This window comes from Heterodontus francisci, chromosome 6, assembly GCF_036365525.1.
Source record: "Heterodontus francisci isolate sHetFra1 chromosome 6, sHetFra1.hap1, whole genome shotgun sequence".
In the NCBI taxonomy this organism is placed as follows: Eukaryota; Metazoa; Chordata; class Chondrichthyes; order Heterodontiformes; family Heterodontidae; genus Heterodontus; species Heterodontus francisci.
Window position 1 is genome coordinate 88,231,168 of NC_090376.1, and position 144,179 is coordinate 88,375,346.

Sequence of the window (144,179 nt, forward strand, 5' to 3'; positions counted from 1 at the left end):
ATCTGAATTGACATATAGGATGCTGATGATGTGCTCAGTTAGCTCCTGATGGAGGTTTGCACCACATTGCACCTCTCCTCAGGCTTTGTCTTCGGGTTTTATTCCGGTGTCATCAGCCTGAGAGAAAAAAATACCATTGATAGTGAGTGCCCTGGCTGGGCTGCTTGAATGTGTTGGCATTTACATATTGAAGTGATGGTGACATGATTCTGTTTATTTTTTGCATTTTTAAAAAATATTAGCACATTTTAGAAGTTAAAATGTGAAGATTTCAAGTTTTACCATTTTTCTTACATGTAATAATTAACAAAACTACCTCTAAGAACAGCATAAAGTTTCGTTTGCGTACTTTTTTATCCAAAAATAAAATGAATCACATTTGAAATAAAGACTGTTACAAAATTGTCAAACAGGAAGTTGTGATCACACTGAAATGAAATCACAGTTCAGCCAACGCAGCCTAATACGTTTCGCATGTCTACAGAGTCAAGGATTGGCTGGCAGCTTCTAAAAATTGCAGCCTCAGCTCCTATTTCCAATCAGCCACATGATGCACTGACGTGAAGAAAGAGGAGGGGTTCAGTTTGATAATTATTTGAACATTTGCTCTGGTTTTGGAAAGGCTAAGAGCACTTAGGGAATGAAGTACGTGACAGAATGGGACCGGTTCTTATTCTCTTACTCTTCAGTCTGTCCGAGGTCGCAAACTCAATAACTCGAACTTACTACATCGCAATCAAAGAAGAGACATGGAATTACGCACCAAGCGGCACAAATGTCCTGACAAACCAGCAGCTGGAACAGGATGAGTATGTAGTAGCTGTTGATTCCAACTGACTGTTTCTAAATCTTTAGTCTGTCATTGTGTCATCAATAGTGCCTTCAAAGTGCGAATCTGCAGTCTTTTTTTGAAGGTGGAGATGATTGTAAATAAAGGAGTTTAAGTACTTTGCATATACGTTTCACCTGGCAGCTTCCAGTTTCAAGATTTCCTTTAAAAAAAAAATTTCTCCGTTCATGGGATGTGGGCATCACTGACAAGGCCAGCATTTATTGTCCATCCCTAATTGTGAAGGTGGTGGTGAACTGTTTTCTTCAACTACTGCAGTCTGTGTGGTGTAGGTATTCCCAAAGTGTTGGTTGGTAGAGTGTTTCAGAATTTTGACCCAACAGTGAAGGAACATCAATATATTTCCAAGTCAGGATGATGTGTGACTTGGAGGTGAATTTGCAGGTGTTCGTGTTACCAATGCAACTTTTGCCCTTGTTCTTCTCGCTGGTAGAGGTCGTGGGTTTGGAACGTTCTCTCGAAGGAAACTTGGCAAGTTGCTGCAGTGCAACAGCAGTGTGCTGGTGGTGGAGGGAGGGAATTTTTATGGTGGTGGATGGGGTGCCAGTCAAGTGGGCTGCTTTGTCCTGGATGGTGTCGAGCTTCTTGAGTGTTGTTGGAGCTGGACTCATCCAGGCAAGGGGGGAGTATTCCATTACGCTCTTGACTTGTGCCTCGTAGATGGTGGACAGTTTTGGGGAGTCAGGAGGTGAACTACCTGCCACAGAATTCCCAGTCTCTGACCTGCTCTTGTAGCCACAGTATTTATATGGCTGGTCCAGTTAAGTTTCTGGTCAATGGTGACCCCAGGATGTTGAGAGTGGGGAATTCAGCAATGGTAATACAGTTGAAATTCAAGGGGAGAAGGTAGATTCTCCCTTGTTGGAGATGGTCATTGCCTTGTTTGATGCAATTGCTGCTTGCCACTTATCAGTCCAAACCTGAATGTTGTCCAGGCCTTGCTGTGTGCAAGCATCGACTGCATCATTATCTGAGGATTTGCAAATGGTAATGAACACTGTGCATCTGTGAACATCCCTCTTCTGGCCTTATGGTGGAGGGAAAATCACTGATGAAGTAGCTGAAGATGGCTGGGCCTCGGACACTACCCTGAGGAATTACTGCAGCAATGTCCTGGGACTGAATTGATTGGCCTCCAACATCCACAACCATCTTCCTTTGTGCTAGGTATGATTCCGGCCAGTCAGAGAGCTTTCCCCCTGACTCCCATGGACTTCAGTTTTATTAGGAGTCTTTGTTGCCACGCTCAGTCAATGCGGTCTTGATGTCAAGGGCAATCACTTACCTCTGGAATTCAGCTCTTTTGTCTGTATTACCACTGAGACTGGAATGAGGTTTGGAGCCGAGTGGCCCTGGTGAGCATCGGTAAGCAGATTACTGGTGAGTACGTCCTGCTTGGTAGTACGATTGATAACACATTCCGTCACTTCCTGATGATTAAGCGTGGACTAATGGGGTGGTAATTGGCTGGATTGGATTTGCACAGTTGTTTGTAGACAGGACAGGTCTGGGCAGTTTTTCACTTTGTCAGGCAGATGCCAGTATTGTAGCTGTACTGGAACAGCTTGGTTAGGGGTGTGGGTAGTTCTGGAGCACAAGTCTTCACTACAACTGGAATGTTGTCAGGACCCTTAACTTTTGTTGTGTCCAGTGCTTTCAGTCATTTCTTGATATGACTTGGAGTGAATCAAATTGGCTGAAGACTGGAATCTGTGGTGCTGGGGACCTCGGGAGGAGACCAAGATGAATCATCCACTTGGCACTTCTGGCAGAAGATGGTTGAAAATCTTCAGCCTTGTCTTTTGCACTGATAATCTGGGCTCCACTCATCATTGAGCATGGGGATTTCATGGCGCCTCCTTCCCCTGTTAGTTGTTTAATTCATGACTGGACATGCAGGACTGCAGAGCTTTGATCTGATCAAGTTGATTATTTAGCTCATTTATAGCATGCTACTTCTTCTGTTTAGCATGCACGTAGTTCTGTGCTGTAGCTTCAATAGGTTGGCACCCAATTTTTAGGTATGCGTGGTACTGCTCCTGTCATGCTCTTTTGCACTCTTCATTGAATGAGGGTTAGTCTCCTGGCTTGATGGTAATGATCTAGTGAAGGAAATGCTGGGCATGAGGTTACAAATTGTGAATGAATACAATTCTGCTGCTGCTAATGGACCACAGCGCCTCATAGATGTCCAGTTTTGAGCTGCTGGATCTGTTCTGATTCTATCTCATTTAGCACAGTGGTATTACCACACAACATGATGGAGGGTATCCTCAGTATGAAAATAGGACTGTGTCTCCATAAGGACTGTGTGGTATCATTCCTATCAATACTGTCTTGGACAGATGCATATGTGACAGGTAGATTGGGAAGGATGAAGTTAAGTAGGTTATTCCCTTGTGTTAGCTCTCACCACCTGGCGCAGGCCCAGCTTTGGGACTTTGCCAGCTCGGTTAGTAGTGGTGCTACTCCACCATTCTTAAAGGTGGGCATTGAGGTCCCCCACCCAGAGTACAGTCTATGCCCTTGCTACCTTCAGTGCTTCTTCCAAGTGCTGTTCAACATGGAGGAGCACTGATTCATCAGCTGAGGGAGGGCAGTATGAGATAATCAGTAGGAGATTTCCTTGCCCATGTTTGACCTGATGCCATGAGACTTGCTGAGGACTCCCAGGACCACACCCCCCTGACTGTATACCAATGTGTCACTACCTCTGGTGGGTCTGTCCTGCTGGGACATGACATTGGCAGGGATGGTAGTGGAAGAGTCTGGGACATTGGCTGAAAGGTATGAGTCTGTGAGTATGACTGTCAGATTGTTGCTTGACTAGTCTGTGGGACGGCTGTTCCAATTTTGGTATAAGTCCCCAGAGGTTAGTAAGGAAGACTTTACAGGGTTGTCTGAGCTTGGTGTGGCTTTGTTATATCCAGTGTCTAGATTGGCGTCAGGTGCTCCGTCCGGTATAATTCTTATTTGACTTTTTCTTAGCGGTTTAATGCAACAGAGTGGCTTGCTAGGCCATTTCAGAGGGCAGTTAGGAGTGAACCACATTGCTGTGGGTCCACAGTCACTTGTAGGCCAGACCAGGTAAGGACAGCAGATTTCCTTCCCTAAAGGACTTTAGTGAACCAGATAGGTCTTTACGACAATTTGATAATTTCATGATCATTATTACTAAGGCTACCTTTTCCCCCCAGTAATCATTTGTTAAGTTAATTAATTAAATCTAGAATTACTTGATTTAAATTTCCCAGCTGCCATGGTGTGATTTGAGCTCATGTTTGTGAACGATCAGTCCAGTAACATAACCACTATACTAACTTTCCTGACCTACCATACCCTTTCAACATTTCAATTTACTGTAACATTGCTTGTCTTTGGGAAGTTAAATAATTTATCACGTTTACATGGTGAAAGAGGCACTGTTGTAATGTGTTTGTGAATGCATGCATGACTGGTGATGTGTGAAGTAATGGCATATGCTATTTTAAAACTATCAACTATTTTAAAAGTTTGATTAAAAAACAGTTCCATAAAAATTGTGACATGCTCCAGCAGTTTACCCTGTGGCAGATGTCGAGTACAAAGTATCCCTGTGGTTAACAGAATGGTATGAAGCTGTGTCTTTGAAACAGCACACCTAGGACTCCTTATAAGCAGCAATGCTGCTTTAACATTTATTTATGCATTTTATATTTTGGTGAGGAGGGGGTTGGGATTGCATATAAATCCCCCTGTACAAGAAACATCAGTTCAGTTTCTGAAAACTGCCCTGCAGTGTGGAATTGTTTAGATTACTTGAGCTGAGTGGTAATCAGTTTGTTCAAATGTTTCCTTGCAACACAGATTACACAAATGTGGTGTAAAGTATCAACTGTCACTCATTTTAAAGATGACTAACTCTGCATTTTTAAGTAGTCTTGTTCATTTTGATGGTAAATCTCACTTCCAACATTTCACCAATCTTGACAAGTCTCTGTACTGAATGTGAGGGAGAATGATTTTGTATGGCTGGTAGTGTCTTCGACAAATTTTTAAGTGTACATTTGAAAACTAAATAGCTGCCGAAAAGTTCGTTGTAGCGCAACAACCACCTTAAACATTCACTTCCTTCACCACCAATGTACAGTGGCAGCAGTGTGTACCATTTACAAGATGCACTGCAGCAACTCACCAAGGCTCCTTCGACAGCACCTTCCACACCCGCGACCTCTACCACATAGAAGGACAATGACAGCAGATGCATGGGAACACCACCACCTGCAAGTTTCCCTCCAAGCCACTCACCATGCTGACTTGGAACTATATAGTCGTTCCTTTACTGTCCCTGGGTTAAAATCCTGGAACTCCCTTCCTAACAGCACTGTGGGTGTACCAACACCTCAAGGATTGCTGCGGTTCAAGAAGGCAGCTCACCATCACCTTCTCAAGGGCAATTAGGGATGGGCAATAAATGCTGGCCTGGCCAGCGATGGCCACATCTCCAGAATGAACGAATAAATAAAACAAGCTTGCACAGTACTGACTAGAATATTTTTTTGGAAACAGGCTGTCTCTTATTTGAAACATTACAAAGTGGATGATGCCAGTGCTCAGTTAAAGGTAACCATGTCCCATAAAACTTAAAAATAATCAAACTATTCCTAATAACCTATTTTCTTTCAATTATTTCCTTCATACATCAATTACAAGCACTACAGATTGGGGGCGGATGCATTGGGGAAATGTAGTATAAAGGATATCATTGTATTTTGGCCATTTGAGACAATGAAAGAATTGTCAGATGAGTTGCACATGCTGCAGGGTAAATTTGTAATGTAACTTCCCTCTGAAACAGCCACACATTGTCAATAGAGCTTCATAAATTGACACAAACTGAAATGAGATTACCTTGCCCCAGATTTTTATGTGGTGAGTTGTTATGATCTGGAAGGATGCCTGAAAGGATGTTTGAAGCAGATTTATTAGTGACTTTCAAAAGGGAGGATCTCGATGTTAGGGGGTAACTGACACCGGGATTCCCACATCGCCTCTTTTCCAGCAGCCCTGCTGAATTTAATGCCAATCAGGCACTTAAGTGGACAGCAGTGGGCCATCCATAGGATTTAGGATCCTGTCGCTGGACATCCCTGCTCTGCATAGCTGTAGTAGTTGCCGCTGTAGCTGCAGCGACCAGATACTGAGGAGCGGCGCTGGCACCCGGCTTAAGTTAGGTCAAGATGGGAAGGGCCCCGTGGAGTGGGGGATGAAGGCCTTTGAACAAGGACACCACCACCATGCCTCCGGAGCTGGGAAGCAGCTCACATGGTTTTTCCTACTGTGCTTCTTGTGTGGTAACAGGGCAGCCCGCTGAATGGGTAATTACGGCTACGGTGGGATGAGGCCCTTAATTGGGGGGTAATTGCCCAGCTAAGGGCCTCAATTGGCGGTGGGGTGGAAAGGCCGTTCACAGGCCTTCCCGCCTCGGACTAAATTTTGGCGGAGGCATGATGGTAGCGTCAACCAGTTTTCACCCCACCTGCCACCATCCCACCTGATATTATGCTGTCCCCACCTCCAAATCCACCGCGGGGAAGCACATAAAATTCCACCCTATTTTACTCAGAAATGGATGCGCATAGGCTTCGCTGAAGAAGTCTAAGAGTGGGTGCCTTATTTTCTTAAAGTAAAGCCCATGGATGTACTAATATTTATATTCAAAATATTAAAAAGCAAAAACTAATTTGACAGCATTCCTTCAGTGATTGCAGCAGAGGTTGCTTGAGTGGGAGGGGGGAGGTTTTCAAAACGAAGATATGCTGATTCCTTAACATTTCTTAGGTAATGTGTAACAGCAGCTGTACATTTTCAATGTCCTAAGAAAGAAATGGTGAAAATTGCTTCATTCTCAAGACTTAAAAAAAAAAAGTGCCTTTTGTTATACATTAACTGAAGGATCTAAGATCCCATTCATGAATCATGCCTATAGTATAGTATAATCTTTGCATCAACTTCACAGCCTTGGCTGTGAAAATGCAGCTGGTCTATAGTACAAATTATTTTGTATGTCAAATTGTTAAATTACACTCAGATTTGACCACATTGTTTCCATTATCAGCCCACAAATAAGGCAATCCACCAGAGTAAAATTGGGGGAGATTTTCAACTTGCCACCCAGGTGTAAAACTGGTGTACTATGGCTGTCCATCATAGGAATTGTTTTTCTTTCAAGTGAAATCAATAAAAATTAAAATCAAGTGTTTTTTATAATGGATATCCAATTCATAAAGCCAGCTTTATGCTTGGATGGCAAGTTGAAAATTCACCCCATTGTCTGAGCTCCAGTGTAAGAACAAGAACCAATAGACTTCTACCTAAACTAATGCACAATGATGCACATTGAAACCATTCTGCCTACTTTCACTGAAACAGGATACATGTAGTACATGTTATGGTGCTCACAGATGTTCAGGTGTAATTATAGTTACTTGTTCTTGGGATTTGGGTGATGTGATAAAACTGCATTTATTGACAATCCCTAACTGCACTGAGTAGGTGGTGGTGGGCCTTTTTCTTCAAATGCTGTTGTCAATGTAGCGATGGCACTCCCAGACAGAGCTAGTAGGTAATTCTAGATATTGACTCAAAGACGATAAATGAATAGCAGTGATATATGTCCAAGTAAGGATGGTGTGTGACTTGGAGGGGAACTAGGAAGTCTTAATTCTCTCACAACATTGCTGTTTTTGTCCTTCTCGGTGGTAAAGGTCTCCGAGGAGGGTGATATTGTCAAAGTAACCTTATTAAGTTGCTACAGTGAATTCTGTAAATAGTACAAAAGGCAGCCACTAATTGTAATAAAATTACCTGGATGTTAGAGCTGAGGCACAATCTCGAATGGTAAGATTCAGAAGGCAACTGCAGCTCTTCCATAGTTTGTGAGGACAGATAGTTCACAGCTTGTCCGCTTTTTCCACGGAATTTCCAATGGGCCTTCCTTGGCCTGGTCCAGTAGGCAGTAGGTCCTGTTGCAGGAGGCTGTAGAGATCAACCACAGCCTGATTGGAGAAGTGCAGCCTTCTGGTGAACTGCTCTTTAGATATATCCAAGAAAGTGATTCATGGTCTGTCCACGGTGTGTGCTGGGTATGACCTCCTATGATAAGCCCCCCTCACTTGCTGTCTTCTGATAGAGCCAGCTGCTGCTTTTGCTGGTTTCTGAGGGTTCTGTTGTTGCTGCTACTCCTCATCCTCCAACTGTTCTTTCATTTAAGTGACACTTGTAATAATAACATTCAGACTAAGTGGATAGAGTGACCACAATATGATAGAATTTTACATTAAGTTTGAAAGTGATGTAGTTTAATCAGAAACTAGGGTCTTAAATCTAAGCAAAGGAAACTATGAAGGTATGAGGGACAAATTGGCTATTGTGGATTGGGAAACTGTTAAAAGGTATGATGATAAACAGGCAATGGCTAACATTTCAAGAACTAATACATAGTTTACAACAAAAATGCATTCCTTTATTGCACAAAAACCCAGCAAGAGAAGTGGCTAACTGTGGTTAACAAACGAAATCAAGAATTGTATTAGAGCAAATGAAGAGGCGAATAAAGTTGCTAAAAAATGGTAAGCCTGAGGATTGGGAGCATTTCAGAATTCTGCAAAGGAAGACCAAGAAAAAGATTAAGAAAGGGAAAACAGAATATGACAGTAAACTAGTGAGAAACATAAAAATGACTAAAAGCTTCCATAGGTATGTAAAAAGGAAAAGATTAGCAAAGACAAATGTGGGTCCATTAACAGTGGAGTCAGGAGAATTTATAGTGGGGAATAATGAAATGGCAGAGAAACTAAACAAATACTTTGTGTCTGTCTCCATGGAGGAAAATACTAAAAAATCTCCCAGAAATAATGGAGAATCAAGAGACTAGTGTAAATGAGGAACTGCAAGATATTAATATTAGTTAAAAAATAGTAATGGAGAAAGTAGATAAATCCCCTGGACCTGATGGTCTACATCCTAGAATGTTGAAAGAGGTGGCTGTAGAGATACTCGATGCATTGGTGGTCAGCTTTCAAAATTCTGGATTGGTTCCTGCAGGTTGGAAGGTGGCAACTGTAACCCCACTACTTAAGAAAGAAGGGGAGAGGAAACAGCGAACTATAGAACATACAAACGAACATAGGAATTTGGAGCAAGAGTAGGCCACTCAGCCTGTCGCGCCTGCTCCGCCATTCAGTAAGGTCATGCCTGATCTGATTGTAACTTCGATTCTACATTCCCACCTCCCCCGATAACCTTTCATCACCCCCTTGCTTATCAAGAATTTATTTACCTCTGCCTTAAAAATATTCAAAGACTCTGCTTCCACTGCCTTTTGAGGAACAGAGTTCCAAAGACAGACGACCCACTGAGAGAAAAGATTTCTCTTCATCTCTGTCTGAAATGGGCGACCCCTTATTTTTAAACAGTAACCCCTAGTTCTAGATCTTCCGACAAGGGGAAACATCCTTTCCACATCCACCCTGTCAAGACCCCTCAGGATCTTGTATGCTTCAATCAAATCCCCTCTTACTCATCTAAACTCCAGCAGATACAAGCCCAGCCTGTCCATCCTTTCCTCATAAGACCACCTGTCCATTCCAGGTATTAGTCAAGTAAATCTTTTCTGAACTGCTTCCAATGCATTTACATCCTTCCTTAAATAAGGAGACCAATACTATCCACAGCACTCCAGATGTGGTCTCACTAATGCCCTGTATAACTGAAGCATAACCTCCCTACTTTTGCATTCAATTCCACATTTCGATTGTGCCCATCCCCTGCAGTTTCCTTCCCCATCCTACTTTCCGCAATAACCTTTCAAAAGCCTTCTGGAAATCTAAGTACAGTACATCCACTGGTTCTCCTTTATCCACAGCACATGTTCCTTCTTCAAAGAACCCCAATAAATTGGTTAACCATGATTTCCCTTTCACAAAACCATGTTGACTCTGCCTGATTACCTTGAATTTTTCTAACTGCTCTGCTATAACGTCTTTAATAATAGCTTCTAACATTTTCCCTATGACAGATGTTAAGGTAACTGGCCTGTAGTTTCCTGCTATCTGTCTCCCTCCCTTTTTGAATAAAGGAGTTGCATTGGCTGTTTTCTAATCTAATGGAACCTTCCCCGAATTTAGCGAATTTTGGAAAATTAAAACTAACGCATTAACTATCTCACTCACCACTTCTTTTAACACCCTAGGATGAAGTCCATCAGGACCCGGGGACTTGTCAGCCCGCAGCTCCAACAATTTGTTCAGTACCACATCCCTGGTGATTGTAATTTTCTTGCGTTTCTTCCTCCCTTTCATTTCCTGATTTACAGCTATTTCTGGGATGTTACATGTATCCTCTATAGTGAAGACTGATGCAAACTACTGGTTCAATTCATCTGCCATCTCCTTATTTTCCCTTATTAATTTCCCAGACTCACTTTATTTATTTATTTATTTATTTATTTATTTAGAGATACAGCACTGAAACAGGCCCTTTGGCCCACCGAGTCTGTGCCGGCCATCAACCACCCATTTATACTGATCCTACATTAATCCCATTGCCCTCTCACATGCCCACCTTCCCTCAATTCCCCTACCAGCTACCTATACTAGGGGCAATTTATAATGGCCAATTTACCTACCAACCTGCAAGTCTTTGGCTGTGCGAGGAAACCTGAGCACCCGGCGAAAACCCACGCGGTCACAGGGAGAACTTGCAAACCCCGCACAGGCAGTACCCAGAATCGAACCCGGGTCGCTGGAGCTGTGAGGCTGCGGTGCTAACCACTGTGCCACCCAACTTTCTATAGGACCAATGCTTACTTTGTTAACTTTTTTCAAATATCTATAACAACTCTTACTCACTTTTTATATTTCTAGTGCTCTAATTTTCCCTCCTGATCAAACCTTTAGTCATTCTTTGCTGTTTTTTTAATTTTCTGTCCAGTCTTCTGACCTGCCACCCATCTTTGCACAATGATATGCTTTTTCTTTAAATTTTATGCTATCTTTAACTTTTTTAGTTAACCGCGGATGGATGGTCCTCCCCCTTGGAATTTTTCTTTCTCGTTCGAATGTACCTATTCTGTGAATTCTGAAATATCCCCTTAAATGTCTGCCACTGCATCTCTACTGACCTATCCCTTAACCTGATTTGCCAGTTCACTTTAGCTCGCTCTGCTTTCATGCACTCATAATTGCCCTTAATTAAGCTTAAAATACTAGTCTTGGATGCATTCTTCTCTCCCTCAAACTGAATGTAAAATTCAATCATATTATGATCGCTGCTACCTAGGGACACCTTCACCTATGAGGTCATTAATTAATCCTATCTCATTGCACAATACTAGGTCTACTATAGCCTGCTCTCTGGTTGGCTCCAGAATGTGCTGTTCTAAGCAACTCTCCCGAAAACATTCTATGAACTCCTCATCTAGGCTCCCATTGTCCATCTGATTTTTCTAGTCTGTATGTAGATTAAAATCCTCCATGATTATCACCATGCCTTTCTGACAAGCTTCCATTATTTCTTCCTATTAGCCAAACATCAGTGGTAGGGAAAATGCTAGAATCTATAAGAAAGGATGTGATAACAGGACACTTAGAAAATAATGGTAGGATTGGGCAGAGTCAACATGGATTTATGAACGGGAAGTCATGCTCAACAAACCTATTGGAGTTTTTCTGAGGATGTAACTAGCAGAATAGACAAGGGGGAACCAGTGGATGTGGTATATTTAGACTTTCAGAAAACTTTTGCTAAGGTCCCACACAAGAGGTTAGTAAACAAAATTAGAGCACGTGGGATTGGGAGAATATACTGGCTTAGATTGAGAACTGGTTAACGGATGGAAAACAGAGAGTAGGGTCATATTTGGATTGGCAGGCTGTGACTAGTTGGGTACTACAAGGATCTGTGCTTGGGCCCCAGCTATTCACAAACTATATCAATGATTTGAATGTGAAGATTAAATGTAATATTTATAAGTTTGCAGATGACACAAAACTAGGTGGAAGAGTGAGTTATGAGGAGGATGCAAAGACACTTCATGGAGATTTGGAGAGGCTGAGTGGGCAAAAATTTGGCAGATGGAATACAATGTGGAGAAATGTGAGGCTTTCCACTTTGGTAGAAAAAACAGAAATACAGAATATTTCTTAAATGGTGAGAGGCTGGGAAGTGTTGAACTTCAAAGGGACTTGGGTGTACTTGTTCATGAGTCACTGAAAGCTAACATGCAGGCACAGCAAGCAGTTAAGAAGGCAACTGGTATGTTGGCCTTCGTTACAAGAGGATCTGAGTATAGGAGTAAAGATGTCTGACTGTGATTATATAGAGCCTTGGTGAGACCTAGGGTATTTGTGTGCAGTTTTGGTCTCCTTACCTTCTTTTGGGCCTCCTTATCTCGAGAGACAATGGATACGCGCCTGGAGGTGGTCAGTGGTTTGTGAAGCAGCGCCTGGAGTGGCTATAAAGGCCAATTCTGGAGTGACAGGCTCTTCCACAGGTGCTGCAGAGAAATTTGTTTGTTGGGGCTGTTGCACAGTTGGCTCTCCCCTTGCGCCTCTGTCTTTTTTCCTGCCAACTACTAAGTCTCTTCGACTCGCCACAATTTAGCCCTGTCTTTATGGCTGCCCGCCAGCTCTGGCGAATGCTGGCAACTGACTCCCACGACTTGTGATCAATGTCACACGATTTCATGTCGCGTTTGCAGACGTCTTTATAACGGAGACATGGACGGCCGGTGGGTCTGATACCAGTGGCGAGCTCGCTGTACAATGTGTCTTTGGGGATCCTGCCATCTTCCATGCGGCTCACATGGCCAAGCCATCTCAAGCGCCGCTGACTCAGTAGTGTGTATAAGCTGGGGATGTTGGCCGCTTCAAGGACTTCTGTGTTGGAGATATAGTCCTGCCACCTGATGCCAAGTATTCTCCGAAGGCAGCGAAGATGGAATGAATTGAGACGTCGCTCTTGGCTGGCATACGTTGTCCAGGCCTCGCTGCCGTAGAGCAAGGTACTGAGGACACAGGCCTGATACACTCGGACTTTTGTGTTCCGTGTCAGTGCGCCATTTTCCCACACTCTCTTGGCCAGTCTGAACATAGCAGTGGAAGCCTTACCCATGCGCTTGTTGATTTCTGCATCTAGAGACAGGTTACTGGTGATAGTTGAGCCTAGGTAGGTGAACTCTTGAACCACTTCCAGAGCGTGGTCGCCAATATTGATGGATGGAGCATTTCTGACATCCTGCCCCATGATGTTCGTTTTCTTGAGGCTGATGGTTAGGCCAAATTCATTGCAGGCAGACGCAAACCTGTCGATGAGACTCTGCAGGCATTCTTCAGTGTGAGATGTTAAAGCAGCATCGTCAGCAAAGAGGAGTTCTCTGATGAGGACTTTCCGTACTTTGGACTTCGCTCTTAGACGGGCAAGGTTGAACAACCTGCCCCCTGATCTTGTGTGGAGGAAAATTCCTTCTTCAGAGGATTTGAACGCATGTGAAAGCAGCAGGGAGAAGAAAATCCCAAAAAGTGTGGGTGCGAGAACACAGCCCTGTTTCACACTAAGCTAAAGACCAGTTCTATGAACAACTCCATAACATCATTAGCAGCATCCCCAACACCGAACACCTATTCCTGCTGGGGGACTTTAATGCCAGGGTTGGGGCCGACCATGACTCATGGCCCTCCTGCCTTGGGCGCTATGGCGTTGGAAGGATGAATGAGAACGGGCAGAGACTGCTTGAGTTGTGTACCTATCATAACCTCTGCATCACCAACTCGTTCTTTCACACTAAACCCTGTCACCAGGTTTCATGGAGGCACCCAAGATCACGTCGTTGGCACCAGCTAGACCTCATTGTCTCCTTACCTAAGGAAAGATATACATGCCATAGAGGCAGTGCAACAAAGGTTCGCCAAACTAATTCTTGGGTTGGAGGCATTGTCCTACGGGAAAGATTAAATAGGCTGGGCCTTTATTCTCTGAAGTTTAGAAGAATGAGAGGTGATCTCATTCAAACATGCAAAATCCTTAGAGGGCTCAATGGGGTAGATGCAGGTAGTGTGTTTCCCCTGGCTGGGGAGTCCAGAACCAGGGGACACAGTCTCAGAATAAGGGGAAGGCCATTTAGGACTGAGATGAGGAGGAATGAACCTACAAGTATTTCTTCAGTGGCTCTGAGAAGTCTGCTCCACTAGGTTGTTACTGGTGTGTTGAGTGCTGGGTAGGATTTCTGCAATTTCATATTAAAATTGCTTAATTGCATTAGGGGGCTCTATTTCCATATATTTGAGATTTTTGTCAGGTGCCTTGGCTGACTTTGAAAACTGCAATTAAATTGCCAGCGGGCAGGAAGACAGTGGAAACAGAGTGGTACACTAGCAGTGTTACAGCAATGCACCCCCACCCCACCGGCCCCCACCGCCAGTTCCCACTGGGCAGACAGGATTAAAATCACCCCTTCTGTAGTAGATTGGAGCCAAAGTTTCTATAGCAACAGTCAGTGCATTCATGAGCAATAATCTACGTTGGCCTTGGATCTTTACTACTGAAAGGTCTGCTGCACATGCCCTTAGCGTTATTACAGACTGCACATATCTAGCTCATGGATTATGAGCTCTGAATCCCTTGACGCATACCAGAGGAAGGTATCATGACGTATTTAGTCCTCATTTGCAGCTTCTAATTGCTAGTCCTCACCTGGTGCTATCTTTGCAAGCTCTTTATCTATATATCCTCTGGTACGGGTTCTTGTACTTGGCAAAGCTGGTAACAACATTGCGTGCTTTTAGATTAATACTGTGCTGGTGCTTCTGTTGTCTAGATTCTCCTCCGATGCTGCTCTGTTTCCTGTTGTTATGCATGTTCTTGTCCTATAGGAAGATGAATAGTCTTGAGATTTTGTGAAGGTAGCAGTGTCTATCCCATTTGAGCATGTATCATGTTTTTATGCTGTCATGTAGATTTGCGCAAATGTTTTAGATGGCTCACACAAATGAGTTACAGGTTTTGAAGGTATACTTTGCGACATGCAATTTCGGGGCAGGTATTTTGTATAGTAAGTTGCACTGCAGCCATCTTTTAGTAGCTTTCTTTGGGTCAGTTATATTTTTGGCCTGTGTCCAGATCAGTTGAATTCTGAAAACCGTATCACTCTGTCTAAAATCTGCTTCACTACTTGCTGAACATTCTGCTTTTCAGCAAGGTCCTTTCTGTACCTTATAGGGTACATTCCTTTCCTGCAGTTCATGGATGAGGACTTTTACCATTTGGTCATTTGCATGTTTCTCATTTGGGCAGCTCTTCATTTGCCAAGCATATTGGACCACACTTGTGCTATAAATATATGCCAGACCAGTTAAATGCCTGTCAGTTTCTGAATCAGTCCTTGTGCTCCAATGGCGAGTTGGGAATTTCATGGTTTGTACGTGTTACTGAACACAGGAATGCTAATAGTTAAAGGACAATGAGGATTCTTCCAGAAACATTAGTAACACACAATTACACTTCAAAAAGTATCCCAACAGCAACTTCTAGTCTAACATGACTACATTTAGGATTATTAGACAAACAGCACCCGTAAGGACCAACACAAAAAAAATGACTTTAAAAAAGATAAACTTCAAAAGAAAGAGAATAAAATAAATTAACTGCTCAGTTGGGGAAAAATGGAACATGCTAAAGACAATAGCACTGAGTGTGCAAAATAGTATATCGCCAATAAGGTAAGCTAAATAGGCATTTTGCAAAAAGAATGAATAATTAAAATAGGACCAAAAAAGGTTCAGAGGGAAAAAGATAGAAGAAATCCAGGGAGGAGTATAGTCATTCACTGACAGGCTAAATGATATATTGGAGCACAAAAGGCCCAGGAGAGAAGTTTAAGCAATGATGTTACCCACAATCATCCAAGGTTCTCCCACTATCAATTTGCTCCTATGTATAAAACCTATTCACCTTTCACTGTCATCCTTGTCAACTTCCATTAGCTCCCTGTCCCTCAATCCTCCAAATTCAAAGTCTTCATATTTGCCTTCCAATCTCTGACTGCTTTTACAACTACTTCCAGCCCCCGGTCCTTACAAATACCATCTAATCTTATGGTGCTGATTTACTGCCTGTTTACCTTTCCTCTCCTCTCTACTATGTCGAAAAATGGTTTTGCCCCACATTAAAGAGCTACCTCCCTGAGTCCTTCCCTCTTGTGAGATCTCTCCTCACTTTCAAAATGGTTTTTAACACCTACTTCTTGTCCACATCCCTTGGCCACCCTCCTATTCCTGCTTGGGTCTGTGAAATGTGGGACATTTTTCTTTGTTAATGGTGCTGAATGAAAGTTAACTATATTAGGAGAGCATTTAAATCTGTGCATTTGTGCAGATGTAAGTAGGCTAAGAGATTGCTCAGTGTTGTACAATAGAGACATCTGGGTTTTCAAAAGACACTTTTACATCAGGTGCTGGAACTGCTAATACAAGAAATAAGAGATAGAAGAGCTTTACTGTGTGGAACTAAAGGGGCTATACCCAGAAGTGTCTGGTTTAACACACTTGAACAAATAGTAGGCAGAGTTAATGCAGTTTCCCAAACCCAGTGGATGTGAGGAAATGAGGGAGAAGATTTAGAATTTAGAAGAGTAAGAGGCGACTTGATTGAAACAAATAAGATCCTGAGGGGTCTTGACAGGGTGGGTGTGGAAAGGATGTTTCCCCTTGCGGGAGAATCTAGAACTAGGGGTCACTGTTTAAAATAAGGGGTCGCCCATTTAAGACCGAGATGAGGAGAAATTTTTTCTCTGGTGGTCGTGAGTCTATGAAATTCTCTTCCTCAAAAGGTAGTGGAAGCACAGTCTTTGAATATTTTTAAGGCAGAGGTAGATCGATTCTTGATATCAAGGGGGTGGAAGGTTATCGGGCATAGGTAGAAATGTGGAGTAATCAGTTCAGCCATGAACTTATTGAATGGCGAAGCAAGCTCGAATAGCCGAGTGGCCTACTCCTGCTCCTAATTCGTATGTTTGTATGTAAAATGGCTGACTCTGAAAACAGCAATTAAGATAAGGCTAATTTCAGCTAAGCATTGAACATCAAATGCCTGCTTCATGTAGACATTCTGTAAAGTAGACTCTCTTCATATTTAAAACATTTTGGGCTGAATTTTAATGTTTGGACCCACTCTCCAGGATGGAGGGGTGGGGGGAGGGGTGCAAGTGGGAGGCTGGCAGCAGATTGGGAACCTGACGGATTGCGAATAGGGGTTTTCCATGGCTTTTTAACTGAGCCACAATATTAGCATCCTGCTTCTGGGTTTCTCAACCAAACCGAGCAGGCAGGCGTGATCAAGACCTACATTTGCCTGCTGAAGTCTCAGTATTTAAAGGGACCCCAGTGAGGGAAAGAATGGAAGCACTCTACAACTGACAACCGAGACAACAACTGGAGTGATGGAATTTCAAAGAGAAAAGGCCCCATCCCCGGTTCTCTGAGGCATCCCTGGAGACCATGCTGTGGGCTACAAGGGCCTGCAGAGAAATACTGCTCCCAGCAGACGGGAGGAAGAAGTCTGCCTCCGAAATAGCATGGCTGGAAGTGGCTGAGGAGGTGAGCAGCAGGATTGTGGTCCTTCACTGATGCAAGAGGTTCAGTGACCTTACCAGGCCAGGAAAGGCATGGCACATTCAAGTCCAAACCCCCTCACTCTGGCCTTCCCAGCCTTCTCCTGCAAAGCACTCCTCAGACCAACATAACTTCCACCTCCACCCACTCCTCTTGCTTGAGGCACCTCCTCACATCCCCAGCTGAACAGCAAACGCTGACACTCCCCCCTCATCTTACTGCCATGTGCACGATGGGTGCGATAATCATCACCCGCAAATGTTGTTGTTCCATCCTCTCTATTTCTGACACTCTCCTTGCAGAAGAGCGTGTAGAACACAAAGGAAAGGCAGTGAACCGGGCTGGCCCTCCAGTCATAGCCATCCCGACAGCAGCGGAGGATGAAGTACTGGAGATAAGCAGAGTCTCTGAATGCATGGTCATTTGCGATGGAGAGATGGGGGTCTCCCAGATACCTGGTGACAGAATTAGATATCACACAGCCACAAGGCACACTCCACTCACTCATGTTGACTTGATGGCAGCAGCCACTGAAACATGATGATCTGTACAATGATGAGTTTGAACCCTTTCCCCTTGTCCATTCTAATTTATGACTTTCATCTCCCGTAGGCCATTCATATTTCACACAGAAGCTGGTGCTGGGAGAAGGACAAAGACTCCTCTAGGTGATTGTGTGCTCTGAGGAAGCACTGTCAAATGCCTCATGCACCCTCCACCAGGTCAGATACACACACCTCAGTAGGGCCTCCATGTCAGGTGGGTGGGTTGTCATATGGTGAACCACACATCACAAGTGAGCAGGAGTAGATGTTAGAGTCATGGATCAGAATGGAGAGTCCCTGTAATAGGGTGCAGGACCCTCCAAGCTTTGCTCAGTTGGATGTAGATGCTAAGCCTCGGCAGCCATCAATAAAGAAGACGATCTTGGAGCAGTGACAGAAAATATGGAGTTCTGTCAATATTTTCAGAGGCACTGTACACAATTGGAGAGATATTGCAGGAGTCCATCTCCAATGTGAGTGCCATGTTATTTTGGGCATTTGCACTGATGTCCACCTCCATGGTAAGAGTGACCACCTGCCTGGAACATCAGATGCAGCAGGCAACCAAGTACATACTGGCCCTCACTAATGGCCTGCACACACTGTCTGCCAGCTTAAGGATGGAGGAAAGTCTCAGCATGGCTGTTTAGCACCTTGCTGAAGTGCAGCAAAATGCTCTCCAGCTCTTGGCTAGCAGGGAAGCGTGGGTGGGTCATGAGAGGGAAGATGGGGAAAGAACACACACAAGCGGAGAATTTGTTCGTGGCACACCCACTCCTGCCCCCTTGTGTTCCCTCAGTCAGAGCCCCACAAGCTGTCTCCTGTCTCAATGACCGAGTTGGCCCCTGCACAGGTGCACATGGGGTAGTCTATGGCGAGGCCCTCAGGGTCTCCAAAACCCAGAGGACATCATTCACAAGCATCTGAGCAGTCAGAGCAGGGCAAGGAGCAGCCTGTCTCCAGCTTTGCTGAAACCACAGGGGCAGCACCACATTGGTGTAATAGGAAAAGGAAGAGAAAGAGTTTGTAGTTTCACATGGGAAATCATTTGGATGTTTTAAAAGTTTGGTTTATTGTCAATATTAATGCACCATCAATTTGATTTCTAATCTCCATTGTCCAGTCATCTCCATTGTTGCCTGTCGCCTGCCAAGTGACCTTTAGCCATTAGGAAAATGGTGTGGAAATAGTAGAAGATGAGCAATGGGTGTCAGAGAGAGGGATGGATTGCTGAATGTGGGACTACTTTCTGCGGGGGGTTGGGTGTGGGTACCGTGGGTTCAGAATTGGTGCAGCCACATGGCTGCACTGCCTCAGATTAGCTGAAGTGCGTCCCAGGCGTTCCTGGCAGCTACGTTTGCAGCTGCACGTATTATGGACACATCAGGCTCCTCCTCCTTCTGCTCCTCCTGTTTCTCCTCCTCTTCCTTCTCATCCTCTGAATATGCAGAATGGTCATCACCATCCTCCTCCTGTAGCTCCAGCCCTCTTTCATGCACTATGTTGTGCAAGGCACAGCAGACCACTATCAACAGGGACCTCCTTGTTGGTGCATATTGAAGGGCGCCCCATATCTGTCCAGTCACCTGACTCGCATCTTTGATAATGGTTTGTTCAGTGATGATTCTTGTGTTCACGTGGCTTCAGTTGTACCTTTCTTGTGTGTCAATGGTAGGGCTCCTCACAGGTGTCATTAGCCAAGTCCCTAGAGGATAACCCTTGTCTCTATGGAGCCATCACTGACTCTGCTTGGAGGTACAAATATCTGTGGGAGACTTGACTGTCAAGGAATGAAGGCATCATGGCAGCTTCCTGGGTATCTTGCACAGAAATACATGAGAACCTTCTGGTCATCACATAGGAGGTAAACAATGAAGTGGAATCCCGTTCGATTGATGAATGCTGCTGGTTGATCTGAGAGCACCTTGACTGCCACATGTGTGCAGTCTATGACTTCCTGGACCTTTGGGAATTCAGCTAGAGCGGCAAATCCGAGAACCCTCTGATTCTGACTGGCCTCCCTCAATGAACTGGTCATAAGTGGCGACCCTGGCAAACATGACATTGGTCACCTGGTAGCTGCAGTTGTTTGCAGCAAATTGTGAAATGCTGCAGCTGTCATCAGCAGATCCCTGGAAGGAGCCGGAGGTGAAGAAATTCAGGGGTGTGGCAACCTTGATCGCCACCGGCAATGCACGCCCAACTGGTCCACTTGGCAGGAGGTCTTCTTCCAGGAGGCTGCAGATGTCAGCAATGACCTGCTGTGAGGCAGTATTGCTCTGTCATAATGAGAAAGCTAATCCTCTGTCTGTCGGTCTGCCCTGTACTGGGGGATATCGCCTCCTTCTAGCTAGAGATTTGTGTTCATTTTCTCTGTCCAGTGGAGTGACACATGGCTGAGTAGAAGGCAGCTGCTCCTGCTGTTGGTGTTGTTGGTGCTGCTCCTCTTGTTCTTCATCAGGGGTCTAAAGTAGAGCAACATAAGCAGCTCCCATATTGGTGAGAAGGCCAACTGCTTGGCAGTGCAGATCAAAGTCAAAAAAGTCCAAGGTGGCTGAAAAGATCTTCCAAGTGTTCACAATCACCTCCACAGAAGTAAAAGCTCATTTTCAGACAAGTCCTCTGAGCAAAAACTTTTCATTTCGGCAAAGATGTAGCTGTCATAGTTCAGTGTTTAAAGGCTCTCCAGCCTATCAATTGCTCAGCCCTGTCAATCCCAGCTGCATCTCACCTTGTTCAACTAAAACCAACATTAAAGATGAAATCTCTGAACGTATGTTCATCTTAGACCTGCCTTTCTCACTGGGTATTTCCCACGTGCACTAACAAACACAAAGGGGTTAAATACAGTCGGTGGGTTCCGGTCAGCTTCCTGACACGCTGGCATTTTTTTTGCTTCTTTCACCTCCTGCTCGCACAGCAGCCGGCCTCCCTGGCAGATTTAAATTCAGCCATTTCTACTGAACTATCATAACCTCTCATAGACCTGTTACAAAAATGAAACAACATGATTTTGAAGGCGGAGTTAAAATGGAGCATCTGACTTATTCATCCACTTCATGTGCTGATAGCAATTTGAAATTGCAGGGGCAAAGATATCCACTGAACACCTTCTTTGAAATTGGCCTCCAATCATGTTATCAGGGTCAAACTATATGTTTTGCCTGAAGCCTAAATGGACACTAGTGATGGCTTCCCTGCCAAACAAAGCTGTCAGCAGCTATATCGAGGGCCAGAAATGGCCCAGTAATGTATGTTTTTTTAAAAAAGATATGTGAAGTTTTATTGTGGTTCAGGAGGAGAAGGAGCAGGTTTAGTTGTCTGGATGACTCAGCGGTGGGAGGGGGGAGGGCGGTCCATGCAAAATGTCACAGATAGAACATCACAGATGGTTGTGGTGTGGTGCATATTGCACAACATTGCATTACAGAGAGGCTGACATTTGGAGGAGAAAGAACAACAACAGCAGGCATCATCAGATGGGGAAAACACAGCGGGGAAAGAGGAATCGGCAGAGGAAGGAGGGTCATATCAGTGCCTTGCAGCCAGTGACGTCAGCGATCAGTTGATCACCCAATGATTCTGCTGAACTTCTCACACCCCTGCATGAGCTCTTACACAGAACCTCCCTCCAAAACAGTCCTTATCTGACAATGCAGGGTGTGAACTGCTATAAAACCACACTGCAGACCAAAGTGTCAAATATTATGAGTGATTAATTGAGTGCAAAACATAATAATTACCCTCCTGTTTATTTCTCAGTCATTCAGGGGATCCGTCCATTGTGATTTTCTTAAAACCTTTAACTTATTTTCAAGAAGGTTGCCTGACTCATACTTTGAGATACTTCCCTAGTGGCCTGAGCAGAGCTGGTGGAAGGCTGCAGTTCCTCATGTAGGGACCCTTGAAATGCTCATGTGAGTGACTTTTGGGTATTCAAGCTTGTGCGGGCTCAGCCACAGATTGCTACAACTTTTTTGCTGCTGGAGCCATGTGGCCTAACTAATTTTCTGGGACTGTGGCGGGTACTGGTTGTGAGGGGTGGGAGGAGGTGATCTCTTAAGAGAGACCAACATGTACTGCTTCCATTATACCAAAGCCACTTCCTTGGGGCAAGGGATAATCACCTTACAGTGATCAATGGGAAGGAAGATTGCAGAAGATGACTTTCTTCTTCCAGGCCCATCTTTTCAATTGACTATTCATTCCACTGTGGAGCCAAAGCCTGCATGAGCTTCCACTAATGCTACAAAGAGGACTAGCATGGACTCCTGCTTTAAGGGCCCTGTTATAATGCCCTTGGAGGGCACCATGCACTGCAGGGTAGACTGCAGAGTGGTGATGCTGTGGAAGATGAAGCTACAAAGATTGGATGCAGAGTCCTCCACCCTCTCAGGAAAAGTGGTGAATCTCTTTGGCACACCTTCCAATACCTCACACAGCTCTCTGTATGAGGCAGCAATTTTCATGGCTGGGTCCGAGAAGTCCAAGAGCAAAGATAAAATGAAAAGGTAGAATTTCAAAGAAACAGTCACAGATATCTGTTAATAGCCTGGAGAATGCAGGTTGAAGTTACCGAGCTTTTTGCATCTGTGCTGTGTTGAATGAAGGCATATAAGTAACAATGCAGATACCCTGTTTGCTGGGGCAGTGATCTCCAAGGCTTCTTGCTCTGCTTGTGTGAAAGCAATGACATTGAAGTTACTATCCTGTTCCATTCCATCACATTATGTGCTACATTCTCTTGCAGGATATATGTTAAAAGTGAATGGAGATGTGTAGGGCTTGTACACAGTGGGTATGTTGAGAGATGTAGATGAAACATGATGGAATGAGATCGGGAGGTGTTCAATACAAAGGAAAGTATGTGTGACATGATGGCTGAATTTTACTTGGCCAGCAGGAGTGAGAGTGAAGGCATGGGAGATGCGCCCGGCCCGAAAACTGAGGTCATGATGCCAGTTCCGGACTTGGTCAGTGACGGGAAAGCTCCAAGGTGGTGTTGCCACTCTGAAGCGATGGGAGTGCAATTTGAATTGGTGAACAGCTAGTTAAAATGCATTTGCATTGATTTTAAGCAAATCTTATGGGGTGGTTCAGATTTAGTCAACGGCGCATGGGAATCATGTGCCTTCAAGTCCCTGGCCATTTAAAGGTGGCAGGACTGAGGCGAGGCTTCAGTGCCACCACAGGAGGGCAGACATGGGGAGCAGAGGTCATGGTCAGTCTGCGGTGCTGGGATCTCGGCAAGGGTGGGCACTGAGGGGCTTTAGCGCCTATTCGGGGGGAGTAGCAACAGAAAGCTTCCAAGGCAAGTTCATTTCTGCAAAGACTGCACATAGGAGGGGCCAAATCAGCTAGCATAGGTCTCATACGCCCTGTCTTTGTGGACACCCATACCCCGCAGCAGTGGCTCAGAGGGAGTGAGGGCCAGGATCCAGCTGGGCCTGTCCATGAAGATCTAATAGGAGAACAGCAGCAGCCGGCCATGCTAAGAAGGGCCTATCTATGCCAATGTGTGTACCGGACTTGCCTCAACTGCTTCCATATGTCCAAGCGGCAGTGTCAGCAAAAACTACAGTTCTCCAGGGTGGCTGTCACCGACTTATGCACAATGCTGCAGGATGAGCTGCGACCAGTGGGCCTCAGACCATGCCCGTGGCCCTGAAAGCCACCATAGCACTCAATTACTACACGTCCGGCTCTTTCCAGAGATCCACTGGGGGCACGTGTGGGGACTCCCAGTCAGCGGCCCACCACTGCATCAAGGAGGTGACCAATGCCGCTTTCAAGAGGGCTGATGACTACGTGCAGTACCGGACTGACCCTGACAGTCAGGTGGAGAGGGCCATTGGCTTTGGGGCCACTGCTGGATTCCCCAAGTGCAAGGTTTCATCAACTGCATGCATGTGGCCATCAAAGCTCCCATGGAGTAACCAGCAACTTTCATCAAGAGGAAGAGCTTCCATTCGCTCAATGTACAACTAGACTGCAACCACCGGAAGCATATCCTGCAGGTGTGTGGCCGCTTCCTGGGAAGCAGCCATGATGCTTACATACTTTGACAGTCCCAGGTGCTGCAGCTTTTCAGGCACCCTGATGTCCTTCAGGGATGGATTCTCGGGGACAATGGATACCCATTGAAGACATGGCTATTGACATCTGTGAGGAACCCTCGCACTGCAGCAGAGGAAAGGTACAATATCTGTGACCATCGAGTAGGACATTGGGTTGCTGAAGATGAGATTCCGGTGCCTCGATTGATTGATTTGGTGGAGCCCTGCAGTATTCCCCAGTTAGGGTCTCGTTTATTGTGGTGATCTGCTGTGCTCTGCACAATCTCGCACAGTAGAGGGGGGAGGCCTTACATGAAGAGGACATAATTGATTGCCAGTCCTCATCTGACAATTGGGTTATGGAGGAAGTTGCTAAGCAGGCAGCACTGGATCTTGCCTCCCTTGCACCGGGGGCCAGGGCCATTGAGTGGCACACAAGGTAGCCACGACACAATCTCATACATACCCAGTTCCTTCCACCGTGATGGCCTCTCAAAGTGAATTCAGTAAAGGCTCACCTCTTCCTATCGCACTCCAGTGCCTAGTAGCCAGATTCATCCTGAGCTCCGACACCTCTGGGAAGCTGACCAAACGCGGCCTATACCTACACTGGCAGTCCGTTGAGGGAGCAAGTTGGCATCTGAAAATGCAGCAATGAAAGAATGAGCTATTTACAGCAATGAGTCTGACCTTTTTTTATTACCACATTTGTCGCGACCACATGTCAAGAAAGCACTATATGCCAAATGAGAAATATTAATTCATCGATTTGGAAACTTAGATTAAACTTTTAATGGAAAAAGTCCTACCGGTAACTTTAAAAAAAAAAAAATACCTGACAACCAAGATAGCCACCACAATTTGCATCTGAAATAACAGGAGATCGAATTGGAGATACCAGTCTAACAAGAATCCCAGCCAGGACAATGCTTTGGCTAACCAAGTAGATTATCCAGATCACCCTCGTTCACATTCACATGAGAATCTCTCTCACACAAATAGATTACAGAGTGGAAAGTAGGTTTTGTGGTTGGATTAAAGTCCAGAATAAATTAAATCTAAATGCACAATCTGTGAGCTTGGATGATCTGGTGGTCTTCCAGCTGAAGTTGTATTCTTGAAGTCTTTGGCTGGTTAAGTGCAATTTGTGGCTGGCCTGCTTGGCTCAGCATTTTCTTGGAGGCAGACTTGTCGGTGGCTCTCTTCCCCTGATCTCTAGCAATCTGTAGGCTTGGAGGGTCCACAGTCGCAGGCGGTTTTCAAACTTGATATTTTCTGGAGAGAAAGGGAGGCACACAGCCTTTTTTGCTGCTGCACACTCAGTTACTTTTTTTTTCTCTTTGCGTGTAACAAAACTCCCAGTTTTACACAACCTGGGGAGACGGTCAAATGGTTCTCTCGATCCCCTTTGTTTTTAATGAGGTCCAAAGTCTAAAACCCAAAACCTCTCTCAGGTAGTATTGTTAGTGTTAACCCCCTGGAGAGCTGTCTCCACTCATGAATGCCCTGAGATGGCTTTGAATGTCCTGCTAACCAGCGTGATCTGGATAATCATCTCAGTTAGCCAAAACATTGTCCTGGCTGTGCTGCTTGTTAGAATAGTGTCACCAATTCAATCTCCTGGTATTTCAGATGCAAATCGTGGTGGCCATCTTGGTTTTCTGGACACAGTCAATAGAGAGAAACTGTTTCCATTCATGAAAGGATCGAGAATGAGAGGGCACAGATTTAAAGTATTTGATAAGAGAAGCAGAAGTGACATGAGGAAAAGCTTTTTAACACAGAGGGTGGTTAAGGTCTGGAATGCACTGCCTGAGGTTGGGTGGAGACAGGTTCAATTGAAGCATTCAAACGGGAATTAGACAATTGTATGAAAAAGAAGAATGTGCAGGGTTATCAGGAGAAGGCGGGGGAATGGAACTGAGGGAATTACTGTTTTGGAGAGCTGAAGCGGACATGATGGGCCTCCTTCTGCATTGTAACAATTCTATGATTCTGTCAACTTTTTTATTTTAAAAACTAACTGTAGGATATTTTCCATTCAAAGTTTCCAACCGATTGAATTAATATTTCTCATTTGGCATATAGTGCTTTCTTGACACAATGCACAGGCTACAATTAATACACCTGTGAAGCCCCAACTGTGTCTATGTGCTCTCCATATGCTTTCGTGTGATGGCAGCTGAGGTGGAGGCAGGCTGCTGTTCGGGCTGTCCCTTAGCCTGTGATGATTTTGGCAGATATTCTGTGGCTACCTGAGGCCTGGAGGGTCCTGGCTGGCTGAGGGGTTCCGACACAGCTGCAGGAAACTTCTCAGTCGTCGTGGTTACTGGAGCTGGGCTCACTGGCAGAGGCGCTGAGGAGCCACCGTTGTCCTGAGGGGAGCCCCCAGATGTGGAAGTCAGCCTATCCTCCTCCCTTTCAAGGCTCACCTGCATCTCCCTGCTGTTCAGAGAAGGACGAGGAATTGGAGCAGACTCCAGGCACCTCGTCCTTCTCGCGCCCTGCCACTGCTGTGTTGAGCTCATGGCCAAGGCGATGGTGTGCAGGTCTGTGCGTATCTGTTGGCTCTGGCTCTCTATGAAGGTCGCCAACCACTCGATGGAGGAAACCATGCGCGAACACACCTGAGACATGGCAGCACTTGTGGCATGGATGGATTCATCCATTGTCTGCTCATGGCCACGCATTGCCTCTGGCAGCTCCACTTGATGTTCCTTTTCCTCTCTATGCAACTCCAGCATGTTCTGTGCTGCCGAAACCAGAGGCTCGTTATGAGCCTGGGGTTCAGCAAGAGCCTGGCAACCACAGGCCTCCGACGATCAGTGGCCTTGGCTGTCACAGCCTCCGTCAGCTGCTTGGGGGTGTGTGTGGGGCTCTCACCAGCTTGTGACCCTGAATCTAAGCCCAAGTGCATACTTCACACCCCCCCCCCCGGCGTCGTGAATGTATCTGCGCTAGTGGAAGGTGCAGGGGAATGATGTGATTGTGTATCCTCTGCCTCCTCTTCCCCTTCCTCTTCCCCTTCTTCCTCTTCCTCCTCCTACTCCTACTCCTCCTCAGAGGTCGACTGCAGGCCCCCTGTCCCAGTGGCTGTTCTTGCTTCCAAAGTGCCATGACCTGTGTGAGAGAACACAAACATTCATGGGTTACATTGTTACAACCTCCTCATGCCAACCATGTATGATGTGGATCTCCAGAGGTGTGGTGGACACAGCAACACAATGTCTCCTCTCTCCCTCTCCCTCTCCCCCTCCCCTTCTCCCCCCTCCCCCTCCCCCTCTCTCTCTTTTGTGTGGACACTCCAGTCTTGCCATCCGTGATTGTACAGCGCCCAGGGCCCCTGCTAGCTCCAGAGCCTCCTCTTCTGCCAGCATCAGAGGACACCCATCAGGGATCCCATCACCAGTCCTAGATGTCTTCGTGAAGTCATGGGCCTGTTTCTCCTGCAATCAGAAAGAGGGACACAGTTAGACCTCGCACAAAGAACAACAAGTGACTTGTGCTAGCGGCATCCCCTTGTCCCCTGCTGGGGTGTCCTAAATGGTTCCTCTCCACATTACTCTCAGGGGACATAATGGGTCTGCCCACCCTTCAAACGTTAATGAGGCTCAGGAGTTTAAAATGGCACAGGCACCATGCCAACCACATGGGAGGGGGGGGGGGGTGGTGGTTTGCCGTCCAGATAATTCCCACCCAGAGTTAAAATATGGGCTATGGTCATTGCAATATGTCTGAATGACGAGCCAAACATCTCTTCTGACCCTTTTCTCCTGAGAATTGCCTTTTATTTTATATCCAATGGAGAAAGAGAGCTTTCATTTCAGCTCCAGTGAAATTCAAAAACCACCACATAACTCCATATATAACTCAAGGCAGATCTTTTAAAAACACCCAAGACTGAAATCTTCCAATTTGAAGCTGTTTTCTCTTCATCACATTTTGTTTCCTCTGTTCTGTTAGGACAGATATATAAGTGAAAATTCAGCACCCAGTCTTGAATTGAAGTTTTGATTTCGCATTTTAAAAAGAGTGTTTTTGCTCATATCTGATATGCCTAATCTTATTTTTGTTTATACATAGGAATGCAGCAGAATTTCTGAAAGGGGGTGAACGCAGGATTGGACAATTGTACAAAAAGGCTATCTATAAACAGTTTACTGATGGAACATATTCGACTGAGGTTCCTAAACCTAATTGGCTAGGATTTCTTGGCCCACTGCTAAGAGCAGAGGTGGAAGATTTGATTATAATTCACTTCAAAAACTTTGCATCGCGTCCTTATTCTCTGCACCCACACGGAGTCTTCTATGAGAAAGATTCTGAAGGTAACTTGCTGAGTTTTAAAAAAAAAGCAACGTCTACATTGATATAATGCCTTTCATGACCTAAGAATGTCCCAAAGCGCTTTATAGTTAATTAAGTATTTTTGAAGTGTTGTCACTGTTATAATTGTAAGAAATGAGGCAGGAAATTTGTACACAAGAAGCTCCCAAACACCAATGTCGCAGAATCACAGAATTGTTCCAGTGCAGAAGGAGGCCATTCAATGAGCAATTCACCTCCTGCCATTTCCCTGCCTTCTCCCCAAAACCCTGTACATTCTTCCTTGTCATAATAACAGTCTAAATTCCTTTTGAATGCTAACTGGATGGAGCGTTCCGCGGCAATGTGACCAGGCCCATCCTTCGCAACACCGGGGACAGATAGAACCTCAGCACGTAGTGACACTTGGAGTTTGCGTACTGGAGGTCTACACACAGCTAGGAGGAAATAGTGGATGCTCTGCGGATCATCTTCAAATCCTCACCAGATACAGGCGAGGTACCAGATGATTGGAAGTCTGCGAACATTGTACCATTGTTTAAAAACAATGTGAGGGATAGACCAAATCATTATAGGCCGATCAGTCTGACCTCGGTGGTGGGCAAATTGTTAGAGTCTATTCTGAGAGATAGGATAAACTGTCACTTGGGCACTGGTTAATCAGGGATAGTCAGCATGGATTTGTTAAGGGAAGGTCGTGTCCTCCTAACTTAATTGAATTTTTTGAGGAAGTAACAAGGAGGATTGATGAGTGTATTGCAGTGGATGTTGTCTACATGGATTTTAGTAAGGCATCTGACAAGGTCCCACATGGCAGACTAGTCAGAAAATAAAAGCCCATGGGATAAAGGGGAATGTGGCGAGTTGGATCCAAAATTGGCTCAGTGACCAGAAACAAAGGGTAATGGTCGACAGATGTTTTTGCGAATGGAAGGCTGTTTCTAGTGACGTTCCACAGGGGGAGCTCAGTGTTGGGTCCCTTGCTGCTCTGGTATATATTAATGATTTGGACTTAAATGTGGGAGGCATGATTGGGAAATTTGCAGATAACGCAAACATTGGCCGTGTAGTTGATAGTGAAGAGGATAGCTGTAGACTCCAGAATGATATCAATGGTTTGGTTGAGTGGGTGGCAAGTGGCAAATGGAATTTAATCCAGAGAAGTGTGAGGTAATTCATTTGGGGAGGGAAAACAAAACCAGGGAATACACAGTAAACAGGAGGAAATTGAGAGGGGTAGAGAAAGTGAGAGACCTTGGAGTGCATGTCCACAGGTCCCTGAAGGTGGCAGAACAGGTAGATATAGTGGTGAAGAAGGCATATGGATTGCTTTCATTTATTGGCCGAGGTATAGAATACAAAAACGGATGTAAAGCTGGAACTGTATAAAATGCTGATTAGGCCACAGGTGGAGTATTACGTTCAGTTCTGGTCACCACATTACAGGAAGGACATAATTGCTCAGGAGAGAGTACAGAGGAGATTTACAAGAATGTTGCCAGGGCTTGAAAATTGCAGCTTTTTGGAAAAATTGAGTATGCTAGGGTTGTTTTCCTTAGAACAGAGGAGGCTGAGGGTTGACTTAATTGAGGTGTACAAAATTATGAGGGGCCTAGATAGAGTAGACAGGAAGGACCTGTTGCCCCTAGCAGAGAGGGCAATTACCAGGGGGCACAGATTTAAGGTGACTGGTGGATGAATTAGAGGGGACATGAGGAAAAATGTTTTCACCCAGAGGGTGATAGGTGTCTGGAATTCACTGCCCAGACCGGTGGTGGAGGCAGAAACCCTCAACTCATTTAAAAGGTACCTGGACATGTACCTGAAGTGCTGTAACCTGCAAAACTACGGACCAGGTGCTGGAAGGTGGGATTAGATTGGGTGGCTAGTTTTTTCATCCAGTGCAGACATGATGGCCTGAATGGCCTCTTTCTGTGCCATAACCTTTCTATGGTTCTAAGAAGAGAGAAGGCATCTGGAAGCCCATCACTCTGGACCAGATGTTGGTGAACGGATTCTCATACTCCAGTTCCCTGAGATGTCATACCCACATCAGTTGCTCCACAATTTTCAATCTTGCAATCCATCTATTACCCTCACAGCATTCTTTAGTTTAGTTTAGATTTAGTTTAGAGATACAGCACTGAAACAGGCCCTTCGGCCCACCGAGTCTGTGCCGACCATTAACTACCCATTTATACTAATCCTACACTAATTCCATGTTCGTACCACATCCCCACCTGTCCCTATATTTCCCTACCACCTACCTATACTAGTGGCAATTTATGATGGCCAATTTACCTACCAACCTGCAAGTCTTTTGGCTTGTGGGAGGAAACCGGAGCACCCGGAGGAAACCCACGCAGACACAGGGAGAACTTGCAAACTCCACACAGGCAGTACCCAGAATTGAACCCGGGTCGCAGGAGCTGTGAGGCTGCGGTGCTAACCACTGTGCCACTGTGCCGCCCTCTTTGCCATTTTCTGAAGTGAAGTGAAAGGCAACAAAAACTCCATTCCGTAACCACTTTATCTAGTAACACTTCCAATAATACACACAAAACTGAAATACTTAGCCTAGTGCATTCCCTTAGTGCCTGTCTTGTGTGAGTATTTGCCTGTCCTAGTGCTCCTTAACTGTGTTACCACATAGCTGCTTAAAGGCTGCTGACTCACTGGGGGAGTCTGTGGATGGCCTTACAGGATGACCTTGAGCAGCTCTGGGTCCTGTGGGCCTGGCTTCAGACTGCACCACCTCAGCATAGGTGGCAGCAGTCTGGGCTGGCTGTCTTGGAGGAAACATCAAGGGAACTGGCTGAGTGTCAGTGGTGGGAACATGAATGCTGTCATCCTGAAAGAGGACAACAGGTTCATGCTCCATGGAGCCACCATCACTCCCCTGGGCCAGCGCCTCAGCAATCTTAGTAATCTGCTGGAACACATTGCTGGATTGCTGGGAGAGCCTGCAAGCCCTGTTGAACACTGAGATCCACAACCATGATGGCACCAAACTGGGATTGCATGGCAACAAGGATGGATCTCATCACCTCAGTCTGAGCTTCCACTGCCGCACTGAGATGTTGGGTGGCTTCCACTTGTGCTGTATTGGAAGCTGAGACATCAGCCACCGGATGCTGTATCACTGCTGAGTCCATTAGTGCTGTCATGGAGTTGGTCACCACTTGCATGCTGGAAAGGATAGGCTCCAAACTCTGTGTGAAGCCCTGTACCAAGTTGGAGCTGGATTCCTCCATGCTTCTTGACAGTGATAGGACCTCTCTGGTCGGTCTGCCAATGCACCAAGTATCTCCATGTGCATGCCCATCAGCATTCTCCTGTATACCTCATCTGAGTCTTCTGCAGCACAGCTCGTCTATGACCTCTCCCTCTGGTCAGCTGGTACATGAATCATTCTTTCTCCCTAGCCTGGCTGCAGTCCAGTCAGACCTGGTGACTCACCATGTGTTTATCCTGACTCTTTGCACAGTGCCAGTGTCTGAGCTGGTGACTGCGAGTGTCAGTGATAGTGTTTCTTTCTCAGGTTTCTGGCATAGCTCTTACCTTTCATGCTGAGACTGCTGTGACTGGCCAGGCAAGAATTCGGTATCCGAAAGCATAAATGCAGAAGAGGAAGGTTAAAGTGAGGGAAGGTGGGGTGGGGTGGGAAGCAAGAGGTCCATGGTCACACCATTTGCAGCTTGCACTTCATGCCAGATAACAGGGTGAGGGGGGATTTGAGAGCAGCATAAGGCAGGAACATACCATCATCCTGTTCTGAGTGATGCTAGATGCAACAGCCCCAGTAACAACTGGCCCCATGATGTGCAGGACGGTCTGCTCCAGAGGCCTCAGTTTGATGCAGGTGTGCCTGTCCTCTGTTGGTTCTCTGCTATTCACTGTGGTTTGTCCCACTTTGTCCAGCAAGACCGAGGGAAGAATATCAGTCAGTGTGTTACAATATATTTGGGTGATATGCCTGCCTTGGATGAATAGCTAGAGGTTTGTGGAATCTGTGAAAGTGGATATCAGGCTGGCAGCATTGGGACATGTGTGAAGGTGAGGTGGAGTATCTGAATGTTAGGGTGTAAGTCCTGATTGCTGATGAGTGAGTGATGGGGTTGTGGTGGATTTAGCAGCGTGAGGTGTTGGTGGAGTGGTGGGTAGGCGATGTCATGTGAAGATGCATTCACTGACCTTGACCACTGGTGATCATTGGACTTTTTCCAGCTCTGCAGCCAGGTCCTTGGGCCATCATCTAGGAATTGATGTCCATGGCCACCTGCTCCCATTCCCTTCACAGGGTGTACCTGACGTGCCTCTTAGTCCTCTTTGAGTATATATCATCATTCCTCTTTTCCACCCCATCGCCAATGTCTCCAACACCACATCAGAAAACCTAGGAGCCCTCTCTCTTGCTTGTTGCTCCATTTGTTGTACTTTTCCTTTCAGCCACATCTTTCACAGACAGTCTGCAGCAGTTCCTGTTGAATGAGTGCAGCTGCCTTTAAGAGGCCCAGGCTAATTGAACGTTACACTAGCCACACAGGCTGCTGGGTCCCTTGTTGAATGTGGCCAATCAGCAGTGCGTTCCATGCTGGCAGCACACTGGAATCATTCAGATGAGGAAGCAACACTAAGTTTGCTTGCTGACTGCTTCAACAGCAGCAGGGGCAGAGTTAGCATCGCGATTCCCAGGCCCGAATGCAGGCCTTATCCAATTTTCCCCTTGCATGTTTATGATTTCTAGAACTATCCAGGCTGCTCTTTATTTATTTACAATTAGATCTGCGCTACTTAAATTCCTTAGAATCTTTATGGCCTATCAAATATCCAAGTGGACCCCGACTTTAGGGTCACCGGTTAGATCTAGAACTGTTCCTAAATTATCACATTTGATAGTTCCTGTTAATAAGAGGATAGAAATATATGTGAATGACTGTAAACATTCTGGGCTGAATTTTCCCAGCCCATTGGAGACAGGTTGGGAGGCGGGAGGGCTGGCAATATGGCGAGGAAAGGCTTTGGGAGGGGAGCCCAATGTCTTGCTGCCACCATGGCATATTGCCAGTGGTGGGAGCCTTAGCGGTGTGGCTGCCCAGCAATTAATTGCCCAATTAAGGTCACCACATGCTCCTGCAGGCATTTTGCCCGCATCGGGATTGCTCACCCCTGCATGGGGAGACCACCAGGTAAACCTTGGCCGCCTTCCAGCAGGTTCCTGGGGCAGAGTGGGGTGCTCCATGGCCACAGAGGGAACCCCCAGTGGCAATGACTGCCCTCAACTGGGCAGCGGCCCCAGTGGCAACCTGCCAATTGGCTGCCACCAGCTAAAGTCTGCCCCAGGGTCCCACTGCCCACCTGAGCGGGTTCGCCGCCTGCTTTCGGTATCAGCGGTGGGACTTCAGTGTCACCCAAAAAATTCAGCCTTCTAATTCTGCTGGGTACTTTTTCATGGTGAAGATCTGATAGTTTGCCTCTAAATAAAAGCTTTCTTCTGCTACTCATATGTAACACCGAGAAAATTGGTAAAGAGCGCTGCATAAAATGCAAAGACTTTTCCCTATTTATTACGGCGAAATCCTTGGCTTTCTTCTTTGCCTTCTGTCTCTTAAGGACATCTTTCATTTGTTATTTTTTCAGGTTGTTTTTCTTCAGGTTTGCACTTGCTGCTGTTCAATATTCAGTGTATTCACACCTAATCTGTACTAATGCTTTGTCTTTCAACACACCATTAACATATTGTTTGCCTTCTCTCCATGACCTTTTGGTCAGCTATGTGGCCTGGTCCAATCTGCACCTTCTCCTTTGTTATCTCTTGCCCCACCCCCACCTCACTTGTTTATAATCTGTGACTTTTCTAATATTTGTCAGTTCCGAAGAAGGGTCACTGACCCGAAACGTTAACTCTGCTTCTCTTTCCACAGATGCTGCCAGACCTGCTGAGTGGTTCCAGCATTTCTTGTTTTTGTTTCATTTGTTATTGCCCTTTTCCAACACTATTTCCATCTGATACTGTTGTCGCTTTATTTAGCTATTGAAGTCTTCTGCTTACAAGGATATTTCTAATTTTCTGAAACTAGCTCAGTCAGTATTCTGCAGTTTTCCAGTGACCTCATTTGACTTGCTTTTATACACTAATTTTGTAATTCATGTCCTTAGAGATATCGGTCCACATGTTAAAGATCTGTTCTTTCTTACAGGTGCTTTTTATCCTGATCGTACATCAGGCAAACAGAAGATGGATGATGCTGTACCACCAGGGGGAAGCCACATATACAGGTGGATTGTAAAGAAAGAGTATGCACCAACAGATGCTGATCCCACTTGTTTAACCTGGATTTACCATTCCCATGTCGATGCTCCAAGGGACATTTCCTCAGGTTTGATCGGAGCACTGCTAACATGTAAGAAAGGTACAGTCTCAAACCTTGAAATTACCCTCCAGATTTCAAATCTTTACTTGGTCTAACACTTCTTTTTCGATAAAGTTTGACTCAGACAGGTCTTAGAACTGGCTGGTGTTCAAAGTAAAACAATTCACAGATCTGGGTTATAGAAGAAAGATTAGAGGGACTAGATTTCCCTCACTTGCCAGCTCTGAATTCCCCTCCAGGCAACTCCTGAAGTCTTAACTCTCATTAAATCACTTGTCTAGTCTGGATTCCAGAAAAGCAGTATCCTGCTGCCAATTCTCTGTTATAGAGTCATAGAGAGATACAGCACTGAAACAGGCCCTTCGGCCCACTGAGTCTGGGCCAACCAACAACCACCCATTTCTACTAATCCTACATTAACCCCATGTTCCCTACAACATCCCCACCTTCCCTCAATTCTCCTCCCACCTACCTATACTAGGGGCAATTTACAATGGTCAATTTACCTAAAAACCTGCAAGTCTTTGACTGTGGGAGGAAACCGGAGCACCCGGCGGAAACCCACGCGGTCACAGAGAAAACTTGCAAACTCCACACAGGCAGTACCCAGAACCGAACCCGGGTCACTGGAGCTGTGAGGCTGCGGCTCCTTAATCCTGTGGCAGATTCAGTTTCCTGTGTCTGTGCCCATCCTAGAACCACCAAAAAACATTTACACATTCCTGGTCTGTTTTGTCAGAGCTTCTGGTGGGCCCTTTAAGGATCACTGGGCTACACATTGCCTGCTACAAATGGGCAGTGAGTGCACAGTGCATGTTCCACCCATTTGTACTTTGAAATTGCAAACAAGGTTGATGTGTAGTAAAGGATATTGCAATTTACCCTTTACAAATAGCCTCCCTCCTGAAACTGGCAAGCACTCTGGCCGCTTATCTAAGGACCCTATCAGTGTTGGTGGTAGCGGAACAGAGGTGACATAAACAAGGCAGTGAGTGATCTGGGGCCATGTTCAGGCCACTACTGTCCTGCTTTCATGGAAGTTGTTATAATCAGCCTTCCTAATTCACAGACATAAGTGATGAGCATTGATCTTTTTTTAACTGTTTACTGAACACAGGTGAGATGGTCAGTTGAATTCAAAGTTGAAAAAAAGGATGAAAGACTTCCCCTCTGATCCCAGTCTGTCTTTCTCCCTCACGTGTGTAATCAATAATTAGTATTTACCTTTTTATAATAAGCGAACATGGGTGAGATAATTCATTAGCTTCAAAATTCAACTTAAAAAATTGAATCTACATTAACATGACTCCTCTTTCTCACCCTGTCTTTCTCTGTCCCTCTTTCAGGGTGGGATTTTTATTAGTTTGTGAGGGTGGGAAAGGGGGCGGGCACTTGCTTAAACCCGCCCATCAGTTCATTGTGCCAGTTTCCCGACACAAAACTGGCACGCTCCAGTTGAAAGGGTAGAGTTGGGAGAAGGAAGAGACAACCTGCCCGCTCTATGCAATGACCATGTAAGCCCAGTAACATCCTTGTCAACTCGTTATAGGGCCAGTTTAGGATTTTCTTTCTAATATGCGGGTTCGACACAATGTCAGAGGCACTGACATGGGAGAGTGAGCTGGAACAGCAGGACAGAAGAAAGAAGCAGCATTGAAAAGGGAAGTTCGGAACGCCCTCATTCACAGGCTACCAGTGATGCTCAGTGAGAAGAATTATCTTTCACATCGCTACCCTCCTGACAAAGGCATTTTAAGGAGGCCATTGTGGGGGGTGGGGTGATGGGTGGGGAAAGTGGGGGGGACGTATCCTTCAGCTAACAGTTCTCAAGGGCTCATGAAGGGCTGTGGGGCGTTTTCAGGGAGACTCTGCATTCCATTGCTAATGAAGGAAGGGAATTGGAGAAACAAATTGACTCCTGAAAACACAGCCAGGCGCCAACGTCATCAGTGCTTTCCAGCTGTGCACTTGCGCAGAACGATTTCTTCCTGCCAATAGGGTGCTGCACATGCATAGCCTACGTCAGCACCCGGCTTGCCAGGACTAATTCGCGCATGCATGCGAAAACATCATCACTTAGAGTGGGAGGGAGCTGGAAGAAGAAGTGGGGGGACGGAGCGAGGGGAAGAGGCGGGAGGAAGAAGTGGGAGGGAGCAGGGACGGCTCCTTTCCCCTCACCCCGGCCGCTCGCTGCAGGCTTTGCTGAGGGGAGGAAGCGGTGAGGCCGGGAGCGAGCATATGGGGTCGGGGGGGGGGGGGGGGAGGCAGGGAGTGAGTGGCTAAGGGGTGACTGGGTGACGCCGGAGCGAGTGGCCGAGAGGGGGATGGGTAAGTGGCGAGGCCTGGAGCGAGCAGCCGGAGGGGGTTGGAAGTGGGGAGCAAGTGGCTGAGGGGAGGAAGCGGCGAGATTGGGAGAGAGTGGCTGAGGGAAGGTAGCGGCAAGGCGGGGAGCAAGCGTTGAGCAAATGGGCATCAGAAGGAGCGGCGAAGAGAAGCGCGATGGCAGGAGGGAGCAGGATATTGTTGAGGCTGGGATGGAGGCGGCAATAGCAGCCATTGAGGGGGTTTAGGTTTAATTTGTTTTTCATAAATTGAGCAGCACCATCTTTATTACTGGCAGCTGCCTGAGACGTCGCAGACAGTGATGCTTCAGTGGATGAGGCTGCATTTGTGCATGTCCCAGTACTGCGCCATCTAGTGGTTGCATTGTCAGCAAATGCAGCCTTGGAGAAAATGGGATCAAGCTTCTGAGTTTGGTTTGACCAGTGGCAAGGAACAGCATCTGTCAGAGCAGAAGCAGACCCCTAGGCAACGGGACAAAGGGATGAGGAAGGAGGGCAGGAAGGCTCCAGACTCTCCACCTTACGCAGTCCGTCACTGTGCAAACGCTCACTTCCCATTCTCCCGCATCTGGCAACATGAAGTGGAAACACACAAGCCAGCCTTAGTGCAGCAACTTTCCCAATGCTTTATTGATTAACATTTCACTATTACTTAGATGGAAATATTCAAGTGACCCATGAAGTGACAACATGATGGTCTGCACTCACGGCCCTTCCTACGAGGATGAGTTGGAGGCAGACTGCTCGCTAGTGCTGGCCTGTGCCTGAGATGCCTGTGGTGGTCGGCCTCGGAGTGGAGGTGCTGGGGGAGGTGCACTTTCAAAGGCTGCTACACCACCAATGCAATGGGGGCAACCTTTGTCACAGAGTGTGACTCCACAGATGTTTCCCTTATGGGAGGGGCCAACAGTGCTATCAAGCGGCACTTGCTTAGCAATAACCTGCTCATTGATGTTCAGTTTGGGTTCCACGAGGGACGCACAGCTCCTGACTTCATTGCAGCCTTGGTTCAAACATGGACAAAAGAGCTGAACTCAAGAGGTGAGGTGAGAGTGACTGCCCTTTACGTCAAGGCAGCATTTGAACCAGTATGACATAAAGGAGCCCTAACAAAACTGGAGTCAATGGGAATCAGGGGGAAAACTCTCTGCTGGTTGAAGTCATACCAAGCACAAGGAAGATGGTTGTGGTTGTTGGAGGTCTATCATCTCAGTTCTAGGACATCACTGCAGGAGTTCCCCAGCGTAGTGTCCTAAACCGAATCATCTTCAGCTGCTTCATCAATGACCTTCCCTCCATCATAAGGTCAGAAGTTGGGATGTTTGCTGATGATTGCAGTGTTCACATCCATTCGTGACTCCTCCGATACTGAAGCAGTCCATGTTCAAATGCAACAAAACCTGGACAACATCCAGGCTTGGGCTGTTAAGTGGCAAGTAACATTCACGCCACACAAGTGCCAGGCAATGACCATCTCAAACAAGAGAGAGTCTAACCATCTCCCCTTGCTGTTCAGTGGCATTATCATCGCTGAATTCCCCACCATCAACATTCTGGGGGTCACCATTGACCAGAAACTGAACTGGAGCAGCCACATAAATGCTGTGGCTACAAAAGCAGGTCAGAGGCTGGGAATTCTGCAACGAGTAACCCACCTCCTGTCTCCCCAATGTTTGTCCACCATCTACAAGGCACAAGTCAGGAGTGTGATGGAATACTCTCCACTTGCCTGGATGGTTGCAGCTCCAACAACGCTCAAGAACCTCCACACCATCCAGGATAAAGCAACCCACTTGATTGGCTCCCCATCCACCACCTTAAACATTCACTCCCTCCACCACTGACGCACAGTGGCAGCAGTGTGTACCATCTACAAGATGCACTGCAGCAACTCACCAAGGCTCCTAAGACAGCACCTTCCAAACTCACGACCTCTACCACCTAGAAGGACAAGGGTAGCAGATGCATGGGAACACCACCAGCTGCAAGTTCCCTTTCAAGTCACACACCATCCGGACTTGGAACTATATCGCATTTCCTTCACTGTCGCTGGGTCAAAATCTTGGAACTGCCTTCCTAACAGCACTGTGGGTGTACCTACCCCAAATGGACTGCAGCGGTTCAAGAAGGCAGCCCACCACCTTCTCAAGGGCAATTAGGGATGGGCAATAAATGCTGGCCTGGCCAGCGAAGCCCACAAAACCCGAAAGAATAAAAAAAAACATAGCTACTGACGTGTGAAGGAACCCATAGATGCAGAGTAGGGGTACAGTTCCTGTCATGGGACAATGCGAGCGACTGTAGAGAAGATCATTGGTCTGCTGAAGATGAGATTCAGGTGCCTACATTCAATTTGCCCCAGCGAGGGTCTCGCATATCATGGTCTGCTGTGCACTGCACAACCTGACACTACAGATGAGGGAGGCCTTGAACAATGAGGATGCGGAGGAGGAAGCTGGTTAAGCTTCGACGGATGAGGGACCCCAGGGTCAACAGGAGGGACACCATGAGATAGGTGCGAGGGAGGCTTGCGATGCTGTTATAAATTCATGTCCCCTTTGATCCTTACTGCCACGTGTACATTGACAAATAAAGCCTTACCATTATGTAGCCCTGTTGTCACCTTCTTTCCTTCAGGAAGCATTCCCTCATTGATCAGTTGCATAGTGCTGAGTGGGCCAGGCTCCAGACTGGACCCCTCACAGCATGATGTCTCACTTCGAGCCTCTTCACAGAAGTTGGGTTGAAACAAAGGGCCAAAAGCCTCATGGAAGAGGAAGGATATCTTGCCTGGTTTGAAAAAAAAAACTTAACGATTGTAACAGCAGATGGTACCCTTTCCATCTACGGTACACAATCTCCTGTGAAAACCCTGTGATTCGCCATTCTTTTGTGTGCCCTCCTACAAGGTTCTCCCTGAGCTGTCAGCTAAAGTGGAGTCAGGCTGCTGACCTTGCTGCCTGTTGGCTAGCGATGACCTTGGCGGCTGTCTTCTGGTTGCCTGAGGCCTGGTGGGCCCGGGCATGTCGGGGTCCTCCTGCACAGAACAAGCAGCTTCCTCTGTTGTCAGGGATTTATTTATTTATAGTTACAGCACTGAAACAGTCCCTTCGGCCCACCGAGTCTGTGCCGACCATCAACCACCCATTTATACTAATCCTACATTAATCCCATTACCCTCTCAAATCCCCACCTTCCCTCAATTTCCCTACCACCTACCTATACTAGGGGCAATTTATAATGAACAATTTACCTATCAACCTGCAACTCTTTGGCTATGGGAGGAAACCGGAGCACCTGGCGAAAACCCACGCGGTCACAGGGAGAACTTGCAAACTCCGCACAGGCAGTACCCAGAATCGAACCCAAGTCGCTGGAGCTGTGAGGCTGGGGATGATGGAGGCCTTGGTGTCAGCGAAAGAGGGGCAGAGTAACTGCTGTCTTCACCAGGAGCACCCTGAGAGGAGCCCCTAGCAGCGGTGGGCAGCCGCTCCTCCTCCTTTGCAAATCACACTTGTGCCTTCCTGCTGATCTGAGAGGGTAGAGGACCTGATGGTGACTCCGGGTTCCCTATCCCCCTATCACTTTGCCTCTGCTGCCTTGCGCCCATGGTCAAGAAGAGGGTATGCAGGTCTGCACGAATGTCCTGCAAACACCGTGCTCTTCTGGATGTGGCTGTCCAACAGAGCTGCCAGTCTCTCAATGGAGGATGCCTCTCGTGCACCATTCAGAGACAGTGCAGCACTCAAGGCCTGGATGGACTCCTCCATCATCAGCGTTTGGGCACACATAGCCTCTGGCATCTCTGCCAGATGTTGCCTGACCTCGCTGCAGCTCCAGCATTTCCTGTGATGCTGGTGTCACGTCATGAGCCTGGGACTCACTATGGGCCTGGCCTCCCACAGCTCTTCGACTGTCAGAAGCCTGGGCTGTCACAGCCTCTGTCAGCTGCTCGGGCACATGTGTGCTGTGCTCACCAGCTTGTGTGCCCAAATCTAACCGAGACCGCATACTCACCAACATGCAAGTATCTGTGCTGGTGGAGGGTGCAGGGGTGTGAGGTGATGCTGGACCATTTGAGACGCCGCCCTCCCCCTCAAAGGTGGTAGGCTCTCCCACCGTCTCAGAGGCTCCTCAAATAGGCACTTCATGACCTGCATGAGAGAACAGAGACCTGGAAGGTTCAAGGACCTCCCCTCCCGACATAGCACACACCACTACATTGGAGATCCCATTAGGCACTGGATGTCTGATGTGCAGCATGGCTCCATCGTAGCAGATGCATCCTTGAGCCCCGTTACGACCTTATTCACTGTCTTAGGAAGGTGCCCCATCTCTCTCTCTCTGCAATGCTTCTTCCATCCTGTGGTCCAGCCAGCTCCATGGCCGCCTCCTCCTCCTCCATCAGGTTCAGGACATGGAGAATTGGCAGCCCACCACCAGTCTTGGGCTGCTCTCTGTGATTGTGTGCAATCTTCTCCTGCAGACAGAGGGATGAAGCTGTTGGTGCTCCAGCAAGAACAATCCCAAGATGTATGCTGGTGGTAGTCCAGCTGCCATTAAAGGGAGCACACGGATGTCGCCTGCATGTGGCCCCTTTCCTGGGAGCTCATGAGGGTCTGCAATGGCAAGTGGCTTCATTTCCGTCCCATTTCACCATGCCACAGCCAGTTTTCATGTATCCCCTAACCCTTAGCCCATGTCTGGGTGGGTACTCCCTCTCCACCCAACATACCCTCCCGCTTTGCCAGATGCAGGACCCAAGAGGTGAAGGCATTAAGAAGCACTTACTTCCGCTGCCCGGATTAGGTCCTTTAGCTGCTTGCAGCGCTATAGCCATGTCCTTGGAGTGACCCCACAGCTGCTGATCTCCTCCGTTATCTGCTGCCAGGCTTGCTTGGTTAGGTTCCCAGCTCTCCTCCTCCCGTCCCTAAGGAATAGTATATGCCGCCTTTCCCTGGCAACCTCTAAGAGCACCTGGAGGGAGTGTGGGGCCACCTAAGGTTTACTTTCTGCCATCGCTCTGCAGCCTCTCTGAACTCTGCTACCCCTATGACTGCAGACATCAACATTACATGCAGGTCTGGCAGCCCATTAAAAATGACGCCAGCACCTGCAGCGGTGTCAGGTGATGCTAGAATCTCCCCTTCGCCCCTGCCACCCACCAAGTAATTGGTCAGCCTCTGCGGCTCATTGCCCTTAATTGACTGGCCACCGCTGGATCGCCTGCAGCCGTCTGTTCCTGGTCCCAACGTGGCCCGCGCTCGCTTCCGGTCCCAACGTGGCCCGCGCTCGCTTCCGGTCCCAACGTGGCCCGCGCTCGCTTCCGGTCCCAACGGCGTGACTGACTTCTGTCAAACAAAATCTGGCCCCATGTCTCTGTAACGATGATTAGATCAGAACCATTTATCTCTATTTGTGCCACAAGTTCACCTACCTTATTGTGGATGCTTCACACATTCACGTAAAGAGCCTTTCACTTTTTTTTAACTTCTATTCTTTGCATGGACCTTGTTCGCTGGTGCACTATTACCATTAAAATTTCTGTCCCTTCCTGTCCCACTCTGCTTGTCTTTTACCCACATCGATAGACTGTTCTAGTGTCCTGATTTTTCTCTTTGGATTTCTAAATCTACCTTCACCTGAACCCTCCCCTTTCCCTATTTGTTTAAAGCCCTATCCACAGCTCTAGTTATACGATTCACCAAGACACTAATCTCAGCCCAATTTAAGTGCAGCCCACCCCAACAGAACAGCTCCCTCCCCAACACTGATGCTGTTGCCCCACGAATCGAAACCCCTTCTTCCCACACCACTCTTTGAGTCACATGTTTAAATCTCTAATCTGCTTGACCCTTTGCTAATTGGTGCATGACCCAGGTAATAATCCAGAGGTTATTACCTTTGAGGTGCTATGTTTTAATTTGGACCCTAACTCCTCAAACTCTGTCAGCACAACGTCATTCCTAGTTCTACCTCTGTCATTGGTTCCTAAGTGGACCATGACAACTGGATCCTCCCCCTCTCACTCCAAGTTCAGCTCCAGCCACGTGTAGATGTCCTTAACCCTGGCCACGGACAGGCAACACAACCTTCGGAGCTCCCGCTCACAGCTGCAGAGAACAGTATCTATCCCCCCCCCAACTATACTGTCCCTATCATTATCACATTCCTTTGCACTCCCCCCACCTGAATGGCAAGCTGCACCAAGGTGCCATGGTCAGTTTGCTCATCCATCCTGCAGTCCTTTTTCTCATCCACACAGGTGGCAAGTACCACGTACCAGTTGGTCAAAGGCAAGGGCTGAGGCTCTTCCAACACTTCATCCTGAGTCCACATACCTGCCTGACTCGCAGTCACACCCTCCTGCCCCTGACTATTGGCTAACTCTAAAGCTCTACTTAACCTAAGGAGTGTGACTGCCTCCTGGATCAAAGTGTCCTGGTGACTCTACCCCTCCCTGATTTCCCACAATGTCTGCAGCTCAGACTCCAGCTCAGCAACTCTGAGCCCAAGTTGCTCCAGCTGCAAATTTATCACCGATGTGGTTGTCCGGGACTGCACTGCATTCCACAGATTCCCACACATTGCAGTCATGGCAGACCACCACCAGCCCTGCCATGTCTGTCTAACCTCATTAATTATTTGATTTGTTAATTTGTTATTAATTTAGTTAGCTAATGTAATAGCAAGTTACAGTTTCTTAGCTTGGAGACAACAGAAGAACACTCATCAACTATTGGAGGTAAAACAAAAGAATAAAAAGCAAACTTCCTGCCCCTTCCCCACCAAATTCCCGACTTAGCACTAGGTCCATAAAGCACTCTATTCCCAGATCACTGTGTGGTAGCAAACTCTGTCTCGTTTTTATAGACGGCTTATGACTCACACCGAAGTTACAACTGTTAAGTTAGCTTCCTGTTACAGTTGATTGATAGTTAACTGCCACTGCCAAGCAATTTTTGTTTACTAAGTATCTTAACTAGCTTGCAGGTTTAAAGTTCTAAATCAGAGTCTGCCTGTTCATCTAAGTCAGAGCTTGAGAAATACTTACCAGAGAGATCCCAATTGCACCAAATTTCTGACTTAGTGCTCAGTCCGCAAAGCTCTTCATTCTCAGATCACTCTCTGCTCCACACTTTAAATACTTTAAAAATGACTTCCACTGTTAGCACTTCATTTTTGCGATAAGACTTTTGTCAGGCAAGCCCCCCATCTGCCAAGAATGAGGAAAATGAATTTCACCACATGAACGTTAAAACTTAAAATTGCAAGCCCCTGACTGTAGAGAGACATTAGCATATCAACAGACAAGTACTTCAAAGGACAAAGGAGCTATTCCCTGCTCCAATTTAATCCACAATGGACTTTTGATTACAAGACGTTGAAGGTGGAAAGGCTAGCATTCCAGATTGACTGCTAAGAAGAAGGTTTAAGAAGAATACAGGGCTCCAACGAAAAGTAAGAGCTGTCTACAATCAAGGACTCTACGGCGAGCTGGAAACACAAACAGTAACAAGAAACCCCTTTTTAGAGACTGCCTCATATATCTCCATTTTATTTTTCTTCTCTTTTCTGTCCCTATTTGCATGTGTGTATTACGTGTGCATGCTAGCATGGGCACGTCGTATATCCGTAGGCGTTAACTGTATTAGAGTTTAAGGTTTAATAAATTTCATTTCTTTTAAACCTAAAGAAAACCTGGTATGCTCATTTCCTTATATAAAAGCAAAATACTGCGGATGCTGGAAATCTGAAACAAGAAATGCTGGAATCACTCAGCAGGTTTGGCAGCATCTGTGGAAAGAGAAGCAGAGTTAACGTTTCGGGTCAGTGACCCCCCTTCGGAACTGCTCATTTCCTTGCCTTATAATTGGAAAGCTGTGAACAAGGAATCACGAAGGGGGAGCTCAAAACACAGTGTGTTTAAAATTGAACCTTTTTACAATAAGACCAGGTGAAGACAGTAAAAGACCCCTAAACACCTTTCTCACCTGGTCAAAACACTTTTGTCAGTTAGTATTGCATATATTTGTAGCTTAATTATGAATAGTTTTATCTGTTGCAAGGTATTAGTCTGAAACCAAACTGGAATGTAATTGCAAAGGATTTTGTGCTTATCTGCTCCAAATTCCAAATTTTGCAAGTTCATTGTAAATTGACCTCCTCACCCTGAAATGATTTCTTGGTAAAATGTACGATGCGTAATGCAACATTTTGAAAACTAGCATCTTGATCTGTAGTTGAGCGTATCTTGCTCAAATTGATATTTCTGAGCTATTGAGGATTGGCAGGAAGTTTAAAAAAAAAGTGGCCTTCAGGACACCATTGTATGATTGTTGTTAATGTTCGAAACTAAGGTAGCGTTATATTCAGGAAGCCAGTTTGTGAAGGATGGTACTGGAGGCGATCTTTACTCAGTCTTACATTTATTTAGAGCTAAACATTACAAGAATACACCTCCTAACTCAATCACCTCATCATTTCAATAGGTGTCTCTTTATAATGGGCTCAAGTGAAACCCTAGTTAATGACCACCACCTGCATACAATTAAACACAATAACAAATTAACGAGCAGTATCTAACTTTACAAAATTAAGGGCAAACTTACCTTTGATTTATATTACACTGAGGTGAGTACAAATATTTTATAAGTGGACTGTGTGTATGTCAAGTAACAAATTAGCAGAATTTGATGTAAGCAAAGGGACACATGTATTTTTAGCCAAATGAATGTACAAAAACCAAATTTCCTAATGTCAGACTGAGCTCCTTGTCCTGCTTTAATGTTTATAGGAATTTTGGATAATGTCACACTGGAACGTAAAGATGTTGACCTGGACTTTGTCTTGATGTTCAGTGTTGTGGATGAGAATTTGAGTTGGTATCTAGATGACAATATAAATAAGTACTGCACTATGCCATCTTCAGTTGACAAAGATGATGAGGTTTTTCAAGAAAGCAACAAAATGCATTGTGAGTATTTTTATCTAACTTCCTGCTCACTATTTGCAGAAATCTTTTATTATTTCTGGTAGAGTGCTTTGAACCTGGGAATCACTGGAGCACGTTGTTCCGACCAAGGGAGGAGTAATGCACTGTTAATTCCATCCCACTACTCCACAGGTCATAGCATATTAGTAAAGTTTCCCACCTACTGGAAAGTAGCCAAATTAAACATTCTATTTGTCCCCCAGAATAAAGCACACCAAACCAAGTTTCTTTTAAACAACAGAAAAATTAACTATTTATTAATAAACTAATTCTTAAACAATAAAAAGATAACTCTATATGTGAAAAAGATTCTTTTAAAACTTCTTATTCTTCCTAACCCTCATGCATATATACATACATTCAAAACAAGATTCAGTTAACCGGGGTAAAAGGCTTTTTCAGTTTACAACCATTTCTTAGGAATAATAAAATAATTGGGTTGTCACGGTCTGGTAGGATATTTCTGGGTCGGTGAGGTGTCTCAGAGTTGAATAGTCGGATGCCTGCAGCAAGCATCACACAAGTCTTTCAACAAAGGGTCTGACACAGGTTTGCTTGGGTTTTGAAGTCGCAGTCTAGCAATAGAAGCTTTTTTGAGATTTCAGGATCTCTCAAAACACAAGAGGCAACAAGAATCACTCTTGAGGCAGGGATTCTTGAGAGACTGGAGGCAATAGGAATCTGCTACCTTTAAAAATGCAGGGCTTCTTTTCCTGGGTCTTTTCTCTCTCCACGGGTCTTTTCCTCTCTCCAAGAAGACCACAGCCACACCTCAAATTCTTTTTCCAAGAGAGACAAGTCTTCTTTTACAGAGAGTAGGTCTTTTCCCAGCCAGCTCACTGCATACTGCTGGTCCAGCCCACACTTCTTTCACAATATAAAGTGAAACTAAAATCCACAATCAAGTCATGTGATGGTCATAAATCTCCTGTCATTTCCCTGTTGAGCTGCTGGGAAACAGGTGCCTTGCAGTCTGTGACAGTTCACTCAGTCCACAATTCACATATCAGCTTTTAAAGCACTTTTTGCAAAGAAAAATAAAAAAAACTCAAATAACAACATGAACAGCATGTATGTGGATATTATTCTGGTGTCTGGATTCAAAGTTAACTGCAGCTTTAGACTTTGATTTGCAGTGATTTACTTATTTTTCATTTATTTAAGTGATGTGAACTTAAAATACAATAATTTAGGTGCAGAGTGTACCCACTTTGTAGGCCAGTGAGTACTCCAAGCTAACGCCACCCTGTCTACAAGTCAATTTCATCCCACCATAGGGCTTCAGACTTCAATGTTGGAAATCTTTACAAACTCCCTGTCGTCTGTTTATAACCAGGACATGTCTGTCATGCCTGTATAACCTGAAATTCCAATGTAACCATTCATATGCATATTTCAGTTTTCATCCAAGTCCATTACTACTTTCTCCCTAATTTTTCTTTTGGCTCCTCTCAGACTGTTCTGTCTTGCCTCTGCCCAAGTCATGCCATTTCTCTGCAATCTAATCCTCCTCTAATCCTACCCCAAACCACCATTAATCTTCCCCCTCCCCCCACCCCCCCCAACCACCCCCTCTATAGCCTTGAGCTCATCCAAAATTCTGCAACTCTTTTCCGAACTCACACCAGGTTCCATTGGCCCGTGTTGTCTGATTTACATTGCGGTCTGGTCCAGCAACTCCACGTTTAAAAAATTCTCATCCTTGTGTTCAAATCTTCCATGACCTTGCTCGGGAGTGGTTGATGAGGGTGGGGGGGGGAGGGTGGAGGGTGGTGGGTTTGCGTGGAGGTGGCCATAGCTGCTGGGAGCTTCCTCCGTGGGCCACAGAGTGTCTGAATAGGAGGCTTCCCCACCCTGAGCCCGCAGGGAGGCCGTCAGGGTTTATCAGCTATACTTACTGCATGGCGGAGGACACACCCATCACTGCAGGTACAGGCCCCTAATTGGCCACTTAAGTGGCTCAATTGACCTTGGGACAGGAGGGCTGTCCTCTATCTTACCCGCTGCTGTTTAAATGGCATGGCACTCCATCCCCCACCTTCCCTCATCATATTATGGCCCCCACAGACCGCCTCTAAGTCCGTCCCCAGAGAGCTGGTAAAATCCCGCCCAATATTTCTGTTCTTTAATTTAGTACAACAGCAGTGTTATGAGTTAAAACTAACACTAGAAGGTTTTGAAAGTTTAAACTTTAATTTGGCCTAATAGTTCTTGAGAGTTTGGAGCCAATCTCAGCTTCTTATATTCTACTCTTTGGCATCTCGTTTTACACATTCCTGAATCATGGCAGAAACTTAAATTTTGAATGATTGAACAAGCAGCAAGAAAGAAAATCTGTATTTTCAAAAATATTTTTGCTAGTGTTTTAAGGTTTAAAATGTCACTTTTTTAAAGGCTTCATTTTAAACTTTGTCTTGACTCCTCAGCTATCAATGGTTATCTTTTTGGAAATTTACCTGGGCTAAACATGTGCAGTGGTCAGTCCATTTCCTGGCACTTGTTTTCAATAGGAAATGAAGTTGATATTCATTCAGCATATTTCCATGGCCAGACTCTCATTAACAAAGGTCATAAAGTGGATGTCGTTAGTCTTTTTCCAGCTACCTTTGTTACAGTACAGATGGTCTCCAGAAATGTTGGAAAATGGCTGTTAAGCTGCCAAGTGAATGATCATATTAAAGGTGAGAAACTGACTTTCTGACTTTAACTGAATTGCTTTATATTTTATTTACCAGGAATTCTAAAGAGAATTTAATTGTTGAGAGTTTTTTAAAAATTAAGTTTCAATTCTAATTCATCTTGCTAACACTGTGCAGTTAGATTGTAGGAGCAGAGTGACCGTGAAATGCCTGCTTTTGGTTATGCTACTGAATCTTGGCCTGAATTTTAACTTAGCTGACCCGGCAGGAGTGCTGGGGTCGGTAAGGCGCGGGGAACCTGGAAGTTGGGATTCCCTTGCACTCTGGAGTTTGTCACCAATTGGTTCCTCACCCGGAAACCAGCCTGGATGGGGAACAGGTCAGTGGAGGCCACATGGCAATGTAGATCTGTGCTGGGGGTGGGTGAGGGGGACAGTGGTGGGGGGAGAAAGGGAGTTGATTCTGGGAGGGGGAAGAGGTGTCTTTTTCAGTGGACTGCCGATCCTGTGGTCCCTTGGGGGTTGGGCAGGATTGGAGATTAGAGGTCTCGCTGTGAGGGTTCAGAGGCCGGGGATGTGGGGGTCTTGTGAATCTGAGGCATCAGAGGGGGGTCAAAGGCCTAGAACGGCTAGCAAAGGCTTGTGGGGAGGGCGTGTAAGAGGCCTGGGGAGGGGATTGGAGGAGGGGAGGTTGGTGGCCTTGTGCGGAAGATGGGGTTGGGGTAGTTGCCCAGGCAGGCACGCTGGATCCACCAGGTAGGTGTAAAGGCGTTCACCTCCTGGATCTGTCGGCCCTCACCTGGGTGTAGCTGACTGGTTTCCTGAAGCTCGGGAAACCTGGCCATCCATAGTTAAATTCAAAAAGGTGAATAACAATGAGGTTCATAGCCTTATTTAATATTCAAAGCCCTTGGAGCAGGTGGTCGCCTGCCCAGTCAGCCACCTCTGTTAATGCTGGAAGTGGATGGGTTTGGGTTGAGATTCTATTTTTCCAGATTTTAACCCCCCAAATGTCTTTGTTTTTTGTGGTTAAAACTACCCTGCCCAGCCCCCTTATCTTAGTGGTGAAATTTTAGGCTGTTTTTCATAGGACTATGGTTCTGCTGCAGGGATAAGGGAGCCAGATTTAGCAGTGTTAACAGTCGGAGCAAGTTCACAGATGCTGGTCCCCTAGAATCTGATCTGGTATAAAATTCGCTTTAAAACATGTAGGAGTAGATCTTGATAGTGTAAGGTGCCCAATAGTGGCTCAACAGCCCACTTTCCATCTCTCCCGATTTTTTATTTCCAATGAAGTCAAATGAAAACAAAACCCGTGAGAAATATAAAACGGGCGGCTGACTTGCTATCATCTGTTTTATACTATCTCACAAAGTCAAAATCTACCCCTTAGTCTTATTCTTGAATGCTGCAGTGTTCCTAATATGTGTATTCACTCACGGTTGTTTTCAGAAACTCTGGTCTGTGAACAGAACATTTACAGTAATTTGCAATGTGTTTTAATTACAAATCATTCCTTTGCATTTGAATGCATTTACATGGTCTACAGAACTGCAAAAAATGGCAATTGATTCTAACAAGATCTATAAACATATATTTGTCCTTTTATGTATGTCCCTTTTCAAGAAAAGAACAAAGATCTAGTCTGGAAATTCCTGGGGCTGGTGAGGTGGTAAATCAATTTTATGCTGGGAGGGGCTGTGGAATTATGGGCCAGATTCCACCTCATTTGGATTAGATCTTAAAATTTATATTCACGGGGGCCATGGGTGGATCTTCCACCCACTCTCCCAAACCAAGGGTAATTTATAGGTGCTCCCAGGCATCCCTGGGAAGTTCTCTTTCTACTTTTAGCCTACCTAGCCTTTGGCCCTCCTTCGCCACAACATTTCTGCAGCTACTCATTTGCTCAACCGCATCCTCACTTTGATGCCACAGTCATCACTAAATGAATCAATCTGCAAAACTGCTCACTATTCCAGGATCATCCTGGAATGCAAAGATAACCCTCTGCTTCTTTTCTGTCCTGCATACTGTCTTTGTAATCCCCTCTGTCCGTCCCCTCCACCCTCACCTCCAACCATAAGTGTGAGGAGTTCATGGACTTCTTTGTCACTAAGATCAAGACCATCCAATCAGCTGCCTCTGCCGCATCCCTCCCTTCCACTAACTCACTGGGCCAAACTCCCTCTAATGCTCCCCCTGCCCCAGCCCTGAACTTGCATCTTTCTCTAGTTTCTCTCCTATCTCCCCTCATGCCCTTTCAGAGCTCATCTTGTCTATGAGACCCATCTCCTGTTCCCTCAATCATATTCCCACTAAAGTGCTGACCACCCAACCTGCCCTCCTTTGGTCACATGTTAGCTGATATTCTAAACACTCCACTCTCTCCAGGTGTTTTCTAAATCTGCCGTCATCACCCGTGTCCTCAAAAAAAAAAAAAAAAAAAACCTTTGACCCCAACACTCTTGCAAACGACAGTCCATCTCCAACCTCCCTTTCTCTCCAATGTGTTGTTGCCTTCCAAATCTGTTCTCATCTTTCCCAGAACCCCATGTTTGAATTCCTCCAACCAGGTTTCTGCCATTGCCACAGTACCGAAACAGCTGTTAGCCAAGTCTCAAATGACATCCTATGTGACTGTAACAAAGATAAACTTTCCCTCCTCATCCTTCTTGACCTGTCTGCAGCCTTTAACATTGTTAACCACGTGATCCTCCTTCAACACCTCTCCACTTTTGTGCAGCTGGACGGGACTGCTCTTACCTGGTTTCAATTCTTATCTAAATTGTAGCCAGAGAATTACCTGCATTGGCTTCTCTTCCTGTTCCCTCATCATTAACTCTGGTATCCTCCAAGGGATCTTTGGTCCCCTCCTATTTCTCATCTACATGCTGCCACATCCAAAACTCTGCTGCCTGTGTCTTAACTCGCACCATCCCGCTCACCTATCACTCTTGTGCTTGCTAACCTACATTGGCTCCCAGTCAAGCAAGGTCTTGATTTTAACATTCTCATCTTTGTTTTCAAATCTCACCATTGCCTCACTCCTTCCTGTTTCTGTAATCTCCTCCAGCCCCATAATGCTCCAAGATATCTGTGCTCCTCTAATTCTGCCTCTTCTGCATCCCTGATTTTAATCGCTCCACCACTGGTGGCCATGCATTCAATTGCCTAGGCCTCAAGCTCTGGAATTCCCTCCCTCCACCTCACTTTCCTCCTTTAAGACACTCCTTAAAACCTACCTCTTTGACAAAGCTTTTAGTTATCTATCCTGATATCTCCTTATTTGGCTCAATGTCATATTTTATTTTAAAATGCCCCTGTGAAGCACCTTAGAATGGTTTATGTTAAAGGCACTATATTATTATAAGTTGTTATTTTGAAACATGGTGTTGATCTTGGAAGCCTTCTAAAGGCCACAAGCCTGCACTAGAGTAAAGTAATCAATCCTTGCGGGGATTCTTTAATTTCTCTGGTCAGTGTGGTTTCAGTGGGAACCAAAGAATAGAACAACAGTTTTCTTTGGTCCATTAGGTCTCTGGGGGACTCCATTCTGCCTTGCAAGGGCGGATCGGCTTGAGCCTGTGTGGTTGCCACTCATTCACTGTTGCCAGGGTCTTTGCTACAAATCGCCTTGCAATGTATCCTACAAGGAATCACTTCATGTAGACTGCAGTTGAAGGCCATGATACCTTACATGGCTGAATAGCTACTTGCTGAAAAGCAGTAGTTTGGGTACAGAGCTGTTCTGTTGTGGAACCATACACCAGCAAGAGGCAAAGCAAACTACTATAGATGCTTTAAATCTGAATTAAAACAGAAAATTGTGGAAATCCTCAGCAGGTCAGGTAGCATCTGTCAAAAGAGAAACAGAGTAATGGGCAAAATTTTCCCCACGGGCTTCAAGATCCTGACTTCAGGGTTAGATGGGGTTGGAAGCCTGGGCTGTGTGGGAAACAGTCACCTGGCTTTGATTTTCCCCAAATTGGCCAATTAATGGCCAGGGAATAGACTCACTGACCAATTGAGGATGGTGGGCGGGCTTTCGAAGCTAGAGGGCCACTAGGAGGCCCTCCAGCATTGAAGAAGCAGCCTTTTCAGGTAAGTGAGAGAGAGGGTGTCTTCATTTTGAGGCAGCCTCTCTCCAACCTTTTTAACTTTAAAATAAAAAAGTGTCCTTAACAGCCAGGCTACCATTTTGGAGGGGAAAGGGCAGCCTGTCATTGCAGCTGAAGCCAGTTAGGTGGGGAGGGCCTCAAAGCCTGCCTGGAATGGTGTTTTCCCCCGCCCCCGATAATAGGCCTTAAGTGGCTTTTAAACAGTCTTAATTGGCTACCTGCTGCTTGTGGGTGGGTAGTCCTGCTGCCAAGCCCCATCCATCCCGCACCCCCGCCAGCCTGGCTTCAAGCAAATGGCCGGGGGCGGGAATAGGCATGCCAGCTGGCAGCATTTTTGTGCCCACCGCCTCTGTGCTCGCACCCAACCACCCAACCTTTCAGGTCAATCACCTTTCGTCATATTTGGGAAAGGTTAGAGATGTAATAGGTCATCGACCTGAAAGGTTAACTGTGTTTCTTTCTCCAAATATTTGGAGAATTTTCTCTCTTTCTAACAGCAACAGGCAGCTTTCTGAGAGAAAGTGAAAAACTGGAAAAAAGTTGCCTACTTTGTTTCTTTTACTGAATTATTGTATCTTTTAACATTTAAGATTTGCATTCTCTAGTTTTATTTTATTTATTTTCTAGCTGGCATGCAGGCATTGTTTGTTGTGCAGCATTGTGGGCACAATTATTCAGAAACTACACTTACTGGTAAAGAGAGAAAGTACTTTATTGCAACTGAAATGGAACGATGGAAATATGGTCCCACAAACAAGAACTTATTTAATGGTCAGCCATTGGATGCAAAAGGAAGGTAATTTTTAAATTAATCAATTGTAATCTGTAATACTAGTTAAAAATCTGTAATACTGGTTAAAAGTCTGTGTGCAATCTTGATTCTTCTGGACATATCACCTCATATATGTAGCTAATTTATAAACAAATAGGCATTGAGGCAGACGGATCAGGTGGCTAAAGGGCTGGTGTGGGAAAGGGGGTGATTTTTCATGGGGTACTGGCAGCAGTGCTGGGATAGGAAGGAGCTGTACCAATGGGCTGGGTTCCACCTGAACCGGAATGGACTAGTATCCAAGCGGAAAGGGTAAATAGGGAGGTGGCAAAGACTTTAAATCAGTAGGAAGGGGGAGTGTTTGGCAATAAATAAAACAAACTTAAATATAAATGAAATAGGAAAGGAGAGCATTGGGCAGACTAAATTAAGGGAGGATATAAATAGCCAGGGAGTAAATAGTTAAAGAACATAACGTAAGAAATAGGAGCTGGAGTAGGCCATTCAGCCCCTCAAGCCGGCCCCGCCATTCAATAAGATCATGGCTGATCTGTCCCAGGCCTCAACTCCTCTTCCGGGCCTGCTCCGCCGAACCCTCGGATCCCGAGATTTCAAAAATCTGTCTACCTCCTCCTTAAATACATTTAGTGACCTAGCCTCCACAACTCTCTGAGGCAGAGAATTCCAGAGATTCACCACAGGAGTGTAAATGGATGGTTACAAATAAAGTGCGAGGAGTTGCTATCAAAAATGAGTTAAACTGTCTGTACAGCAATGAACACAGTGTCCATAATAAAACAGGGGAACTAGTGGCAGTAATATATTGTGAGGAGCCAGATAGAATCAGGATTACTGAGACATGGCTATAGAAAAATTAGGACTGGGAATTAAACATTGCAAGGTATGATACATTTAGAAAAGAGAAAGAGGGAAAAAGAGGAGGTGGTGTAGCTATACCTATTAGAGATAATATAGTTAAAAAAAAAAGTAATGCAGCCATCAGTAAGGCAGAAATAGAATCCATTTAGATGGAGATAAGAGATATAAAAGGATCATTCACACTACTCGGGGTATAGTCTACAGAGCATCTAATAGTGGAAGGAAGGTGGAGGAAAAATATGTAGAGAAATTTGGGAAATGAGTGTGAATGAAACAAACATAGAATAGTTATCATGGGAGATTTCAATTACCTGGAAATGAACTGGTCAGAAGAGGTAGTTAAAGATGACAAGGCAATGGAGCTCCTAAAATGTGAACAGGACTCCTTACTAACCCAGCCTGTAAGAAGCCCAACAAGGGAGGATGCGCTGCTGGATCTAGTAATGGGGAATGAACTGAAGCAGATAAGTGAAGAAAAAGTAAGGGAACATTGAGGCAATAGTGACCATAATATAACATAGTTTAGGATAATAATTGAGAAATGCATAAGCATGGCAAAGACATGGATAACAGATTGGAGAAAACCTGATTTAGAAAGGCTGAGAATAGAACTTGGGAAAATAAAATGGACAACATTATTGGCAAACAATGATGTAGAACAGCAATGGAAAACAATTAAAATGGTGTTCTCCAGAATCCAGGAAAAATATATTCTGCTAAAATCAAGAACAAACTAAACACTGAGGGCTGGATTTTACCTTAGGCGGATGTAAAAGTCGGTGGCGAACCCGCTTCCGCCGAACCCGCTTCCGCCTAACCGGGGATCCATCCCGCATTTTACGGATCCCCGGGCTTTAATTGTCCCGAGGCAGGACTTCCACCCGCTTGAGGGAGGAAGACCGACCTCAGTGAGCTATTGGCCAGTCAGCGGGCCGGCAGCTCTTAGTCCCAGCAGCGCCACCGGGAGTGGTAGCCACTGCTAAGTGGCCACTTAAGGGCTTTGATTGGCTTCGGGCAGTCGGGCCATTTTCCCCCCCGCCCGACTGCTGTAAAATTGACCGGAGGCAGGAGCGGTGCTGGAAGTCCTCCCGGAGCCTCTCGCTCAATTTTACACTGCCCCATCTGCCCCCACACCACCATCCAACCTGCTGGGGCGGCGTAAAATTCAGCCCTGAGGCACCAGGGATCAATAAAGGCATAAGGGAAAAATTGAAACAAGGAAAGAGGTGTACGCTAAGTATATGGACAGCAGTGGGAAGCATGATGAGGGAGAATAGTAAGAGATTAGGAAAAAAAAGTCAAAAAAAAATTAGACGGCTGGGTGGAACTGTGAACTTAGATTATCAAGGAGCATTAAACAAAATTGTGAAATATTGCACAGACACATAAGCAACAAAAGGAAATTTGGGAGTGGGAATAGGGCCACCAAGAAAATAAAACTACAGGCAGTGATAACGAAATGGCAGAAATATTACAATAATCATTTTGCTTCATTGTTTACCAGGGAGACATCAAATGGACATGACATTGGAAGATGAGATTAGAAATGATTTAACTGCATTTAAAATAAAAAAGAGGAGAAATATTAAATAAATTAATAAAACTCAGAGGACAAAAGCCCTGCTCCGGATGGATTGCATCCCTGCATTTTCAAAGAATCTAGGGAAGAGATAGCAGAGGCTCTAATACACATATTTAATAATTCATCAGAAAAAAGTGTAGTGCCAGAAGACTGGCAGATAGCTATTGTTATAACTTATTTAACAAGGGATTGAGAACGTGTCCTGGGAACTATTGATCAGTCAGCTTAACGTTGATAGTAGGAAAAATAATGGAATCTCTACTAAAGCAGAAAATAGAAAACCATCTAGAAAAAGAAATATAATAATGAATTGTCAACATTGTTTTGAAAAGAGAAAGTCTTACTTGACCAACCTCATTGAATTCTTTGAAGAGATAACCGAGAGAATAGACAAGGGTAATGCAGTAAATGTAATGTATCTAGATTTCCAAAGTGCTACATATAAAGAACAAAGAACAGTACAGCACAGGAACAGGCCATTCGGCCCTCCAAGCCTGCGCCGATCTTGATGCCTGCCGAAACTAACACCTTCTGCACTTCCGGGGCCCATATCCTTTCATTGCAGCAGCTTTTTCGGGAGCAGAGTGTGAGCGAGTGAGCAGCTGGGAAGGTCAGTTTGAAAGTAAACTTAATTTCCCTTTGTTTTTCGGCGGAGGCCAGGGGGCTGCTGGGTAAGTAAAACACTATATATTTGGGCGGTTTAAAATAACTTTCCTTTCATTGCAGCAGCTTTTTCGGGAGCAGAGTGTGAGCGAGTGAGCAGCTGGGAAGGTCAGTTTGAAAGTAAACTTAATTTCCTTTTGTTTTTCGGCGGAGGCCAGGGGGCTGCTGGGTAAGTAAAACACTATATATTTGGGCGGTTTCTGAACCCGAGACACCACACTTGTCGTGTCTCCCACCCGCCCTCCTCCTCTAACCAAAAAAAAAGGACTCGGTGGGGTGTTTATAAGGTAAGGCTTTTTCGATTTCTCTGGTTTTATCGTGATTGGTAAAAACTTTTCGTTCCTTTTTCATTTAACTAAGTTAAGCTTAAGATTAAAAATGGCAGGAGATCTCAGACCCGTGTCATGCTCCTCTTGCTCAATGTGGGAGCTCAGGGACACGGCTGATGTCCCTGACTCCTTCACGTGCAGAAAGTGTGTCCAGCTGCAGCTCTTGTTAGACCGCATGACGGCTCTCGAACTGCGGATGGACTCAGTTTGGAGCATGCGCGATGCTGAGGAGGTCGTGGATAGCACGTTTAGTGAATTGGTCACACCGCAGATTAGGATTGCTGAGGGAGAAAGGAAATGGGTGACCAAAAGGCAGAGAAAGAGCAGGAAGGCAGCGCAGGAGTCCCCTGCGGTCATCTCCCTCCAAAACAAGTATACCGTTTTGGATACTGTTGAGGGAGATGGCTCACCAGGGGAAGGCAGCAGTAGCCAGGTCCATGGCACCGTGGCTGGCTCTGCTGTTCAGAAGGGCGGGAAAAAGAGTGGAAGGGCTATAGTCGTAGGGGATTCGATTGTAAGGGGAGTAGATAGGCGGTTCTGTGGTCGAAAACGAGGCTCCCGAATGGTATGTTGCCTCCCAGGTGCACGGGTCAGGGATGTCTCAGATCGGCTGCAGAACATTCTAAAGGGGGAGGGTGAACAGCCAGTTGTCATTGTGCACATAGGCACCAATGATATAGGTAAAAAACGGGATGAGGTCCTTCAAGCAGAGTTTAGGGAGTTAGGAGCCAAGTTAAAAAGCAGGACCTCAGAGGTAGTAATCTCAGGATTGCTACCAGTGCCACGTGATAGTCAGAGTAAAAATGAAAGAATAGTCAGGATGAATGCGTGGCTTGAGAGATGGTGCAGGAAGGAGGGGTTCAGATTTTTGGGACATTGGGACCGGTTCTGGGGGAGGTGGGACTATTACAAATTGGACGGTCTACACCTGGGCTGGACTGGAACCAATGTCCTTGGGGGTGCTTTTGCTAATGCTGTTGGGGAGGGTTTAAACTAATGTGGCAGGGGGATGGGAACCAATTGAGGTCAGTTAACAGTAAGGAGGTAGTAACAAAAGCCTGTAAGGAACTAGATAATGAAGTCAGTGTGACTAAGGGGAAGAGCAGGCAGGGAGCAGATGATGAATATAAAGGGACTGGTGGTCTGAGGTGCATTTGTTTTAATGCAAGAAGTGTAGTAGGTAAGGCAGATGAACTTAGGGCTTGGATTAGTACCTGGGAGTATGATGTTATTGCTATTACTGAGACTTGGTTGAGGGAAGGGCATGATTGGCAACTAAATATCCCAGGATATCGATGCTTCAGGCGGGATAGAGAGGGAGGTAAAAGGGGTGGAGGAGTTGCATTACTGGTCAAAGAGGATATCACAGCTGTGCTGAAGGAGGGCACTATGGAGGACTCGAGCAGTGAGGCAATATGGACAGAACTCAGAAATAGGAAGGGTGCGGTAACAATGTTGGGGCTGTACTACAGGCCTCCCAACAGCGAGCGTGAGATAGAGGTACAAATATGTAAACAGATGATGGAAAGATGTAGGAGCAACAGGGTGGTGGTGATAGGAGATTTTAATTTTCCCAACATTGACTGGGATTCACTTAGTGTTAGAGGTCTAGATGGAGCAGAATTTGTAAGGAGCATCCAGGAGGGTTTTCTAGAGCAGTATGTAAATAGTCCAACTCGGGAAGGGGCCATACTGGACCTGGTGTTGGGGAATGAGCCCGGCCAGGTGGTTGAAGTTTCAGTAGGGGACTACTTTGGGAATAGTGATCACAATTCCGTAAGTTTTAAAATACTCATGGACAGAGACGAGAGTGGTCCTAAAGGAAGAGTGCTAAATTGGGGGAAGGCCAACTATACCAAAATTCGGCAGGAGCTGGGGAATGTAGATTGGGAGCAGCTGTTTGAAGATAAATCCACATGTGATATGTGGGAGGCTTTTAAAGAGAGGTTGATTAGCGTGCAGGAGAGACATGTTCCTGTGAAAATGAGGGATAGAAATGGCAAGATTAGGGAACCATGGATGACAGGTGAAATTGTGAAACTAGCTAAGAGGAAAAAGGAAGCATACATAAGGTCTAGGCGGCTGATGAAAGACGAAGCTTTGAAAGAATATCGGGAATGTAGGACCAATCTTAAACGAGGAATTCTTCTTTCTTTCTTTTGGGCCTCCTTATCTCGAGAGACAATGGATACGCGCCTGGAGGTGGTCAGTGGTTTGTGAAGCAGCGCCTGGAGTGGCTATAAAGGCCAATTCTGGAGTGACAGGCTCTTCCACAGGTGCTGCAGAGAAATTTGTTTGTTGGGGCTGTTGCACAGTTGGCTCTCCCCTTGCGCCTCTGTCTTTTTTCCTGCCAACTACTAAGTCTCTTCGACTCGCCACAATTTAGCCCTGTCTTTATGGCTGCCCGCCAGCTCTGGCGAATGCTGGCAACTGACTCCCACGACTTGTGATCAATGTCACACGATTTCATGTCGCGTTTGCAGACGTCTTTATAACGGAGACATGGACGGCCGGTGGGTCTGATACCAGTGGCGAGCTCGCTGTACAATGTGTCTTTGGGGATCCTGCCATCTTCCATGCGGCTCACATGGCCAAGCCATCTCAAGCGCCGCTGACTCAGTAGTGTGTATAAGCTGGGGATGTTGGCCGCTTCAAGGACTTCTGTGTTGGAGATATAGTCCTGCCACCTGATGCCAAGTATTCTCCGAAGGCAGCGAAGATGGAATGAATTGAGACGTCGCTCTTGGCTGGCATACGTTGTCCAGGCCTCGCTGCCGTAGAGCAAGGTACTGAGGACACAGGCCTGATACACTCGGACTTTTGTGTTCCGTGTCAGTGCGCCATTTTCCCACACTCTCTTGGCCAGTCTGAACATAGCAGTGGAAGCCTTACCCATGCGCTTGTTGATTTCTGCATCTAGAGACAGGTTACTGGTGATAGTTGAGCCTAGGTAGGTGAACTCTTGAACCACTTCCAGAGCGTGGTCGCCAATATTGATGGATGGAGCATTTCTGACATCCTGCCCCATGATGTTCGTTTTCTTGAGGCTGATGGTTAGGCCAAATTCATTGCAGGCAGACGCAAACCTGTCGATGAGACTCTGCAGGCATTCTTCAGTGTGAGATGTTAAAGCAGCATCGTCAGCAAAGAGGAGTTCTCTGATGAGGACTTTCCGTACTTTGGACTTCGCTCTTAGACGGGCAAGGTTGAACAACCTGCCCCCTGATCTTGTGTGGAGGAAAATTCCTTCTTCAGAGGATTTGAACGCATGTGAAAGCAGCAGGGAGAAGAAAATCCCAAAAAGTGTGGGTGCGAGAACACAGCCCTGTTTCACACCACTCAGGATAGGAAAGGGCTCTGATGAGGAGCCACCATGTTGAATTGTGCCTTTCATATTGTCATGGAATGAGGTGATGATACTTAGTAGCTTTGGTGGACATCCGATCTTTTCTAGTAGTCTGAAGAGACCACGTCTGCTGACGAGGTCAAAGGCTTTGGTGAGATCAATGAAAGCAATGTAGAGGGGCATCTGTTGTTCACGGCATTTCTCCTGTATCTGACGAAGGGAGAACAGCATGTCAATAGTCGATCTCTCTGCACGAAAGCCACACTGTGCCTCAGGGTAGACGCGCTCGGCCAGCTTCTGGAGCCTGTTCAGAGCGACTCGAGCAAAGACTTTCCCCACTATGCTGAGCAGGGAGATTCCACGGTAGTTGTTGCAGTCACCGCGGTCACCTTTGTTTTTATAGAGGGTGATGATGTTGGCATCGCGCATGTCCTGGGGTACTGCTCCCTCGTCCCAGCACAGGCATAGCAGTTCATGTAGTGCTGAGAGTATAGCAGGCTTGGCACTCTTGATTATTTCAGGGGTAATGCTGTCCTTCCCAGGGGCTTTTCCGCTGGCTAGGGAATCAATGGCATCACTGAGTTCCGATTTGGTTGGCTGTATGTCCAGCTCATCCATGACTGGTAGAGGCTGGGCTGCATTGAGGGCAGTCTCAGTGACAGCATTCTCCCTGGAGTACAGTTCTAGGTAGTGCTCAACCCAGCGGTCCATCTGTTTGCGTTGGTCAGTGATTATGTCCCCCGATTTAGATTTGAGGGGGGTGATCTTCTTGATGGTTGGCCCAAGAGCTCTCTTCATGCCATCATACATTCCTCTGATGTTTCCGGTGTCTGAGGCCAGCTGAATATGACTGCATAGGTGTTGCCAGTAGTCGTTTGCGCAACGCCTAGCTGTTCTTTGTGCAGTACTTCTGGCTGCTTTAAGTGCTGCGGATGTTAAATCGCTGGGGGCTTTCTTGTAGTTCAAAAGTGCAATGCGCTTAGCGGCTATGACAGGTTCCAGCTCTTCATTATGAGATTGAAACCAGTCTGCATTTCTCTTCGCACTTTTGCCGTAGGTGGTCAAAGCTGACTCATAGATGGCGTCTCTGATGTGGGCCCACTTGGTCTCAGCATCCCCTGTGGGAGTGTTTTGAAGGGCTGTTACAAGTGAATTTAGAAATTTTTGTAACAGCTGTGGGTGAGAAATCTTAAACGAGGAATTAAGAGGGCTAAAAGGGGTCATGAAATATCTTTAGCAAACAGGGTTAAAGAAAATCCCAAAGCCTTTTATTCATATATAAGGAGAAAGAGGGTAACTAGAGAAAGGATTGGCCCACTCAAGGACAAAGGAGGAATGTTATGCTTGGACTCAGAGAAAATGGGTGAGATTCTAAACGAGTACTTTGCATCGGTATTCACCGAGGAGAGGGACATGACGGATTTTCAGGTTAGGAACAGATGTTTGATTACTCTAGGTCAAGTCGGCATAAGGAGGGAGGAAGTGTTGGGTATTCTAAAGGGCATTAAGGTGGACAAGTCCCCAGGTCCGGATGGGATCTATCCCAGGTTACTGAGGGAAGCGAGAGAGGAAATAGCTGGGGCCTTAACAGATATCTTTGCAGCATCCTTAAACACGGGTGAGGTCCCGGAGGACTGGAGAATTGCTAATGTTGTCCCCTTGTTTAAGAAGGGTAGCAGGGATAATCCAGGTAATTATAGACCGGTGAGCCTGACGTCAGTGGTAGGGAAGCTGCTGGAGAAGATACTGAGGGATAGGATCTATTCCCATTTGGAAGAAAATGGGCTCATCAGTGATAGGCAACATGGTTTTGTGCAGGGAAGGTCATGTCTTACCAACTTAATAGAATTCTTTGAGGAAGTGACAAAGTTGATTGATGAGGGAAGGGCTGTCGATGTCATATACATGGACTTCAGTAAGGCGTTTGATAAGGTTCCCCATGGCAGGCTGATGGAGAAAGTGAAGGCGCTTGGGGTCCAAGGTGTACTAGCTAGATGGATAAAGAACTGGCTGGGCAACAGGAGACAGAGAGTAGCAGTAGAAGGGAGTTTCTCAAAATGGAGACGTGTGACCAGTGGTGTTCCACAGGGATCCGTGCTGGGACCACTGTTGTTTGTGATATACATTAATGATTTGGAGGAAAGTATAGGTGGACTGATTAGCAAGTTTGCAGACGACACTAAGATTGGTGGAGTAGCAGATAGTGAAGGGGACTGTCAGAGAATACAGCAGAATATAGATAGATTGGAGAGTTGGGCAGAGAAATGGCAGATGGAGTTCAATCAGGGCAAATGCGAGGTGATGCATTTTGGAAGATCCAATTCAAGAGTGAACTATACAGTAAATGGAAAAGTCCTGGGGAAAATTGATGTCCAGAGAGATTTGGGTGTTCAGGTCCACTGTTCCCTGAAGGTGGCAACGCAGGTAAATAGAGTGGTCAAGAAGGCATACGGCATGCTTTCCTTCATCGGACGGGGTATTGAGTACAAGAGTTGGCAGGTCATGTTACAGTTGTATAGGACTTTGGTTCGGCCACATTTGGAATACTGCGTAGAGTTCTGGTCGCCACATTATCAAAAGGATGTGGATGCTTTGGAGAGGGTGCAGAGGAGGTTCACCAGGATGTTGCCTGGTATGGAGGGCGCTAGCTATGAAGAGAGGTTGAGTAGATTAGGATTATTTTCATTAGAAAGACGGAGGTTGAGGGGGGACCTGATTGAGGTGTACAAAATCATGAGAGGTATAGACAGGGTGGATAGCAAGAGGCTTTTTCCCAGAGTGGGGGATTCAATTACTAGAGGACACGAGTTCAAAGTGAAAGGGGAAAAGTTTAGGGGGGATATGCGTGGAAAGTTCTTTACGCAGAGGGTGGTGGGTGCCTGGAACGCGTTGCCAGCGGAGGTGGTAGATGCGGGCACGATGGCGTCTTTTAAGATGTATCTAGACAGATACATGAATGGGCAGGAAGAAAAGAGATACAGAACCTTAGAAAATAGGCAACATGTTTAGAGAGAGGATCTGGATCGGCGCAGGCTTGGAGGGCCGAAGGGCCTGTTCCTGTGCTGTAATTATCTTTGTTCTTTGTTCTTTATCCCTCTATTCCCTTCCTATTCATATATTTGTCAAGATGTCTCTTAAACGTCGCTATCGTATCTGCTTCCACCACCTCCCCTGGCAGCAAGTTCCAGGCACTCAGCACCCTCTGTGTAAAAAAACTTGCCTCGCACATCCCCTATAAACTTTGCCCCTCGCACCTTAAACCTATGTCCCCTAGTAACTGACTCTTCCACCCTGGGAAAAAGCTTCTGACTATCCACTCTGTCCATGCCGCTCATAACTTTGTAAACCTCTATCATGTCGCCCCTCCACCTCCGTTGTTCCAGTGAAAACAATCCGAGTTTGTCCAACCTCTCCTCATAGCTAATGCCCTCCAGACCAGGCAACATCCTGGTAAACCTCCTCTGTACCCTCTCCAAAGCTTCCACGTTCTTCTGGTAGTGTGGCGACCAGTATTGCACGCAATATTCTAAATGTGGCCTAACTAAGGTTCTGTACAGCTGCAACATGACTTGCCAATTTTTATACTCTATGCCTCGACCAATGAAGGCAAGCATGCCGAATGCCGCCTTGACTACCTTATCCACCTGCGTTGCCACTTTCAGTGACCTGTGGGCCTGTACGCCCAGATCTCTCTGCCTGTCAATACTCCTAAGGGTTCTGCCATTTACAGTATACCTCCCACCTGCATTAGACCTTCCAAAATGCCTTCCCTCACATTTGTCCGGATTAAACTCCATCTGCCATTTCTCCGCCCAAATCTCCAACCGATCTATATCCTGCTGTATCCTCTGACAATCCTCATCATTATCCGCAACTCCACCAACCTTTGTGTCATCCACAAACTTACTAGTCAGACCAGCTACATTTTCCTCCAAATCGTTTATATATACAACAAAGAGCAAAGGTCCCAGCACTGATCCCTGCGGAACACCACTAGTCACAGCCCTCCATTCAGAAAAACACCTATCCACTGTTGCCCTCTGTCTTCTGTGACCGAGCCAGTTCTGTATCCATCTTGCCAGCTCACCTCTGATCCCGTGTGATATACTAATGAACAAGGCAGAGCATGTGGAATCAGGGGACAAGTATCAGAATAGATAGCTGGCTGGCTACAGGACAGAAAACAGTGAGTGGAGATAATGGGTAGCTATTCAGAGTGGCAGAAGGTGGGAAGTGGGGTCCTACAAAGATCAGCACTGGGGCCACTGTTCACAATTTATATTAATTATTTAGACTTTGGAATCAAAAACACATTTTCTAAGGGCTGAATTTTATGGGTCCCTCTGAAATGGGTATGGAGGTGGGGTGGGAGTGTGGGGGAGGAGGCACCCATAGAATTGCGAAGGAAGGCGGTGGGTGGAGGGCCCGTCGCAATGCAATTTTGTTGGGGTCGAGATAGATCAACGACAGCCTTCCCGCTCCGAGGTCAAATGAAGCCCTTTTTTTTAGCCTATTGAGGATTGATCTGGCATCAATTGTTGTTAGCAGAAGAGAGTTCCAAACTTTTACCACCCTTTGTGTGTAGAAGTGTTTCCTAATTTCACTCCTGAAAGATTTAACTCTAATTTTTGGCTGTGTCCCGTAGTCCTAGACTCCCCAACCAGTGGAAATCGTTTTGTCACAATCTACCTTGTTTGTTCCCCTGAATGCTTTGAAATCTTCAATCAAATCACCCCTTAACCTTCTAAATTCCAGGGAATACAACTTTAGTTTGTGTAATCTGCCCTCAAATTTAACGGTTAAGAGCCAAGGTATTATTCTGGTAAATCTATGCTGCATTCCCTCCAAGGCCAATATATCTTTCCTAAGTTGTGGTGCTCAGAACTGCTCATAGTACTCCAGGTGTGGTCTAAGCTGGGGTTTTTATAGCTGAAGGATGACTTCTACCTCCTAGTATACTAGTCCTCTAGATATAAAGGGCATTAAACTTTTTGATTATTTTCTGTACCTGTTCATGATATTTTAATGATCATTGTACCTGGACCTCCAAGTGTCTTTGAGCCTCCACTATTTTTAACTTTTCACCATTTACAATATACTGTATTCTATCCTTCTTGGGTCCAAAGTGGATGACCTCACAGTTTCCTACTGTGAAATTCATTTCTCACAGTTTTAGCCGTTCACTTAATCTATCAAGATCTCTTTGTAATTTTATGCTTTCATTTATAATGCTTACAATGCCACCTATCTTTGTGTCTAACTTTCTATTCTATCATCTAAGTTGTTTATAAATATGATGAATAGTTGAGGCCCCAACACAGGTCCTTGTGGGACACCACTAGTCATGTCCTGCCAATTTGTGTACCTGCCCATTTCCCTACTCTCTGTCTCCTGCCACTCAACCAGTTTCCGAAACCGGTCAACAATTTGCCTTCAATTCTATGAGCTTCAACTTTAGCTGACAGTGTCTTATGAGGGACGTTATTAAATGTCTTCTGTAAGTCCATATAAATAACATCCATAGACATTCCCTTGTCCACTACTTCAGTCACTTCTTCAAAAAATTCAATCAGATTTGTCAGACATGACCTACCCTTTACAAATCCAGTTGGTGTTCTCCGATCAGCTGAAATTTTTCAAGGTGTTCACTCCCTCTATCCTTAGTTATAGACTCTTGCAAATTCCAGACAACAAATTTCGGTTAACTTGTCTATAATTTCCTCGTATGCTTCTGTCAACTTTCTCAAATAGCGGAGTGGCATGCACAATTTTCCAATCTAAAGGAATGATTGCTAAATCAAGAGAACTTTGGAAGATTATAGTTGGGGCATCTCCAATGTTCTCACTTCCCTGGGGATTTATCACCCTTTAGTGCTGTTACTTTCTTCATTATTTTGCATACTTTAATTTTGGAGAAACCTGTCCCTGGCTGGGATCTTGTGGAGGTGGCGTGTCTCCTGGTGCCAGGCCGAAAAGGCAGGGGCACCCCACTTCAGCCTTTTCGCGACACCAACTCCCCCCCCCACCCCCATGCCATCCTCTGTTGTTCCAGAGGTGAAGTTTCCGGCACTGGGTACCCCGTTCCTTTAAAGGTGGAGATCCCGTTCAAGATCTGCCAGCTAACACAGTGCTGGCAGCTCAGCAGTATTGGCAGTGCCACCCAGAGCAGTGACCACTTCCGGTACTGCAGAGGCTTGGACCCAGGCCCAGTGTTGGAATTTGTTTCCACATGAGGAGAGCAAAACTAAAAGCCATCAATATAAGGTAGTCACCAAGAAATCAAAGAGAATTCTGAAGAAACTTCATTACTCAGAGTGGTGAGGCTATGAAACTCACTACCACAGGGAGTCATTGAGACAAATGATGCACTTAAGGGGAAGCTAGATGAGCATATGCGAGAGAAGGGAATCGAGGGTTCTGCTGATAAGAGTTAATTGAGGAAGGATGGGAGGAGTCTTGAGTCAAGCATAAATATTGGCAAAGACTGGTTGAGCTAAACGGCCTGTTTCTATGCTGTGTATCCTTTGAATTTTATGCATTACTTTTGTTACTAATGCAGGTAACTGACAGTAACTTTTGCAGTATGTATTTACTTTCTTTCAGTTGAAAGTTTTGCTACAACTTGATGCAAATGTTATAAAAATAAATGATATTCCTTTTTTCAAATAATTATGCTTAAGGACTGAAACAGAAGAATCCTTTTACTTGTGTTATCAAGCGAGGGTAGATAGGGCCATCAGTAAAGGTAAAAATGCATCTTATTTATACTGCACCTTCTATTTAAAAATTAATTTGTTTAATGAATTGTATTGTTTGGTATTGGAATATACCATCAATGCCATCACTCTATATCACCCATTTAATCTCCCAGTAAAAGGTGCTGTGAATTTTCTTCACAAATTTATTGAAACCTTGGAATTTATGTATAATGTTGGATTCTCAACTATTTATCCATTGTGGCCTGCGATATTTCTATTATCCCATCAGCACTGGCCTTACTCTATTCTGTAGCTCATTCATCCGACTTTATATATGCTTACCTACTACTACTTCTAGGAACAGGCTAATGTCGAAGACAAATCCTTCTTGCTTTGCGGTTTTATGTTTATATCCTGTAGTTTGTCAGTTCCTAAATTTCCTGCGTGGAGGTCCCCTGTAGATTTTAGCACACTCTCATGATCCCCTTATCATAAAACATCCAAAAGACTGCACCAGTGCTTCAAACATATTTAATTAGTATTGGCAATAGAAACATGGGTGGTAATCTTAACCTAACCCTCCTGGTGAGAACTGATGTATTGGGATTGACTGCCTGTTCTACACCCTGCCTGATTTTACTATCTACTGACTTCAGTGGAGGGTAAAATCGAACAGGGTGTAAAACAGTTGACTGATCCAGTGCTGTCAGTTTCCCGCTGGGCAGGTTAGATTAAAATCACCTCCATTGTGTCATTATCAGAATTATAGGTTCACCTAATGCCCAGTATGAAAATCACAGGGTGAAATTGGACCTCATTGTGCCTGTTTTTTTGGGCAGGAAACAGGGGCATAGAGGTTCATTTTGGGGGTGGGTGTGGTGGCAACATCTGTGCCTGAACAGCCTCAGGAACATGTCTATCACCATATTGGTTCAGGTGCTGGGCAGGCATCCCCAGCAACGGCCTAAAATAGACATTAGGCCCCTAGAATAATAAAGTGCTTAATGCTAGCTTCTGCACCCATTCATTAAAATTAATTTGCTCTGAGGTGTTGCAAAAAAGGTAAGTTTAAAAAAACTTATCTTAATGTGGAGCCAGGAGAGCAAGGACTTCCCTGCAGCTACAGCATCTCTACATTTCACCATTTTGGATCAAGTCCTCTCTCAATCTCTTTCCCCGTGATCAGTTGTAAAGTCTCTTTACAGCCCTAGTTTCAGATTTATTCTCTTCAATATGCTAATTGCCTCAATGTTTACAAGGAGGCAGGGAAGGAGCGGGGAATATTGTTAGCACTAGGGAAACCCAGAAATACTGGGAAAGGGGAAGTGCTGCCAAATATTTTTACTTAGTTTCCTGCAAGGCAACCAGCCAGATTGTGAGGCTGGTTGGCTGCCAGGAGGGAAAGCCAGATAAGCCTGTTGTTCAAGGCAACAGGAGGGGTGGGGGGAGAAATTGTAGAGTATTTGGGGGGAGATTGCTATGGGGGGAAATGACCAGTGGGGGAGGGGGCGATGGATCATGGCAGGAGAGGGTGCAAGACATTGAATTGTGGGCATGCAGGTGAGCTTGTGGAGCTGGGGGAAGCACTCCTGCTTCTCCTGGCCACAAGCAGTACTGGAAAATCACTTAACTGCTACAGCCAGCAGTTCTCACCTCTCTCTAGCTGCCGTGTTTCCCAAGCCCTAGGAAGCTTGGCCCACAGCCGTTAACTCCACATGGTTGCTAAAATCTGAGGCATACAGCCTCATTCAAGTATTGTATTTAAATACTTCCTGAGCCTGAGGAAACCCGCGCAACAGCGGTGCATTTTAAATCGGGCTCCTAATACACCCCTGTGGGTACCCGATTTAATGTAAATGAGGTGTCATCTCTCTCCACTCTCACACCATGATATCTGTCACTGTAAAGAAACGTGGGCAGGGTGTGTTGGGATATGTTTCTTGTATTTAACTATTTAACACCTCTGTCCCCAGCCCTCTCCTGTGTGCCTTTAATATCGAGTGTGAAGTTTGGGTAAAAGATCTTTTTGTACATCTTGACAATACTTCTACCATTACAAAAATGCTTATTCATATTTTTGCAAGGAGTAAAATATACTCTCCAAAAAATATCTACAGACTCTTGGCACTTAATGTAATGTGTACTTTTAATTCCTTACAGTGATTCGGAGATTTTCTTCAAGAGAAGTACCGATAGAATAGGAGGAGAATACTGGAAAGTTCATTACGTTGAATATATTGACAAAACCTTTAGCACTAGAAAAAATCGATTACAAATGGAGGAGCATCTAGGAATACTTGGTATTATGTATGATTTGTTTTTTTAAAGGTTTATGTTACTTGAAAGCAAACAAAATGACACTAATTTTATTAATGCTTTTATAAGGCCCAGTAATCAAAGCTGAAGTTGGAGACACCATTTCTGTTACATTTCTGAATAATGCAAACCGTGCCTACAGCATTCAGCCTCATGGTGTCTATTTTACCAAAGAGTATGATGGAACAAACTATGTTGATGGTAAGTTTAATGCATCACTTTCTGTTTGCGAGTTCCTGTTTTTATAAATTGCACTTTATTTTTAAAAAAAATACTGTATGCTCTAGAATAAAGTTTACAGAATTATTCGTTGGAATAACTGGGATGTATCCTCTCTTTTTCTCCCTTCATTCCAGTGTTGAAATTGAGACTGCACATTTGCCTGCTCAAATTGATAATAGCTCATTTTTGTTGCCTTGGTGTCCCAATTAGGGGCTCTTGCAGATTTATAGAGGCTGAGAAATCTCACAGAAATCCATTGGACTATATTCTTGCTAGTTTTAGACTCCATTCTATCCTGCAGGAAAACCTCGGACAGGCAGCTAAGGTGGGAGCTTCATTAATCTGAACTAAAGGGGACAGGGAAGGGTGCCGTGCCATTTTCTGCCCCCAGGAGCTGCTGGACACTGAATTTCCAGCACACCCATGAAAATCTGACAGGGTGGAGGTCTCGGGTGAATCTGAAGGAGGGAAGGGTTATTTAAGAGGCTCACAGACTTGAAGGATAAGTGTATTGGGTCTTTTGAAGGCATTCATGTTTTTATTTACTTTGCACCGTGAAACGGCCTCTGTGTCTTCAAATTTCTAGGCCGAAATCTCCTTTGATGGTGTAAGCAGAGAATAGGTTACAATGACGAGTAACTGCAGCTGCGTGCAGCACATAGATTTTTTTAAAGACTGCCTCTGATGAGCATGCCCTAGCAGCCATATGGATCATTGCCTGCGACTTTATAAGAAAATCATTGATTCAGGCTGCAAAGAAACATTTAAGAATAGTTCTGTAAAAGGCCATTATTTCTTTTTGATACCGATTTAATTGCAATTTAAGGTTTTGAGAAAAATGGTTCTCATGTAGAGCCTGGTACATCCTTTGTGTACAAATGGACCGTACCAGCACACGTTGGACCTACAGTGGGTGATCCACCCTGCCTGACCTGGATGTACTACTCGGCCACCGATCCAGTTGAAGACACCAATTCAGGCCTTGTTGGACCACTGATCGTTTGCAGACAGAATACGTTAAATCAAGATGGTTCACAGGTATAATAGATTAGAATTTTACTTCAACCCTTTTTAATAAAACATATTTATTACTTTTAATTGTTTTTATTGTTAAAACTTTTTTCTCTCACCTCTTCAGACATTGTGGATATTTTTTTTTTCTTTGGCCTCCTTATCTCGAGAGACAATGGGTAAGCACCTGGAGGTGGTCAGTGGTGTGTGGAGCAGCGCCTGGAATGGCTATAAAGGCCAATTCTAGAGTGACAGGCTCTTCCACAGGTGCTGCAGAAAAATTTGTTTGTCGGGGCTGTTACACATTTGGCTCTCCCCTTGCGCCTCTGTCTTTTTTCCTGCCAACTGCTAAGTCTCTTCGATTCGCCACACTTTAGCCCCGCCTTTATGGCTGCCCGCCAGCTCTGGCGAACGCTGGCAACTAACTCCCACGACTTGTGATCAATGTCACAGGACTTCATGTCGCATTTGCAGACGTCTTTAAAGCGGAGACATGGACGGCCGGTGGGTCTGATACCAGTGGCGAGCTCGCTGTACAATGTGTCTTTGGGGATCCTGCCATCTTCCATGCGGCTCACATGGCCAAGCCATCTCAAGCGCCGCTGACTCAGTAGTGTGTATAAGCTGGGGATGTTGGCCGCCTCGAGGACTTCTGTGGATGTTATAGGCTTATATATTTTCCAATCACCAAGATTTACATTGAAACATTTACTGTACTTGTACTGTGTTTCTCTCTGTGCTATTGTTAGGTAAACATTAAACCAATTATTTTAAATAGGTTAATGTCTACATAGATATATTAATGAAAACAAGAGAATAGCACCATGTATGACAGAGAATTTTAGAAATTGTAAAGAGGTGCACGCAGGAGGATTAAGATGCACCAAACCAAAGGAACATTGAAAAGGGTAGGACTGGACTAGACTTGTGTTGTCCATTTGGTTTGTCCCAAAAGCTAATATCCCTCAATCATCACCTTCCAACATCTACTCAACTTTCCATCTCCATCGACCTGCCTGGGCGTCCTGTTCCACACACTCACCACCCCCTGCTCAAATCTCTGAAGTGGGACTTAAATTCACAGCCCTCTGACTTACAGGAAAGAGTGCTACCACTAAGCCACAGCTGACAGGCTACTACAATACAGTGTCCAGAATTGTACACAGTCCAGCAGACTGTACCAGCCTTTTTCACAAACTCAGCCCTGATATTTACTGGGGGTAGGATAAAGAGCCAGGCGGGGAGGTGGAGGGGTAGGAGGGAGTATTTCCAGATGGGAGGAAGTACAGGTTTCCCTGATATCCTGCAGGAATTAACCATGGGACGTCTTTGAAAGTTTTTCAGCAGGTTTCCTGGTCAATGGCCAGGCAGATTGACGGGTCATTCCTTCGTGGTTTATACAGGAAGCAGAACCATGTATTAATCCTGCACATCACACAGTTGGGCAGCTAGGCCGAAGAGTAGGCAGTGCTTTCAGCCTGATTCAGCGTTTATGAACATTAGCTTTTTTGGAGGCTGCATTGGGAACATGTGTGGATCTAAATTATATCCTCAGTTTTCATGCAAATTAAGTTAGGTTTGTCCCTTGATGAATCCCCAGTGGTTTCTGATCTCTTTACTCTGAGCACTGCTTACCCTTATAAAATGGATACTTGTTTGCTTTCATGCTGTTTGCAATCCAACTGAGACTGACCATCTTTTGCAAGCTGGATTTTGCTGCATTGTTTGACTTATTAGATTTGCGATACAGATTTTAATTTTTACAATTTTGTTAAAGATTTAGTATAGAACTGTTCAAATCCAATACAATTATATTTTGTTTCAGGTGAGCAATTTCTTTTAACCATTTTCTGCTTTGTTACTTCATTTATTTTAAAAATCCCTAATTGCAGGAGGATTCAAGCTCCTGTGGTCTCTGCATTATGACCTTTGAGTTAAATTGAGCCATGATTAGAGATTACCTGAGTGCAAAATCCAGCTGTGATACAAAAACATTGAGTTAAGTGAACTAGGAAAATGGGGAGAAAGAGGATAGACTGGAATTCGAATGAGGGAACAGGACAATAATGACTGGCGATCTCACAAACAACTGGAAGATGCAAGTTAAAATTCTACTCCGACCTACTGCCATAGCACTCCCTGCACTTATGGAAAATATGTATTACCCTCACCACAGATACTTAAATAATTTGACTGTGGCAAATTTGGAAAAGTCAGCTGACCATTTTACCAATGTAGGAGTACTCGTGTGCTCTGTGATTTCTCAAGTATTTTCTTAGTGATCGGGGAATCGGCCTTAAATATTATTTGCCCCTCTTAGCCCACCTTCCTACCCGGTACAAATATTTTTGCATTTGGTTTTCCTTTTAATGTTTGTTTCACTCCCCCAAATTGGTATGATTTGAAATTTTAAAAAAAGTTTCTGTCCCCAGCTCCAGATCATTTATGCAGACAGTTGTAAACGACAATAGCCCCAGTGCTGATCCCTCTGGCACTTCTGCAAGTACCCTCTGGCTATGTGGATGTTTCTCTATTCATCAACAACTTTTTGCTTTTTTGAGGTTGCCAATTTTCAATCCACCTCTTAGAAGCCTTCCTACTTTTCCATGTCTTTATACCTTGTGGACTAATTGCATATGTGGCACAGTATCAAAAGCCTTGCTGAAACCTAAATGTATTGTATCATAAAATTTTATCTGTGAATGAAAAGCCTATGAACATCCAGGAAAGTTAAAAGTCATGGACAGAATATTAGCTGTCACTAATTATTCAAAGAGCCATATCAAATTTGATAGCTACGTTCACTACAGTCAATGTAATTTATCTATCATAGAATCCTAAAATAATAGGGCTCAATATTAAAGGTCTCCACAATAGGTAGGAGAAGATAGCGTGAGGGGGAATTAAATACTTAAATATGGGGAACACATCACCAACACATAGACATGTGCATGTGCCCGCCATCTTTATAACGACAGTGGATTTTGTGGCCTGCCATGGAGAGGTGGAACACCTCATTAACTTATTTAAATACGTTTCCACGGTGCAACTGGGAGTCCAATTTAAAATTTACTGCTTCTGTGCTGATTTCCCTGGGGTCAGGTTACCTGACAGTGAAAGATAGATTGGAATGTCAGCTGCACAAGGTAAGTGCTTTTTAATAATAAAAACAAGAAATGCTGGAACCACTCAGCAGGTCTGGCAGCATCTGTGGAAAGAGAAGCAGAGTTAATGTTTCGGGTTGGTGACCCTTCTTCGGAACTGACAAATATTAAAAATGTCACAGGTTATAAGCAAGTGAGGTGGGGGTGGGGCAAGAGATAACAAAGGAGAAGGTGCAGATTGGACAAGGCCACATAGCTGACCAAAAGGTCATGGAGCAAAGGCAAACAATATGTTAATGGTGTGTTGAAAGACAAAGCATTAGTACTGATAAGGTGTTAATGGACTGAATATTGAACAGCAGCAAGTGCTTTTTAAGCAGTCCTTGTAGGCCAGTAGGAGCAGGAGTGTTCTCCGCTGCCCTTCAAGGAAGTCTTTGGCCTCCCCACTGCCAATTGTGACTTCTCTCTTGGCCAACACAATTGCTGACTTCCTACCCTCTGATTGCCTGGAACTGTCTGACTTCCTGCCACTGCTTTTCCTTCCAGGCAACCAGCCATGCTCTCAATTTGGCCAGCTGCCGGGGAGGAAGTGGATCCAATAAATACATTTTGTGGAGTTCTTCTGCCATTTTCAAACTTTTCTGCACCCTCCCCTGCTTCATGTAAATATTGAGGCCTTAGAATTAAATACTATCTTTTAGATAATATAAAATTTTAAAAATGAACTTAGAAAAAAACAAAATTGTCTAAATTAGCAAGCATTTACTCAATTAACAAAGATGTGTCAATCAGCGTTGACAAGACATGTCGTGTTATCCACTGGCTTAGATTCTGATTGAAGTGTCTCATCACCACGGTGGAATTGGATTCTGCCCCTATCCGATGTTTATTTAGTAGGCTTGAAGGAGATAGAAAAGAAATATATTATTGGTTTTGAGTGGGCTAGTAATGATTTTACATTAATAGAAAATAAGCAATTTACATATAAGGTGCAAATTTATGTTCTCCCCAGCAGCAGGTTTGAGGTGGGGAGAGCATATAATAGGGTAGGATGGTGGCCGGGGTTGGGGGGGCACCCCACCATCCCATCTCCCCCACCATCCCATCTCCCCCACCATCCCATCTCCCCCACCATCCCATCTCCCCCACCATCCCATCTCCCCCACCATCCCATCTCCCCCACCATCCCATCTCCCCCACCATCCCATCTCCGCCACCATCCCATCTCCGCCACCATCCCATCTCCGCCACCATCCCATCTCCGCCACCATCCCATCTTCCCATCTCTGCCGAAGTTTAGTCCGGGGTGGGAAGGCCTGTGAACGGCCTTCCCGGTCCGCTGCCAATTGAGGCCCTCGACTGGGTCATTAATCCCTAGTTAAGGTCCTCTTCCAACTGCAGCCGCAGTTACCCATACGGAGGGCGGCCATGTCTCTGCATGGGAAGCACGGCATGAAAAACCGTGCAGGCTGCTTTCTGGCTGCGGTGGGGAGGGGTGTCCCTCATTCAAAGGCACTTAGTGCCTACATGAGGGTCCTGGCATTGGGAAGTGGGCGAATCCGCTGAGAGCCACCCTCCTGCTCTTGCTGCCAACCACTCTCCCCTGCAACCCCCACTCCATGAGACCTGTCCCACCCTGACCTACCTTGAGCTTGGTTCCAGTGCTGCTCCTCAGTGTCTGGCCACCTATGCGGTGGTGCTGCAGCTGTGGCCTGTGATTGGCCGGCAGCTCTGCAAGGCTGGCACTTCCGATGACTGGGTCCTAAATCCCATGGAAGGCCGGAAGGTAAGTGCCTGACTCTGTCGAAGAGACAATGTGGGGATCTTGGCATCGGTTTCCCTCTATGTCGAAACCCCTGCTGCCAGCATAAAATTCCACCCATTGTGTTCAGTGAGTGAGCATATTGTGGAAGTTACAAAAGTTGCTGCGATTAATTTTTGTGCATATGCATTTTTAGTTTTTATTTAAATCAATATTTCCATAGACTACGAAGAGCCATGGAGCTTGTTGGTTTCCTTGCCCTAGAAGATTATTATTTGTAATTCCTTTCATGTAACCAAGCATTTTTTTTTTTCTTTTTTGCAGTGGGAAGTTTGTGGTAGGGCATCTTACATTGTGTATCTGTTAATCATCATGCTTTTTTATTGTGTGTTATTGAATTTAGATACGGATCATTAACTATTTGTCCACAGCCCTTGCATTCTTCCAGGAAGGGGGGAGATCTTGTAAAATATTGTTCTTAATTGCGAGGGCTTTTGATAGCTCTTTATTTTTAATGTTATGGTTCTTATTTCTGAGAAGTGTCTCTTTCTGTTCCTTATAAATTGAACCATATAACTCCACCTTCGTGAAATGTAGCCTTGTACTGAACTTGTTTTTGATTTGGTATTTTCTTTCCTTTACCCACCCCCACCCCCCCACCCCCTCACATCCTCCGCTACGGCATTATGAGCCACGCTTAGTTGCCTTGCTTAGATTTCTGGTTGCTACAAATAAATCTGAATTATTTGTCAGTAGATCTGAACATGGCCATTTGCAGCTCTGTAGTAACTGAACAGAGTTAATATCTGCACTGCCTTTGTTTGCAAATCTATCCACCTAGTCCCATGTCATAATCACCTTTACAGTAGCACAGTGTACTGCAATTCATTTGTGTTTCTCATTTGGAGTGACACTAAATATGTAATGTTGGTGGTTTGCAGGTTTCCACAAATTTCAGCATGAAAGTTCTCTTCCATTTAATGTCTACATTTTTTTTGTAGAAAGGCATCGACCAGGAGTTTTACTTGCTGTATACAGTTTTTGATGAGAATCTTAGCTGGTATCTCTCAAAGAATTTGGAGACATTCATTCAAAATGCTACTGCTGTCGATCTGGAGGATGAAGAATTTCAAGAATCAAACAAAATGCATGGTGCGTGTTTGTCATGGGAATATCATTGTTGTGTTTGAACACTATGTTGGCGCATTGCCATGCCACATTCAATAATATATGGTCGGTGAAAATCTAAATTTTAAATGGTTCCATTTATAGATTTGCTCATTGAGAATTGTCAGTGTTTCCAATGCTAGTGTGTAATAGTGCAGTACTAGCATTACTTGTACAACAGGGAGCCTCTAAATATGCTGCCAGAGAATGGTGGCAGTAAAGCATGTGCACAAAGTGGAATTCATAAGCCTCCTGTATTGCTGGAAAATTTTCTATTGATTGGAAAGAGCGGGTGATATAAGAGGAAACATCTTTTTTTTTTAAAAGGTGGCTCAATGGGTGAATGTTCCAGAATGTTCTATAAGGTGTGCTGCTGAGTCATGCAGGCTCAACAGCTCTTGGTTGATTACTAGATCTTGTTGAGTTTGCAGTTGCAACGCTTCATTGACCTCTGTCTCTGGGTAAGTGTAAGAGCAGAATAGACTTTACATATGATGGCTTTCCAGTGATCCATATTGGATAGTGGAGGTGAGGCCACCATATGGCTTGAATTTTTTCCCCTATCCGACACGGCAAAATAGTACGCTGGCACTCCTTGACTAGGTTTACACGTGAAAATGGGCATCACCCATGAAAACTTAAGTCACTATCTGGAGTAGAGAGAAGAGAAGTGGTGGAGAGGATGCTGCAAGAGCTGTACTTTTGGATCATCTGCACAGGGTGAGGGGTGACCTTTGTAATAATCTCTTGGTTTAAACTCTTTGACCGTTTTTTTAAAACTGCTGCTTTAGGAATTATCAGTCCTTTTGGTCTGGCCTCAAACACTCATTTCCCACTGTGGTAATTCAAAGCTACTTCACAACATTCTCAACAAACTTCAACTGTTTTCTGACATCTAGTGCTTGCACCTCTGTGATGATTGATACTGAACTTGTAACTACTATAAAGAAAATGTCTGTTCATTGAATTTAACTGGTTTTATGGCATCACATCAGGGGCTAAAAATTGGTCTTCTCCCATTTTCGGGCATGGGGATTGCGATTCGTGATCTATCCATGCCTTGTCCCATAGAAGGTCATGCTGTCTCCTCATTAGCATGATGGTAGCATTCAGCAGAGCATGACCTGCACTTCTGGCTGGATGAAAGTTCAACAGGGAGCCCAGCAGCCTGCATGGCTGCCATGTGGACCAGATAGCCTGCACCTTTTAAATGGGAGCTGTACTCGTTATAAGGAAGCTGCTGCTTGTAGTGCAATTGGCTGCAAGTAGAAGCTAAACAAATGGAGCACCAGGGAAGTTGAGTGGGCTCTGAATGGATATGGCACTGGAGACCTTAACGATGGCAGTCAACAGAAAGAGAGAGGCCATGTTTCAGTGGTGGTGGGGGGTGGGGGGTCGGGGGGGGGATGCCCTCAAGACACACTCTTTGAAGGAATTAGAAGCAGGTGCTGGGGGAGGTCAACTCCTGGAATCTGGCCTCGTGGCTGGTTTGGAGACGGGGAGAGCATATAATTGATTGGGATGGTGGCGGTGGGGGTTTCCGCCACCATCCCACCTCCGCTAAATTTTAGTCCGGGGCGGGAAGGCCTGTGAACAACTTTCCCGCCCTGCCACCAATTGAGGCCCTTAACTGGGCAATTAACTGTCAATTACAGGGGTTAATTGTTCTGCTCTGAGGCTGCAGGTCAGGTGGCACAGTTCAGTGACCACCTCCTTGGTAAAGTGCAACTTCTGAACACACAGCTCCTGGCATATGTACAGGTAGAAGTGCTCCCTGAAAACCCTAGGTGGGCAAGGCCTCCGGTTGAGAGCCCTTCTCCGCCTCCTCCCTCCCTCCATGAACAGCTTGTCTTCTTTGCTGCTTCCGTTCCATCTCTCTCTGATGCTGCAACCCAAGGGGGGCTGTTATTATAGTCCCCATGACTGGGAGCAATTGGTGTGCTCAGAGCCCTTGCACTTTACCAACTTTTATGAATTCCTCCAGACACTGCTACTTCCAAGAACTCAGCAAGGCCAGTAGAAAATAATAAGCAACTAACCTGAAAGTTGGATGATGATCCCTTTAAGTAGCGCTGGTGGGGATTTCTCATGTAGCTGAACTCATGGTCAACTATGCGTATTTAAAAGAGGGCATTAATTCAAGCAGCAATGCTGAAAATAGCAGGTCAGGTGTCAAATCAGTGTTAGACTCTGAGTGTCGTCACAGTGTGCTTGCTCTGCATACTTCCAGATGACAATTGGAGCGGCCGTGCCAGAAGTGGGCAGAACTGGTGCAGACATGATTTTTCTACTAAATCAGCTGCTGTAGGACCGAAACTACTGGCACCATGGACCCGAATTTGGCAGCCATTGTATTTTGCAATGGTGCTCTTCAAACTTTGAAATATATTAGAAACTGACGTCAGCACAGATATGTCAGTCTTTACATATGTCACTGAATTTTATGGAAAAGCAGCCTTTGAGCCAATTTTCGTCCAATCAGTGCCCATTTTATTTAAATGAATTCCACTTGTAAAACAGATAGTGAGAGGTAGAGATGTAAATAATATCACAAGGTAGTTACAGGTGAGGAAGGCCATTCAATCCACCTAAATTCCATCTATCAAAAAAGACCCTAAAGTACCTTCATAGTAACTTCCACCAACTCACCAAGGCTCCTTCGACAGCACCTTTCAAACCCACAACTTCTACCAACTAGAAGGACAAGGGCAGCAGATGCATGGGAACATCACTACCTGCAAGTTCCCCTCCAAGCCACACATCATCCTGATTTGGAACTATATCGCTGTTCCTTCACTGTCGCTGGGTTAAAATCCTGGAACTCCCTTCCTAACAGCACTGTGGGTGTACCTACCTCACATGGACTGCAACGATTCAAGAAGGTGGCTCATCACCACCTTCTCGAGAGCAATTAGGGATGGGCAATAAATGCTGTCCTAGCCAGCGAAGCCCACATCCTATGAAAGAATTGTTTTTTTAAAAAAAATTGTTTCTGAAATGTTTCCTGATGGTTCTAAAATTAACTTTTACTGGTTAAAACCTATGTGTCAGCCAGACTCAGTTGGTAGTAGTCTTCTGAGTCAGACGTTTTGGATTCAAAAATCTAAGGTGATACTCCGATGCAGTACTGTGAGAGTGCTGCACTGTCGGAGATGCCATCTTGCTGATGAGATGTTAAAGCGAGGCCCCATCTGCCTTCCAAGTGGGACATAAAAGATCCCATGTCACTATTTCAAAGGAGAGCGGCTAGTTATCCCTGGTGTTCTGGCTAATATTGATCCCTCAATTAACATCACAAAAACAAACATTACCTGGTCATCATCACATTGCTGTTTTTGGGAGTTTGCTGTGCACAAATTGGCTGTTGCATTTCCTACATTACAACATTGACTACGCTTCAAAAGTACACTTCATTGGCTGTAAAGTGCTTTGGGATGGCCTGAGGTTGTGCAAGGCACTTAATAAATGCAAGTTTTTATTTTCTTTTATGTCCCCTTGTTCTGAAGTAATATTCCAGATTTACCTTTTCAATTTTCTCAATACTCTTAAGATCGTCACTCAAGTGTCTCCTGACCAGGCTGAAAAGCCTAAATTTCTCCACTCTTTCCACTCATCGCTCTGGGGATCAGCTTCCTGTCTCTTCTCTGCACTGCTTCAATGCTTGAATGCCTCTTTTGTGTCTCAGCAACTAGAATTGGATTTGATACTCAAGGTGTGGTCTCACCAGAGCACTGTAGAGTTTATCATGACCTCCCCAGGCTTGTATTCTCGTGATTTGGTTCGATAGTTCAACATTCTGTTGCCTTGCTGCTCAGCACTGATTGGGCATGTTAGTATCAGGTCTTTTTAGACACTTATTTAAACCTTTAAAAAATTGTGAATAAGGTTTATAACCAAGGTTACATTATTGAAGATAAGTGTCTAGGAAATTTTTTGGTTTCCTGGATAATTGGGGCTCTTTCTGGGGTAGGTGGGACCTCTACAAACAGGATGGTCTTCACCTGAACCAGAGGGGTACCAATATCCTGGGGGGTAGATTTGCTAGTGCTCTTCGGGGGGGTTTAAACTAATTCAGCAGGGGAATGGGAACCTAAATTGTAGTTCCAGTGTACAGGATGTTGAGAGTAGTGAGGTCAGGGATAAGGTTACAAGGACGCAAGAGGGCACTGGCAAGCAAGAAGTTGGTTTAAAGTGTGTCTACTTCAACGCCAGGAGCATCCGGAATAAGGTGGGTGAGCTTGCAGCATAGGTTGGTACCTGGGATCTCGATGTAGTGGCCATTTCGGAGACATGGGTAGAGCAGGGGCAGGAATAGATGTTGCAGGTTCCGGGATTTAGATGTTTCAGTAAGAACAGAGAAGATGGTAAAAGAGGGGGGGGTGTGGCATTGTTAATCAAGGAGAGTATTACAGTGGCAGAAAGGACGTTTGACGACTCGTCTACTGAGGTAGTATGGGCGAGGTTAGAAACAGGAGAGGAGAGGTCACCCTGTTGGGAGTCTTCTATAGACCTCCGAATAGTTCCAGAGATGTAGAGGAAAGGATAGCGAAGATGATTCTCGACAGGGGCGAGAGTAACAGGGTAGTTGTTATGGGGGACTTTAACTTTCCAAATATTGACTGGAAATACGATAGTTCGAGTACTTTAGATGGGTCAGTTTTTGTCCAGTGTGTGCAGGAGGGTTTTCTGACACAGTATGTAGACAGGCCAACCAGGGGCGATGCCACATTGGATTTGGTACTGGGTAATGAACCCGGCCAGGTGTTAGATTTAGATGTAGGTGAGCACTTTGGTGATAGTGATCACAATTTGGTTAGGTTTACCTTAGCGATGGGCAGGGACAGGTATATACCGCAGGGCAAGAATTATTGCTGGGGGAAAGGAAATTATGATGCGATTAGGCAAGATTTAGGATGCGTAGGATGGGGAAGGAAACTGCAGGGATGGGTACAATCGAAATGTGGAGCTTATTCAAGGAGCAGCTACTGCGTGTCCTTGATAAGTATGTACCTGTCAGGCAGGGAGGAAGTTGTCGAGCGAGGGAGCCGTGGCTTACTAAAGAAGTTGAAGCGCTTGTCAAGAGGAAGAAGAAGGCTTATGTTAGGATGAGACGTGAAGGCTCAGTTAGGGCGCTTGAGAGTTACAAGCTAGCCAGGAAGGATCTAAAGGGAGAGCTAAGAAGAGCAAGGAGAGGACACGAGAAGTCATTGGCGGATAGGATCAAGGAAAACCCTAAGGCTTTCTATAGGTATATCAGGAATAAAAGAATGACTAGAGTTAGATTAGGGCCAATCAAGGATAGTAGTGGGAAGTTGTGTGTGGAATCAGAGGAGATAGAGGAAGCGTTAAATGAATATTTTTCGTCAGTATTTACAGTAGAGAAAGAAAATGTTGTCGAGGAGAATACTGAGATTCAGACTACTAGGCTAGATGGGATTGAGGTTCACAAGGAGGAGGTGTTAGCAATTTTGGAAAGTGTGAAAATAGATAAGTCCCCTGGGCCTGATGGGATTTATCCTAGAATTCTCTGGGAAGCCAGGGAGGAGATTGCAGAGCCTTTGTCCTTGATCGTTATGTCGTCATTGTCGACAGGAATAGTGTCGGAAGACTGGAGGATAGCAAATGTTGTCCCCTTGTTCAAGAAGGGGAGTAGAGACAGCCCTGGTAATTATAGACCTGTGAGCCTTACTTCGGTTGTGGATAAAATGTTGGAAAAGGTTATAAGAGACAGGATTTATAATCATCTTGAAAAGAATAAGTTCATTAGCGATAGTCAGCACGGTTTTGTGAAGGGTAGGTCGTGCCTCACAAACCTTGAGTTTTTCGAGAAGGTGACCAAACAGGCGGATGAGGGTAAAGCAGTGGATGTGGTGTATATGGATTTCAGTAAGGTGTTTGATAAGGTTCCCCACGGTAGGCTATTGCAGAAAATATGAAAGTATGGGGTTGAAGGTGATTTAGAGCTTTGGATCAGAAATTGGCTAGCTGAAAGAAGACAGAGGGTAGTGGTTGATGGCAAATGTTCATCCTGGAGTTTAGTTACTAGTGGTGTACCGCAAGGATCTGTTTTGGGGCCACTGCTGTTTGTCATTTTTATAAATGACCTGGAAGAGGGTGTAGAAGGGTTGGTTAGTAAATTTGCGGATGACACGAAGGTCGGTGGAGTTGTGGATAGTGCCGAAGGATGTTGTAGGGTACAGAGGGACATAGATAGGCTGCAGAGCTGGGCTGAGATGGCAAATGGAGTTTAATGCGGAAAAGTGTGAGGTGATTCACTTTGGAAGGAGTAACAGGAATGCAGAGTACTGGGCTAATGGGAAGATTCTTAGTAGTATAGATGAACAGAGAGATCTTGGTGTCCAGGTACATAAATCCCTGAAAGTTGCTACCCAGGTTAATAGGGCTGTTAAGAAGGCATATGGTGTGTTAGCTTTTATTAGTAGGGGGATCGAGTTTCGGAGCCACGAGGTCATGCTGCAGCTGTACAAAACTCTGGTGAGACCGCACCTGGAGTATTGCGTGCAGTTCTGGTCACCGCATTATAGGAAGGATGTGGAAGCTTTGGAAAGGGTGCAGAGGAGATTTACTGGGATGTTGCCTGGTATGGAGGGAAGGTCTTACGAGGAAAGGCTGAGGGACTTGAGGTTGTTTTCGTTGGAGAGAAGGAGGAGGAGAGGTGGCTTAATAGAGACATATAAGATAATCAGAGGGTTAGATAGGGTGGATAGTGAGAGTCTTTTTCCTCGGATGGTGATGGCAAACACGAGGGGACATAGCTTTAAGTTGAGGGGTGATAGATATAGGACAGATGTTAGAGGTAGTTTCTTTACTCAGAGCGTAGTAGGGGCGTTGGAACGCCCTGCCTGCAACAGTAGTAGACTCGCCAATTTTAAGGGCATTTAAGTGGTCATTGGATAGACATATGGGTGAAAATGGAATAGTGTAGGTCAGATGGTTTCACAGGTCGGCGCAACATCGAGGGCCGAAGGGCCTGTACTGCGCTGTAATATTCTAATTCTAAAATAGAATATATTTCAGGTGATTTTTGGGAAGTACCAAATGTTTGTGGAATGCTTATTTCCAGTGTAGAAGGAGTTCTCCCTCCTTTCCCTAGAGGACCTAAAGACCCTCTTTCTTTTGTCTCTCACATGCCATGACAAGGGATCATAAATACCTGTGGCAATGAATATTCCTCCCATTACCCTGGCATATTGCATTAACTCACCAACCACTACAATCCAACATCTACATGGTTTCTGCTGGTAAATGTTTAAAGTAGTAAGTATTATGGAACTTTTTACTGTGTAATAATACGCTTATAATCATTTTTTAGCCATCAATGGTTACATGTTTGGTAACTTGCCTGGACTGGAGATGTGCAAGGGTGACAATGTTTCATGGCATTTGATTGGACTTGGCACTGAAATTGACATGCATGGAGTTTACTTTCAAGGCAACACATTCCACCTGAAAGGGACAACCCGTGACGTATTAAATGTGTTTCCTCATACTTCCGCGACAGTCTTCATGCAACCAGATGATGTTGGTAAGAGTCCTTCCCTCTCCCTCTTCCTGCTTCCAGTGCTAACATAATCACTGTTGATCCAGATGCTTTTGCATTAATACTTTAAGGGATAATTAGATAAATATTTGAAACAATGGAAAATCCAGACCAATGGGGAGAGAGCAAGAGAGTGGGATTAGATCTGGATTTCTCTAGCAAAGAGCCAGTGGAGATGTTCTATCGAATGGCCTCCTCTGTACTGTAAACTTCTGTGGTTCTATGATGGCCTTGTATACAAGTTTTCTACAATGTGACCTGAAATCTAAGACTATATTAGACCTGGACCCAAAGATCAGAATATAGCTGAAGGTTTGGCTGCATTTGTCACAAAATTGTGTTCAGCAGAATGGATATTTTGAGAATTCAGCCAGTGAGTGCAAGGATGAGGGAATGGGGAAATAGACTAAAATCACAGTTTCAAAGTCCCAATTCTAGCTTTGAAGCTTAATAACACTATGCTTTTCAAAGTCTGTTACAGTTTAACTTTTTAAAAATTTGAATTAAACTGTTTAATTCAGGTACATTTAAGGTCATCTGCCGGACAGCTGATCACTATATGGGTGGAATGAAACAAATGTATCATGTTAGAAACTGCAATAAAAGTATCCCGGACCAGATGTATGAGACTATCCGAACATACTACATTGCCGCAGTGGAGATTGAGTGGGACTATTCTCCTGACAGGAGCTGGGAGCTGGAAAGACACAATGCAACTGAAGAAGAAAGGTGGTACCAATCTTTTACTCAGTTATTTGCAAAAAGGAAGGAAACTCAAATATGCAAAGGGCTGTGAATCTTTGGAATTTTCTACCTCATGGAGCTGTGGATGCTCAGTTGTTGAAAATGTTCAAGACAGAGGTTGATTTTTGGATACTAAGGAAATCGAGGGATATGGGGATCATGCGGGAAGGTGGAGTTGAGGTAGAAGATCAGCCATGATCTTATTGAATGGCGGAGCAGGCTCAAAGGGCCAACTAGACAATTCCTACTCCTATTTCTTATATTTGTACTTGGGTTTCAAGGTGTTTCACAGAGACAAAATAAGCATTGAACAGTTGAGGAATTGAGGGAAATGACCAAAATCGTGCTTGAAAAGTTAAGTTTTGAGAGGCTTTTGAAGGTGGAGAGTGGCAACAAATGGAGGGGCACAGGAGAGAGTTTCGAAGTGTAGGGTGAAGAGCCTTGAAAGCTCTTCTACCAATAGATGGGGCAGATGGACAGGGATGTCTGTAGGATCTCCGTATTGGAAGCCTGAATAATTGAGCTGGAGGAGGTTGTTGCTGTAAGGTGGGTGGAGACCACACAGGAACTACTAAATCAGGAAGAAAATTTTAGATGCATTGCTTTGGAAGGGAGTTACTGAACGTCAGTGAGGACAGGGTGATGAGTGAGTAGAACGTAGTTTGGGGAATAGAATATTGGTGGTGAAGTTCTGGATGAGTTGGAATCTATGTAGAGGGAAGTTTGGGATTGTAACCTAGGGAATGTTGGCGAAGTCGAAGCTGGAAATACCGAAAGCATGGGTAAGTGTTTTAGAAGTGGTTGGGGTGAAACAGACAATAGGATGCGTAAAAGGGAATTTTGTGGTGGTTAGGAAATGATGGCGGTGCAGTGGTTAGCACCGCAGCCTCACAGCTCCAGTGACCTGGGTTCAATTCTGGGTACTGCCTGTGTGGAGTTTGCAAGTTCTCCCTGTATTTGCATGGGTTTCCTCCGGGTGCTCCGGTTTCCTCCCACATGCCAAAGACTTGCAGGTTGATAGGTAAATTGGCCATTAGCAATTGCCCCTAGTATAGGTACGTGGTAGGGAAATATAGGGACAGGTGGGAATGTGGTAGGAATATGGAATTAGTGTAGGATTAGTATAAATGGGTGGTTGATGGTCGGCACAGACTCGGTGGGCCGAAGGGCCTGTTTCAGTGCTGTATCTCTAAACTAAACTAAACATATAGGGCTGAATTTTAAGGGAACAATGTAGATGGGTGGGGAGGTGCGGGGGAACACAAAATTGGGACGGGACATGTTGGACAGGAAGTCTGACGTCATGACGTCCCATCCCGATTGTGTCCATGGCGGCAAACGTAGAAGGCGAAGGACAATGGCGACACAGCAGGCAAGTAATTAAGCTAGTTAAATGGCCAATTGAAAGCAATTTTATGTGTCAGATGCAATTTATAAATGGCTCATGGGTCTCACGGGCTTCAGAGTCTCGCCTCCTTCAAGTAGGCGACATTGAGGCATCAGATCATGGCTGCCTGGAAGGGGAGACTATTGGAAGGGCAAACATCAAGAGCCTGGAAGGGCCACGAAGGGAGGGCTGAGCTTAGCGTGCAAGGAATGAGGGGAATGTTGGCTGCGCTGTGGTGGGGTGGGGGGGACAATTCAAAAGGGCAACAGGGAAGTGACACCTGGGCAAAGGTCACAAGTGTGAGCATCAAGAGGGGAACATTGGCAGGGGAAGATTGTCTTTAAGGGAGAGGCCACTTATCATGGGACTCATATACACCCAGGCCTCGGGGACCCCGTTTGAAGGCAAAGCACACCTGAGAGGGAGGGAGGGCCAGGCACCTGCAGTGGCACCACAACCAACTATGAGCCCACAGGAGGGATCTCAGCAGCCTCTGGACATGCCAGAAGGGCAAAGAAGAAAGAGAGAATGAGGGAGGTGGCCGTTACAGACAGGGGTACCCTCCAGAAAGGGTGTACAGATCACCGCTCAACTACCTGCAGATGTCCGAGAGGCAGTGCCAATGAAGACTACAGCTCTCCGGGGAGGCTGTCACTGACCTGTGTGCAATGATGCATAATGAGCTGTGCCTAGGGGACTGGGTGGGAATAATGCCAGTGGCCTTGAAGGTCACTGTGGTGCTGAACTTCTACACCACTCAGATCATTCCAGGGATCCACAGAGGACATGTGTGGAATCTGAGTCCATGGCACATTGGTGCATCAAGGAGGTCACCAATGATTTGTTCAGGAGGGCGGGAGATTATGTGCGCTTCCACACAGTTCGCAACTCACGAGCAGAGAGGGCCATTGGTTTCGGGGCCGTCACTTGAATCCCTGAGGTGCAGGGGGTCATCAACTGCATGCATTTGGCAATCAAGGTTCCGGAACACCAGCCAGCGGCCTTCATCAAAAGGAAGGGCTCCCACTCGCTCAATATACAACTGGTATGCGACCACCATAAACAGATCCGGCAGGTCTGCACACACTTACCGGGAAGTTGCCTTGATGCCTACATTTTGAGGCAGTCCCAAGTGCCAGAACTTTATTGCCCTCCCTCAAGCTTTCAGCAATGGATCCTGTGGAGACGAGGGCTACCCACTGAGGACATGGCTACTGACGCCTGTGGGGAACTCGCACACTGATGCAGAGGAGAGTTACAATGTCTGCCATGGGACAACGTGAGCTACCATTGAGCAGACCATTGGTCTGATAAAGATGAGATGAAGATCAATCAGGTGGAGCCCTTCAGTATGCCCTGGCGATGGTCTGTGGTTTACTGTGTGCTGCACAACCTTGACCTGCAAAGAGAGCAGTGGATTGATGAGGAAGATGGACAAGCTAGGCCAAATGAAGAACCCCAGGGGTAACGTGACATTGGACATGAGAGACTTGCAAGGGAGACTCGCGATGCCCTTATACTTTCACATTTCAACTGATCCTTTATGGCCCTTGTGCTTTATCCAAGCAAGACTTTCCTTTGTGCAGCCATCTTTCTCCATTCCTTCCTTAACGATGCTTTGTCTTACTGCACATTCAGGCAGAGCTGATCTAGTGAGGCTCTAGAGTTGAGCCCTTGCTGAATCTGCGATCGCCTGCGGCTTTTTACTCGAGGCTGGGATGCAGTGAAAGGTCAAGCCCTCTATGGAGGAAAAAGAGGGTGGGGGGGAGTCCATGTCTATCAGTAAAGATTTAGTCACAGTCATAATGGAGGAGGATGGTGTAATAGACAAATGTTCACCTGTGAAAACCCAATGATTCTCAGTACACTTCTTGATTTGCTTGGGTGAACTCCTATCTGGTACTGCCGCTGCTGCTGCCGATGTGCTGTCAGCTGAAGTGGAGGTTACCTGCTGACTTTGGTGTCCCGTGGCTACAGATGACCTTGGCAGCTGTCCTTGGGATACCTAGGGCTTGGTGCCACGGCAAGCTGTGGGCCTCCTGCAAAGAAACAGTATTGCCCTCTTTCGGCTGGGATGTTAGATTTACTGGTGACACTGGCAGAGAGTCAGAGGAGCTGCTGCCTGCACCAGGAGCACCCTGAGAGGAGCCCCCGGCTGCGGGAGGCATTCGCTCCTCCTCCTTATCAAGGCAGACTTCTGCCTCCCTGATGACCTGAGAGGACAGAGGACCTGGTGGTGACTAGAGGTCCCCTGTCACCTTGCCACTGCTGCCTTGTGCCCATGGTCAGGACGAGGGTATGGAGGTCTGCACGAATGTCCAGCAGGCACTGAGTGCTCTGTTGGATGTGACTCTCCATCAGATCTGCCAACCTCTCAATGGAGGAGGCCACTCGCGCACCAGTCAGAGTCAATGTCAAGGTCAAGGCTTGGATGGACTCCTTCATTGACCGTGCTTGGGCACGCATTGCCTCTGGCATCTCTGCCAGATGTTGCTGCAGCTCCAGCATTTTCCTTGTTGCTGCCGAAACCAGAGGCACATCATGAGCCTGGGGCTCAGCATGGGCCTGGCCTCCCACAGTCCTCCAACCGTCAGAGGCCTGGGCTGTCACATCCTCTGTCAGCTGCTCGGGCGCATGTGTGCTGTGCTCACCAGATTCTGTGCCCAGATCTAAACTCGTGTGCAAACCAACCAAGGTGGATGTATCTGTGCTGGTGGAAGGGAGAGGAGTATGAGGTGCTGATTGACCCTCTGAGGCCCCTCCCTCCTCTTCAGAGGTGGCAGGATCCACAGCATATTCCATTAATGTCTGATTTGGCACAGCTTGACCTGCATGACAGAACAAAGACATGTAGAGGTCAAGGGGCTGCCATCCCTCCATTGCAGACACCCCTATGATGTAGACCCCTGTGTGCGCCAGATGCCCGATGAGCAGCATGGTTCCATCGTTGGAAATACAGCATTGTTCCCCATGTAGACATTACTTACTATCTTGGGATGGTACCCCTGTCTCTCCATCTGCAACACTCCTTCCATCCTGTGGATCGGCCAGCTCCATGGCTGCCTGCTCCATTGGTGTAAGGACAAGCAGCAATGGCAGCCCACCTCTGGTCTTCATTCACTCCCGATGATTATGTGTTATCTTCTCCGACAGACAGAGGGAATGGAGATGTTAGACCCCTAGTGACATCATCCCAACACATAGGATGCTGGCAGTGCAGTTACCACTGACGGGGGCACACAGACACCTCCTACATGTGTTCCCTTCCCAGGGATCCTAAATGTATACGGAGACTTCTGCACTTATAAATATTTCTTGGTGGTGTAGAACATTTTTCTGATATGACATTGTAATATTTATGAAAAACTGTTTACTGAATACTGTTTGAAATATCGTTTTTATGAAATAACTTTGAAAATGCATTTTTAGCTTTCATAAAATAAAATTATGCAGTAGATGAAATTTTAAAAATAATCAAAGAAAAGTTTGCTAATTGTCATATTTTGTGTTTTTTCAGTTATGGCCATGTGTTTGTTGGTACAGGGGAAGGTAAAATCGGGTCAAAGTACAAAAAGGTTGTTTACAGGGAGTTTACAGATGGAACGTTTACCACGCAAAAAATAAGGCTACCAGAAGAACAGCATTTGGAAATACTCGGTATTGAATTAAAAAATTAACTCTCACAAATTAACTGATCCTGGGTATGACATTCTGCAGTCTTTAGGATGACAATCCAGGGGAGATTTCTGATCATTAATCTGGGTATTGCACAAATGTGCTCTTCTCCTAAATTTAAAATTAAAATATGTTTTTGGAGGTTAAATACTTCATATTTAATAGTTGCAGTACCCACATGTAAAATGAAATACAATTTGATCTATGCATCCGTTGTAACAAGGTGAAACTGATTGATTTAGGCTGGAGGCTCCCCCCGCTTCCACGTATACAGACAATTACCTTATTAAAAATGGTTAAAAACCCTACTGACTCTCAGGCCTGGAGTTTCTGCCTTAACCACTTTACTGCTGAAGTAGACTCATGGGGCGAATTTTAACTTCTTGACCCACTGGTGGCAGGATGCTTGGGAGCATACTTGAAACTCGCTAGTTTGTCTTTCCCTGCACACTAACTCCACAGCATGCGTGTGATATCACTGACAGATTCCCTACCTGGAAGTCAGCCTGATTGACAGGTTTGGCTTCCAGTCAGGTGTGGAACGCTGGAAAAGAAATCACAAGACCAGGTGGGGGTGGGTTCAAACCCAGACACTGGAGGTTGGGGGGAGGTGGGTCCGATTCTAGAGTGGGGGTGCTCAGAGATCAGAGGCCTGAGCGTTCGGAGTCTGGGGTGAGGTGGGTGGGAGGAGAGATTGGAGGGCTTGGGGTGGGGAAGGGGTTAATTGGAGGTCTCAGGGGTAGGTCATGGGGAGATTGGCAGGGGTTTCCATCACAGGGGTGTTGGCAAGCAAGGTAGACTGGATCCAGCAGATAAGTGAAAAGACATTTACCTCCTGGATCCAACAGTTCTTGGCCTTTCTTTAGCTGTCGGGTTTTCCAAGGTCTGGGAAAACGGGCCAGCCAAGGTTGAATTTGAAATGGTGGATAAATATGAGGCACGCAGCCTTACTATAATAGTTAACTTGCCAGGCCAGTCTGTTTCCTGTGAGTGGATTAGTTGCCCAACCTCTGTTCTGCCTCTAATGAAACCAGAAGTGGGTGGGTTGGGGTCAGGATTCAGATTTTTAACATCTTAACCTTCCACCCAAACCAAGCCCGCTTGTTTTTAGGGATTAAAATTCCCTCCATAATAGCACTTCTATTAACAGTGTAACACTATTAAGAACCAGTGCAGGTTTCTGTCCATGAACCTTTCTTAAGTATTCAGGGTGGTCTCCCAGGGCTATTAGTTCCCTTGATCAGGAACCCACCACTAAGAGGGAGCAAGTCCGGTGCCTTGCAGCATTAAACTAGCTACATCACCAAGCCCTGAAAGATACTTAAGTTGAAGAATAGTTGTGATCTAACAAAGGAAGAAGTCCATGATTCGGGCTTAGTGCAAGAAGATGCTACTTCCAGCAAAACCTGCACTGCAACTCAATATTGAAAGAAATTAATTACATTCTCCAGGACAGCTAAGGTAACGGAGGCAGTAATAGCTTTTCACAATGCACTGTAACAAGCATGTATCCCAGTTGCAGCCAACTTGGCATCATTGTGTTGAACACCATCTACAACTTAACAGAAAAGCGTAGTTGGTACCACAATATTCTTTATACCCACTTCCTCCTTCTGAAAGTTCTCCTTTATTTACAGCCAGACATGTAGAGAAGCAGTAAAATAAAAGCTAAATACTGCGGATGCCTAAAATCTGAAATAAAAACAGAAAATGCTGGAAATACTCAGCAGGTCTGGCAGCATCTGTGGAGAAACCGAGTTAACGTTTCAATCTGTGACCTTTCATCAGAACCGTTCTGATGAAACTCTGCTTCTCTCTCCGCAGATACTACCAGACCTGCTGAGTATTTCCAGTACTTTCTGCTTTTATGTAGAGAAGCAGTAGAAGATTCACCTGGTAAAATATATTTTTCGTATACCTATTCTCAAAAGAACCTTCTGAAACCTGGGTTGTCTTTTATAAAATGGCACACATTTATTCTCTCTACTTCCATCATAAAGAGGAAATCAAACTGCATTCATCCTAGGCCCCTGTTGCAAATCATCAGACATTCACTTCAGAATTACTTGTTTCAGTAGGACAAGACACAGGCTAGGATACAAACCATTGTCTGCACCAAGGAGAAGCATGTTGGTCATAAACCGTGGGAGGGCTGTCGGATTTATCCTCGGTGAAATGTTTTTTCACTGACAGAGTATGTATGGAGTGATTTGAGCAAAGGTGGTACAATGGCTTTGTGATGGCTCATTAAAATTATGCCCAAATAGATTGCTGTGGAGGAAAGATATATATCACCAAGGGAATGGATTTTTGCTAAATCACGACTGACAGGAAGATTAATTAGGAAGTGCATTAGATTTTAGCTTACTGAAGGTCTCTGTTGTGAGTTGTGCTTGCAACTGTCTGATTACAATTAACAAAACTGTTTTATATAATCTTATACACTTAGGTCCAATCATTCGAGCAGAAGTTGGTGACATTATCATGGTTATATTTAAGAACTTAGCTTCCAAGCCGTACTGTATACACCCACATGGTGCTGAAGAGGTAGACAGTGGTAAACATCTCAAAGTACCAGTTACCAAGCCAGGTGAGTGATGTAGCACAATTCTGCTTCTTCACTACCTTCAGTTTAAAATATATTTCCTTCAGAATTACTTCTCTAGAAGTAACTGCTTATATTGTACATCCAAAATGATGTATTTTGAAACTATTAAAGTTCATTTTATAGTCATCTGCTATTCAATTTATTAGTGATTTGTGAGGTCATTCAGAACAGTGGATGGAATGTACTCTATAACAATGTTCTCAAAATATAATTGTGATAAACTTTACCCATTAATAAGCATATAAGACATTTTAGGAATAGGAAAAGGCCATTGAGCCCAAGAAAGTCTATTCCTTTCTTATAGATCAAATCTACTACAACAGCCTCCCCCCTTTTTTTTTATTCGTTCATGGGATGTGGGCGTCGCTGGCTAGGCCAGCATTTATTGCCCATCCCTAATTGCCCTTGAACTGAGTGGCCATTTCAGAGGGCATTTTAAGAGTCAACCACATTGCTGTGGATCTGGAGTCACATGTAGGTCAGACCAGGTAAGGACAGCAGATTTGCTTCCCTAAAGGACATTAGTGAACAAGATGGGTTTTTATAACAATCGACAATGGCTTCATGGTCACACTAGACTAGCTTTTTAATTCCAGATTTTATTAATTGAATTCAAATTTCACCATCTGCTTTGGTGGGATTCGAACCCACGTCCCCAGAGCATTAGCCTGGGCCTCTGGGCTACCAGTCCACTGACATTACCACTATGCTACCGCCTCCCTGTAAACAGATCCAGTTGTTGTATTAACTTAACCCAGGTTCAGTGGCTTTCCCTGCTAGGTTATGATACAGCTCTATTATCATTTGGATGAAAATGTTCAGATTTCCTTCTTATGCCTTAACTTAATCATTTTTACTGATGTACCTTGACTATTTGAACCCTTAATTTTAGGGAGGCTTGTTCTTCACTGTTGTATTTGTTATCATAAAATGCAATCTACACAGGGTATCTGTGCAAGAAAGTATTTTACCTTTGTAAAGCATTCTCCACCTTCTTCTGTTTTTTTTTTACCATTTTGTACTTCTCATTTCAATTGGGTGTATCGTGTTATTCTAGGTCAAGTCAAGATCTACAGATGGAATGTTCCAGAAAAATCAGGTCCTGGCAGTGGAGACTCAAATTGCATCACTTGGATTTATTATTCTGCAGTAAGATTTGTGAAGGTAGTATTTAATTAAAATAATTAACATTATGAACTAGATTTTCTGAAATATTAGAAAACAATTAATAATTTGTTTTATTCGTTCATGGGATGTGGCTGTCGCTGGTGGTGAGCCGCCTTCTTGAACCACTGCAGTTTATGTGGTGTAGGTACACCCATAGTACTGTTAGGGAGGGAATTCCAGGATTTTGACCCAGCGACAGTGAAGGAACGGCGATATATTTCCAAGTTAGGATGGTGTGTGCCTTGGAGAGGAACTTGCAGGAAACTTTGGATTCTGAAGGTTTTTGTTCGTAACAGCATGTTTTTATATCCCCTTCAGTTTGCATATCCAGGCATTAGACTTTTCTCAGAGATCATTGGCACAAAATTCAGATCCATAGCTCTCATTTTTTGGGTGTGGTAAAAGGCCTTTGAGGTCCAGAATGGCATCCGCAATATACATGCACACTTCTGGTGTGGGTCGGGCCCAGAGCATTAGAGCACACAAAGTGAGCATCTACAGGAAGTATGCTAAGTAGGCAGATCATGACATCAATCAATATATAATGCTGCTTTGACGCCAGTGCTGCCATTTTGGAGCTCAATACGTCAGCTAATGCTCTCTCTTAACCATGCATGGCTGAACACGTGAAATGAGAACAGAAAGTGCCGGAAATACTCAGCAAGTCTGGCAGCAGCTTGCGGAGAGAAACAGAGTTAACGGGCTGGATTTTGTTCTCCCCCAGGGTTCGGGGTGGGGGGCGGCCTGAAGATGCCTCCAGGAGAGGGCTGCAATGCACCCTGAAACTGGGAGGGCCTGGCCCAATATTACCGGCGGCGGCGAGGAGTCGTGGTGGCCCCCACAGTGGCGCAGTGGTTAGCACTGCAGCCTCACAGCTCCAGTGACCCGGGTTCAATTCCGGGTACTGCCTGTGTGGAGTTTGCAAGTTCTCCCTGTGTCTGCGTGGGTTTCCTCCGGGTGCTCCGGTTTCCTCCCACAGCCAAAAGACTTGCAGGTTGATAGGTAAATTGGCCATTAGCAATTTCCCCTAGTATAGGTAGGTGGTAGGGAAATATAGGGACAGGTGGGGATGTGGTAGGAATATAGAATTAGTGTAGGATTAGTATAAATGGGTGGTTGATGGTCGGCACAGACTCGGTGGGCCGAAGGGCCTGTTTCAGTGCTGTATCTCTATATAAAATTTAAAAAAATCGCCCGACTCTGCCTCTGACTCAGCTCATCTGCTGCTGAAATCATCATTCATGCGTTTATTACCTCTGGACTTGACTATTCCAACACACTCCTGGCTGGCCTTCCACGTTCTACCCTCTGTAAACTTGAGGTCATCCAAAACTCTGCTGTCCTAAATTGCACCAAGTCCCCTGAACTATCATCCCTGTGCTCGCTGATTTATCAACACCTCAATTTTAAGATTCTCATCCTTGTTTACAAATCCCTGTATGGCCTCGCCTCCTCCCTAGCTCTCTTATCTCCTTCAGCCTCACAACCGTCTGAGACATCTGTACTCATCTAATTCTGGCCTCTTGAGCATTCCCCCATTTTAATTGCTGCACCTTTGGTGGCTGTGCCTTCAGCTGCCTGGGCCCTCCCCAAAGCTCTCTGCCTCTCTACCTTGCTTTCCTCCTTTAAGTTGCTCCCTAAAACCTACCTCTTTGACCAAGCTTTATCTGCCCTAATATCTCCTTATGCGGCTTGGTGTCCTATTTTGTTCTGTAATGCTCCTGTGAAGTGCTTTGAAATGCTTTATCATGTTAGAGCTGCTATGTAAATACAAGTGGTTGTTGTGTCTCTCCTCCTCTGCACCTCCTCAACCGAGGCCTGCAGTGCTGCGTTTGAAAATCTTGGAGCCTGCGCACTCCCACGTTGTCCCATTATATTACATCTTTCTCCCTGTTAAAATGAGTTCCGCAGTGATTTACACCAACTGTTCCAGCCACAATGCACCTCCCCTTTATAGCTTTAAGTGCTGCTATTCTCACAATTTTGGGCCCTGTGTTTAGGCCTGCCACCGCTCAACAGCACGATTAGCAGTGGATGCACACTGCCATCATCTAAATGAACAGGGTGCACGAAGTTGATATGCTGCCTGCATTGGAAGCAACAAGCACAGTTTAATCCCACATTGTGATTCCCCCCACCCATTTTCAGATGCTGTTGAATTTAACCCCCACTGTTGACCTTTTTGGATTCTTCCTGTTGTCTCTCTTTTGGATTATGATGGTATTTATTTTCTTGTCTCATATGCCAAAGTACACAAGGACCCTATGCATGGAGATACTCAGATATGAGTAGTTCGTGTATTTGTGTAAATTTCTTTGTCGCTTATTTTTGTGGCGGTATCAAGTCATTTATTTTAAACAGTTTAACAATTCCATTAGAATATTATTTCAAGGCCTATGTTTCAGAGATTCTTTCTTTTATAAAAGATCCCAATGCAATTTTGAAATTGCCAGCATCTGTTTCTTTCTTTACTGTTTTTATATCTGTGCATTTCTGCAGCGAACCCTGCAGCAGTTTGACACTGTAACACTGTAGGAGCTTTAACACTCCTTTATTAAACTGGAATGTAATGGAGCTATTATAGCTAGTTTGAGTGCTGAGTTATAATCCCATCGCTTTCTGGGTCAGACAAAGCAGAGCTTTGCTTACACAAATTCACCAGCATCCAAATACTGTTTAAAATTTAAATGATAGTGAAGTGCTAACAAGACATTCAGCTCTTTCCTAACATTCAAGAGTTTAACAATTACATTTGAGAATTCATAGAACTGCAGCCAGTACAGAGCTGAAGAGAATGAGACTATCCCTTTGAAATGGGTTTAAAATATATGTTAAATGCAATTCAAGCTGAATCCACAGCAGTTGCACTGTCATGTCAATTTGATGGAAATGTACAATGCAACTAGCTCTGTCACTTATTAATTCATCATCCAATGTTAGCTATTTAGCACACATAGTTACTTAACTATCTATGTGTTGTATATTGTAAAACAGTATGCAATTAAAATAAAACTTGTACAATCAATTTAGCATTTTATTCCAGGATCTGTACAGTGGTTTGGTTGGCCCTCTGGTAACCTGTCGTAAAGGAATACTCGACCAGAATGGCATGAGGAAGGATGTTGATCGGGAATTTGCTTTATTGTTCCTGGTATATGATGAAAATGAATCCTGGTACTTGAATGACAATATCATCACTTACCTTCACGTGGACCCGACTGAGTTCAAGAAAACAGATGATTTTGTAGAAAGCAATAAAATACATGGTATGGACGCATACTGATTGCAAATTCCGAAAACTAGTGGAGCCAAGCATTACTTTCCAAAATTAACTTACTAGATTTCTAAATTTTTATTTCAGCAATTAATGGGAAAATTTTTGGAAATCTTCATGGACTTACGATGGTTAAAGGAGAGAAGGTTGACTGGTATTTGCTGGGTATGGGAAATGAAGTAGACATGCATACTGTTCATTTCCATGCCCAGAGTTTTACCTATAGGGTAAGCAATTTTTTAGTAATTCTGGAATTTTATCAAATTTTCTTTCATCTGCAACTGCTTGTGCATCGACCACTCATTCTGTATTATAGCAGCTTATGGTTTTGGAGCTTATGCACCTGAGAATGTTAACTGACAGCAAAGAGGTAATTTGGTATTTTTGTTGCCAGTCAGCAAAATCCACAATAAAACAGAAATGTACTGTACTCAGAGGTATTAACATTTTATTCAATCAAATATTTCAGCCAATGGCTTAGTGGAGGGTTATTTTTTCAGAAGTGATTTTAATTTTAACATAATTCTCCCCCCACCCCCCATTCCATTCATAATGTGTTCCATTCATTTTTGAAACAAAGCAAAGTTTGATGAGGATTTTTCATTTCTTCATTTGTCGGCTCATCTATTTTCCACAAATTAACTTTAATGGATGGAAAGTTGTGTACTAACAAGTATAGAAGTAGAAATTCCCACCCTTTAACTTGTACCTGTTTTGAGTTGACTTTAGGTTATTTGGCATATTGCCACCATTAATATCACTCTACAACCTCTCACTACATTTGTCTGAATAGATGTTTAAATTGGCAAAATATTTAACTGAATATAAATTATGTGCAAATATTTGAATTTTTCCCTCTAATAAATTGCTTTATGAAACATAAACAAATGTGTAATGGTCACATAGTTTACATTTTTGACAGTCATGGGATGGGTAACGAAAGAGAATGATGGCATTAACTGAAATGGAAAATGTCAGCATGAATTTGGGGAAGACAGTAAAATGCACTAGTTTGAATGGGGGAGAGGTGTGGAAGAAGAGTACCAGCTTAAGTGGTTTGGAAGAATGAGCATCAATATGAAGATGAAGGGGAGAGGAAGAAGAATGTCAGTATAAGTTGGCAGGGTTTAAGGGAAAATAGTTTCTCTGTGAAAGGGCAGTGACTGGAATACAGACGGGTTGGGTTTGGATTTTGCAAATTTCATGATTTTAAACCTCTGCCCCCAATCCCCTCACCTATCATGGGGGTGTTAAAATTCCTCCCGATGTCTCTGAACTGGGTTTGTGGAGAGTAGTGTCTTTGTGAATTTGAGTGATTGAAGACCTTGGCTGTGGATAAGTGACTGTTGGGATAACATTTGAATAAGTAATTGTCTGGCCGTCTTTTGAAAATCAGAATGTCATTTTGTTCTTTTATTCAGTTTCACAATTATGAAGAATAAAAGTGCTTAAAATGAATGGAATGCATTATTTTTAAAGTAAAAATTCAGTTTCCCAGGGAAGCATGCCCTTGGAGCCCCCTAGAGATACATCACCAATTTTGTATTTTCACCATTTGGATTTTTTTCTTCAGGCTTTCATGTACTTAATGATTTTTTTCAGTCCAATGGAAATGAAGAATTGTTGTTTACTTGTTCGTTCGTTGATGTCATCTTCTTCCCAGAAGGTTGACTGTCATCGATCTCCACCTCTATCTGTCCTGTGCTGTCCTTACTCATTCTGCATAGGTCAACTGCATCCAGTCCATGATATCTGTTGTCCATTGTCTTCTCTGCTTCCTGTCCTTCATTTTCCATTGATCTTTCCTTCCAATAATTATCTCTGTCTATCTTCTGCTCCAATGATACTGAAGTATTGTATGATTCTCTCTTTGATGTTATGAACTAATTTCCTCTTCTCCAGGCATTTCCAGCACTTCCTCATTAGTCTTTCTGTCTGTTTATACTTATTGCTTAAATTGCAAAGCGCCATGTAACTGCTTATTTTCACTGATGATAATGATGAGGAGTTCTCCAATGACTACCAACTACAGCAGAGCTTAAAGGCTGTTACTAGATAAGTAATGATCAGAGTCTAATTCTGCATGATGAGTTTTCAAAGTATGCACTTTTTTGTGTTATGTTCTTCTAGATGGATAATGATTACAGAGCAGATGTGTACGATCTCTTCCCTGGAACATTCCAGACTGTAGAAATGATTGCATCGAACCCTGGAACTTGGCTGTTGCATTGCCATGTAACTGATCATATCCATGCTGGCATGGAAACCGTTTATACTATCCTAAATCAGACAGGTAAACTGTTGACTAAAAGAAACATTGCCTATTTGATTGTAAACAAACCATTTTTATGCTCATTTCAATTTGGCATGGCTTTCAGGAGATATAATTTTGGAAGTATAGCGATAACAGTGCAGATCAACCCAGGTTTGGTCCAGATCAGTGGCTGTGGAACTGCCACACCACTATATATTAAATAAAATGAAGTAATCTTTAATATTACGACCAGGTGAGAAAGGTGTCTAGGGGTCTTTTGCTGTCTTCACCTGATCTTATTGTAACCGGGTTTTATTTTAAACACACTGTGTTTTGAGCTCCACCTTTATGAATCCTTGTTCACAGCTTTCCAATTATAAGGCAAAGAATTGAGCATAAACAGGTTTTCTTCAGTTTAAAGGAGAAAGGTGAAATTTACTAAACCTTAAACTTAAACTCTAATACGGTTCGCACCTACAGGTTTACGAAATGTACATGCGAAACACACATGCAAATAGGGACAGAAAAAAGCAAAAGAAAAATAAAATGGAGAGGTAATAGGCAGTCTCTGAAGGGGTTTCTTGTTACTGTTTGTGTTCCCAGCTCGCTGTAATGTCCTTGATTGTAGACAGCTCTTACTTTTCATTGGGGCCCAGTATTATTCTTAAACCTTGTTCACTGTAGGAGAACTTCCTTTCTTGGGGTTCATATGTATTCAATGGTTTCCGAAGCTGGTGAGAGTGAGATGAGAGCAGACAGGAGAGAGGTGTTCCCAGTCCAGGAGCTAACAGCTTTCTGATCTCTTTCCCTGTTAGAGTTGTTTTGATTTTGAACTTCCAACAGTCAGCCGGTCGTGTGACTAAAACTGGTCTGACCACTTCTTCTGTGTATTGGGGAAGCAACGACTGGGTCCCCTTGTTCCAACACTGTCTGTTACTGTGCAAATGTCTTTCCAGTCAGGGGCTTGCAATTTTAAGACTTAATGTTTATGTGGCAAAATAATGTGTGCCTCAGTCTTGGCAGGTCAGTGGCTTGCTTGACAGTCTTTATCTAAAACATATAAGGGAAAGGAAAACTTAGCAATAGCTAGTCTTACTTGCTCAGAATACTAGTGGTAAATGTGCAGACACCACTTCTTTTGCCTATGGAATTCTCTTCTATACATTGCATTACCTGAAACTTTATTCATTGCCGGTAGAAATTCAAGTACAGAATTGGTGGAGCGTGCATTAGGCTATGGAAAATCTGAATTGATTGTTCATTTCGATTACAGTGTTCTAAAATCAGCAGTTATCATCACATTTGTAAGACGTGAAGTCTTGTGGTGTCTGGTTGTACTCCGTTGTTAGGCCACCTTAACAATTGCAATGGGATGGTTCCTTTTAAAGAACATGAAACAAAAGTCAGCACCCACTTCAGTGTCAACAGTATTGAAAGGCAAAAAATTGCTTTAAAGTGCATCAGCTTTAATATGCAAAACATAACTTGAAAATATGCTTTATCCAGATTCACAAATGATTTGATCTGTTACAATAGTATGTCATAAGGAATACCTTCCCTTGCTTGCTGCTTTAATACAGTAGGGAAACACATAACTTAAGCATTCCACTTTTACAGCCGGATTACAGTTAACTCTATTCTCATGCCTGATACCCAGGTCGCAGAAGGCTATTAGAAGTGTGTGCAGATAGTTGGCTGGAGTAAGGGATGGACAACTGTTTTTTCTAACTTCATGGCATCCCTTCCATAGGGCCAAATCTAGCTCAGAATGTACCCTGGGTGGGAGACTTCACTGTCCATCACCAAGAGTGGCTCGGTAGCACCACTACTGACTGAGCTGGCTGAGTCCTAAAGGACAGAGCTGCTAGATGGGGTCTGCGGCAGGTGGTGAGGGAACCAACAAGAGGGAAAAATATACTTGAACTTGTCCTCACCAATCTGCCTGCCGCAGATGCATCTGTCCATGACAGTATTGGTAGGAGTGACCACCTCACAGTCCTTGTGGAGACAAAGTCCCATCTTTACATTGAAGAGACTCTCCATTGTGTTGTGTGGCACTACCACTGTACTAAATGGGATAGATTTTGAACAGATCTAGCAATGCAAATCTGGGCATCCATGAGGCACTGTGGGCCATCAACAGCAGCAGAACTGTACTCAACCACAATCTGTAACCTTATGGCCCAGCATGTCCCCCACATATCATCAGTCCGGGGGACCAACCCTGGTTCAATGAAGAGTGCAGGAGGGCATACCAGGAGCAGCACCGGCATACCTCAAAATGAGGTGTCCGCCTGGTGAAGCTACAATCCATCGTGCCAAACAGCGTAAGCAGCATGCGATAGACAGAGCTAAGTGGTCCTACAATCAGCGGATCAGATATAAGCTCTGCAGTCCTGCCACATCCAGCCGTGAATAGTGGTGGACAATTAAACAACTAAACAATGCCATTCTTCAGCCAATTTGATTCACTCCACGTGATATCAAGAAACAACTGAAGGCACTGGATACTGCAAAGGCTATGGGCCCTGACAATATTCCAGTAATAGTATTGAAGACCTGTGCTCCAAAACTTGCCGTGCCCCTAGTCAAGCTGTTCCAGTACAGCTACAACACTGGCATCTAACTGGCAATGTGGAAAATTGCCCAGGTATGTCCTGTATACAAAAAGCAGGACAAATGCAACCTGGCCAAATACCGCCCCATCAATCTACTCTCTATCATTAATAAAGTGATGGAAGGTGTTGTCGAGAGTGCTGTCGAGCAGCGCTTGCTTAACAAAAACCTGCTCAGTGACGCTCAGTTTGGGCAATGTGGAAAATTGCCCCAGGTATGTCCTGTACACAAAAAGCAGGACAAATCCAACCTGGCAAATTACCACCCGATCAGTCTACTCTCAATCATCGGTAAAGTGATGGAAGTGTCATCGACAGTGCTATCAAGCAGCGCTTGCTTAGCAGTAAGCTTCTCACTGACGCTCAATTTGGGTTCTGCCAGGCCCACTCAGCTCCTGACCTCATTACAGCCTTGGTTCCAACATGGACAAAAGAGCTGAACTCAAGAGGTGAGGTGAGAGTGACTGCCCTTGACATCAAGGCAGCATTTGACTGAGTGTGGCATCAAGGAGCCCTAGCAAAGTTTGAGTCAATGGGAATCAGGGAAAATTCTCCGCTGGTTGGAGTCGTACTTAGCGCAAAGGAAGATGATTGTGGTTGTTGGACATCAATAATCTCAGCTCCAGGACATCACTGCAGGAGTTCCTGAAGGTAGTGTCCGAGGCCCAACCACCTTCCTTCCGTCATAGGTTCAGAAATCGGGATGTTCGCTGACGATTGCACAATGTTCAGCAGCATTCCTGACTCCTCAGATACTGAAGCAGTTCATGTAGAAATGCAGCCAGACCTGGACATTATCCAGGCTTGGACAGATAAGTGGCAAGTAACATTCGTGCCACACAAGTGCCAGGCAATGATCATCTCCAACAAGAGAGAATCTAGTCATCTCCACATGAAATTCAATGGCATTACGATCACTGACTCCCCCACTATCAAAATCGGGCGGGTTATCATTGACCAGAAACTGAACTGAAGCAGCCATATAAATACCGTGACTACAAGAGCAGGTCAGAGGCTAGGAATCCTGCGGACTCCCCAAAGCCTGTCCATCATCTACAAGGCACAAGTCAGGAGTGTGATGGAATACTGTCCACTTGCCTGGATGGGTGCAGCTCCAACAACACTCAAGAAGCTTGACACCATCCAGGACAAAGCAGCCTGCTTGATTGGCACCCCATCCACAAACATTCACTCCCTCCACCACCAACTCACAGTAGCAGCAGTTTGTACCATCTGCATGATGCACTGCAGCAATGCACCAAGGCTCCTTAGACAGCACTTCCAACTAGACCTTTACCAACTAGAAGGACAAGGGCAGCAGATGCATGGGAACATCACCACCTGCAAGTTCCCCTCCAAGCCACACACCATCCTGACTTGGAACTTTATCACTGTTCCCTCACTGTTCCTTCACTGTCGCTGGGTCAACATCCTTGAACTCCCTTCCCAACATGGACTGCAGCGGTACAAGAAGGCAGCTCATCCCCACCTTCTCAGGGGCAATTAGGGATGGGCGATAACTACTACCTAGCCAGCGACGCCCACATACCATGAATTAATTTTTAAAAATTCTGTCCAGAAATGGGGAGGTAGGGGAATTTAAATTTCTGTTGGTGACTTTATCAGCCCATTCCCACTCCACTGCCATATTTACTAGGGCCTTCCATTGGATGGCCCAGGTGTTTACCTGACTCTGGCAGGAACCCCGCTACTGTGTGCAGATCTATTTGATGCAATTTCAGTAGACCACTGAATAAAGCAGGCACCAGCTGTATCGGGTGGTTCCAAAAAAGTAAATGAAAAAATATTTTTGTGAGGTCAAGAAGAGCAGGTGTGCTCCTCTGGGCTCCACAAGAATAATGCTTCTGCATTATTAACACTACTTCCACAGTTGGTTTCTCTCCCAGTCTTGTATTCCTGCTCTCTGTGCTGCTGATATTGTCCAACCTGGAGCTGGCAAGCTCCACCGGTATTCCCCTTTGGAGTGGTAGAGAAGTGAATTCTAACCTTCCATTCGGAATGAACCACATCACTAGGTTCAGGTGACTGGCCCACACATTCTGCCAGCATGCTGCCTGACAGTTAATTTCAACCTTTACGTGTTCTTAAAACTTGTCACAGCGTCCATTCTAATGCCTCCCACTATTAGCTTATCACAGTGGCGCAGTGGTTAGCACTGCAGCCTCACAGCTCCAGCGACCCGGGTTCAATTCTGGGTACTGCCTGTGTGGAGTTTGCAAGTTCTCCCTGTGTCTGTGTGGGTTTTCTCCGGGTGCTCCAGTTTCCTCCCACAAGCCAAAAGACTTGCAGGTTGGTAGGTAAATTGGCCATTATAAATTGCCCCTAGTATAGGTAGGTGGTAGGGAAATATAGGGACAGGTGGGGATGTGGTAGGAATATGGAATTAGTGTAGGATTAGTATAAATGGGTGGTTGATGGTCGGCACAGACTCGGTGGGCCGAAGGGCCTGTTTCAGTGTTGTATCTCTAAACTAAACAAAAGCTCCATCATTTCAATTCATATCCTGAAAGGGTCCATTTCTAAGAGTTCTAAGATTGCATTCGGTTCACTTACTCCCTTCTCCATACTCAATTTATCCTCCATTAACACTGTTGATTAGGAGTCTTCTCTCCTTTGTATCCTCACTATCTGCTATTAGATGAAATAGTTACAATGCCTAGGATTTTATCTTGGCGACGGGGATCCTGACCACCGGCTAAAGCACCAGCAAGAGCCCCGTGTAGCCTCCTCTGGCAGAGGCCCACCACATTATGTGCCAGCTAGACTTTTAAGTTGACAGTGGCGGGCCTTCCCCAGGATGTAGGACCCCGGCGACGGAGGTGCTACCTACTGAGAGCTGCTGGCCAATCAGAGGCCAGCAGCTCTTTAACTGAGAGGCGCGACTGGAATCACCGAAGGCACTGGACCCAGGCCACCGATAAGTCTCAAATGGGAGGAGTCTCATTGGGCGGGGGTTGTGGGGGGCAGGGGTGTAGGGGGCTCGCCAGCAAGCACAGGGGGTGTCTGTCAGTGGGCACCCCCTTTCCTGATGGCAGGTCCCTCGTTCAGGCACTGAGCGTCTTTTAACTAGCCCCCCCCCCCCGCCCCCATAGCTGGCAAGGAACCCGCATTGGTTTGCTTGGCATGTTCCCCGTGCAGTGATAGGCCCACCTGCCGCGGAGGTGGGATGAGGCCCTTGATTGAGCATTAATTGCCCACTTAAGGGCCTCAATTGACAGCAAACTTAATTTGGGTGGAGGTGGGCAGGTGGCCAACCAAAATGTACCACCTTGTATTTATCTGTATTGAAGTTGATTTGCCAATTATATACCCATTCTGTAAGTTTATTGATGTCTTCCTGTATTTTTTTGCAATCCTCTTCAATTTGGTCGATGACCTTTCATCACAACTCATTGAGTTCTGATGAAAGGTCATCGACCTGACACATTACCTCTGTTTGTTTCTCCACAGATACTGCCAGACCTGCTCAGTATTTACAACACTTTCTGTTTTTATTTCAGATTTCCAGCATCCAGAGTATTTTGCTTTTATTCTCATCAATTTGGTATCGTCTGTAAATTTTGAAATTGTACATCCAATTTCTGAGTTCAAATTGTTTATGTAAATGGTGAACAACAGAGTTCCCAGCAATGATCCTTGTGAAACACCACTTCCAACGTTTTACCGGTCTGAGTAACTACCTGTAACTCCTACTCTCTCTCTTTTCTGGTTTGTAGCCAGCTAGTTATCCATTCTGATACATATCCCCAACTCCACATGCTCTGACCTTATCAAAAGCCTTTTGAAAATCAAAATATATTACACCTACTGCATTACTCTTTTATGTACCCTTCCTATTACTTCAAAGAATTCAAGAAAGTTGGTTAAGCACGGCCTTCCCTTTGAAATATACATTGACTACTCTTATTATCCTAGATGTTTGAGTAAGGATTCCATTATCATTCCTATGACTTTCATTAAACTAATTGGTCTCTAGTTCCCTGGACTTGTTCTATCTCCCTTTTTAAGTAAGGAGTTCCTATCCTGATTGTTCTGATGTGGGCATAGAATACTATTTATTTTTATATTTCTTGATAATTTAAATTTTGCCTTCTTTGTGTCTCCTCTTTGTCATCCTCTCCTTTAGTGTCTATGTACTGAGTATATGCCTTTTTATTTAGTCTTAGTTTTGTCCTTATTTCTTTATTCATCCATGGTGTGTCATTATTGGCTCTTTAGTGCGATGTATTTCTCATGGACTCTGTTGATCACCTTTTTAAATGTTTCCCACTGCTGTTCTATTAATTTGTCAGTAAATTTTTAAAGTTTATTTTCCTGAGATCCATTCTCATCCCCTTAAAATCAGCTTTTTTCCAATTTATTACTTAGGTCTTTGTCTTACTTATGTTCTTCTCAAACTTTATGTTAAGCCTTATTATGTTGTTATTGCTATTGCCTAGACGTTCCCCTACACTTACTTTTCTTATCTGTTCTGGTTCAGTTCCCATTACTAGATCCAGTAATACTCAATCTCTTGTTGGACTTGTTACATAGTGGGTAAGAAAGGAGTCCTGCACACATTGCAAAAACTCCATTTCCTGTACCCCTTTTTTTACGACTTCTTGCCAGTTCATTTGTTGGGTAATTAACATTTCCCACAATTATCATTCTATGTCCTTTGCTCATTTGTGTTATCAGTTATAATGTTTTCATGCAAGTTTATTATGCTGATACAATTTTTTCTAGTGCACTTTTAGATCTGCCTTTGACAATTATATTAATTTATTAATTGAAATCTTTCCTCCTTACAGACCATGCAAGGACTACAATGGAAAATCAATTCACAGTTGCTCCAACAAATGGTGTGTGAATGCAATGGTATTGTGAGAAATTTATATAAATGTGTATATGTATATCTGGGTGGTAGCATTTCTACATCTGAGTCAGAATGTGAAGAGTTTGAGACCCACTTAAATGGCCCTGGTGAGTAAAGATTGAAGGTGGTCATTAAATACTGGGTTGATATCGAGGGGAGGGGTACTCATGACTGAACAGAGTGAAGAATGGCTCAGTGCTGGTATTTCCGCACCCCCCCCCACCCCCCACCACCCCGCAACCTCTGAGTCAGAAGGGTTGTGTCTGGGTCCTACTCCAGACAGTACCAGTGATTGGAGAGCAAAACGCCAGCTCTGAATATTGGGTTGACGTCCAGTGAGGGTACTTGATTCTGATGAAGGCAGTCTGAAGATTTAAAAAAAAAGTGAAGATAACGCAAAACCACCTCAATTATTGGCCTGGTGAGTGGCTCAAGGATCTCGTGTTTGACTTGAGTTAGGACTTTCCCAGAGAAGCATAAAACAATGGACAGATGGATGTACATCTGTCTGTTTATCTATCAATAACCTGCAAAACCAGAGATAATGCTGTTTTACATAAAATGATAGGTATTATTTTGGCCATTTACATATTTCCGTTAAGATTTTATTTTGCAATTGTTGCAATGTTTAAAATAAAGGTCAAATCTACTGTCCTTCAGACGGGATAAGATTGGGGAACTACAATTATCTTTAGTGCCCTGACTAGAGTGGGGTGGGGGGGTAGATTAGCTAGAGTTCTTGTTCTTGATTATCACCCTTTTGACTCTTGCTGAAAATGTTTCTGTATGAATATCTGTTGGGGACAAGCTCAAATTAGTTGTGATGCCTATTACTGTGGAATTGTTTGATGTTCATGGTCTGGTCTCATGAAAAATTGCCACTTGCATGGGATATTATGTTTTTTAAGCCTGAGGAATGGTATGATGAGCAGTTTTTGCAAAATTCTGTTGCATAGCAGTCATATTGTCAGTGCAGTGGGTGCTGTTTTGGGTCCAAAATGGCACCACTGGTATGTATGCATACGTTGGGTGTGGGCTGCAGTGGACGTCATTTTGGGTAAGTTGTTAGCGTATTCAGTGGGAGTATCGGCGGATAAATGCGGGGTATGCAGATTGTGACGTCAGTCAGTATGTAATGCTGACTTGTCTCTAGCAGTGCCATTTTCAACCTCAACCCTCCAGTTAACACCCTCTCTTAACTTTGCACAGCTGAACATGTGTTCAGCAACAGGAAGAACCCCCCACCCCCACCCCCAGAGCTATTTAAAGGAATCATCAACCAGATTCAGTTTTTTAATCGTTCATGGGATATGAGCAGTACTGGCAAGGCCAGCATTTATTGCGCATCCCCAAAGTCAGTTGGTTGCTGATTTATTTCTACTGGATGTTGCTGAGATAGGAGAAGCACTTGGAGGTTTGTACTGCTACTTACAGTTGGTAGAGTCTGCAGGAAGTGGTGTGGCACATGGTGAAGGCCTCGGTTCTGCTGAGACTACTTGCTGGCAATCATGTAGTTTCTATGCTCCATGGTGTGGAGCATGACAGGGAGCTTGAGCAGGAGGACAAGCTGCTCACAGAGGGAGGAGAGGAGGGGGAGAAGGGCTCACAGCAGGCCATATCACTCAGGGTCTTAAGGGAGCAATTCTCCTACTCAACCCAGTCAGGAACAGTGTGTGAGACATCTCTCTTTCACTAAGGATGTACTCACTGAAATCTGCTACCTGTTACAGGCAGACCTTCAGCCTCAGAGCAGGGCAAGGACGGCATTGCCAGTGGATATAAGGGTGACCGTGGCTATGAATTTCTTTATGTTGAATTCCTTCCAGGCTGGAGCAGGCACAATCTCCAACATCTTGTAGTTCACCATCTGGTGTTGTGAGGTCACTGACTCTTTCTAAGCAAAGAGAGGGGAATACATTGCATTATCACTTTCCACAGAGAGGCAGGTGGAGCATTCACATAGCCTTGTCAGGATAGCAGGCTTCCCTATGGTACAGGGTGGCAGTGACTGCACATAAGTTATTTTGCAAGCGCCATATGCAAATTCAGAGATGTAGCACAATCGCAAAGGGTTCCACTTCACATCATACTCAGTGCATCATGCAAGTCAATGCTCAGTATCCTGGCAGCAGTCTTGATGCCTTATTCTGTGCCAGTCTTTTGTACTATCAGCATTTGAGCCATGACGCGAGACCAGAGGGTGACTACTGGGCAACAAGGGATGCATGCTGACCAGCTGATTTATGACTCTGCTATGCAACCCATGCATACATGGGCAGCATGCGTATAACGAGAGCCTGTAAGGACTCCATTCCATTCTCCCAGTTTCTCCGTCTTCGACGCATCTGCTCTGATGATGCTACCTTCCATGACGGTGCTTCTGGTAAGACCTCCTTTTTCCTCAACCGAGGATTCCCCCCCCATTGTTGTTGACAGGGCCCTCAACCATGTTCGGCCCATTTCCCGTACCTCTGCCCTCAACCCTTCCCCTCCCTCCCAGAACCATGACAGTGTTCCCCTTGCCCTCACTTTCCACCCCATCAGCCTCCATATCCAAAGGATCAACCTCTGCCATTTCCGCTACCTCCAGCACGATGCCACTACCAAACGCATCTTCCCCTCCCTTCCCCTGTCAGCATTCCGAAGGGATCGTTCCCTCCCCGACACCCTGGTCCACTGCTCCATTACCCCCACCACCTCGTCCCCGTCCCATGGCACCTTCCCCTGCAATCGCAGGAGGTATAATACCTGCCCATTTACCTCCTCTCTCCTCACTTTCCCAGGCCCCAAACACTCCTTTCAGGTGAAGCAGCGATTTACTTGTACTTCTTTCAATATAGTCTACTGTGTTTGCTGCTCACAATGTGGTCTCCTCTACATTGGGGAGACCAAGCGCAGACTGGGTGACCGCTTTGTGGAACACCTCCGCTCAGTCCGCAAGCAGGACCCTGAGCTTCCGGTTGCTTGCCATTTCAACACTCCCCCCTGCTCTCATGCTCACATCTCTGTCCTGGGATTGCTGCAGTGTTCCAGTGAACATCAATGCAAGCTCGAGGAACAGCATCTCATCTACCGATTAGGCACACTACAGCCTGCCGGACTGAACATTGAGTTCAATAATTTCAGAGCATGACAGCCCCCCATTTTACTTTTGTTTTTAGTTTTTTTTTCTTTTTTACAATTTTTACATCCTTTTTTTGCATTTATTTCATTTCATCTTAGTTTGTTCAGTTTGCTTACCCACTTTTTTTTCATGTTTGCACTTGCTGCTGTTCAATATTCAATCCATTAACACCTTTTCTGTACTAATGCTTTGTCTTTCAACACACCATTAACATATTGTTTGCCTTTGCTCCATGACCTTTTGGTCAGCTATATGGCCTTGTTCAATCTGCACCTTCTCCTTTGTTATCTCTTGCCCCACCCCCACCTCACTTGCTTATAACCTGTGACATTTCTAATATTTGTCAGTTCCGAAGAAGGGTCACTGACCCGAAACGTTAACTCTGCTTCTCTTTCCACAGATGCTGCCAGACCTGCTGAGTGGTTCCAGCATTTCTTGTTTTTATAACGAGAGCCATGCTGCCATATGAAATGTCATTGAGCAGACCATTAGGGTGTTTAAGCAACACTTCCTCTACCTGGACTACTCTGGAGGAGACCAGCAGAACTCAGCAGAGCGAGTGTCTCGATTTGTCGTGGTCTGCTGTATCCTGCACAATCTCGCCATCACGAGAGCATAGCCATTACCATCAGGTATATAACAAGCAGATGAGGAGGGGGAGGAGGCAACCAACTCTCCAACTCTTCCATTTTCGGGTTGGGCAATCAGTGAGCGGCTCATCCAACTGTGGTACTAGTGAACCAAATTTTCTATTCAACAACAGACATATACCTTATCATTCCTCGGTTACTGAACGTCAGTGTCCTCGGCTACAATGCTGGAAGAAAGGCCATCACAAGCAAACATTCCAAATCAACTTTTATCAAACAAACCATCCAGTACTCCAGACAAAAGTCAACTATTCACCCTTAGGCATTCCCTTAGTTCCAGTCTTGGTGTGCTTTTGCCTGGCCTAGTGCTCCTATGCAGTGCTACCCCAGTGGCTTCAGCATGGCTGGTGGAAAGCTGCTGACTTTCAGTTGAGGAGAATGTAGGTGGCCTTGCAGGATAACCTCAAGCAGCTCTGGGCCTAGAAGGCCTGGCTTTGGACTGAATCACCTTGGAATGGGTGACAGCAGTCAGGGCTGGCTGGCTGACAGGCAACAGCAAGGGCACTGGCTGAGTGGCAGCAGTGGGAGGATGAAGGCTGTCATCTTGAGAGAGGACAGCAGGTCCATGCTCCATAGAAAGAATGATTTAAGTAGGAGAACACTATCATCTTCGATCCTTTCAATCTCACCGCTGGCCACGACCTCAGTCATAGCCACTCCAGTGATGGTGAGCACCGTCTTCTCCAAGAAGGTGAGGACATGCAATCATTCCTGCCTGCGGCTGTGCACCACCATGTCCTGCAAGAGGGAGGGAAGTGTGTCAGTGAGTGTGGTGTAATGTATTTGGGTGATGTAGCTATTATGGCCAAATAGCTGGCAGTGCAATCTGTGAGATGTGGGTGTGAGGCTTGCAGCAGTGTTAAGTGTGTGAGGATGAGGTACAGCTATGAATATGAAGTATGCGTCATGGTTGATAGAGAATGTTGGAAGGTGAATGAAGAGCAGTGCTAAATTGGGCAGTGCGCAAGGCAAGTGGTTCAGTTGTAAAGACATGGCATTTGAAGATGTATTTACTGACCTTGACCACTTGTGTGAGGTCATTAAGCTTCTTGCAGCACTACGCCCAGGACCTTGGAGCTACTCTGCTGCATTGACTGGAATGGCTATAAGCTCCCATGAACTTCTCAGTGTCTGGCTGCACAGTCTCCTTGTCCTCTGTGGGTAAAGCACCTCTCTCTTCCTGTATACCTCCTGCACCAAGGCCTCCAGTGCTTTATTGGAGGATCTTGGAGGCCACTTTCTCCAATGTTGTGCCATTCTTGTGTCTTTCCCAGGTCACCTCACTCTCTCTAAGAGGTGCACACTGGCTACATGCTAGCTTGAACTTGCGCTAGCCTCACATGATTTTGATCCCCCTCCACAAAGTTTATATGCTGCCTTCATTGGAACGAACAGGCACAGGTTAATACCGCATTGAAAGCCTCATGCCAGTTTTCAGGGGCTATCTGAATTTTCCCCCAGTGTCTTCAGTCTGAGAAAAGGGAACGAATATTGAACATGCCCTAAATCTGTATTTAGATCTTTTAAATCTCTCTCTCTCTCATGAAATTTAAATCATTTTATGACTGTGGAGTTCATTAAATTTCATGAGCTGAATAATTCAATGAAGCTTTCTCACCAACAATCTGTATTGAGCTAATTTGTAAAATATAAAATAATGTATATTTGATGTAATGCACCAAACATTGAGCAAAATCCAAAAGATGGAGTACTGGATAAATATTGTAGATTAGTCTAATGTTATGAGCTTTGGGAAGAATTTTGTGAGGAAGACCTGGAACGGGCGGGCTGTTTTACGAGGAAAGATTGGACAGGCCAGGCTTGTATCTGCTGAAGTTTAGAAGAGTAAGAGGTGACTTGATTGAAACATATAAGATCCTGTAGGGTCTTGACAGGGAGGATGTGGAAAGGATGTTTCCCCTTATGGGAGAATCTAGAACCAGGGGTCACTGTTTAAAAATAAGGGGTCACCCATTTAAGACAAAGATGAGGAGAAATCTTTTCTCTGAGGGTCGTGAGTCTTTGGAATTCTCTTCCTCAAAAGGCAGTGGAAGCAGAGTCTTTGAATATTGTTAAGGCAGAGTTAGATTCTTGATAAGCAAGAGGGTGGAAGGTTTTCAGGGGTAGGAGGAAATGTGGAGTAATCAATTCAGCCATGAACTTATTGAATGGCGGAGCAGGCTCAAAGGGCCAAGTGGCCTACTCCTGCTCCTAATTCGTATGTTCGTATGTAAGACTTGATGGTCTAAATTTTCCACCCATTCATTGACAATTGGCAGAAAATCCAGCCAGAAATATTTTATGTAAATTGGAAAGATCTCAACAAATTGGATGCCTTAAAACACAGTAGGACCTCTCAACTGAATATCAAATAACATACAAGAAAGAAAAATAGCTTTACATTTTAATAAAACTTCCAAAGCTTTTATATCAAGCCCATCGTTTCTGTGGTTAATACTGTATAGGACAAACAGTAAAACAAGTCTCTTTATTTTCACAGATGGCACTGAATTAAAAATAGACTTCTTTGGGAAGAACCTCGCTAAAAAAGAAATCAAACTAACACTGGCATTACTCCTCATTATTGGAGTATTTTTATTGCTGGTGTCTTTGGTATTTCTTGGTATTATTATTTATCTACGTGGAAGGAAGTACTGTAGTCAAGTAACCAGGTCCTCAATCCCCATGAATAGCATTTGATTTGTTTCAGTTTTGCTACTGTTCTCTGATCGTCTTCAAGAATTTGTTTTTAAATTCTGTTTATACAAATGATTGCGCATTTTTGGAACCTGACAAAGCCTTCTGATTTTAGGATTTATTCTGACTAAATCCTATAATTACAACCGGAATTCCAAAATTGGGATGAAATCGTAAAATGCAAACATCATCAAGCTAAATTAAATTTTAGAATTAAAAGCTAAAGAATTAGCATCATGTGACTTTTTTTCCTCTTTTCAAAATGGACTCCCATTCACAGGGGTTGATTTTAACACTCCTCACCCCTCCCCACCCCCCACCCCCCCAGTGCCAGGCACAAACATCCACAAACATTCACTCCCTCCACCACTGCACAGTGACAGCAGTGTGTACCATCTACAAGATGCACTGCAGCAGCGCACCAGGGCTCCTTCGACAGCACCTTCCAAACCTGTGACCTCTACCACCTAGAAGGACAAGGGTAGCAGATGGATGGGAACACCACCTGCAAGTTCCCCTCCAAGTCTCACACCATCCTGACTTGGAACAATATCGCCGCCATTCCTTCACTGTCGCTGGGTCAAAATCCTGGAACTCCCTTCCTAACAGCACTACCTACCCCACACGGACTGCAGCGGTTCAAGAAGGCAGCTCACCACCACCTTCTCAAGGGAAATTAGTGATGGGCAATAAATGCTGCCTTAGCCAGCGACGCCCATATCCCATGAATGAATAAAAAAAAAGGAATGGTGCCTGGGAGGAGTTAAAAATGGGTGAGTTGTCTCACTGGCCTGAAATCGCTGCAGTGCTTCTCCAAGCCCCTAAAAGAATCCTTGGGCCTCCCCTGCTGGGATCTTTCCTCTCCCTCCCCCAACTGCCATCTGTGCTACAACCCACCCCAGCACTATGCCTGGGACTCTTTCTTTGGTTTCCCTGCCCCAATTCCTGCTCCTGCCCACTGGCCTCGATATAATTCCTGGCATCTTAAAGCAGGAGTCTAATGTGCAGTATTAAGATGAAGCACGGCGATTAAAATTGGCCTGGCCACACACTCTGTTCTCTTGTTTTTGGTATGCCATCAGCTTTGGGTCCCCTATGCACCAATACTAAACCCCACCCCCCAAAAATCGACCCTGTTGATTGAGTTCTTTTATTTGTTCTTGGGATGTGGGTGTCACTGGCTAGACTAGCATTTATTGCCCAACACTAATTGCCTTTGAGAAGGTGGTGGTGAGCCACTTTATTGAACCACTGCAGTCCATGTGATGTAGGTATACAGATTGTTGTTAGGGAGGGATTTCCAGGATTTTGACACAGCCGCAGTGAAGGAACGGTGATATTGTTGCAAGTCAGGATGGTGTGTGACATGGAGAGTAACTTGCAGGTGGTGGTGTTCCCATGTGTCTGCTCCCCTTGGCTTTCTTGGTGGTAGAGGTCATGAGTTTGGAAGGTGCTGTCAAAGGAGCCTTGGCAAGTTGCTGATGTGCATCTAGTAGATGGTACACACTGCTGCCACTGTGCGTCAGTGGTGGAGGGAGTGAATGTTAAAGGTGGTAGATGGGGTTCCAATCAAGTGGGCTGCTTTGTCCTAGATGGTGTTGCGTTTCTCGAGTGTTGTTGGAGCTGCAGGCTAGAGAAGAGTATTCCATCACACTGCCTTATAGATGGTGGACAGGAGTCAAGGGAGTAAGGAGGATAGTTACTCGCCACAGAATTCCCAGCCTCTGACCTGCTCTTTTAGTCACAATATTTATATGGCTGGTCCATTAAGTTTCTGGTCAATGGTAACCCCCAAGATGTTGATAGTGGGGGATTCAGTAACCTTTGTTGCACTGAGTGCAGTGTTTTTCCTTGCCCTCCTATGATCTCCCAATTAAACTCAAATGTTTCTTAAGAATGTTTTGGTCTTGATTTTAACTTAGAATGCATTTAGGAAGCGTTGGGTGTGAGATGAGTCTTCCGTGGACACCTTGTGAGGCCCAGACCATTTTAACTCCCAGGCCTCATCCGAATTGTTCAGATCTGTCTCCTGCCCAAAACTGGCAGGAGCAATGTCATGGCTGGAGCAGAAACAGGATTCATGTGGGCAACCAAAGGAACAGTCGTTGACAAGGTAAAGCAGACAGGAAATGGTGTACGTGCTGATTGTAACTGGAGGAGTGGGTGGGAGGAGGCCCCTCTTCAGGACTATCTTTTTTCCTAAATAAGCACATCATTGCATGTTTGTATTTTCACCAGTTTTGTAAATAAGTCTGAATTCAAAAGACTAGTAAACCTGAAAATCAGAATGGCCTAATATAAAATTTTCTTGTAATTTTGTACGAAGTTTAAAAAGAAATGCTTTTAAATATATATTTTGGTTGTGTGAATAGGTTACAGTTTTGAAAATCGGTACCTAATAATTAGTAATCAAATCAGATTGAATTTCTTGTTTAAGTGGATGGTTCGAAAAGGTTTTCTTAACAAATAAAATTACACCACTTTACAGCATTTTCATATTTTTTTACCATGCTTTGACACAAGAGTTTGTCACCATCTGAAGGCACCATACGCTCCCTATCTTTGCTTCTTTAAGTAAACTATGCAGACTTCAGCTGGACTGTATCAAGCACATTTGGGTTATCTACCCTCTGCCAACACGCTACTCCTTTATCATCCTGAGGAACAAAAATAACCCTCTTCTCTTTCTCCATGACCCTGTCTCCTTAAACTCCTCTCTTCTGCCCTTCTTTGGCACTAAGATTGAGGTCATCCATTCAGCTGCCTCTGTTGCTGCTCTTCCCCTTTCCCCTTCCTCACCAAGCTAAACTTGCTTCCAGCTCCCCGCTGCCCTAATGCTGAATCTGCATCTTTTTCGAAGCCACAATTTTATTTGGGGGCACGAATCAGGGATGCGAGATCTGCAGCAGACAGTGATCCATCCTGCTTCTTGGTGTGTGAGGCTGAGTTTCCAACACTGACTCCCGCCCGCTCACTGATGGAAATGATATAACCACTGTCGAACAGGAGTTGAAGAGGTTTGGAAGGGGATTAGGCCATTGCTGGGAACCTTCAGAAATGGTCCCTGGTAAGGTAGGTCGGGAATGGGGGCAGGGGGTGATTGGTAAAGTTCACATTAGGGGGAAGGTGGGGGAAGCTTGGAAAAGGAGCGGCCCAAGGTGCTCTTCGTGATCCACAAATAAACTTTAAAAATCACTAACATCTCCGTGCACTGCAATTAGCCTTGCAGTTGTGAGCAATTAAACTGTGACTGTTGTGAGCAGAAGGTGAGTGTTTGCTTTTAAGAGAAAGGAAAGCTACTGTGAGTGGAGAAGAAGCATGTGGAGTGTAGGCTAGAAGAGTGAAATGCGCATGGGAGGTGGCGTGGCAGTAAATGGCTAGGGAAAGATGTGGCGTATCCATATGGATATAGGAAGACCTGCATCTCACCCTTGCTGTTGTGGTCCTGCACTCAACCTTTAAAATGTATAAACATAAGAGAACACCTTTGGGACTGGGTGAATTTTATGTTATGCAATGAACAAATGGATGTCTCTAGGTTAAGGAACTTGAGGATGAGATGGCAAAGACATGGGGAGGGGAATGGTGCAAGCCTGCAGCCAATCTCAGAATTCCCAACTACTTGTAATACAGTTATAAATAGGTGCACAAATGTTATCAGACTAGAGTCTGATTCTAAACTTCACCTTGACGGGATCACTGACTAATTCTGGATTAGAGTAGGTGATCTTTGGTTTTTAAGAGTTGGACAAATTTTCATGTCATTCAACACAAATGAAAGGAGGATCCCAAACCAATAGAAATTAATTCTGTCCTTGACAAGACAAGAATGTTACTGTGTTGACCTGCCTTCAGGATGGACGGTGAAAGATGTGTATGGTACAACAAATTTGGGCTTGCAGTAGTCACTTAGGTGTAATTGTAGGATAGATTAATTTAATGCGATACTAATTCTACATAATTGACAATTTTTTTCAAAATAAACAAATGTTATTTTAAAATCTGAAAATGCTTCACATTTTAAAATCATAGAATAATACAGCATAGAGGGATACAATTTGACCCAGCAAGTCTGTTTGTTGCTGCTCTTTGAAAGAGCAATCCAGTTATTCCACTGTGCTCTTTCCCCCTTTTATTAAAATCCAATTTGCTTTTGAAGCCTACTATTAAATCTGTGTAAAGCCCTTCAGGTCATGCATTCCAATCCTAACCACTTGCTGCAAGATAAAGGTTTTCCTTATGTCGCCTCTGGTTCTTTTGCTAATTACCTTAAATCTGTGCCATCTGGTTATTGATCCTTCAGCCATTGGAAATGTGTTCCGTATTTACTCCATCTAAACCATTCATCATTTTAAACACTTTTATTAAATCTCCTTTTTAGGCTGAATGGCCTACTCCTGCTCCTATTTCTTATCTTATGTTCCTTTTAGTCTTTGCTGTAAGGGGAACAACGCCAACCTCTTCAATCTATCTACATAACTAATCCCTCATCCCTGGAACCAGTCCAGTAAATCTTTTCTGCAGTCTCTCCAAGCCTTCATATCCTTCGAAAGTGTGGTGCCCAGATTTGGACACACCACTCCAGCTGAAACTAAACCATGTTTTATAAGATTCATCATAACATCCCAGCTTATGTATTTTAGGCCTCTATTTATAACATCCCAGTCATATATGCTTTATTAACTGCTTTGTTGACCTGTTCTGCTGCCTTCAAAGATTTGTGCACAAACACACTAATTTCTTTCTGTTCTTGCACTGGCTTTAAAATCGTACCATTTAGCTGGTATTGTCTACCAAAATGTATCACCCCACACTTCTCTGCATAAAATTTGATCTGCATTCCACCAGTTTGTCTATGCTGCCTTGAAGCTGATTACTAACTTCCTCACTTCCAAGTTTTGTGTCATTGCAAATTTCAAATTTATGCCCTATACTATGTCCAAGTCATTAATGTATATCAAAACAGCAGTGGTCTGAGTATTGAATCCTGGAGAACACCACTGCTACCTTCCTCCAGTCTAAAAACCAGCATTCACTGCAACTCTTTTTAATCCCTTAACTAATACTGTATCCATGCTGGTACTGCCTGTTTTATTCCATTGGCTTCAGTTGTGCTAACAATCCTAATATTTGATGCTTAGTCAAAAGCCTTTTTAAAAAAAGTTTCATAAAGTTTTGAATATCTTTTTTGCAATAATTCTTACCATAAATATCTGTACTATTATATTGTGAATGTATCAGTCTTTAATAGATTAAAAGCAGCACACATCCTATAGATTTGAACTTACTTCCTGCATCACTATTTTGTTGTTTACTTCCCTATTGCTATGTTTAGATTGTATTCTTAAGAGCCAATTTATTAAAAAAATAATGAACAGGTTGAGCAGCATTCCATGCACCTGTATTATCAGGCAAATGTTGTTAATATCCTCCTGGGTCTGTATATTCTTCTGCTAGGCTTATATACTGTCTAGTTAGGGAGGCACCTATTTCGTGCCTGCAGCTCAGCAGTGGCATGTAAAGAAGGCTCGGACCTCAAAATGGCTTGGGCCTCACACTGGCAGCAACAATCAGGTGGTAAGTGTGATCTGCCTTCTGTCCAGCTGTTGATGTTTATTTGGCCCGGAGATGCCCAAACTCTGGGCTACGTTTTAAGAGTTCACCACCGAAGTAGGCGGCGGACATAAAAGAAAATGCGGCCCGCCCACACGGGCACTATGTCATGGCCGCGGCGCCGGCCCCCTATCATGAAGTGGAGGGGCGGGTGAGCCATCACGAGCAACATTGTCTGGTGCCAATGCGTAGGTACCATTTTTAAAGGGCTTGCAGCCCTCAAGGTACATTTAAAATTTAACGGGTTAGGCAAGTTAAAGTTTAGCAAAACAAAATTAAATGACCTTTACATGTATTTTCCCACTCCACCCAATGGCATCTCCAAACATTTGTGCCCTCGCCCCCCCCCCCCCCCATCACAGCGGAATTGGAATATTGAGAATTTGACCTGCCCCACCGCCACCACAAAGTTTGGCAACTTTGCCCTTTACCCCTTCCCATCACCCCACCCTGACCAATCTGCATCGTCATTGCCCTGCTCCCTGCCCCCTGCACAGAGAAAAAAATTCTCCTCCCACCTCCCCACAGATGTTGCGCCACGTTTCCCTGAATGAAGATCGGTGCGGCAATTAAGGAGGCGATAGGACCTTCAAGAAATCAGGTATGTCCGTTGGTTTACATATTGAAATGGGAGTCCTGTCGCCGAGCAGCAGGACAGCCGCCACAAGCCCTTGCTGTCAAGAGCCGCACGGCCTCTGCCACACCGAACTGCATTCCCCCCCGGCCACCACAGTTCCCGACGGCAGAGGGGCTTTAAAATCCAGACCTCTACCTTTGGTCAAGTAGATGCACACCACAGAACTTTTGGGCGATGCACGAGAACTGAATTTATATATGTTCAGTTCTAGTGTGGAGCTTTGGCGACAGCTGTGCACACCAGGAAATCATAAATGCTATGCCCATGAATTTCTGATCATTAAAATGAATAGGAATATAGGAAATAGGGAGCAGGAGTAGACCATACGGCCCTTTGAGCCTGCTCTGCCATTCAACTAGATCATACCTAATCTTCTACCTCAACACTATTTTCCCGCACTATCTCCATATCCCTTGATCTCTTTAATATCTAGAAACCTATTGATCTCTGCCTTGAATATCCTCAATGATTGAGTCTCCACAGCCCTCTGGGGTAGAGAATTCCAAAGATTCACCCCCCTCTGTGAAGAAATTCCTCCTCATCTCAGTCCTAAATGGCCTGCCCCTTATTCTGAGATTGTGTCCCCTGGTTCTAGACTGCCCAGCCAGGGGAAACATCCTTCTTGCATCAACCCTGGTGGGTCCTGTAAGAATTTTGAATGCTTCAATGAGATCACCTCTCATTCTACCAAACTCTAGAGAATATCGGCCCAGTCTCTCCTTATAAGACAATCCTGCCATCCCAGGGACCAGTCTGGTGAACCTTTGTTGCACTTCCTCTATGGCAAGTATATCCTTCCTTAGGTAAGGAGACCAAAACTACACAATACTCTAGGTGTGGTCTCACTAAGGCTCTAAACAATTGCAGCAAGACATCTTTAATCCTGCATTCAAATCCTCTGCAATGAAGGCCAACATACCATTTGCCTTCCTAATTGCTTGCTGCAACTACATGTTAGCTTTCAGTGACTTATGAACAAGGACACCCAGGTCCCTTTGATATCAACACTTCCTAATCTCTCACCTTTTGAGAAATACTCTGCATTTCTGTTTTTCCTACCAAAGTGGATAACTTCATTTTTCCACATTATATTCCATCAGCCATGTTTTTGCCCACTCACTTAGCCTGTCTAAATCCCCTTGAAACCTCTTTGCAACCTCCTCCCGACTCACATTCCCATCTACTTTTGTGTCATCAGCAAAGTTGGAAATATTACATTTGGTCCCCACATCCAAATCATTGATATAGATTGAGAACAGCTGTGGCCTCAGCACTGATCCTTGCAGTACCGCACTAGTCACAGCCTGCCAACCTGAGAATGACCCATTTATTCCTATTCTGTTTTCTATCTGTTAACCAATTCTCAATCCACGCCAGTATATTTGCCGCCGCCCCACCCCCCCGCCCCCCTTACTAACCTCCTGTATGGGACCTTATCAAAAGCCTTCTGAAAATCTAAATACACCACATCCACAGGTTCCCCCTTATCTATTCTGCTCATGATTTCTCTTTCATAAATCCATGTTGACTCTGCCCAATCCTACCATTATTTTCTAAGTGTCCAGTTATCACGTCCTTTATAATAGATTCTAGCATTTTCCTTACTACAGATATCAAGCTAATAGGTCTGTAGTTCCCTGTTTTCTCTCTCCCTCCTTTATTAAATAGTGGGGTTACATTTGCCAACTTCCAATCTTCAGGAACCATTCCAGAATCTATAGAATTTTGGAAGATGGTAACCAACGCATTCACTATCTCTACAGCCACCTCTTTCAACACTCTGGGATGTAAATCATCAGGCCCAGGGGAGTTATCAACTTTCAGTCCCATTAATTTCTCCACTACCACTTTTGTACTAATACTAATTTCTTTAAGTTCCTCATTCTCACTAGTCCCTTGGTTCTTTAGTAATCCTGGGAGGTTTTTGTAGCTTCCTCCATGAAGACAGACACAAAGTATTTGTTTAGTTGCTCTGCCATTTCCTTACTCCCATTATAAATTCTCCTGTCTTCGCCTGTAATGGGATCACATTTGTCTTTGCTAATATTTTCCTTTTTACATACCTATAGAAGCTTTAACAGTCTATTTTTATGTTTCTTGCTAGTTTATTTTTATGCTTTATTTTCTCATCAGTTTCTTGTTCCTCCTTTGCTGAATTCTAAAATACTCCCAATCCTCAGGCTTGCCACTTTTGACAACTTCATAAGCCGCCTCATTTTTACAAATACAATCTTTAACTTCTCTTGTTAGCCATGGTTGGATCATCTTTCCTGCTGGGTTTTTGTGCCTCAAAAGGAATTTTTGTTATAAACCATGTATTAATTCTCTAAATGCTAGCCATTGCGTGCCTACTATCATACCTTTCAATGTCGTTTCCAAATCTACCACAGCCAATTTGCCCCTCATATAGTTTCCTTTGTTTAGATTTAAGACCCTAGTTTTGGATTGAACTACATCACTTTCAAATTGAATGTAAAATTCTATCATATTATGGTCACTCATTCCTGAGAGGCTGCTTTACAACGAGATTGACAATTAGTCCTTTCTCACTGCACAATACGAGATCTAAAATAGCCCATTCTCCAGTTGTTTCTTCAACATACTGTTCTAGAAAATCATCTCATATACATTCTAGGAGTTCATCCTCCATAGCCATTAGTGCTAATTAGGTTTACCCAGTCTATATATAGATTGAATTCCCCCATGATTACTGTATTACCGTTGTTACATGCACTTCTAATTTCCTGATTGATATGGTGTCCTGCATTACCACGACTGTTTGGCCTATAAACAACTCCCACCAATGTTTGCATCCCCTTGCAGTTTCTTAGATCCACCCACACTGAATCTAAATCTTGATCTTCCAATCGAAGATCCTGTCTCACTAATGTAATGATCTCATTCTTTATTAATGGAGCTCTCCCACCATTTTTACCCAAAAATTTACTTTATTCATACAAATCTGTTTTTTAAAAAAATTACAAATCAGTTCCAAGTTGACATTCCAGAAGTGCAAAAGAAATCAGTTTCCTTCTATACATCCGTGAGTTGCCTCACAACCGATCCATTCCATTTTACCTGCATTACACAGCAAAACCATATTTTGGTGCATATAGCCCAGAGGGGTTTATCATGGGTTCCAGACCCTCGGTATACTATGGTGGGAGGACCTGACACCGTAGCCTTTTCACATTGAGCCTTTGTGGCAGTTGCCCCAAGCTTTAGTGCCTCACAGAGATACCCCACCTCCCTTTCCTTTTGGCTGCGTTTGTTGACAACACAGCCACTAGGTGGCGCTGCACATGTGCAAATGCAGCCTCTGCCACTAAAACTTCACAGTCTGCAACCGTTCAGGCAGCTGCTAGGACTAAAGATGGCGCTGCTCAAAAAATCTCTCAAAGGCAAAGTAAACACATGGCAGCTCGCAATGGCCGGAGAGAGTGAGTGAGCGGGTGGGGGGAGCGAGCGGGCATGGGGGCGGGAGAGCGAGCAGGCGGGCGGAGGGAGAGGAGGAGAGCGCAACCGCACCCGCCGCCACGGTCTTTGGCCGCTGTCCCCACACCCCCCACTCCTGCTCTCTTCCCCATATAATACGATGACATCATCTGCGCATGCGCCAACCAGACCTGGCAATCCAGAACACAGTGCACACACACACAGAACAGGAGCCCGTTTGCACATGTGCGCTGCTTGGCGCAGTCTGATGATGTCAGCAGCCGGCTGCGTTGTCAAGAATTATTGTTTTGCCTACCTTTCCTGTATGTCCATTGGACATTCAGTTCCCAGCGTTGGTCACTCTGCAGCCACACCTCCATACTGGCAATCAGATCATAGCTGTTGACTTCCATTTGTACAGTCAATTCATCTACCTTGTGAATGCTGGGCTGGATTTTGTTGCAGCAGGTGGAGAAAAGGCCAGCCACCCTGTGTGGGACCAACGCCGCCGCGATTCTGTGGCAGGTGGGTACTTAGCATAATTACAGCAGCTGCCCCCCCATCCCTAATCACATGTCGGGATGGCATTGGTGATACTGTTAACGTCATCATCTGATGCGCGGACAGGTGCTGGTCCCATTTTTAGAAGGCTGCCAGCCCTGCCGACAGTTCAACAAATGGAGACTTGACCCTTCCCGATACAAATACTGCAGAGTAAACCCCTTCCCCATACAAATAGTGCAGAGTTACCCCTTCCTAAACAAATAGTGCAAAGTAAACCCCTCCCTATACAGATAGTGCAGAATTAACCCCTTCCCCCGTCTCTATACAAATAGTGCAGAATTAACCCCTTCCCCCGTCTCTATACAAATAGTGCAGAATTACCCCCTTCCGTAAACCCCTTCTCCCTTTCCTATACAAACAGTGCAGAGTTAACCCCTTCCCCCTTCCCTGTACAAATAATGCAGAGTTAACCCCTTCCCGATACAAATAGTGCAGAATTAACCCCTTCTCCCTTCCTTACACAAATAGTGCAGTGTTATCCCCTTCCCCCTTCTCGATACAAATAGTGCAGAGTTAACCCCTTCCCCCTTCTCTATACAAATAGTGCAGAGTTAACACATTCTCCCCTTCCGTATACAAATAGTGCAGAGTTTAGCCCTTCCCCCTACCCTATACAAAGTGCAGAATTACCCCCTTCCCCCCCCTTTCCCTATACAAACAGTGCAGAGTTAAACCCTTCCCCCTTCCATAAACCCTTCCCTCCTTCCCTATACAAAGAGTGCAGAGTTAACCCCTTCCTGATACAAAAAGTGCAGAATTAAACCTTTCCCCTTCCATAAACCCCTTCCATTAACCCCTCCCCCTTCCATATACAAATAGTGTAGAATTAACCCCTTCCCCCTTCTCTATACAAATAGTGCAGAGTTAACCCCTTCCCCCTTCTCCATACAAATAGTGCATAGTTAACCCCTTCCCCCTTCTCTATACGAACAGTGCCGAGTTAACCCATTCCCACTTCTCTATACAAGTATTGCAGTTAACCCCTTCCGTATACAAGTAGTGCAGAGTTCACCCCTTCTCCCTTCTCTATACAAATAGTGCAGAATTAACCACCTCCCCCTTCCATAAACACCTTCCCTCCTTCCCTATACAAAGAGTGCAGAGTTAACCCCTTCCTGTTACAAATAATGCAGAATTAAACCCTTCCCCTTCCATAAGCCCCTTCCATAAACCCGTTCCCCCTTCCCTATACAAATAGTGTAGAATTAACCCCTTCCCCCTTATCTATACAAATAGTGCAGAGTTAACCCCTTCCCCCTTCTCTATACAAATAGTGCAGAATTAACCCCTTCCCCCGTCTCTATACAAATAGTGCAGAATTACCCCCTTCCCCCTTCCGTAAACCCCTTCTCCCTTTCCTATACAAACAGTGCAGAGTTAACCCCTTCCCCCTTCCCTGTACAAAGAGTGCAGAGTTAACCCCTTCCCCCTTCTCTATACAAATAGTGCAGAATTAACCCCTTCCCCCGTCTCTATACAAATAGTGCAGAATTACCCCCTTCCCCCTTCCGTAAACCCCTTCTCCCTTTCCTATACAAACAGTGCAGAGTTAACCCCTTCCCCCTTCCCTGTACAAATAATGCAGAGTTAACCCCTTCCCGATACAAATAGTGCAGAGTTAACCCCTTCCCCCTTCCTTACACAAATAGTGCAGTGTTATCCCCTTCCCCCTTCTCGATACAAATAGTGCAGAGTTAACCCCTTCCATAAACCCCTTCCCCCCTTACCGAAACAAATAGGGCAGAGTTCACCCCTTCCTATGCAAATAGTGCAGAGTTAACCCTTCCCCCCCTTCCCTCACCCCTTCCCCCTTCCGTATACAAATAGTGCAGAGTTAACCCCTTCCCCCTTACTTATACAAATAGGGCAGAGTTCACCCCTTCCTATGCAAATAGTGCAGAGTTAACCCTTCCCCCCCCTTCCCTAACCCCTTCCGTATACAAATAGTGCAGAGTTAACCCCTTCCCCCTTACTTATACAAATAGGGCAGAGTTCACCCCTTCCTATACAAATAGTGCAGAATTAACCCCTTCCCCCGTCTCTCTACAAATAGTGCAGAGTTTAGCCCTTCCCCCTTCCCTATACAAAGTGCAGAGTTAACCCCTTCCCCCTTCCCTGTACAAATAGTGCAGTGTTATCCCCTTCCCCCTTTCCTATACAAATAGTGCAGAGTGAACCCCTTTCCCCCCCCCTTCCATAATCCCTTCCCCCTTCCCTATACAAATAGGGCACAGTTCACCACTTCCAATACAAATAGTGCAGAGTTAACCCCTTCCTAAACAAATAGTGCAGAGTTAACCCCTTCCTAAACAAATAGTGCAGAGTTAACCCCTTCCTATACAAAAGTGCAGAGTTAACCCCTTCCCTGTGCAAATAGTGCAGTGTTATCCCCTTCCCCCTTCTCTATACAAATAGTGCAGAGTTAACCCTTTCCTATACAAATAGTGCAGAGTTAACCCCTTCCCCCCTTCCATAATCCCTTCCCCCTTCCCTATACAAATAGTGCAGAGTTAACCCCTTCCCTGTGCAAATAGTGCAGTGTTATCCCCTTCCCCCTTCTCTATACAAATAGTGCAGAGTTAACCCTTTCCTATACAAATAGTGCAGAGTTAACCCCTTCCCCCCTTCCATAATCCCTTCCCCCTTCCCTATACAAATAGTGCAGAGTTAACCCCTTCCACAAACTCCTTCCCCCCCTTCCCTATACAAATAGGGCACAGTTCACCACTTCCAATACAAATAGTGCAGAGTTAACCCCTTCCTAAACAAATAGTGCAGAGTTAACCCCTTCCTATACAAAAGTGCAGAGTTAACCCCTTCCCTATAAAAATAGTGCGGAGTTAACCCCTTCCACAAACTCCTTCCCCCCCTTCCCTATACAAATAGGGCACAGTTCACCACTTCCAATACAAATAGTGCAGAGTTAACCCCTTCCTAAACAAATAGTGCAGAGTTAACCCCTTCCTATACAAAAGTGCAGAGTTAACCCCTTCCCTATAAAAATAGTGCGGAGTTAACCACTTCCCCCTTCCCTATACAAATAGTGCAGAGTTAACACATTCCCTGTACAAATAGTGCAGTTAGCCCCTTCTCACCCTTCCCTATACAAACAGTACAGACTTAACCCCTTCCATCCCTTCCGATACAAACATTGCAAAGTTAACCCCTTCCACCCCTTCCCTATACAACCCGTGCAGAGTTAACCCCTTCCGCCTTTCCTATGCAAACAGTGCAGAGTTAACCCCTTCCCCCTTTCCTATGCAAACAGTGCAGAGTTATCCGCATCCCCCTTCCCTGTACAAATAGTGCAGTGTTATCCCCTTCCCCCTTCTCTATACAAATAGTGCAGAGTTAAACCCTTCCCATTCCCTATAAAAATAGTGCAGAGTTAACCCCTTCCCCCTTCCCTATACAAATAGTGCAGAGTTAACCCATTCTCCCCTTCGGTATACAAATAGTGCAGAGTTTAGCCCTTCCCCCTACCCTATACAAAGTGCAGAATTACCCCCTTCCCCCCTTCCCTATACAAACAGTGCAAAGTTAAACCCTTCCCCCTTCCATAAACCCCTTATCTCCTTCCCTATACAAAGAGTGCAGAGTTAACCCCTTCCTGATACAAAAAGTGCAAAGTAAACCCCTCCCTATACAGGTAGTGCAGAATTAACCCCTTCCCCCGTCTCTATACAAATAGTGCAGAATTACCCCCTTCCCCTTCCATAAACCCCTTCCCTAGACAAAGAGTGCAGAGTTAACCTCTTCCCCCTTCCTTACACAAATAGTGCAGTGTTATCCCCTTCCCCATTCTCGATACAAATAGTGCAGAGTTAACCCCTTCCATAAACCCCTTCCCCCCTTACCAAAACAAATAGGGCAGAGTTCACCCCTTCCTATGCAAATAGTGCAGAGTTAACCCTTCCCCCCCCCCTTCCCTAACCCCTTCCCCCTTCCGTATACAAATAGTGCAGAGTTAACCCCTTCCCCCTTACTTATGCAAATAGGGCAGAGTTCACCCCTTCCTATACAGATAGTGCAGAATTAACCCCTTTCCCCCTTCCCTATACAAATAGTGCAGAGTTAACCACTTCCCCCTTTCATAAACTCCTTCCCCCTTTCCTATGCAAACAGTGCAGAGTTAACCCCTTCCCTACACAAATAGTGCAGAGTTAACCCCTTCCCTGTGCAAATAGTGCAGTGTTATCCCCTTCCCCCTTCTCTATACAAATAGTGCAGAGTTAACCCTTTCCCCCCTTCCATAATCCCTTCCCCCTTCCCTATACAAATAGTGCAGAGTTAACCCCTTCCACAAACTCCTTCCCCCCCTTCCCTATACAAATAGGGCACAGTTCACCACTTCCAATACAAATAGTGCAGAGTTAACCCCTTCCTATACAAAAGTGCAGAGTTAACCCCTTCCCTATAAAAATAGTGCAGAGTTAACCACTTCCCCCTTCCCTATACAAATAGTGCAGAGTTAACACATTCCCTGTACAAATAGTGCAGTTAGCCCCTTCTCACCCTTCCCTATACAAACAGTACAGACTTAACCCCTTCCATCCCTTCCCGATACAAACATTGCAAAGTTAACCCCTTCCACCCCTTCCCTATACAAACCGTGCAGAATTAAGCCCAATTCCCTTCCCTATAAAAATAGTGCAGAGTTAACCCCTTCTCCCTTCCTATACAAATAGTGCAGAGTTAACCCATTCTCCCCTTCCGTATACAAATAGTGCAGAGTTTAGCCCTTCCCCCTACCCTATACAAAGTGCAGAATTACCCCCTTCCCCCCCCTTCCCTATACAAACAGTGCAGTTAAACCCTTCCCCCTTCCATAAACCCCCTCCCTCCTTCCCTATGCAAACAGTGCAGAGTTAACCCCTTCCCCCTTTCCTATGCAAACAGTGCAGAGTTAACCCCTTCCCCCTTTCCTATGCAAACAGTGCAGAGTTATCCGCATCCCCCTTCCCTGCACAAATAGTGCAGTGTTATCCCCTTCCCCCTTCTCTATACAAATAGTGCAGAGTTAACCCCTTCCCTCCTTTCCTATACAAATAGTGCAGAGTTAACCCCTTCCCCCTTACTTATACAAATAGGGCAGAGTTCACCCCTTCCTATTCAGTTAGTGCAGAATTAACCCCTTCCCCATCTCTCTACAAATAGTGCAGAGTTAACCCCTTCCCCCTTCTCTGTACAAATAATGCAGAGTTAACCCCTTCCCGATACAAATAGTGCAGAGTTAACCCCTTCCCACTTCCCTACACAAATAGTGCAGAGTTTACCGCATCCCTCCTTCCCTGTACAAATAGTGCAGAGTTCACCCTTTCCTATACAAATAGTGCAGAGTTTACCGCATCCCTCCTTCCCTGTACAAATAGTGCAGAGTTCACCCTTTCCTATACAAATAGTGCAGAGTTCACCCTTTCCTATACAAATAGTGCAGAGTTTACCGCATCCCTCCTTCCCTGTACAAATAGTGCAGAGTTCACCCTTTCCTATACAAATAGTGCAGAGTTAACCCCTTCCATAAACTCCTTCCCCCCCTTCCCTATACAAATAGGGCACCGTTTAGCACTTCCTAAACAAATAGTGCAGAGTTAACCGCTTCCGAAACAAATAGTGCAGAGTTAACCGCTTCCTATACAAAAGTGCAGAGTTAACCCCTTCCTAAACAAATAGTGCAGAGTTAACCGCTTCCGAAACAAATAGTGCAGAGTTAACCCCTTCCTATACAAAAGTGCAGAGTTAACCCCTTCCCTATAAAAATAGTGCAGAGTTAAACCCTTCTCCCCTTCCCTATAAAAATAGTGCAGAGTTAACCCCTTCCCCCTTCCCTATACAAATAGTGCAGAATTTAGCCCTTCCCCCTACCCTATACAAAGTGCAGAATTACCCCCTTCCCCCCCCTTCCCTATACAAACAGTGCAGAGTTAAACCCTTCCCCCTTCCATAAACCCCTTCCCTCCTTCCCTATACAAAGAGTGCAGGGTTAACCCCTTCCTGATACAAAAAGTGCAGAATTAAACCCTTCCCCTTCCATAAACCCCTTCCATTAACCCCTCCCCCCTTCCCTATACAAACAGTGTAGAATTAACCCCTTCCCCCTTCTCTATACAAATAGTGCAGAGTTAACCCCTTCCCCCTTCTCCATACAAATAGTGCATAGTTAACCCCTTCCCCCTTCTCTATACAAACAGTGCCGAGTTAACCCATTCCCACTTCTCTATACAAGTATTGCAGTTAACCCCTTCTGTATACAAGTAGTGCAGAGTTCACCCCTTCTCCCTTCTCTTTACAAATAGTGCAGAATTAACCCCTTCTCCGTCACTATACAAAGTGCAGAATTAGCCCTTCCATAAACCCCTTCCCCTAATTCCTATACAAACAGTGCAGAGTTAACCGCATCCCCCTTCCCTGTACAAATAGTGCAGTGTTATCCCCTTTCCCCTTCCCTGTACAAATAGTGCAGTGTCATCCCCTTCCCCCTTCCCTGTACAAATAGTGCAGAGTTAACCCCTTCCCCCTTCCCTGCACAAATAGTGCAGAGTTAACCGCATCCCCCTTCCCTGTACAAATAGTGCAGTGTCATCCCCTTCCCCCTTCCCTGTACAAATAGTGCAGAATTAACTGCATCCCCCTTCCCTGTACAAATAGTGCAGTGTTATCCCCTTTCCCCTTCCCTGTACAAATAGTGCAGAGTTAACCGCATCCCCCTTCCCTGTACAAATAGTGCAGTGTTATCCCCTTTCCCCTTCCCTGTACAAATAGTGCAGAGTTAACCCCTTCCCCCTCCCCTGCACAAATAGTGCAGAGTTAACCGCATCCCCCTTCCCTGTACAAATAGTGCAGTGTCATCCCCTTCCCCCTTCCCTGTACAAATAGTGCAGTCATCCCCTTCCCCCTTTCCTATGCAAACAGTGCAGAGTTAACTCCTTCCCCCTTTCCTGTGCAAATAGTGCAGAGTTAACCCCTTCCCCCTTCCCTGCACAAATAGTGCCGAGTTAACCGCATCCCTCTTCCCTGTACAAATAGTGCAGTGTTATCCCCTTCCCCCTTCCCTGTACAAATAGTGCAGAGTTAACCCCTTCCTGATACAAATAGTGCAGAGTTAACCACATCCCCCTTCCCTGTACAAATAGTGCAGTGTCATCCCCTTCCCCCTTCTCTGTACAAATAGTGCAGAGTTAACCCCTTCCTGAACAAATAGTGCAGAGTTAACCCCTCCCTATACAGATAATGCAGAATTAACCCCTTCCCCGTCTCTATATAAATAGTGGAGTTAACCGCTTCCCTCCTTCCCGATACAAATAGTGCAGAGTTAACCACTTCCCCTTCCCTATACAAATAGTGCAGAGTTAACCCCTTCCATCCCTTCCGATACAAACAGTGCAGAGTTAACCCCTCCCCCCTTCTCTATACAAATAGTGCAGAGTTAACACCTTCCCTGTACAAATAGGGCAGTTAGCCCCTTCTCACCCTTCCCTATACAAACAGTACAGACTTAACCCCTTCCATGCCTTCCCGATACAAACATTGCAAAGTTAACCCCTTCCACCCCTTCCCTATACAAACCGTGCAGAATTAAGCCCATTTCCCTTCCCTATACAAATAGTGCAGAATTAACCCCTTCCCTCCTTCCCTACACAGAGTGCAGAGTTAACCTCTTCCAGATACAAATAGTGCAGAATTAACCCCTTCCCCTTCCATGAACCCCTTTCATAAACCCCTTCCCCCTTCTCTATACAAACAGTGTCGAGTTAACCCATTCCCACTTCTCTATACAAGTACAAAGTGATTGATGACAATGCTACGTCATCAGGATGCGCCGCGGTGCGCACATGCGCACACGGTCTCAGGCCCTCTGCGCATGCGCTGCGGTCCGGATTGCCAGGACCAGTTTGCGCATGCGCAGATGACGTCATCGCGTAACGTCATCTTCCTCGGGGAACACGCCAGGTTGGCCTCTGCGCATGCGCAAACTGGTCCTGGCAATCCGGACCACAGCGCATGCGCAGAGGGCCTGAGACCGTGTGCGCATGTGCGTCAATCTTCCGAAAGCTTCGGCGCGAGTTTTTGAAAATGGAAGGAGGAGAGGTTTTGTCGGGCATTTTATCTCAATTATTTAGTCATTTTGGACAGTTGCTTCATTTTTATTAGACAGAGGAGATTGTTCCAAGGTAAGTTGCTCTGAAAATATTTACATTGTCTGGGGCACCGCATGTGCTCCAGTTCCTGTTAAGTTGGTCTGAAAACATTTCAAGGGAGGGAAGGGAGGGGGGAAAGGAGGGAAGGAGGGAGGGAGGGACGGGGGGGGAAGGGAGGTCGGGGGGAGCAGCGGAGCGGAAGGGGTGTGCCTTTTTCTGTGCATGCGCCATAAACACAAGGACTGGCTGATGAGATGGAGCCAATTAATTTGCCCAACAATTGCCCGGAAGCACCTTCGGATGGAGGTGGCCATGCGTTGGACATCAGTCGCGTGCCACAATCCATGGATCCTGAGCGTTTCACCCCCTGGCCTAATGATCTGATGGACCATACGTACGCCTGCCTGTTCAAAGCTCCACTTCCCCCACCTGCGGTACCCTCTCCTTGCTGTTCAGTTACACAGTCACCTGTTCCTGCACCCATCCAAGCAGTGCACATGGACACACAGTCACCTGTTCCTGCACCCATCCAAGCAGTGCACGTGGACACACAGCCACATGTTTCCCCATCCGCCCTTGAAACAACCATGCAGAGCCTTGTGAGACTCCGCAATTGCCAGCTGCTGCCTGTCAAGCAGAGAAGGCGTCCAAAGGGGTCAAGCACTTGGGGAACATTCAGCAAGAAGAGACTGAGCACTAAAAGAAACAAGCATGCCGTGTCCAGTGGTAGCATAAATGTGAATGCTCTTGCTGCGTACACAACTGGTGAGGTGGGAGTGCAGCCACACCATTCTCCATCCTCAGTGTTGCTTTAAGGCAAAGGTCGATAAGAGTGAAAGAAATGGAAGATGATGCTGATAGTAGTAGGCAGGATTAAATGGGAATGGATGGGAAGACGCATGAGTAGCATAACCACTAGCAGGGAACAGCTGGGCTAAATGGCCTGCTTTATGTTCATAGTCCAAAAGAAATGTGCTTCTTTTTCCAGCACCCTCACATCATTCATGTTTTCCCTGAGAGCAGCATTGAACCATCACGAGATAGGGGCAGTTACATCATCCTGACTCCTACAGCTGAGGTGGGTACTAAGTCATTCATTGGCCTATACTGCAGAGCATAAAGCATGCGCAACAGTAATTTCATTGGAGGGAGGGAAGCTCTGACACTGATGTTCTTTCATTATTTCCTTTCGTGTAAAATGTGCCCTTGAGAAAACAATCCTTGACACTTAAGGACGGCATTCCAGCAAAGGAGGCAGTGCAGGAGATGACGCAAGGATGTGATGATTCCTGCATCTGAGGTGGGTAATAAGTGCTTCATTGGCGACGTTATCAATTGGTGCCTTCACTGCAGAACTTAAAAAGGTGTGCGCAACAGTAATTTCAGTGGATGGAGGGAGGCAAGCTCTGACTCTGATTTGCTTTTCTTCTTTTCATGTAAAACATGCCGTCGAGAAAACAATCCTCGAGACTTACGGTCAGCATTCAAGCAACGAAGGCAACTGGATCATGCTGCGAAGCTCATCACGATGTGGAAAGGAACATTGCATTTATGGATGAATTGGGAGTGCACATTGGGATGCGCTTGGGGAACATTCACCAAGAATAGACTGAGCTCAGACTCTTGTGACTTTGCCTTCTTCACATGGACAATACAGTAGTGGAATAGAGAGCCAAGCGTTCATTCACCACAAGGCTCTCCAGGAACAATCGCTTTAGCTGTGCATAGCAGAGACTCGGCCTGTCTGTCAAACGGGAATGCTGGACACAACACTCATGTATCCATGCACAGCAGTTCCTCGGATACTTAATGAACTTAATAAAACTTTTCAATAATTAAACCCAGAATTGTTGAGGTTTTGTTTTGCATGCTATTTCCTCGACTTTGCAACTGCACTTCAGATATTCAATTATGGTGGAGGGGTTGAGGGAGGGATGGGTGAAGAGGGGGAGGGGTGGGTGAAGAGGGGGAGGGGTGGGTGAAGAGGGGGAGGGGTGGGGAGAGCAGGGAGGGGTGGGGAGAGGGAGCATGCAAAATGCAGGGACCAGACAGTTGCAATGCCTGAAGTACTGTGGAGAAGTAGAGAAAGCAACTGGATTGGGCATCCGCAGCTGGAGGGAACGGCTGAATGGAGAGGGCCGGAAGCGAGAGGCCGTAGAGGGCCTCGGGGAGCGAGCGTGCGAAGACCTTGGTGTCACCGGGTCCAGGGACTGGCCAGTAAGTCTTTTGCTGTTGTGTTTATAGCGCATGCACAGAAAAAGGCACTCTTCTTCTGCTCCGCTGCTCCCCCCCACTTGCCCCAGTTTTACCCCTCCCTCCTTCCCTCTCCCTCTTTCTCCCCCCTCCCTCTCCCTCTTTCTCCCCCTCTCCCTCTTTTTCTCCCTCTCCCTCTTTCTCCCCCCCTCCCTCTCCCTCTTTCTCCCCCCCTCCGTCTCCCTCTTTCTCCCCCCTCCCTCTTTCTCCCCCCCCCTCTTTCTCCCCCCCTCTCCCTCTTTCTCCCCCCCCTCCCTCTCCCACCCCCCTCCCTCTTCCCCCCTCCCTCTCCCTCTTTCTCCCCCCCTCCCTCTCCCTCTTTCTCCCCCCCCTCCCTCTCCCTCTTTCTCCCCCTCTCCCTCTCCTCTCCCCCCTCCCTCTTCCCCCCTCCCTCTCCCTCTTTCTCCCCCCCCTCCCCCTCTCACCCCCTTCCCTTTCCCTCCCCCTCTACCCCCGGCACCGCTACCGCTGGTCTCCCCGCGCTGCTCTCCCCGGCCCCCGCGCTGCTCTCCCCGGCCCGCTCCGCTCACCCCGGCCCGCTCCACTCTCTCACTCCGGCCATTATATTCCGCCACGTGTTTGTTAGGTTTCATCTCTGTGATTCTTTGAGCAGCGCCATCTTTAATCCTGGCAGCTGCTACAGTCGCAAGCTGTGATGTTTCCGTGGCACATGCTGTATTTGCGCATGTGCCAAAACAGCGCCACCTACCGATCGCGTTGTCAACAATTGCGGTCATACAAGTATTGCAGTTAACCCCTTCCGTATACAAGTAGTGCAGAGTTCACCCCTTCCCCCTTCTCAAAATAAATAGTGCAGAGTTAATCCCTTCCCCTTCCCTATACAAATAGTGCAGAGTTAACCCTTTCCCCCCTTCCCTATACAAACAGTGCAGAGTTAACCCCTTCCACCTTCCCTATACAAATAGTGCAGAATTAACCCCTCCCCTTCATCAACCCCTTTCCCCCCCTTCCCTATACAAATAGTGCAGAGTTAACCCTTTCCCCCTTCTCTATACATATAGTGCAGAGTTAACCCTTTCTCCCTCTTCCCTATACAAATAGTGCAGAGTTAACCCCTTCCCCCTTCTCTATACATATAGTGCAGAGTTAACCATTTCTCCCTCTTCCTTATACAAATAGTGCAGAATTAACCCCTTCCCCTGCTCTGCATATAGTGCAGAGTTACTCCCTTCTCCACCTTCTCTATACAAATAGTGCAGTTAATCCCTTCCCCCTTCCCTATACAAATAGTGCAGAGTTAATCCTTTCCCCTTCCCTATACAGATAGTGCAGAGTTTACCCCTTCCCCCTTCCCTATACAAATAGTGTAGAATTAACCCCTTCCCCCTTCTCTATACAAATAGTGCAGAGTTAACCCCTTCCCCCTTCTCTATACAAATAGTGCCGAGTTAACCCATTCCCACTTCTCTATACAAGTATTGCAGTTAACCCCTTCCGTATACAAGTAGTGCAGAGTTCACCCCTTCCCCCTTCTCAAAATAAATAGTGCAGAATTAACCACTTCCCCAAACCCCTTCCCCCCCCCCCCCTTCTCTATACAAATAGCGCAGAGTTAATCCCTTACCCTTCCCAATACAAATAGTGCAGAGTTTAGCCCTTCCCCTTTCTTTATACATACAGTGCAGAGTTAACCCTTTCCCCCTTCTCTATACATATAGTGCAGAGTTAACCCTTTCTCCCTCTTCCCTATACAAATAGTGCAGAATTAACCCCTTCCCCTGCTCTGCATATAGTGCAGAGCTACTCCCTTCTCCACCTTCTCTATACAAATAGTGCAGAGTTAATCCCTTCCCCCTTCTCTAGACAAATAGTACAGAGTTAACCCCTTCCCTATACAAATAGTGCAGAGTTTAACCCTTCCCCCTTCCCTATACAAAGTGCAGAATTAACCCTAAACCCCTTTCCCCCCCTCCCCTATACAAATAGTGCAGAATTAACCCCTTCCCCTTCCATAAACCCCTTCCCCCTTCCCTATACATATAGAGCAGAGTTAACCCCTTCCCCCTTCCCGATACAAATAGTGCAGAATTAACCCCTTCCATAAACCCCTTCCATAAACCCATTCCCCCTTCTCGATACAAACAGTGCCGAGTTAACCCATTCCCACTTCTCTATACAAGTATTGCAGTTAACTCCTTCCGTATACAAGTAGTGCAGAGTTCACCCCTTCTCCATTCTCAAGAGAAATAGTGCAGAATTAACCACTTCCCCCTTCCCTAAACCCCTTCCTCCCTTCCCTATACAAATAGTGCAGTGTTAACCCCTTCCTCTTCCCCCTCCCCTCCTATACAAATAGTGCAGAATTAACCACTTCCCCCTTCCCTAAACCCCTTCCCTATACAAATAGCGCAGAATTAACTCCTTGACCCTTCCCATTACAAGTAGTGCAGTGTTAACCCCTTCCTCTTCCCTATACAAATAGTGCAGAATTAACCACTTCCCCCTTCCCTAAACCCCTTCCCTATACAAATAGTGCAGAATTAACTCCTTCACCCTTCCCATTACAAGTAGTGCAGTGTTAACCCCTTCCTCTTCCCTATACAAATAGTGCAGAATTAACCCCTTCCCCTTCCCTATACATATAGAGCAGAGTTAACCCTTCCCCTTCCCGATACAATTAGTGCAGAATTAACCCCTTCCATAAACCCCTTCCATAAACCCATTCCCCCTTCTCTATACAAACAGTGCCGAGTTAACCCATTCCCACTTCTCTATACAGGTATTGCAGTTAACTCCTTCCGTATACAAGTAGTGCAGAGTTCACCCCTTCTCCATTCTCGAGAGAAATAGTGCAGAATTAACCACTTCCCCCTTCCATAAACCCTTTCCCCCCCTTCCCTATACAAATAGTGCAGAATTAACTCCTTCACCCTTCCCAATACAAGTAGTGCAGTGTTAACCCTTTCCCCTTCCCTATACAAATATTGCAGAGTTTAGCCCTTCCCCCTTCCATAAACCCCTTCCCCCCCTTCCCTATACAAACAGTGCAGAGTTAACCCCTTCCCTATACAAAGTGCAGAATTAACCCCTCCCCTTCCATAAACTCCTTTCCCCCCCTTCCCTATACAAACAGTGCAGAGTTAACTCCTTCCCCCTTCCCCATACAAATAGTGCAGAATTAACCCCTCCCCTTCCATAAACCCCTTCCCCCTTCCCTATACAAATAGTGCAGATTTATCCCCTTCCCCCTTCCCGATACAAATTGCGCAGATTTAACTCCTTCCCCCTTCCATAAACCCCTTCCCCCCCCCTTCCCTATACAAACAGTGCAGAGTTAACCGCATCCCCCTCCCTATACATATAGTGCAGAGTTAACCCCTTCCCCCTTCCATAAACCCCTGCCCACCTTCCCTTTACAAACAGTACAGAGTTAACCCCTTCCCTCCTTCCCTATACAAATAGTGCAGAGTTTAGCCCTTCCCTATACAAAGTGCAGAATTAACCCCTTACCCTTGCATAAACCCTTTCCCCCCTTCCCTATACAAATAGTGCAGTATTATCCCCTTCCCCCTTCCATAAACCACTTCCCTCCCCCCCTCCCGAAACAACTAGTGCAGAGTTAACCCTTTCTCCCTCTTCCCTATACAAATAGTGCAGAATTAACCCCTTCCCCTGCTCTGCATATAGTGCAGAGCTACTCCCTTCTCCACCTTCTCTATACAAATAGTGCAGAGTTAATCCCTTCCCCCTTCTCTAGACAAATAGTACAGAGTTAACCCCTTCCCTATACAAATAGTGCAGAGTTTAACCCTTCCCCCTTCCCTATACAAATAGTGCAGTATTATCCCCTTCCCCCTTCCATAAACCACTTCCCTCCCCCCCTCCCGAAACAACTAGTGCAGAGTTAACCCTTTCCCCCCCTCCCCTATACAAATAGTGCAGAATTAACCCCTTCCCCTTCCATAAACCCCTTCCCCCTTCCCTATACATATAGAGCAGAGTTAACCCCTTCCCCCTTCCCGATACAAATAGTGCAGAATTAACCCCTTCCATAAACCCCTTCCATAAACCCATTCCCCCTTCTCGATACAAACAGTGCCGAGTTAACCCATTCCCACTTCTCTATACAAGTATTGCAGTTAACTCCTTCCGTATACAAGTAGTGCAGAGTTCACCCCTTCTCCATTCTCGAGAGAAATAGTGCAGAATTAACCACTTCCCTCTTCCCTAAACCCCTTCCTCTTCCCTATACAAATAGTGCAACTTCCCCCTTCCATAAACCCTTTCCCCCCTTCCCTATACAAATAGTGCAGAATTAACTCCTTCACCCTTCCCAATACAAGTAGTGCAGTGTTAACCCTTTCCCCTTCCCTATACAAATAGTGCAGTATGATCCCCTTCCCCCTTCCATAAACCACTTCCCTCCCCCCCTCCCGATACAACTAGTGCAGAGTTAATCCTTTCCCCTTCCCTATACAAATAGTGCAAAGTTTAGCCCGTCCCCCTTGCCTATACTAAGTGCAGAATTAACCCCTTCCCCCTTCCATAAACCCCTTCCCTCCTTCCCTATACAAATAGTGCAGAGTTAACCCTTTCCCCTTCTCTATACAAATCGTGCAGAGTTAATCCTTTCCCCTTCCCTATACAAATAGTGCAAAGTTTAGCCCCTCCCCCTTCCCAATACTAAGTGCAGAATTAACCCCTTCCCCCTTCCATAAACCCCTTTTCCCCATTCCCGATACAAATTGTGCAGATTTAACCGCATCTCCCTTCCCTATACAAACAGTGCAGAGTTAACCCCTTCCCCCTTCCGTATACAAATAGTACAGAATTAACCCCTTCCCCCTTCCGTATACAAGTAATGCAGAGTTAATCCCTTCCCCGTTCTCTATACAAATAGTGCAGAGTTAACCCCTTCCCTCCTTCCCTATACAAATAGTGCAGACTTTAGCCCTTCAGTATACAAAGTGCAGAATTAACCCCTTACACTTCCATAAATCCCTACCCCCTTCCCTATACCAGCAGTGCAGAGTTAATCCCTTCCCCCTTCCCTATACAAATAGTGCAGAATTATCCCCTTCCCCCTTCCAAAATCCCTTCCCCTTTCCATAAACCACCCCCCCCCTTCCTATACAAATAGTGCAGAGTTAACCCTTTCCTCCTTCCCTATACAATTAGTGCCGAGTTAACCCCTTCCCTCCTTCCCTATACAAATAGTGCAGCGTTTAGCCCTTCACCCCTTCCAAAATCCCTTCCCCCTTCCCTATACAAATAGTGCAGAATTATCCCCTTCCCCCTTCCATAAACCACTTCCCCCCACTTCCCAATACAAATAGTGCAGAGTTAACCCCTTCCCCCTTCCCTATACAGATAGTGGAGAATTAACTCCTTCCCCTTCCGTAAACCCCTTCCCCCTTCCCTATACAAACAGTGCAGAGTTAACCCCTTCCCCCTTCCGTCTAAAAATAGTGCAGAGTTAACCCCTTCTTCCCCTTCCCTGTACAAATAGTGTGGAGTTAACCCCTTCCCCTTCCATATACAATAATGCAGAGTTAACCCTCCCCCCTTCCCAAGACAAATAGTGCAGAGTTAACCCCTTTCATAAACCCCTTCCCCCCTTCCCTATACGAATAGTGCAGCGTTAACCCCTTCCCCATACAAATAGTGCAGAGTTAACCCTTTCCTCCTTCCCTATACAAATAGTGCAGAGTGAACCCTTTCCTCCTTCCCCATACAAATAGTGCAGAGTTAACCCTTTCCTCCTTCCCTATACAAATAGTGCAGAGTGAACCCTTTCCTCCTTCCCTATACAAATAGTGCAGCGTTAACCCCTTCCTCATACAAATAGTGCAGAGTTAACCCTTTCCTCCTTCCCTATACAAATAGTGCAGAGTTAACCCTTTCCTCCTTCCCGATACAAATAGTGCAGCGTTAACCCCTTCCTCATACAAATAGTGCAGAGTTAACCCTTTCCTCCTTCCCTATACAAATAGTGCAGTGTTAACCCCTTCCCCATACAAATAGTGCAGAGTTAACCCCTTCCCCCTTCTCTTTACAAATAGTGCAGAATTAACCCCTTCCCATTTCCATAAACCCCTTACCCCCCTACCCTATACAAATAGTGCAGAGTTAACCCCTTCCATAAACGCTTTCCCCCTTCTCTGTACAAATAGTGCAGAGTTAACCCCTTCCCCCTCTCCTGTACAAATAGTGCAGAGTTAACCCCATCCCTCTTTCCTGTACAAATAGTGCAGAGCTAACCCCTTCCCCCTTCCCTATACAAATAGTGCAGATTAAGCCCTTCCCTATACAAGTAATGCAGAGTTAATCCCTTCCCCCTTATCTATACAAATAGTGCAGAGTTAACCCCTACCCCCTTCTCTATACAAATAGTGCAGATTAAGCCCTTCCCTATACAAGTAATGCAGAGTTAATCCCTTCCCCCTTCTCTATACAAATAGTGCAGAGTTAACCCCTACCCCCTTCTCTATACAAATAGTGCAGATTAAGCCCTTCCCTATACAAGTAATGCAGAGTTAATCCCTTCCCCCTTCTCTATACACATAGTGCAGAGTTAACCCCTTCTCCCCCTTCCCTATACAAATAGTGCAGAATTAACCCCTTCCCCGTATACAAAGGACTGTTTTATCCTCTTCCCTCCGTACAAATAGTGCCGAGTTAACCCTTTCCCATCTATACAAATAGTGTCTGAGTTAACCCCTTCTCCACCCTTCTCTGTACAAATAGTACAGAGTTGACCCCTTCCCCCTTCTCTATACGTATAGTGCAGAGTTACCCCTTTCCCCTTCCCTATACAAATAATGCAGAGTTGTCCCCTACCCCACCACGTTGGTTCCAGCTTTCTCTTAACGGGAAAGCAAAGGCGCGTGAGTGCCACACGTTGCGCTGAAGATTGGCAACTGAAGGTAAGATTTTTGCAGGTTACGTTTAAATTACTGCAAATATCTTATTAGCATATGGAAAGCAGAGTCCCATCACAGTGGCAGAGGGGCTGTGACAGAGCTTCCCCACCGCTGGGTAGAGTGGGCCTGGGAATCCCAGGGTCGGATTCTGTGGCGGCTGCTGCTGCTCCAATTCTCCGATATTCCCCCCCCCCCCCCGCCCCACCATGGAACCCGATGTCAGGCTGGAAACAAAATCCAGCCCCCTATGTGCATTCAGGTAGTGTGCTTTTAATTATTTTTATTATTTGCACAATCTCTAGCCTTATCTGCTGGTGCACTCTTAAGTTTGTATGCTCTGTTCCTTCCACTCTCAGATTATCAATTCTCTAATTGTTACTTTGCTCTCTTGCCTTGTCCTCTCTCTTTAATTTATCTCATTTTCATTCACTTGATCCCTCACCCCCACTATTTAGTTTCCTGCCCTAAATACTGCCCTAGTTATGCAATTCGCCAGAACACTGGTTCCAGCACGGTTCAGGTGAAGACAGTCCCAAAAGTACAGCTCCCGCTTTCCCCAGTATTGGTGTCAGTGCCTCATGACTCAAAACCCTTTACTCCCACACCAATATTTGAGCCATGCATTTAACTCTAATCCAGAGATTATTACCTTTTGAAGTTCTGCTTTTTTAAATTAGCACTAGCTGCTCATGCTCTCTAAGGAGAATCTTTTTCCTAGTCCGACCTATATTGTTGGTACCTATATGGACCACGACAACTGGATCCTCCCCCTCCCACTGCAAGTTCCTTTCCAGCCCAGGGCATCCTGGCAGCACAGCCTTCTAGACTCTCACTCTCGGCTGCAGAGAACTGTCTATCTCCCTGACTATACTGTCTCCTGCTACCACTACATTCCTAGTAACATCCCCCGCTTGAATGGCTTCTTGGTCAGTTTACTCATCCACCCTGCAGCCCCCACTTTTGTCCATACAAGCTGCAAGAACCTCGAACCTGTTGAACAAGTGTAAGGGTTGAGGCTCCTCCACTTCTACCTTCTCGATCCCCATATCTGCTTCACTCGTTGTCACACCCTCCTGTCCCTGACCACGGATCAAATCATATGACCCTAAAGGGTGTGACCGCCTCCTGTCCAGGTAACTTTCCCCCTCCTTGATGTGTCGCAGTGTTTGCAGCTTGGCCTCCAGCTCAACGTCTCTGAGCCGAAGTTCCTTTAGCCGCAGACACTTAATGCAGATGTGTTTGCCTTGGATCACACAGGTGTCCATTAGCTTCCACATTCTGCAGCCGCCACACATCACCTGCCTTCTTTATAGCGTTTAATTAATTATTTTGCTGATTTAATTTTAATTAATGTCTCTTGTTCTCTTTGTGTTTATATTATTTCAATAAATGTTCTACCTAACCTGATTGAAATTCCCTAGTTAAGAGAAATAGGAAATACTCAACACCCATCTAATAAGTCTTACTACTATTGGTAAACGTTACAACTACTAATAAAACCTTACAATTACTAAAATTACCCGAGTTTTGAAACTAAAATGAGAAAAATACTCACCAACCAATTAACGACCTATTTTCCTCTAACATTACACTTTTATTTTTCTCAGGACGCAGTCATTCCCCTCTGGAGCCACAGACTGGACTGGACTGGACAGCCCCTTTAGGCCCTGCTGTCTGTCACCAGATCCTCCTCTCTCCTGCTCTTTTAGGCCCTGCTGTCTGTCACAGATCCTCCTCTCTCCCACTCTTCTAGGTGCTGCTGTCTCCGGATCCTCACTCCTGCTCTTTTAGGCGCTGCTTTTTTTTCTCCAAAATATATACTTTATTCATAAAATTCTGTAAAAAAAAAAAATACATTACAACACAATTCAAAACAGCACCAAGTTGACCTTCCAGAAAGTGCAAAGGAAATCAGTTTTCTTCAACACAGGAGTGAGTTGCCTCACAGCCCTTCCATTCCATTTTACATGCCATGTACATTTTACAGCAAAACCATATTTGGTGTATGCAGCCCAAGGGGTTTCCCATGGGTCCAGACCCTCAGTTCACTATGGAAGGAGGATCTTACACAGTGGTCTTTCCCCATTGAGCCTTTGCGGTGGCTGCCCCAAGCTTTAGTGCGTCCCTCAGCACGTAGTCCTGGACCTTGGAAGGTGCCAGTCTGCAACACTCGGTCGTGGACAACTCTTTGCACTGGAAGACCAGCAGGTTTCGGACAGACCAAAGGGCGTTTTTCATCAAATTGATGATCCTACAGCAGCAGTTGATGTTTGTCTCGGTGTGCGACCCTGGGAACAGCCCATAGAGCACAGACCCCTGTGTTACAGAGCTGCTTGGGATGAACCTCGACAAAAACCACTGCATCTCTTTCCACAACATAATAATATAAAAGCAAAATACTGCGGATACTGGAAATCTGAAACAAAAACAAGAAATGCTGGAATCACTCAGCAGGTCTGGCAGCATCTGTGGAAAGAGAAGCAGAGTTAACGTTTCAGGTCAGCGACCCTTCTTCGGAACTGACAAATATTAGAAAAGTCACAGATTATAAACAAGTGAGGTGGGGGTTGGGCAAGAGATAACAAAGGAGAAGGTGCAGATTGGACCAGGCCACATAGCTGACCAAAAGGTCACGGAGCAAAGGCAAACAATATGTTAATGGTGTGTTGAAAGACAAAGCATTAGTACAGATTAGGTGTGAATACACTGAATATTGAACAGCAGCAAGTGCAAACCTGAAGAAAAACAACCTGAAAAAAACATCTCTTTCCACACCTGCTTTGCACAGGCACATTCCAGAAGGAGGTGGGCAACAGTCTCTTCCCCACCGCAGCCACCTTGAGGACAGCGTGCGGAGGCAGTGAGATTTCGGGCATGCAGGAAGGATCTGATTGGGAGGGCCCTTCTCAACGCCAGCCAAGCTACATCTTGGTGCTTGTTGGAAAGTTCTGGTGATGAGACATTTCCCAACAGGATTCACCATCTCCTTTTCCCATAGGGCCTTGAGAACATTCTATGCAGACCACTGCCTGATGGATTGGTGGTCAAAGGTGTTTTTCTGCACAAACTTTTCCCCAAAGGATAGGTGGTATGGCACGGCCCATTTGGATGGAGCGTTCTGTGGCAATGTGGCCAGACCCATCCTTCACAATACCAGAACAGATAGAACCTCAGCATGTAGTGACACTTGGTGTTTGCGTACTGGGGCTGTACGCGCAGCTTTGTACAGCCGCACACGAAGGTGGTCATCAGGATGAGGGCAACGTTGGGTACATTTTT

At 45.2% G+C, this 144,179-nt stretch overlaps 1 protein-coding gene across 1 annotated transcript; it reads left to right on the top strand.

Moving 5' to 3' along the window:
• The first annotated feature begins 563 nt into the window (after positions 1–563).
• LOC137371427 (ferroxidase HEPHL1-like) lies at positions 564–118,748 on the top strand. Its single transcript, XM_068034009.1, has 20 exons — positions 564–809; positions 28,181–28,425; positions 34,624–34,836; positions 45,937–46,116; positions 48,561–48,815; positions 53,521–53,689; positions 69,323–69,462; positions 69,548–69,679; positions 70,527–70,738; positions 76,579–76,729; positions 84,078–84,290; positions 84,827–85,034; positions 89,954–90,093; positions 92,561–92,701; positions 93,777–93,883; positions 96,930–97,152; positions 97,248–97,387; positions 99,291–99,453; positions 106,841–106,891; positions 113,180–118,748. The coding sequence occupies exons 1-20, from the start codon at positions 658–660 to the stop codon at positions 113,377–113,379; spliced, it is 3,435 nt and encodes a 1,144-aa protein (XP_067890110.1). The 5' UTR covers positions 564–657; the 3' UTR covers positions 113,380–118,748.
• The last annotated feature ends 25,431 nt before the right edge of the window (positions 118,749–144,179 follow it).

What these genes read in the sequence shown, in the direction of transcription:
- LOC137371427 (XM_068034009.1), top strand. Translation starts at nt 658, where the DNA reads ATGGGACCGGTTCTTATTCTCTTACTCTTCAGTCTGTCCGAGGTCGCA. An exon ending in AGAAAGCAACAAAATGCATT is followed by an intron (nt 46,117 to 48,560) that starts GTGAGTATTTTT and finishes TTGACTCCTCAG; the next exon opens with CTATCAATGGTTATCTTTTT. An exon ending in AATGCAACTGAAGAAGAAAG is followed by an intron (nt 85,035 to 89,953) that starts GTGGTACCAATC and finishes GTGTTTTTTCAG; the next exon opens with TTATGGCCATGTGTTTGTTG.